The 128846-nt window shown below is 37.9% G+C and overlaps 4 protein-coding genes across 9 annotated transcripts; 3 read left to right on the top strand and 1 right to left on the bottom strand.

Moving 5' to 3' along the window:
• Nucleotides 1-43913: 43913 nt before the first annotated feature.
• Nucleotides 43914-103128, top strand: LOC122529695. Of its 2 annotated transcripts, none has more exons than XM_043656064.1 (12): nucleotides 43914-44215; nucleotides 91750-91837; nucleotides 91967-92236; nucleotides 97719-97985; nucleotides 98073-98411; nucleotides 98497-98613; nucleotides 98748-98923; nucleotides 99033-99306; nucleotides 99378-99459; nucleotides 99538-99682; nucleotides 99753-99942; nucleotides 100038-103128. In XM_043656064.1, exons 2-12 carry the CDS (start codon nucleotides 91750-91752, stop codon nucleotides 100187-100189), a joined length of 2100 nt encoding a protein of 699 aa, XP_043511999.1. In that variant the 5' UTR covers nucleotides 43914-44215; the 3' UTR covers nucleotides 100190-103128. The 2 variants fall into 2 exon arrangements, with proteins under 2 accessions (XP_043511999.1, XP_043511998.1); XM_043656063.1 differs by having other exon boundaries at nucleotides 99018-99306.
• A 702-nt stretch (nucleotides 103129-103830) lies between these two features.
• On the top strand, nucleotides 103831-120204 carry LOC122529697 (putative uncharacterized protein BRD3OS). Of its 4 annotated transcripts, none has more exons than XM_043656070.1 (3): nucleotides 103831-103886; nucleotides 119580-119728; nucleotides 119943-120204. In XM_043656070.1, exons 2-3 carry the CDS (start codon nucleotides 119633-119635, stop codon nucleotides 120141-120143), a joined length of 297 nt encoding a protein of 98 aa, XP_043512005.1. In that variant the 5' UTR covers nucleotides 103831-103886; nucleotides 119580-119632; the 3' UTR covers nucleotides 120144-120204. The 4 variants fall into 4 exon arrangements, with proteins under 4 accessions (XP_043512005.1, XP_043512003.1, XP_043512002.1 ...); XM_043656068.1 differs by lacking the exon at nucleotides 103831-103886 and adding an exon at nucleotides 118204-118322; XM_043656067.1 differs by lacking the exon at nucleotides 103831-103886 and adding an exon at nucleotides 118204-118326.
• On the top strand, nucleotides 107761-115992 carry LOC122529694. Its single transcript, XM_043656062.1, has one exon. It carries the CDS (start codon nucleotides 108394-108396, stop codon nucleotides 111256-111258), a length of 2865 nt encoding a protein of 954 aa, XP_043511997.1. The 5' UTR covers nucleotides 107761-108393; the 3' UTR covers nucleotides 111259-115992.
• Nucleotides 119085-121863, bottom strand: LOC122529696 (autophagy protein 5). 2 transcript variants are annotated; one of them, XM_043656066.1, is made up of 5 exons: nucleotides 121561-121863; nucleotides 121287-121492; nucleotides 120889-121214; nucleotides 120681-120830; nucleotides 119085-119100 (listed from the first exon to the last, which is right to left on the bottom strand). In XM_043656066.1, exons 1-4 carry the CDS (start codon nucleotides 121714-121716, stop codon nucleotides 120724-120726), a joined length of 795 nt encoding a protein of 264 aa, XP_043512001.1. In that variant the 5' UTR covers nucleotides 121717-121863; the 3' UTR covers nucleotides 119085-119100; nucleotides 120681-120723. The 2 variants fall into 2 exon arrangements, with proteins under 2 accessions (XP_043512001.1, XP_043512000.1); XM_043656065.1 differs by lacking the exon at nucleotides 119085-119100 and having other exon boundaries at nucleotides 120326-120830; nucleotides 121561-121862.
• Nucleotides 121864-128846: the final 6983 nt, after the last annotated feature.

Raw genomic sequence — 128846 nt, 5'->3', positions numbered from 1 at the left:
TTCTAAGTATATTTAAATATAATCCAAGCAAAACGAATAATAAATTTGTTAAATTACTTCTCAATAATTTCTGTCCAGCGATATCATACCGACGAGTTCAAAGCGACGAATTATTATATACGGTTTGGTAACTCGTTATGGTCCGTAATCGATTGCGCAAAGGGTTAATCTCTTGTGCTGGAGAGTTTTTTGTCCCAAAAGTTGCAATATTCTTTCAGTTCTAAGTATATTTAAATATAATCCAAGCAAAACGAATAATAAATTTGTTAAATTACTTCTCAATAATTTCTGTCCAGCGACATTATACCGCCGAGTTCAAAAAGAAAGCGACGAATTATTGTATACGGTTTGGTCACTCGTTATGGTCCGCAATCGGTTGCCAGCGCAAATGGTTAAAACCGTCTCACTTGAGTAATTCATTGAATAAACGCATAATGAACACCGCGTTCACGAGACGAATTGATCACGATGGAAGATGTGGGAATAATTCTCTCGCGTAGTGGATGCCACGAGTACCGAAGTTAAAGTGAAGAGAGAGAGAGGAAGATGAAGAGAGCTTGATCGAGTAGTAAGCGCAGATGGAGCGTCCAACATCTGTTGTCAAGGCAAAAGTCTCTTCGAATCGGACTTCGAGTGTCTTCGACAGTTACGGTACTGTTACTTCGACCAAGATCCACATCCTTTAAGGTCACTTACTTCTAACTGGACCTGGCGTTCGTTGTTGGTTGTTGAACTGCAATTCGAATGCAAATGTTTGATGATGTCCTCTGGATGTCGAATACGACAGAGTTATCGCGTGACGATAGCGCGGGAATTGTGTCTTCGTACGTTCATTGATATAAGTACGTTCATAATATTCTGATAATGAAAGTGTTCGTATATCCTTTACACTCAATGATTATGTCGGTGATTGGTTAATAATTATTTCCGATAAAGAAGAAGAGAGAAAAAAGGAAACTTCGAATAGTGTGGATCGTATGATTCAGTAAAGGAATTAATTAACGGATAGAAGAAAAGGAGTGGCACAAAAGAACCGGTCCAAAGATGCCGTGAGTATTATCGATTTATCTCTCTGTTCGTAAAAATGGCGTCTACCATTCTCTCTCTTTCTCTTCATTCTTTTTTCTCTTCTTTATTTCGCTGCAGCCAAGCAGTTTCTACGACGATATCAGACGATCGAAACTGAGATAAATCCTTGTCCTCGAGCATTGAACGCCTTCACACTAGCGAATTTATACTATATAAATAAATGCTTAATTGACGCTTGGCTTGGAGAACATACACCTAATATAATTTATCAATTAGAATGCGCAATATTGGAAAAACATTCGTTGAGTATAAGGTGAATTTAATAACTGGGCCCATAATTTAATATAATAATATAATTAGATCTAATGGGACTATAATTTTTTTGCTCCTCTTAAAGGTAGACAAACATTATAGAGGAAAATTTTGCAAAATACAATTGTTTTTTAAATAGAACTCTACGATATGGTTCCTCGTATGGCTCTGAATGAAAAGACATTAGTGCACAATGTCGAAAAAATTAATACTTGTTGAGATACTTCAAACTTTATTCAAAATGCAGCATTATTTGTGATTTTATGGAAAAAACGTTCCAAAGATTACACTATTTCAAGGTACACCTTATGGATGATTTTAGAAAGTAGAATCCTATATTTTTTTCTGATATTCTCATAGAATACTCTGATCGTTTAACTTAGAGAAACTTGTATTAATATTTCTTAACGTTACAGTTTATTACTGGCTTATAGAAACGTTTTATTTGTTTAAACTTTTTTATTATCACAGAAGTGTGGTAATAACTTATATAAAATTTGAAGTGTTTTAAGAAATATTAATTTTTTCATCGTGCCATAATAGCTATCTAATTCATGAGTTCTATCCAAAAAACAAGAGTAACTGCGCTTCGTATCGATACACTGTCACAAAAAATCGCGCTACAGGATGATAAAGCTTCTTAAATGCAAAACTTAAAAAATTGAAACTACGGTCAAGATTGCGTTCTTAAAGTTCAAGGCCGTTCGAAAACCACAGGTCGTGAAACCATCATTGGCCGAATGATTTATCGAAAGCTTCAAATACGGATTTCCCGCAAAATTTTGCACTCTCGTAGAAATATCTGTTCTAGTTAATTTGATCTAATTTAAATATGCCTTATACTGGATTACATCGCGCAGATTACCACTCAGTATTAGTTTTCGTTACGGCCTTTGCGTTGTAGAAATTCCTGTTTCGCCAACCCACTCTAATTGCCAACGTTTCAACGATTTCGCTAATTAAGCTAATCAAAGTTGCGGTAGCGCGAACCGGTAACTAGCGCGGGTCCTTTGCTCCATGAAAATACGTAACGTAATTTCAATATTTAGACGCGGTTCGTTCGGCGTGCGAACATATTTTTACGAGACTGTCAGACATTTACATCGAATGGTCGATGATTTTTGAGTGATGCGAGCACGATTGAAGATGTTATAAATACGAGAATTTTTCTTCCACATCTACAAGCAATGGACCACTTATTTTTTTCCCTCGATTCGATTTGTTCACTCGTTAACACCGCATTCGGAATAAGACTGTATATTTTACGATGCATTTACTCGCACGGTTCCATGGAAGTTCGATCGATCAACGCGAGTCGCATGATTAGTCATCGGCGCGTCATTTAACCGAAACTAAAACTTCGATTAACGGTTGTATTCTTTCCTTCCGTGAGTGTGAAACGCGAAACGATATCCCTCGTACATTTGTGGGAGTCGTGGGTGTGTGGCAGAGATGGTCGTTGGTGAAGCGATCCAACGGTGAAAGGAGTAGGGAGATATCATAAATCTGTATAATTGACAAGTCCCGCAGAAAATGTTCATGCTCCATAGTAGCTCGAATAGATAGCTCGCTAATAACGTCGTGAAAGATACGAACATATATAACAGCCAAAAAAAGTTCGTATGCCAACTTAGTGTAATATGAAATCGTAGAACGCGCAATGGCCATTGCAAAAGGACGAAATCTCTTTGAATCGAATTATCGCTGGCTGATTCATCTACAGAAACGGACGAAAATATTCGCACGCTCGATGGAAAACTGTATTAACTTTTATAACTTCGTAAAGAAGAAGTCGTACAACCAGTTGGCTCTTTGGCTCCACTTTGATAGACCTACGTTACTTCTTCCCAAAGATGTTTTTATATCATGTAGCAAACGGGAAAGGCAGGATAATTGCAAAAATTCAAGTGCCTTTGAAAATATTAAAAAATGCTTTCGATAATTAAATCTACCATTATTTAAGTCTCTTCTTAAAACTTGTTGTGAGATTTTTTTGTCATTTTATTGAACTTTTAACATTGGGATTACAAAATGTTGAAATTTCTTGAATTTTTGTCGTTTAATTCCGATATTCAAGATTTAATAAAATGACGAAGAAAAATCATATAACAAGTTTTAAGGGATTAATATAGGGGATTAGGTATAGGAGACTTTAATCTTCAAGATTGTGGTAGAAAAAAGGCGTCTAAGTTTTCGACAAAATATCCCTGCTTTTCCACCCGCTGCATATAAACATCTTTTTATTCAACTCAAAATTATAGTAGAAGTTTCACGGGGCTTTAAAATGGAGGCGACTGAATCATTCTACAATTTTGTTTTGCCAAATCTGAACCGATAATTTTTCATCGAGTGTGCGAATACTTTTGTCCGCCTCCGTAGGTTTCTCTAATTCATTGACAAATAATTGATAAATAATTAATTAAATGATTAAACACGCGATACGATGATTCGTGCAATTAGTCAATTCCTAATCTAAACCTAACCAAGGCATAAACCAAGCTCTTTGGGGTTCCTCGGGAACACGTGTCCCTTGCCACTTCCATTGTAAATTGGCAGGATACTGTGACATGAGAGTGGTCAAAAATTATCGTCCACTCGTGAAACGCACGCGAATGCAGGAGTAATTTAATTACAGGTCAAAATTTGCGGGGCTGCGTGCGTGAAGTGAAGCCAGGAGTTCCGGCGCGTACGCAGCGCGCCGCGCAACCAGAAAAGAATTCCTCTGAAATTATGTACCTGTCCATTAGCCGGACACTTAACTCGGTTCTGTGTGCATACGCATAATTTTCCACGCAACACGCTCTCCTTCCCCAGCGTCGTTCGCGCCCCCTTCGCGGTTACCCAACTAAGAGGCTAATAATTTCATTCAAGATCGGGTATAAACCCGTCCGAGGGAATAGGATGCGGTCGTTGCCTCGTCTCAGCGAAATTCTCTGCACCAGCCGCTACAGGTTGCTTCAGGAAACGTAAATTTGTAGGCGGAAAAACGCCGTGTGAAAGCGTGGAGTATGTTTTCCGAGTCGAATACTTTCCGTGTCGCGCAATGTATGTGCAAACGTACGGAGAACACTCTCGGATAACCAGAGACAGGTGCTTCCAATACATCGACATTACACCCTGGTCTCGTCGTTTCTTGCTATTTCAATGTCAACTCATTCGAGAAGCGTACGTTGTTACACGTGTACGACCCTGTGATTTCTGTACACTGTATAGTACCGACTCTGAATCGGACGAGGCACCCACGGAAGTAAGTATACGTTTGGTCTGGCTGGTCGGTACCATTGGCCACATGCAGCGAGTTGGTCGACAAGGATCAGAAACGCTGTGCAATATCTTATGCTTGGGATGAGGGATCGCCTTGGATGCTGTTTCTCCGAACTACTTCGCGTGTAACCCTAACGAACGAATAATTAGTATGCGCTTTACCTTTTTCTCGCTGCATAATAAATACGTCTAAAAAAAAAGGAGTGAAGATCATTAGTGAATGCGTCACAATTGCGTCATCAAGTTACAAAGTTATTATTGTGGGATGAGGAATTTTGAAAAAGAGCACGGAACTTTTTTCAATGCGCGACAATTGTCGCTAAAAGTCTCGAGTGGCTATGGGAATGTTTCGAGCAGACAAAGATTTTGGTTGGAGAGCAGCGTGAAGGTGTAAAGACACAGTAAGTAGCGAGTTCTGAGAGTGGGCAGAGTCAAGAGAGAAAAGACGTTAGTGAAGTTAGAAGAGAATATAGAGAGTGTTGCGAGTTTCAACCACCTGCGCTGGCAACTGATTGCGGACCATAACGAGTGACCAAACCGTATACGATAATTCATCGCTTTCTTTTTGAATTCGTCGGTATGAAGTCGCTGGATAGAAATTATTGAGAAGTAATTTAACAAATTTATTATTTGTTTTGCCCGGATTATACTTAAATATACTTAGAACTGAAAGAATATTGCAACTTTGAGACAAAAAATTCTCCAGCACAAGAGAGTAACCCTTTGCGGTGGCAACCGATTGCGGACCATAACGAGTGATCAAACCGTATACAATAATTCGTCGCTTTCTTTTTGAACTCGTCGGTATGATATCACTGGATAGAATTGATTGAGAAGTAATTTAACAAATTTATTATTTGTTTTGCCTGGATTATACTTAAATATACTTAGAACTGAAAGAATATTGCAACTTTGGGACAAAAAATTCTTCAGCACAAGAGATTAACTCTTTGGCCTGGCAACCGATTGCGGACTATAACGAGTGACCGAACCGTATACAATAATTCGTCGTTTTCGTTTTCATTTGAACTAATCGGCACAATATCACTGGACAGAAATTATTAAGAAGTAATAAACTTGTCATTTGTTTTGCTTGGATTACATTCGAATATACTTAAAACTGAGAAAATGTGGCAATCAGGGACAAAAAATTCTCGAACTAATCCTAATTTTTCATGTTATCATACTATTAAGGCTTCTATTTCTATCAATTCCTAATTAAATAAAATTTCAAACTTTACTTGACAACTTTAATAAAAAACCCTTTATATCAATTCCTACCTTATCGGGGGGAAAGGAAAGAATGTAGACGAAAGTATGGAGGTGAGAAGAGAATGGTAGCGACGAAGATAACTCAGAGCATAGCCTATTGACAGGATGTCGACGATTACGGTAACCAGATAATTGAATTGTGTCGATCGCGAGATCGTCTATGCGCAAGCTACAATAAATTCGCGACAAAACGTGCACGAAACACAGCGATGGACGAGCTAGAAGGGATCAATTTGGTGCACTGTTCGATGAATCATTGAGTTGCCTTTCGGCCGGGCATTCAACATTTTGAACAATTTGTCATTAAGATATCGATTTTACTTCCTGAGAAAGTCTTACTAGCGATCGAGGAGCTGCAACTTGTCTAAGAGAATGACCCGTTAAAAGCATCTGTGCTGTTAAGAGCGCGTTCACGAGCAGAGTAATTTGTTCAAATCGCAAGGAGATCACTACTGGTGGCGCCCTTTCTCTTGTAATCGCGTCTCGATTATCTTCTTATGCCTCTGGTTTTCCATCGCATACTTCGCAACCTGGTAATACGAAAAAAAATCGATCTCATCGAGAGACCACGTTCCGCTCGTTTACTCGGAAACTTGTAATTTTTCTCTGGAGAACGGAGAATAGGGGCTTGCTGACAGGAGGTAATTATAAGACATTTGACGCTAAGCATCGGGATATTTACAGGGGAAACGTTGCATCATCGTCACGGTTATAGTTTCCCTTGAGACTTTGTTGAGTGTTTTTCAGCTCGTCTACTGTGAGGAATAAATCCTGAAAAGTGCCTGAGAACCGGAAGAACTCGAAACTGGTAATAGAAAGTGTCTGCGAGAAATCGTATCCTATTTAAACAAAGTTGAGAGATGAGAAACAACAATTATACCAAAGATTTTATACCAAATGTCGAACAGCAGAAATTAACAAGTCAACGGATTAAAAAACGACAGATTGGAAACATAAATTCGATCATCGAAACGTATATGTACGCGTGAAATTGAAAAAAGAAAAAAAACATCAGCATCAGCACGATGAATAACGGAGACGCCTATGATTGGAAATGGAAAAAAAAAAAAAAAAAAAGAAAAGGCGCATCGAAAGATCCATCTTCTCCGGTTGCTCTCGTTTATTTATTCTTTGCCTTTAATTTAGCGTAACGAGCAGCTTTCCTTGGCAAGTAACGAGGTCTCCATTATCATTTGCAATTTTAATGGGAAGGCAGGTCGTGCGCGCAACGCCCCGACGTCTACGATTTATACAATGTCATTGCACGCGTTTCCAGTTCAGTTTCATTGCGTCGATCTTCGTCCCGCGTTGCTTCAATTAACACCGGTCGTTAACTTTTCACGTTGCAGCCTGGTATATCCGCGGGTTGCATCGATCGGTCGATGTCTGGACTCGCAGGTGACCGTTACCTTGGGTCGACCTTAGTCGATTTATCGAGGCCGGTGAAATCAGACGCTCGATATCGAGCTAGGTTCCGTTCGGCGGTACGCTCGATCGAGTTTGTTTCGATTTGTCGAACGCGATCGTATGGTACGCGAAATGGCCTTGAACGTGCACGCGAGCATTCCGCTCTGGGATTCCGAGTTCGTTCGAGCGGAAGAAATTCGCAAGAAATTCAATGATGAATTCGAGGATGACGAAGAACGTCGTTAATCTCTTCGGCGGAAACATTAGCTGGCCGTTGGTATGATATAGAAATCCGTAATTATTAATCACACGGTTTTGCGGGACGCAAATTAGCCAAGAATTTCGTTGTTAATCAAGGGGAAAAAGATGATCGAGTTACGTTGAAACCGATAATTGCCGCGATAGTCTCCAAGTATTTTATGTTATACATCTGTACACGACAGGGAAGATAAATGACGGATCGTCAGGTGAAATGGCCAACAATGAATTATGTAATTATCGCGAATAACATGGATCACTACCGAGCAAAAAGGTCACATTCTTAGGAAGAAAACGAAAGATCTACCTGGAAACCGTTTCACATCTGTCATTACCGACGGTCGTAATATCGAGAAACGGTAAAATTAACCACAAATATGCATTACGTTAGCAGTAGATGCACATGTACGTACGTACATACTGCCATACGTTTACGAATCGAGGGCCTACGTTAAAGCCTATACAGTTATACTAATGTGTTTATTAATTTATACGTTTTGCTCTTTGCACTTCGACCATTTATCGACGCTATTCAAATATAATAGTATAATCAAAATCTAATATTAAAACGTAATGAACCACGCGTTATGTTCCAAGTTAACGTACGTTTTTAGAGAAATATAAAATTGATGTCAGTATTCGTGCAAGAGATTGAGAGGTAAATGTCTATTTGATTACCATAATTGTTAGCTTCATTGTGATTAGTTTCACTAAACCTGGATGGTTAAGATGATGAATGAAATAGACAATTATTTTTCACTGAAGAGAAGTTAGAGAACCTGGAAATTCAAGAAATTACGAAACTTTCTGTACAAGTAAAGTAATTTATGCATAACACAAACCTATTTTTTATTTGTAACATAGTTCGGTTCTAAAAAGTAAAATTACTCCTTGCAAAAAATATAAAATTTTTTTAGGACGAAATAATAAGAGATATCGAAAAGAAATAAAAATTCTATAATTTTCTCATTAAGAAAATTCAGTTTTTAGAATAGGAACGGAGATGATTTAAAAAATATAATGAGAGTAGTATTAAAGAATATGATTCTCATTTAAAGAAATTTTGCGGATGTGAGCAAACCATACAATTTTTTGTTTAAAGTTTCTTTCCTGTCATTTTCGAGATATTTCGCCCCAAAAATATTTTGCTTATTTCATTTTTTGCAAGATTTCATTTTTTTTTTTTTTTTAAGCCAAATAAAGCGGCAACAAAAAGGGTTTGTATTATGCATGAATTACTGTACTTATATACAGTATTATATAATACTTTAATACTTCTTATATAATACTATAATATTACTTATATAGTCTTATAATTTTTTGAATTTCTAATAGATTTTTTTCTTTGAAAAAAATTCTGTTCTAACTTATATATTTTGTGTAAAAAAATATCTGTTTTTGTGGAATTTCTATAAAAAGAAGTGTTGAAGTGTTATATTAGTTACATGTATAGGGAAGAAGTATACATGTGTATGGGTAAATGTTAAAGTGTTACATTATGGAACACTTTCGAGTAGTGTCCTTATGGAACAGAGATTTTAGAGTCTGTGTAATAAAAGTTCCTTGGAAACAAGTTATTTTAGAATATTTAATTAAAAATACGTTTTTACGTTAATTATTCATTAAATAGTATTTAACGTCAGTATCTGTTACAAACATTGAGAACTTTTTTAATATTGACGAACAAATTATCTGTTCTTGCGATAGAAAAATCTTCATTTTTATATTTTATATTTTAAGTTCTATTTTGTCTGAAACTTTTAATTTTAAGAACATTTATTTATCTATTGTCATCGGGATTTGTAACATTTCTAAAAAAAATTGTACAATCTATGTTTCAAATAGGACTTATTTAAAAGTTCCTCAACTTTCTCGATCCCTGAGGTTCAAGAGACCTTAATTTCTCCTATACAAGTAGGCAGAATAATACATCAAAATCAATGCACAAAGATATTTGTCTTCTGAGAAAACGAGGATACGATCAATAACGAAAACAGTAGGGAAGAGAAGCCTATGATAACATTTTCAAGCAAAGCGCCACGATCATTAGAAGCGGCGAACCCAAAGATCAAAACAGAATTGTAAACAATCTCCGGAATCGTGGTTCTCCGTCCCGGAATAACTTGAAATTAATCGGTCGGTGACCAACAGCCGAACGAAAGAAGAAGAGTAGGATCGAAAAACGTGTCCGCGTCGGAAGCTCGTTCGTTGTGCTGTCGATGTAACTTTCATCCGGCGACAAAAAACTAGCAAGGGTACGTGTTTCACGTGCAGGATAATATTTCAGCCTGGTAGGTGGTAGCAATTGCAACTGTGGCAAACCTAATCGCAATCTGGTCACAGTCGACAAAACGATCGGCAAAAGTGCGGCCAACCGGCGATCGGGAGAGTCGACGAGCTCTCGAACGTTGTTATGTGGAACGGCGTTGATCGCGGTACAGTTACCTTAACGCCATCGAGCACATCCTTGCGGATTCTTTAACAGAACGGGCATGCGAACAGCTCGGCGCTTATTACGGCCTGTTAACGAAACGGGGAATAAATCGAGAAATCCGTGGGCTCCTCCTCCACTATCGGTTATCGCATTTTCTACCATCGTTGATAGCGAGATAATTTGTCGCGTGACGGTTTGAATCGTCATATCGAATTTCGAATTTTTGATAATTGATTTCGAGGTTATATAATGATCTTGGTATATTAGGATCAATGTACCAAGTAATTTTAGACATATAGCCATCACTCGAACTGGTTTCCAACGCGGACATTGACCTTGACAGGATTTCTCAAAGCTATTAAAAGCAAAAAAGTAAGTAATCGTAAGTAATTACCAAATTTTTTTCTACTAAAATTTCTACTTAAATACTTTTTATTAAAATTCGTTATTGAAATACTAATAAATATTCGAACCGCAAATGATCAGTTATATATATATATTCAATTATTAATATATTACACATACATTTATTACTAATTTAATCATTATATCTTATTTTAAAAAATTAAACAAATTTTTTTAATAATTATATATATAATAAATTTTATAAATTTTTTCCATTGTTTATTAATACCAAAATCATAATTTTAAAATATATAAATATATATATATAATATATATATATATATATTCAATTATTAATATATTACACATACATTTATTACTAATTTAATCATTTTATATCTTATTTTGAAAAATAAAGAAATTTTTTAAATAATTATATGTATATAATAAATTTCATAAATTTTTTCTATTGTTTATTAATACCAAACTCATAATTTTAAAATATATATATATATATAATATATATATATATATTCAATTATTAATATATTATACATACATTTATTACTAATTTAATCATTATATCGTATTTTAAAAAATTAAAAAAATGTTTTTAATAATTATATGTATATAATAAATTTTATAAATTTTTTCTATTGTTAATTAATACCAAAAATCATAATTTTTAATGTGAAATTATAATATTATATAAATAAATTTATAATTTATCTCATAAATTTTTTATATAATAAAATTAATTAAATAATATTTAATTAATTATTATTATATATAAATTAGATTTATTTAAAAACTCTAGATATTAATAAATACGACAAACATTTAATTTTTAAATTATATTTATTTTTTTATTTCACAAAAAAAATATATATATATATTTAGATCATTATTTTTAATACCGCAAGATGAAAGACGTAACAGTGGTCCTCGACGAATGAAAAGATCGGCTACGAAGCGCGACGAAAACCGGCGTTGTCTTAACCCAGACCGCAAACGGCGATCTTCAAAATGATATTTCAATTACAGTGAACGCCACAAAACGAGCGCAACTTTCGGGCATCAGAGTAAAATTATTTGAATATTGTGTTCAACGATATGAACTCCAAATCATTCACGCGGTCTCGATCCAAGAAGATCGGTTTGATCCGATTCGCAAATAACACACGGTTGTTCAAGTATCGTTGCTTGAACCACGTGTAATGGAGGAAATGCTTTGATTGCAGGATGCGATTCTTAAAATGGTATTCGCAGACGTCGAAATTAACATGGAAGATCCGAGAATATAATCGAGCGTTTGAAATTACGAGTGAAATTTGCATGCGATCCCGGTCGTAATCGCGTTCGAAATTGCAGACAGCCAACGCCAGCTAGAAATAACGCAGGAAGCACACCTCGCGAAGAAGGTGGAGCGGTTCTAGAGGAATTATCGTTCTTGCGGAGCGTACTACAGCTATGGGAATCGAAAGGAAATTACTGGCGGGCAAGACGAAACATTTCTAAATTAATAAACGCGTCAGCTTCTCTGGTTAAAGAGAGATATTCGAACGAAGATATTCCTATTCAGAATCGTTGTCTAATGTACCGTAAACGTGGTTATTTCAACGTCGACTTAAAAAAAAAGAGGATACTTGAAATCAACAAATTCCAGTTCTCCAATTCGATACGATCTCCGTGCTTGAATAATGTTTCCTCTTTGCCACGGAAAAACCTACGATCTAAAGACACCGAGGACAAGTTTACGAAGAGGCAATCGAGAAAGAACGAATTTCGGTGGGAAAAAAAGGAAGACGTTGCTTGATAAAAAAACCAGAGATCTAAAATCCAGAGGGTTTACCTTCAATAGCGACCATGAAATTCATCAATTACGTACATGATTTTCAAAGGGGCAATTATCCTCGGTGTATCGTTTTTCCATCTTTTTCTTGCCCCGTTCTCCTGCCACAAAACCGACGCAGCTTCTTTCTGTCGGTTTTGCGATTGTCTTCACGCCGTCACGCAATTCTTACCTGTCTCACGGTGAAATGCTGCCGTAGTTCTCTCCGATCAAATAAAATGCCGCTCAATATCGAACGAGCTGTTGTCGATTTAGACATATCGTTTACCACGCTCGACAATATCTTTCTGAATCTCGTTCTCATAATTACGCCGACTGGAATTCCGCTTTAACCCCTTGCGCTGGCAACTGGTTCGCGGACCATAACGAGTGACCAAACCGTATACAATAATTCGTCGCTTTCTTTTTCTTTTGAATTCGTCGGTATGATATCATTGGATAGAAATTATTAAGAAGTAATAAACTTATTTGTTTTGCCTGGGTTATTTAAATATACTTAAATTAATTTATACTTAAATCTAAATATATTTAGAAAATGTTGCAATTTGGGACAAAAAATTCTCGACGTGCGTGGCACGTCATTTCAGCGCAAGATATTAATCATTTCAACTGAGAGACCAAACCGTAATTTGGTATGTCAAACATTTTTGGAGCAATGTCTATAATCAAAGTGGTCAATGTTATGGTAACGCTTGTATTACTGTTTTGAATAATAATATTTTCATTAAATAAATGATAATACATGGTATTATAAGATCACAACAATGGTATGATATCGCCGGACAGAAATTATTGAGAAGTAACAAGTTTATTATTTGTTTTGCCTTTTGTTTTACTTAAATATACTTAAAAACAGAAAATATTGTAATTTTGGGACAAAAAATTCTCGACGTGCGCGGCACGTCATTCCAGCGCAAGAGGTTAAAAATCCAGCGTTTGGCCATTAAATCACGTCTCACGGATCTATTAGACGCATCTACATCGGTCGAACAGGACTGATAAGCAGGCGACAGTGTCCCCGAGTGGTTTCGCGGGAACAGAATCGCGTATCTTGATTCACGAAGCTCCGGGAACGCCAACAGAAGCGAGAAAGCCGAACGAACTTCGGAGACAGCAACGGTACATCCTGCCCACGAGTGTCGTTACGCTCCACAGAGGTGACGACGAATAGATCGACTCGAACGCTTCGACCAGACGAATCGAGCACGATCTAAGAAGCGGCTCTCGGATCTCGTGAGAGCCTTTTACCGTCACGCTCCGCCGTGATTAATTAAGCGTCAACAGGTTCGATGTAGTCAGAGAATGTTCCCGTGGCTAAACGCTCACACAAAAACTGCCGTGTCGAGTCCTCGAGGTTCACCCTCTCAAAGATAACCGGCGTCCACGCGTTTCTCATCGAAACTCTCAATAAAACGGCAAACGAAATTTCATTTTCCTTTAATTTTAGGAGGTATCGGTGCGGAATATTTTCTAGAAAAACTGCTCCGCCGATTTAACGAAATGCAGACGACAACGCGGATTACAAATATGAGCGTTTATCTTCGCACTTGTGTTGCAAGTCCTGTTCCTTTTCTTCGATCTCTTCCTCACTTTCTTACCTTTTCTGCGTTTTGTTTCACTTCATGGCTCATTAATAATAAAATTTTTTTATGTATAAAGATAGACAGTTATAAAGTGAATATATTAAGTGCAAATGAAAGGCGAATTTTTCATGAAAATTAAAAATGTTAATATTATCGACTATTTAATATTTAATCATTTTCTTCGATTACCTTTTGCCATTTTTCAGACAATTTTATAATACTTTTTCGACAAGAAAGCAGTCCCAAGAACTACTTGATATTGTCAACAATGAAATTTAGCAAATCATTCCAACAATGCCGTAATTTGAGGATTTCTTCGATAATTTTTTATGAGCTTGCACAGTTTTTCGGAAGTAATACAGCAAAATATGATGAAAATGTTCCATTTTGAAACTGACGTCAAATAAAGAATCGTTAACGAGAGCGCACATTTTTCTGTTTCTAAAATAAGTTTGAACACTCAAGTATCGTTTGAACAAATCAAGTATCAATACAGAATAAATCTACAGTTTAAAATAAAGTTAGTTACATTTTGAGATGTACATATGTGTCCATCTATTAGAAAAAAAAAACGCAATTTTTTGGCTAACCTAATGATTAATAGTTTTTACAGTATGGAGCATAAATTGTTGAATTAATAGCGAATTAACGAGCAATAAAGGACACATAAGGTGCAAACATTACGGAAAAGTAACACAGATACTGCAATCGGTAGATAATAGTTCGTAAATTGCCAACTATTAATCCGTGTCGCATACGCGACCCAAATACGCACGCGCCAATCTGAAATCGCGTGACCAGCAACCAGGTGCATTGCAAATAGGCTTTGTCAATCACGTCGTCGAACCTGTGTGAGCGACGTTGTATGATCTAGAATACCACTCATTTCTCAATTATCATCAAGGAAGTCGATTCGACTATACGTGAATATCAGACGCGTAATACTTCACTGGCACGAGAGGCTAGAAACATGGAATTTGCTACATTTCCACGAAAAGGAGAGCATCTCTTAGCTCGAGCAAATGGAAAGCGGTTTTTTTTTTTCAAGAGCACGTGCGTATATCATGTTCCGAAGAAGCAAACTTGTCCATTATCGACCACTCGTCGATACCAACGGAGCCATTTCCTCGGAAGGTGGAAAGAACGTTCGAGTTTATGGATTCTTTTTACGCAAAATGATTACATATGTGTTAGAACTATATCTAGAAGCCAATAAACATGGAGAAATTTTACTTTTTTAAATTCGACAGCAGCCACGACGTAATTCCATTAAAACGTTATTTAGATCGAGACAATATATACATATACATAGTAATTTCCAGCTGTAATTTTCTTTACAAGAGCAGGTACTTCTGTTACAGCCTGTCGATATACAAGAGTCGAGAAGGAATCTTACAAATTTTTTAAATTATTGACTCTTGTAAAAATCCCATCAATCTGTTGCTGAATTAGGCAACTACGGTCACAAATTACGCGCAGGATTTCATTAGGTTCTCTTGCGCTGGCAACTGGTTCGCGGACCATATACAATAATTCGTCGTTTCTTTTTTTTTTAACTCAGTATGATATCACTGGATAGAAATTATTGAGAAGTAATAAATTTATTATTTGTGTTGCTTATTTAAATATATTTAAATATTGCAATTTTGCACGTCATTCCAACCACTTGCGCTGATAACTGATTGCGGACGAGTGACCAAACTCACCGATATGATATCACTGGATAGAAATTATTGAGAAGTAATAAATTTATTATTTGTGTTGCTTATTTAAATATACTTAAACCTGAAGAAAATATTGGGACAAAAAATTCTCGACGTGCGTGGCACGTCATTCCAGCGCAAGAGGTTAAAACTATCACGCGAGAAAATATTTAAACATTTCATTTTGTAAGAAATATTTCCATATGCGTAAAAAAACGCGTAACGGTACCTGTTTGCTGGTTCAGCTGATTTTTGGGTCAAGAATTTTCGTTTGTACGATTCGCCGGATTCCACCGTAAATTCATTGTAAATAATTACAGCGTTCTGCGACGCCGAGGCGTTAACACATTTCTGAAAGGATTGCCGGTAACTCGGGGCCATCTTCCGGTACATTCCGTCATCCGGCACGACGCAACGCGACGGCAGCAAAGCATGAACGCCGAGGGGTCTAACCACCATGCTCCACGATACAAAGCTGTGGAAATCACTCGGCGACGAAAAAGGAAGAAATCCGAATCTCCAGTAAAGCTTATTAGCGAGTACCGTTGCTGATGCTGCGCGTCACGGGAAATCGGCAGAAAATGTATACGCACGGGAAAGGTGGGCACCGCTTAAGGTCGTTTACACCGAGTCGCGAGGGAGGGGCAGTTGCCTGACTAGGAGAGATCGTTTCTCCATTAAATGGAGGCGGGTAACCTCGGGTCCGATAACACTGCCAAGATCTCCGATTTACAGCCAGTTATTCGGATCGTTAGCGAATCGTCGAAGAAACGCCGACAAGCGCGCGCGATCACAGTAGTTTGAAAAGGCATCAATGACATTTTTCTTAAAACGACGCTACGCGGACAGTTTCACGAGAAGGTAATTCGAGTAGAATGCGAGCGTGGTAGAGGTTATTTACATCGTGGCGGATAAGAAATGGCAGCGACTGCGGGGTCGGCTCTTCATCGGAAGAAAGCACACAGTGTATTCGCTAATACGCGTTGAAAGCTAGTGCGCGAGGGCGTGCGACTCGGAGCCAATTATTCAGATCCCTCGCGATTACGAAACAATCGAGCGATGCCGGTAGAAAACCGAGGACGAAGCGCCGAGCGAGCCACACGGAAACTTCCCGTGCGAAAGTTGTAAATTTCTTCTCGTCTCCGTGCCGGGCTGCTTCTTTCGAACGCTACCCTTGCTGGCTGGCAAAAGTATAGCTCACGCGTCTCGGTGTGATAAACCAAGCAGGAATTATTGCCCGAGGATCGTACGTGATTATACATTTTTGTTTTTTCTTATATAGATGAAATTAGCCATTGTAAATACCAACAATTGATTCGAGGATCATCCGGACGTGGGATGGAAAACTTGTGCAGATTGCAAGCAGTTAACGAGTGTAACGCGCACACGAGTCAATAGTTTTACCTTCGAGTCGGAACAATGAAAGGAGAGAACGTTCTCATAGCTCGCAGCCACGGTCAAAGCAATTAGCATCTAATATACCTTGAACTTCATTAGCGATATGTTCCTGCCGCGGTTCTCGAACTCTTTGCGATCGACCTTCTCCGAACCGGACGAAATCTTCAGCGAAATTTCAACCGACCTAACGTTTTCGTTAACAAGCGAGTTAGAAAACGCAGGGGGACAAGTTGGAACAGCGCGGGAAGTCATCGGCGAGATAGAAAATGGCGATGAAGCACTGGCGCGCACGAGGACGAAGAGAGAAGTACCGTAACCCGCATTTGGCCGGGTAGACGCGTGGCGCTGTTACCCGCGTATTGTCCGCGAGCGTGTGCTGCTCGCGACTCGAGCGGTTTCAGACCGGGCCCTGTTCCCTCAATTAATAAAAGTACTGCAAAAAACGGGACCGTGGTTGTAATTAAAGCGCGATACGGAAGACGGTGTTCTGCCGAGACGGTCTCTCGACCAAGTCGAGAGGAAGAAAGAGACAAAACAGGGAGAAGAAACGGTGGACACCGGTCACGCTTCATGCCAATTTAACTCGTCCTCGGTTAAAGAAAGAGGATCGGTCCCTCATTCGGAGCGAAAGGGACGGCCAACACGCGGAAATCAGCCACGATTCCGAACGTGTTCAATGGTCTCTCTGCGCGATTCAGTTTGCGAAACGTTTTTTTTTTTTTCAGAGAATTCGACCACCAAGGAAGATGAAAATCTCTCTTCCTCCGAGATAATTCCGATCTACATACTTGCGTATATACAGGGTGTTTCGTAACTTGTGGGGCCCACTTCGGGAGCTGATTGTACGTCTGAAAGTAATGAAAAAAAGTCATATAAATATACGTCCTATCTGTCTTCGTTTATGAGATATAATGAATTTTATAAACAGAGCAAAATCTAGTAAGCTAGTTTCACCAGGGATGGTATATTCAATTTTCATAATAATCATAATTGGGATGAAGAAAACCACATGTTATTGTGCATTCAAGACGTCAACATCAGTTTAGTTTAAACGTATGGGTAGGAATAATTGATAAATTTTTAATTGGACCTTTTTTTCTTGGTGGGAAACTAACGGGCACAAAGTACGCTGATTTTTTGAGTATGCGTTTACACGAAATATTAAAGGAAGTTCCAGTCGATATTAGATTATTCGTATGCGGTTTATGCATGATGAAGCTCCGCCGCATTTTAGCCGAGTGGCTAGACAATTTTTAAATCAACACTTTGCAAATAAATGGATTGGGTCCTGCTCGTTCTCCGGATTTGAATCCATTAGATTTTCATTTGTGGGGACATTTAAAATCTATTGTATTGAAAATACTGAAATACTATGAAATAGAATAGAGCAAGGCTTCCGACAAATTCGAGAAACACCAGGAATGATAGAGAGAGTAACCAGATGAATGACAAGACGCGTGCAGGCTTGTCTTCAAATGCAAAGTTGTCATTTTAAGTATCTTTTGTAAAAGTAATTAAAACAGAAAATTCAGTATATCTCATAAACGAAGACAGATAGGACATATTTATATGACATTTTTTCATTATTTTTACGCGTACAATCAGCTCCCGAAGGATGGATCCCACAAGTTACGAAACACCCTGTATATAGAGTAATTACTGGAATACTCGTTGATCAGATTGCTGCTGAGGGTGATGATGGTGTACAACGATGAATTTTTCCCGCGAGGGATATTAGTGTCTTGGCTTTCCTCTCGATGAAACAACAACCGTTTTCCGCGGCGATCGAGCCGTGTCTCGCTTAATTACTATAATCTGAAACGCGATAATTGGCGCGCCTAGCACGCGGCAACCACCGAGGGAAAAATGAAAATAAATTAATAAAGCACGAATAAGAAAAGGCGTCAAATGAAGAGAAAGAGCGAACGGTGGCGACAATGTAGCGAACCGAAGTGCACGAGTGAACCGGATGGTGACCAAACTGTTTGAACGAGTAAATACTCGCGTGACACTGGAACACGCCGATGTACCGTTTTTTCTTTTTTTTTTTTTTTCCTGACGACCTCGACGTTTCGCTTCCCATTCGCGAATAATAACGTGGAATAAAAGCTGGCGACGCGGCGCGCGTCGCCTAGCTGGCTGGTTCGTTCTTCCTCGCGCCACTGACGGGATAATCGGTCGGAATAGACGACTCTTTATTATTATTGTTATTGCAAACGGAACATGTACACAGTCGGCGGAGAATGGAGCTAGATAATGAGGCAGATTACCAGCTGGGACTCATTGTTGCACCGGGGAAACGACTGCGAACGGATTCCAGCGAAATCACCATAAGAACACGTATGAATCTTCCAGCGTAGAAGTGAATAACCTCCTATTCAATAGCGAGACACGCGTGACCGCGTATCCTGCATAACGATTTCACTTAATACGGTGTAAATTACGTCGGACACGATTTTCTCATTCTCCATATTGATTTTGAACGTTGCTCGAGTCAAGATTCGCTCGTGTTGGCGGTCGAGGAATTTATGCTAAAGCCGTCTTTGGAGCGGACTTTCATAACTAAACCTCGCGAGGAAGAGGACTCGAGTAACACGTGCTGCAAGTAGGTACCTGACCGCAATTGACAAAACACTTGCCTCGTGTCCGAAGGAATTTCAGAGAGACGTTCCTCATTGTTGCTGTCTGCGAATCGATCAATCAAACAAAAAGTGTACGTTTTCCTCTGCACGGTTGTGTGCCATCGACGGAATAATAAAGTCATTCACGGTGGCGAAAGGAGGAGGCCATGCACAGAATAATTACGACGCCTAGATACGTTACATTGTGATTTCTAGCCAGCGATCGAACCAAACCGGTACACACGGCAATTTACACGGCCAGTTCGAAGATTTATGTGACACAGGCGGCTCGCGTAATGTCACGAGGCGCGAATACGAACGAATCGTAGTTTTTTCCTAGAATGATAACCTCAGTTTCTCCTGTGGTACGAACATTGGCTGGCCGCAAGACTGATCGAACCGAACGGACATTTCCAGATATTGCCAGGAAAATTGTGGTTATATTTAAACGCGGAAATAAAAGCATGCGTTCTCGTGGCAATGCGATGACCGCTCCTTCGACTTCTCCCTCTCCTTCCTCAAGATACTTGAGAACCGTTGATCCTTTTTTTTTTTCGATGCTGAAAGTGAATGAAATACACATCGTACTATAGTTGAAGTGGCTGCAACAACTCGAGTATTAAAATCCGTGATACCGTTAATAGCGGCAAAAATGGCCTTACGACCGATAACAAATCGTTGAATCAAGTTGTTCCATCGTACTTCCGACTGCGACTAACGATTCCACAAACGCGGCTAGAGGGTGGAAAAGGGAGAAACGGGAGAGCGAGAATTACGGAGCGGTCCGGGACGAGTGATAGAGGCGGAAAAATAGTCGATGAAGGAACCAAGGGGACGGGACAACTCTCTTGCGGACCGATGCAGCGTGTCGAGCGTGACACAGGCTCGACCGGATTCCATCCTTGTATTTTCTTTGGCGCTTCTTACGGTGCCCGTTCGTGCGTGAACCGTACCTTGCTCAGTAATATGTAAGAGGATCGGCCGTTTTATTATTACTCGCGAGAACGCGAGGATAAAGCAGTACGAGCGCGCACGCGCGCGCACGCCACGTAGCCAAGTCGAACGAAGGTAAGCGGCCGCGAACGCAACGCGGACTCGAGAGAATAGGATCGTAAACGAAAGAATACGAGGAGCAAAACTATCGAAAAAAGTTTTAAAGTTTCAAACACCTTGGACAAATTTCTCGACAGTTTGCGCAAATAACACGAGACACTCGCGATGCAGGAAGTCGATGGTGATTCCTACCGTCGCCTCGCCTTCCCTTTTTAACCACTTGCGCTGGCAACTGATTGCGGACCATAACGGGTGACCAAACCGTATACAATAATTCGTCGCTTTCTTTTCGAACTCGTCGATATGATATCGCTGGATAGAAATTATTTCGTTTTACTTAAATATATTTAAAACTGAGAAAAAATATTACAATTTTGGAACAAAAAATTCACGTCATTCCAGTGCATGAGTAGAAAGTAGATATCCTAGAATGCGCGAAGCGCCAGCTCGTCAAACTAACCGTACTTCGTGTCGTCGCTGTTGTATGCTTTCATTGACGATGATGACCATCCCTGTCATTTCTTCTCAAACCGATAATCTCGCTCGAACAGAAGCTAGAGAATTTCTGTTTTCAAATTCTTTTTTTCACATTCCATCGGATCCCAGGATGTCGCATTTGTAGTCTGCGTTTTCACATCGTCATCGTTCCAACGACAATGATAAAATACACAACAAAGAAAATGGAAGATACGAGAAGGAAACGAAAAAGATGTAGGAGAGGAAGACAATGAGATTTTCACAAACTGTTGCTCTCGTTCCCTCCAAAGTGTAAGGCTGTGCGGAGGGATCAGTTCGTTGCGTGCGTTTCTATAAGCCAACGTTCTTGTTCCTCTCGGCCGACCTTGGACGTCCTTGAACAGTCTGACGCGCGGTGTCGGTTGCGATCTGCCTCTCGATCCCCGCATTCGTTCGCCGCGTATCCCGTAATCAGCCTCAGAAAATATCCAGCGATATCTTTGGCAGTGATTCGCTGCATACCAGTGATTCGTTGTTCCACGAAGAGTTTTATCGCGAGTAAAATCATTCGGATATGAACGTATCGACGCGCTTTCCCGTTCCACCGTTTCCACTGGAATGCGCCGTCTGTTTCCGCTACGGTTCTTTTTGCGAGTTTCCAGCCGTGAAGAAAGTTTAAACGCTGGTATTCAGGAAGGATCACCAGGAATGCTCCGCTGGATCGAATACATATTTCAAGGAGTAAATGCACACTAGAGATTAAGGAAATTTCTTGGTTCAGATTAGTCGAGCTGCGCGATAGTTAAAAGCGTTATCGTGTCGTCGCGTCAGCGAAAATTGACGATGCTAAGCAAAGGCACAGAGACGGGGAAAAATCTCGTAGGCAGATTTTCGAATCGATACGAAATCTGGCTGGTTCTCGTTGGAAGAGTTGGGCACAAGTCGCAAGATAAGCGGTACCTTATTTTTCCTTCCATTGAATTGACTCCTCTACACAACGAAACGGTTAGGTAATCGAGGGACGCGCTGAATTGTGTACGCCGAAAGTCACGCGGTTCTCGTTTTGCGACGCGGTTAACGTCGTATGCGTTGTTATATCATTATGGTTCCGTTATCGGCTGAAAGTGGCGAAGAAAATTGCCGGCTTCCACTAGCTTTGTGTGCGTCCTCGCTGCCAACGTACGCCCCGGGCCCCTGATCATTCTTGATGTTCCATCGTGAGGTACAAGTTCCTGAAAATCCTGACGCGACCTCCAGAAGACGAACGTATTCCCTCCGACGATAACGACAAACCATTACGACCGGACAAAAATTATCAGACAAGTCGAGATTGATACACGAACGTAATTATGGGTCGCGCGTTGAAAGGCTAGATTTCAGGGACGATTTCAACCGACTGGCTTTTCGAACACTAGAAACTTATCGCGAGCATTTGCGATTGCGTATTGCTTCCTTCGCGGAACGCTTGCTTGAATAAAATGGTATTTCGAGATACTGATCGATGGACATATCTGTTTCATAAATTGTAGCCATTTCAACGGAATCGATATCAAAAGGTCTCTTCCGACTGATCATTTCAATTATCGTGTCTCAGTTTTATCTTTATCCTACGCTACCTGTATTCCATGTTTATCTTTGATTTCTCCGAGTAAAGATAGCCGATCATGATCTGATTTCTTGGCTCTTTACGTTAATTGACTTATTTGCTAAATAACATGTCGATAAATATGCTTGATTAAGAGAGATTAATTTCCCTATCCACTAATCGATCAAAATCTCCTATAATTTCTGAGTCTTTTTTTCTATTACGCCATAAAAATCGCTACTGGATTATTAGCAGCATGCACATTGCTGTGCATACTACCAATAAAGAGAGAAACCTTACATGCTTAAAGATTACACTATATATACAACTATGATACATATTATAATTAAAACTTAAGGATATTGTTAAATTGTTAATAGTCATTGCTAAGTACTCGATACAAATTAATTATAGATGCCAACTGTGGTTATTAAGAAATTTGCGAATATACAATCGATCAAAATCTCCTATAATTTCCGAGTCTTTTTTTCTATTACGCCATAAAAATTGTTACTGGATTATTAACAGCATGCACATTGCTGTGCATACTACCAGTACAGAGAGAAACTCACATGCTTCTTGTCTTAAAGATTTCACTACATATACAACTATGATATTATAATTAAAACTTAAGGATATTGTTAAATTGTTAACAGTCATTGCTAAGTACTCGATACAAATTAATTATAGATGCCAACTGTGGTTATTAAGAAATTTGCGAATATACAATCGATCAAAATCTCCTATAATTTCCGAGTCTTTTTTTCTATTACGCCATAAAAATTGTTACTGGATTATTAACAGCATGCACATTGCTGTGCATACTACCAGTACAGAGAGAAACTCACATGCTTCTTGTCTTAAAGATTTCACTACATATACAACTATGATATTATAATTAAAACTTAAGGATATTGTTAAATTGTTAACAGTCATTGCTAAGTACTCGATACAAATTAATTATAGATGCCAACTGTGGTTATTAAGAAATTTGCGAATACACAACAAGGGAGTCTGCGGCTGCAAATTCCTCTGCAGTTCCAACAAAGCAGCTTCAGTCCAGGTCTAAAGCAGAGGTCACGGCTGTTTAAATTCATAGATGTGCAGATTAATATTCCCGAGTCTTATCTTTGTTCAAAAGTATGTATTCCCATCGACGAGGCATTCCGATTATCCTCGACCTGGCTTCCTCTATTCACTTTCAATCCCCCGTAGAAAATCATCATCTCTCTTTCCATCTCAGGTCAGTCGAAATGACATTGAGACAAGCCGCTCGTAACAAGTGCACCTGCGAGCGTGCGCGCTCGAGCCTTATATCCGAGACCTAACCTCAACTACCCGACATCTTCGAACCATGTCGTCCCGTTTGCGATACGCCTGACGTGAACCAGCCGGTGGTGACATCCGAGACTCACCATAGAGTCTTCCTCCTTGCAGTTTCCTCATTCCATAGCGAACGAGTCCTTCTCTCCTCTCGCCACTCGTTTCTCTGGATCTGCCATCTTTTTTTCTCTTCTTCTCGTACGTCTTTTGCCCCCCCCCCTGGCCGCGGCTTTTTCTCCTATTTCCATAGCGTTCCCTCTTTCTGCGGGTTGCAACGGGCAGAACGATGCGGTTAAGACGAATCGTTCGTCATACCGCGGTTCGAACGACACGTCACCGCAATCTTCGGACTCGCCGTGGCCACGGAAAATTTGCATTTACTTGGAAACGAGCTGCCCCGTACATCTTCCGACGCGCGAATCGAGATTCCATGTCGCGGTAGCATGAAAAATCTGCCGCTGGAAGTGGAATCTGATAGACAGGGGTAGACCCATTCGTTTCCGCGGATGCTGCTCGGAAGCAAAAGGGAAGGCGCAATCGCGTTTGAATCATCTCGTGGCACAGCAGATACGAATCGAACGCGATACATCTCCCGTTTTTCCTGACAAGTTTTAATCCTCACACGCTTCCCGGCAAGATACCGTTCGGGTAGCGCGCGACGTGTCGTTTTTCTCCTGCCACTCCTCTTTTTTGCTCTTCGTTCCTGCTTCTATCATTGTGTGTATATGTGTGTGTGTGTGTGTGTGTATGTGCCAAGAGATATATACGATTGCCGGACACTGCAAGAATCGTCGATATCCCGATTCAACTGTTTACTCGCTATCGATTCAGGAAGAGGAACATGTTGGTAGGATGTTAGTCCGAGTGAATTCACGATATACCAGTCATCGAGCAACATCTCGAAACTTGGACAATGCGTTGAAATATGTATCTATGAGAGGAAAAAAGAAGGAGAGAGGTTGATTCAACAAAATCGAGTTCGTCGATGACGACGACTGAAACGGGGTAATTAATCTTGAGTGTCGAATGGTATCGAGAATTCCACTCGCGTTCGCACACCACGGAAGCAGGTCGTTCCAATTTAGAGGCTGAAAGTTTTACAAAGGCAAAGAGGACAATAAATTTTATAATTAGGCTTTAAATTTTAAAAATCACAGTGTTGTGAACTTTTAACGAAAATAATTTTATGAGGGCAAAAAGAACTGCTTTTGTTCAAAGAGAAAATACGCGTGATAGAAAGAAATTCTGTGTGACTAGCTATATATCGATAAGTACGAAAGCTTTATAGACTTTTTAAAATCACGTGCGAGATTTACATTGGTGTCCATGAAAAAAAAAAAAAAAAAAAGGAATCAAATCATCTTATAATTATGATATCACATAACTGTAAGGACGACCCAAACACCGGTGAAAACTTGAAAAATCAAACGATAGCGCATATCGTTTGATACACTTTGTCAACGTGATAAAATTCTTCACTTCCAGTGATGTTGTATAAATCGCTGGAATCCGTTACGTCAGGAGTAATTTCCTTGATAAAACAACAAGCTGAAACGAGCACAGAATTGTCAATGTAAAAAAGGATGAAAGCAAAGCGATAGAGAAAAGAAAAAAAGGAAGAGGAAGAAATTTAATGAACAAGAAGATACAGAGAAACATTCGTCGGATATGCGACTCGTTCGAATCGACAAACGGGAAACGAACGCAGGAAACAGATAGTAAGAAGAAAGGAAGAAACGAAAGTAAACGAAGAGTGGGGAAGATAGTTAATAGAACGAATCATTCGAAAGGCATTAAACGCGTGCCTCTGCTCATAAAAACAGAGTAGAAAAGGTCATTTTCGATTCACGGATAAATGGCGGCAAGCAACGAGTTTTCTCATTTTGTTCATTTTCTCTGGCTTCCAACGATGACTTTTCGATGGCAGTCGAGAAAATCGCCAGACAATTACCGTTTTTTTTTCTTTTTTCCGCAATTTGGATACTCGCGAGAAACGTGCTTTGTTGTTTATTGCAAATAGAAGAAACATCGTAGGTTCTAAACACGTTTAATATCATTCATCCGACCGAATAGCGACAATTTACTTGTCGCGCAACAGGTCCCGTAATGCTTGAAAAGTACTATGCTTACACTGTCAGGTTTGTCGCGTCTTCTTCTTCCTCTTCATCTTAGTACCGAGAGTGCAACAGTGAACATCTTACGACAACTGTGTCCGGTTCTTCTTTTGCTGTAGTAAAAAGTTAGAACACTTGTTTGCAGAAGGTTCGATCGAAGTCAAGACGCAGCATATTATAAAATTTGTAAGCTCTATCGTACTTGGATTTGTGGTAGCAACAAGTTACCATTGTAAGCTATCGTGTTACAAACCAGTGTGGCTACTTTCCGGACGACATTTGCTATCTTACAGATAGTCTATGAAATGGTACTTCCATACAACTATTCTTAAACTTTCAGTTCCAAGCAATCTGTTCTTTTCCTCTTATTTCTACTCATAAAAATATTATGTGATTACAGTCCGTCGTTTCTTTGGAAAATTAACTATGGTGTAAAAACAAGTCGAGTCATAATTTTTCGTTTACTTTTTTCTGTTAAAGTTGGTTTCAAAAGCCCTGTCTGTCGTATATGCCCGAGTCCGACAAGTTTTTGCGAAACGTACTGCTGGGAAATTTATCGTAAAAATTCCAAAGGCGACTGGCTTCTGTTGTTTTCGAAGTGGCGCGAACAGCAGAGCAGAACGAAGCGGAGCGAAGCAGAAGATCCAGAGGGAGGAAAAACAGAGGAACGAGAGAAGAGGATGATCGTGGATGCACGTGGGCCTCGGCACGGCCGCAGAGAGTCGGCAAAAAGGCGCGGCGAAGAGGGCACGGTTGGTTGGTGGCACATAATGCAACCGCATCGAGCACGATTCGAGTGGCTACGCCAATAATGGTCGCTGCGAAGGGGGGACAAGTGGAGAAACAGTGCGTCCGGAAATCGATTACGGATTTCGCGGCGAAAGAAAGAACGGAACGCTACGCTGATCCGCGTTGCACCGCGGCGTGATAACACGCGCTGGAATTCAACCTGCTGCCCGCCATGTGACGTTTCATCGATCGTCGATTTTTTTCTCGCCTCAAAATCCGATCGCGCGCCGAGAATTGTAGTGTCGATGTCGTGATTTGAATTTAGGCACGACTAAAAGTGTGTCTATTTATCATCGTTTGGAAAACTAGCCTGATTCTTTTTTTTGATAAATTTAACGTATGAGATGTTTAGATATTTATGTGCGCAGTGACTAATTTATGGACAACTTTTAATGAATATATATGTTAATACATAAGACATTTTGAAATTTTTAAAATGTCATGAGAATTGTGGTAATATGTATCGATAAAATTTGAGTAATTATTCGGAATAAGAGCGATTTCATCTATTTCAATGATCCTGTCATTATTCTAAATTTTTTTTTCTATATATATAGCTTACTTTCCAAGACATTTGTAAAAATATATTTCATTTTTCAATTCATAAAGTTACATTACAATTACACTTGAGTAGATGATATTTCTTCCGACAATTTTTTGCATTAAGTATTATATATTTTTGTGAATTACTTCAACGTGGTAACAGACTTTATTTTATTTTCTAAATTAATATTATTTGAAAAAATGATTATTCTTTAAATAGTAGATGTATATTGGTTTAAAGTAATTTCACCGACACGATAATAAGTAATTCTCAATCAATAAATTGTCTATATTCTCAATAACCAAATAATTACATTTTTCGATACGATGGCAGGGATACTTTCAATTTAACAGTATTAACAGTAAAATATACTATAAGTTTCCATATATATCAGTTTTGGTTTCCAAAATATTTAATGGTATATAGTTTTTATTACATTAATAGTAAATATAATATAATATAAAATTAATTCCAATTTATTTTAAATCTAATCCAAACCATATACCATTAAATATCTTGGAAACCAAAATCGAGTGACAATAACATATATATGGAAATCAATCACACAAAATTTATAAATAAGTTGAAAATTTATATAAAAAGATATTAATCTCACATTATCTTATTTCATTGTATTAACGTGTCAACTTGGTCGAGAGATTTATTAAAAACAAAAAAAGGCTCGAGAGAGGAATTGATTTTTATTCAATAATGTTCATGAGTAGAATCCTTTCTCGATGGCTTTTAAATACGTTTCTCTCAATAGTATCATTGCGTAGCACATTTTAAACTTAATGCACACGAACAATACGATTGTGATGTGATTTTCACACAAAAGAAATAAGGACAAAGTAATATAAAAATATCGCTTTCTTCGTTCAGTCATCGTTGTACTCTCGTTTTTATTGCTGTCATGCAACAGTTCTGCAAATCGACAGACGATCTATTATAGTTTTGTTATATTGTTCTTGTCTCTCTTGTGTGGTGATCACACTGCCATTCAAGAACACCGTAATTTCAAAACGGTTTTTTCAAACATATGCATAACAGTTGATATAACTGTTTAAATAGTTCCGCAAAGCATTGTATTGTTGCGAGCATTATTACCAAATCTGAAACAATGCAAAAAACTTTTGGTTCACAGTATTCATATGCAGAGATTTCTTATCTTTAACGTGAAACATTATTGTTGAAAAAGCATCCGCAGATTCCACTGACGAGATTATAAAAAAATCTCACCTTAAAAGATTATACGTCCGTTAAAGATTATGCGATTATCTAACAAACGACTTTTCACTGTCAGATTTCACAAAACTAAATTAAACCAGTACTTACCTGCTGCCATTTTCCATTTCTTTTTTTTTTTTTTTTTTAGAAATTCAACATAATTCAACGTGAGTAGCCGTTATAGCAGTATTTATAGCAACATCTGCGAAGATAGATCGACAGGAATAAAATGTGTATCGAAGCGTGTAACGAAAGCTGGGAAAACCGTATTCGTTTTTTTTTTTTTTTTTTTTTTTTTTTTTTTTTTCTGACGATCTGTAATCGCCAAGTTGGAAGAGGTAACGCAAGTTTTTCCAACTGGCACACATCTACAGATGTATTTTAAGTAGGCGAGTCGTAGGCCTTGAACTTGTCGAGGATGTGTACGCTGTTTGCGGATGATAGAAACGTCAGGAGTGAAAAGAAAAGCAAGGAAACGAAATAGGACATAAATTTCGAGAAAACATTTGGAAACGACGAGCCAGAAAATGTCGCGTTGTATCTTCTTTAACACCGAGCATTTGGTATCGTGTCAACGACATCCGCCACGGTAATTGCCTGACGTCGCATGGCAACGTGATTCCGTTGTAAACGTTAATAATCGGTGATACAAATGGAAAGCGATAGGCAGACGAACGCGCGAGACTGGAAACGGCAAGAAACGCGAGGCAAAAAACTTAATATTTACGAGCCATAACCGTGGAAGACAGTAACGCTCTTCTTGTCGCTCCTAGTTGCCTCTGGTTTTTGCCTCTTTCGCGGGGTAATCCGAAAGGTCATTTGCAACGAACAATAAAGCTACATGAGAAAATCTATTAGTAATTATATTGGGTTCAATTATATTATTTTGATCTAATTCAGTTAATAATCTAACAACGTCTAATCTGTCCGTACCTCTTACAAATAGCGGAAATGGCAAAATAACATGATTTCCTGCAATTCTGCGATACTAACGTGGCGCATCGGCTGATCAATCGTTCGTTAAACCAAAAGTCGCATTGTTGTTCTCTACTGTGAACCGATCCTGTGTGATAACATTCTCCTTGAATCGAATATTATAGAGAACAATTTCACTGCGCGTCGCCGATTTAAGGGGAGTAATTTTGGTAATCCGGCTTAAAAAAATCAATTTTTTTTTACATTTTCTCAAAGTATATGCTTTCGGAAATGTCTATGTAAAAGGATTTGTTTCGTAATTCGTAAAATTAGCAAAGTTATAAATGTTTAAAGGAAACGGTATATTGATCGCGAACGTAAGTATGAATATTTTTGTACAACAGGTAACAAAAACTTCAAGTGTGTTTTTCTAAAAAAAATATTTTATTTTATAATATTATTATTTATATTATTATTTATTTTTACATTATTATTACTTGTATTACTATAATATTACTATAATATTCTATTTTTAAATATAATTTAATTGTTATATTAATATTAATATTCTATTTTTCGTGCTGCTCGATTGATTGTAAGTATGAATATTTTTGTACAACGGGTAACAAAAATTTCAAATGTGTTTTTCTCAAAAAATATTTTATTTTATATTATTATTTATATTATTATTTATTTTTACATTATTATTATTTTATAATATTCTATTTTTTGTAGTGCTCAACTGATTGTAAGTATGAATATTTTTATACAACGAAAACTTCAAATGTGTTTTTCTCAAAAAATATTTATTTTATTTTATAACATTATTATTTATTTTTATATTACTATTTGATAATATTTTATTTTTTGTACAGCTTTTCTGTACACTGAGTAACAGAAACTTCAAATGTGTTTTTCTCAAATCCATATTTTTTAAACTGGCTGACGGGATATCTCACGTTTTAGTTGATCGATTGACTTAAAATTTGGTGGAGATCTTCATCGGAGATGTACCTATATCGCATGAACTACGGATTTCAAAACATGATATTTTTTTCTATTTTGTTTTACCACCCAAAAGACAAAAAACACAAGGAAAATCGATATTTTAACTTCAAAATGCTGCCATTTTTTTTAATTTTCGAAATTTCGCTGTTTCCGTGGTTCATGCGATAGCCATATTTATACTAATTAAGGTGCATTTTGGTTTCAAGTAACTAGATGGATCTAAATCACATCAGTCATTCGAACCCGTTTTTAAAAACATTCTTTACCTAAGGCTATATAATTTCCACAACTTTCATTAATTTCGTTAAAAAAAAAAATTGTAAATACTCTTTAATTATGGATAAATCTGTGTGCAAAAACTGCATACCACAATGTACCATAGTTTCCTTAGAAAAAAATCCCAAAAAAGTCGACTTTTTCAAGCCGGATTATCAGAACACCCCCTTAATGGACCGACTGCAACTTACGGCTCCTAATATATCATATATAACCAAATTAAACCATTCAGCACAGACATCCCTGAATCAGCATTCAGTGTCTTTAATTACAGGGTGTTATAAATCACCGTGCAGCGCGAAAGAATAACGGTTTCTGCCGCGACAGGCAGTTGTGTCGCGTTTGCATTGATCCTATCTGGTGCAGGATATAACGAACTCTTTGAGTTTCCTGCACTGACTTTTCCAGCTATTCGTACTTCGACAAAATTATTCCAATTCGATCAGCCCGTCAATTCGAATCGCTTTACTCGACGAAATTATTAGGATCATAGAATAGTAGAACAAAGTTGCTCGATGTGATGCTTCTTTTCAACGCGCGACTTTTTTTCGTTAACAGAATTCTTAAATTCGCATCGCAGCAATGCTATTTTGATTAGTATACTAACTGCGTATGAACTTATGTCTTGGATAAGTAAATATTTACGAAATACATCGTAGATAATTTTTGAAGTGGTTCGATTAAATTAAAAGTAACTACAATCATTTTCATAAATACCGTTGTATTGGTGCATGCAACGAAGTTTAAAACTTAGTTGTATATTATTAAACAATGAAAACTTAACCGCAAAACTATTTGACCTCAATTAAAAATATTTACGAGTATGAAACGCTTGAAAGTTTATATTATGAAACGGGTCTCATATTGGGTATCCAAATTTGTTCAGTTAAATTTTATTTTTATTTCATTATTTATTTATTTACTTAAGAACGAAAAGTCCTTTGGTAGTAAGAGAGACAGATAAATCAAACAAATTAATGGACTTTCCAAATATGTAAGTAAAAAGAGTTGCTAGAAATGATTTAGATTGATACAATTAATAATTATATATGTCGTTAATAAAAAGTGCGATATGCTGGCATAAATAAAAAGGGCTGGGATATCTGAGATTCCTGAAAGAAGTCATAGAATTTAAATTGAGATAACGTTTTAAAATAATCAATATAGTTATTAAGAATATTAAAAACAAATATAATATCATACGCTATATAATATGAAGATCAAATAATTGAATTAGATTCCAGTTGATCTAGTGAGTATAATAAAAAATATGCAAAATATTAACGTTACGAAAGAGCTTAAGTGTTCTGAAAAATAAAATGAGACTGAGGGTTTTGTATTCCTTGATAATAATGAAATGAAAGTGAAATTTTATTATATATTATATATTATATTTATTATATTATATATTATATATTACATATTATATTTATTATATTATATATTATATATTACATATTATATTTATTATATCATATATTATATATTACATATTATATTTATTATATTATATATTATATATTATATTTATTATATTATATATTATATATTATATATTATATATTATATATTAAGAAAACGATACCAAGATTACAAATGTTATTTACGATAATTGAGAGCTAATCGAGGTATAGTTACACATCAGAAGACGGTTATTGTCGTGTAAGTGAATAATATGACATTTAGTCACATGTTAGAAGTTAATCAATTACTCACACATCATAGCTCAAGTCGATGAAAATCATTCTGAATTAATGATTACTTGTTCGGATTATCAATCGAAAGGAAAAATTTCAGATCATATACAAACTTGCAAGGTTTAAAAATGGAGACGACGCTATTAAAAACTAAATTGAAGAATAGAGGTTCAAAATATGAAACTTGAAATAGACCGAAATTAACGTTAATTAATTTGTCTATTTATGATAAAAGATTACTTTCGACTTATAAAACGTGTAATTTTTCAAGTAACTTAATAACAGTATCCAAAGGTTTTTTTAAAATTTATAGAATGATTATACATAACTGTAACAAGTCATATCTTTTTTAAATTGAATTTAGAAAAAATTTTTAGAAAAATTAATTATATTTTTTTCACAATACTATTTTTTCTCTATCCCTTTTTTTTGGAAATATCGAATCGATATCACAAACTTAATGTTTCTAATGGCCTTTTCATATTATCAAATTTCCACCGTCCGTTTTTCGTCGTTCAATAGAAAACAAATGATAATCGATTACCGATTAATATATATGTAATAGGTAATGCTCATTTTAATTTACTTTAATATGATTATATATGTAATTAGTATAGAGAAACGAGTATCATACCGATAATCGGTTTCATTTTCAATCGAAAATTAAAAATGAATTTTACATACCCAATATGTAAAAAACTAAGTTTCAGAAACAAACGAATTGAGTCTCGTGTTAGGAACCCATTTCTTTTATCGATACATTGAATAATTTTCATTCTTGTTTTGCTATAAAAAAAAGTCGAATATTTTTTATTACACTATTGAATTGTACCAAGTGTCGAGAATTGTGACTTTTTTTTAGTTCTCGTATTAGGCAACTTTGTACTATATTGACGATACAAACTAAGCTCAATTTTATTGCATCGACAATCTTTTCGTCGCTTGCATGAAAATTCAAAGAAGAAAACTACGCGAAATGGCCAGACTGTTCACAGGTAAGGATAATTCGCGTTACGAGCTCGGAGAGGAGGAGAAACGTATTGGCTGAAGTTAGAATACATCGTTGGTTGGCAGCCATCTATATGGAATATCGTGTTCTCTTTGAATCGAGCGCTAGAATGAGCCGAAAGAGAAGGTGCAGGAGGGGGACATCTCCTTTCAAGGCATACACGGAGGCGGATAAGCGATTCGACATAGTCTACAAAGCACCTAACACGACTTCCGGGCTGCTGGTAGACGCGAGCAAAGGGCTGCCACCGGTATCCTCCGCCTTTTATGCCGCTATGCCGCGCCTTGTATGGAAAAACTACAGCAAGGATCATTTTCATGCTCGGCTTGTGCAGGAAAACCGCTCGTTCTCAAACGGATATTCATTATCTGTCGAATGTCTCTGAATCAGCGAAACGAGATTCAATGCAAGAATTATTCGAGCGGACGAAGGGGAGGAATTCGAGCTCGGACTATGTTTGGAAAGGGTGTATCTCTTGTTGCTTATTCAACTGCAAACTCAAGATTTTTAATGGCCCGAACATAAGGAGATAAGGACGACAAACGTCGGATAGAGAATATTTCGAGATACTCCAGACAAAGAATTGTATTGAATTCCATCTATTTGATTGAAATTTTAGTTGTCTGACAAAAGTAACAAACGAAGTCTGCTGAAAAGATTCTTGTTATAGGCACATCAATTCCAGTTATACAAACTGCTTGTCTCCCAGCTGATTGGTATCTATAAAAGGAGTTCTGCTCTATTTATTCTATATTACAAGCTGCACACGTCGTTCGCCAATGTATTGAAATAGTAACTGATACTTTTAATGCTTCCTGCAGATTTTTTCTATCATGCTAAAACAAATATGTACATGTATATAAATCAGTCTGGATATGGAAACACAAGTGGATGTCACGCGACGCTTCCTGATAATTAAATTCGTCGCGTCGCTGCATGGTGATTTAAACGTATTTCACTTTATTCTACCCTTCGCGAACGTTTCGCGGCGATCAATCTGACCGGAGCTTGCCGAAGCGATCCCGTTTGCAAGCTGCCAGCTCACGACGACTTTCATGCGCGCTCATCTATAAATAGACTCGTTCTGACTGAACGCGTGACCTTGGCGAGAAATCGCCGATAGATCGAGCGGAATCGCGGCGGCGAGAAAAGAAAAAAGCTGCGAAACCGAGAGAGGAAGGAAGGAAGAGAAGCAAAGAGAGGATCGACAGCATTCTCTTGAGTATGCTATTACGTATTCATACGAGATGATCCGCAAGTACCACGAGCGGAAGTAACGCGAACAGCCTCTAGTTTATCCGTGGTCAACACGAAACGATTATCCCTTTTTGGATGAAGCTTCGGCAGCTAAAGTCGTGCGCTTCGACGTCGAAATCAATACGAAACGAAGTGCCTTTGTTGGCCCAGAGCAAAAATCGCTGAAAGAAAGGTTTGAAAAATAAAGCATGAGCGAGGACGGAAGTCCCTCAGGAGCAGAACATTCCGCAATAAGTGAAGCTTTAAGACCGTGTTTATTGCATCCTGAGAAAAAGTGGAAATAAAATGATACGAGCGGGCCGATACAAGCGGGCCGATACGAACGTAGGAAGAAAAGTTTGCTAGAACGAATTTTCAACTGAAGAGGAGAAACTCAAGGATATCGTTCCGGAGAGATTCCGAGCAACTGGTACTTTCAATACCTCCGTAAATTACGGTTTAATGAGTAATAACCGTAATTAACATCGGCGACGAGTGTTATAACGGGTGAGTAGACACGAACTCTCGTTGTTTGCGACGACGGTGGCGGCGGCGGCGGCGTCGTGCCGGCACTCCGCGAGTCCTTGACCGACCCTGAACCCCCGAGGAAGAGTGGAAAGCCGGCTAGTACCTGATTGGCTGCCGAGCGCCACACTCGATGCCTCTCGAACCGGCCAACTAAAATATAGTGATTACGAGAGAGGCTGATGTGGGAGGAGAATCGACGTAGAAGAAGGCTAGATTCCACGAGAACGCTGCGGAAGAGTGAGCCAACGGCCGTTCGGAAGGAACATCTTCGGGAACTGTTCCCTCTTGGATGTAACGTTCCTCGTTATTTCGATCGTTGCGATATGTTTTGCGTGTTTCAATGAGAGAAAGATCGAGAGAAAGATTACTTTGCAGCAATATTTGGAAACATTCGAGTTTCTTCGTTTTTCACGTTCTGGTTCATGGCCGCGTTGATAGAATCTTTTGTTCAGCGCCTGATGAACTCGGCGTTTCCACACGAGCCTAGAGAAGAATGAGCAATTAAAGCAACGCAATAAAGAGCAATCATAAAAATTGCTCGACCAACGTTGGATCACGGAACCGATTATAGCGGGATAACGTAACGCAAATTAAGTAACAGAGAACGACCTTTCTCCTCCTTTCGACTTCCTCTCTGTACACGATCTATCGCATCTCTCACCGGGAGATTCCCGTTGCGGGGAACCTCTCCCGTTTCATCTCTCTTTCTATTTTTCTATCTCTGGAGATGACTAGTTTTCTAACGATACCACGAAAATCGTCAACCATCCAAAAACCATCACTTGTATCATTAATAATATCATCTCAGTTCAAACGAAACCACGAAACTCCGCATGATCGCGTCAAAAAAAAGAAAAAAAAAACGTGAGGGAACATTATTCTCAATCATCGAACGTTGTTCGAGATGACAGCGAAACCATTCCTCGGAGCAACGAACAAAATAATATATCTAAACGAAGCTCGATTTTCCAAGTCATCCGAGAGAAATGTCATTGCTCTTTCATCGACCGATGAGGACGCGCGGGAATTCGCTCTCATTCTCCTTAGAAGCAATTTATGCCACGGGACGGATCAACGGCGGCAGAAAAACTTCCTCTTCCTTCAATACCCGATTATCCACGGTGTTCTTAACAATACTCCGAGGCGGTTGTTCCTCGTTCGCCATTTGCGCTACTCGATTCCGCCCAGCCCTGAGAAATCATCCGAACGGATGCCATTATATCGATCCGATTAATTAAGGGTACGAGCTGTAGTACACCGGCACGTATAACGCGCTTACGTATGAAATATGCAAGCTTCCGTCTGCTCTTCTCACGAATCTATTTGCACACGCGTAACGATGACTGAGACGCATAAAGAGCCAGAGATTCAAGTCGTGGCATTTTTTGTCGACAGGAAGAGGGACCGGGGAACGCGTAATGGCATTAACCGATCTCGTTCGTACTCGTTGGTAACCGCAACCTCTCAAGGCCTCGCGATATACCCGCTTTTTTGATTTAACGAACCTTAACTACTTACGACCGACCACTGCGAAACAACGATCTACGAAAGGATACGAAAGGATCCTTGCTTTTTGTAGTTTTAATATCAGGCATCCTCGCTGCCTCTGCCTCCTTCTGTCTTATTCCGTCGATTTGTTCCGGACGTAAAGCTACATGTCCATTTGAGAGTTTCTCGCAAGAGTTCTCTCGAGAGTAATGTTGCGTTGTGTCCATTTAAGAGCAGCTTTGAGAATTTTCACTCTCCGAGAGAGACCGAAATACTCTCCGCGTGTTTACTATCCGACAGAACTCTCAAAACCGTCCAGTTGAGAGTTCATTGTTTCTGGTCCTACTCACTGTGGTATTTAGTTTGAAACACGAGTGTGAACAGTGACATCGCTTTCATGAGAAAGTAAAAAATGTGCCCTCATAGTTGTCCATAATATTTTAAGAAAAAAGAAAAATCAACATAAAAAGAAGAGTTCAATAATTTAAATTATTATATAATAGATATATTATATAATTAAGTATTATATAATTAATATTTATATATATTTAATATATAATAATTATATCATATGATATTGTATAATATTAAATAATTAAATATCATATATAACATTATATAATATTTAATTATATAATGTATCATTAATATATTATTATATATGTAATACTTAATTATTATATAATAATTTAAATTAAAAGAAATTAGTTCAATAATATCACTTTAATTATATAATAGATATATTAATATAATTAAATATAATTAATTATTAAATATAATTAAATATAATTTAATATAATTATTATTATTAAATATAATTAATATAATTATAATAGATATATTATATAATTAAGTATTATATAATATTTATATTTATATATAATATTTAAATTATTATATAATAACTATATCATATAATATTATATAATATTAAATAATTAAATATTATATAACATTATATAATATATTATTATATAATACTTAATTATTATATAATAATTTAAATTAAAAGAAATTAGTTCAATATCACTTTTTGATCACACTTTTTTATTATTCATTATTCTGCTTGCACGAGAGTACTCTCAGAATTTCGAATTCTGAGCGATGCACTCGGACAGTAACTCTCAGAACAGTATCCATTTGCGACAAATGCTCTCGAGAGCAACCCGTGACAGTTTTACTCCCCAGTGGACACCTCAGCTTAACGTTCGGAAATTGTGGCTTGGCCAGTGTCCATTGCGAGAGGTTGCAAAAGATCGTGAACAATGACGACGAAACTTTGCTGATGTTTGAGAAGAAAGAAAAGGGGTTGAGAAAAGAACGACAGGAACGGAAGGAAAAGTCAGTGAAATCAAAGAGGGCAGGACAATTAAGAGGTTGAAAGCGTGGCGACCTCGTCGACGCGGTGATTCCTTACCCAACGCCTGGTATTCAGTTAGACGGGGTTTCCTCGGGCGAGCGCAAAGGAGCTCGTAAAGCATCGAACACGGCTTATGCCCGATCATCGTCGTGGAATAACTTCGCACGACTCGCGGAGAAATCGCATACACGCCCGCGTGCAAACGATGGATGAACGGATAGATAGACAGATAAATAGATACTTTATTACAGGTTGCAAGAACCGTAAGACCAATCCGCGGGATGGATCGATGCGAGCCCTCTACCACTGGGACAGCGAATGGATGTTCGAAATTAAAGGTATGGCGAGTACGCGTGACAGATGAATGCTTAGATAAATGAGCTGATTTTATCCGACAGAGATTCGACCAGCGGCGCGATGGACATTTTGACCCGGCCACCGGACAGAACAGAACTTCCTGCGATTCAGAAGCGTTTAATTGGAAATCTATCTGGCCGCAGCGACGTGTTACGTCCACGGCATGGCTGTAAGTTCCATCAAGGTGGAAAGAGATTCGACCGATGCCGACAAAGAGAAATCGAGCGGAGGGGTAAAATCGGACGAAAAGTTTACGGAGAGAATCGCGGTCCAGCAAAGCGTAAAAGTCTACAGTTAACCAGCGGCGACTGGTGCGGACAGGGGAAAGGTCATTTGCATGGTACCACGTTGTCGCAGGCTCAGACGTATACAGCTTAGATCAACGAGCATAAAACGCTACAGTTAGGCACTTAAGTTGACCAGCGGTGCTGATTTCGGCTGATTGTTTTCCACGGTTCTCTTCATGGTACGGTAACCACGTTGTCGTTGAGCAAACCTGTTCTGCAGGCGCCTTGTTGTTTGCCCTTAATCACGGGACTATGCCGAGACCGTATCTCTCGCCGGCACCTAGTCGTCGCTTTGGCTATGGTCTTTCAAATGAAAGACACACCATCGGGTGTTTCAACTGTCCGTTCGAAGATTTGTCGTAAGAAGTTTACGAGGGATCGCTCTGTAGTAGTCACTGAATCGTGGATATTCGCGCTTAAAATCAGAAAAATACCAATTAGAAATTTTTCAGACACTTTCAACTCTTCACTAATAGAATATCAACGTTATCTTTTGATCACACTCTCGAAGAATTCCATTTTTGCTCGATCGAAGTAGCACGCGAAGCAAATCTCTAGTTAGATTTCACTTGTTCGGTTGCTTTTGTAATAATATGAAATTGCATGATAAATTCAAACTCTCTCCTCGAGTTCAGAAAATGTTGCCTATTCTCGAGATAATCCCACGGGAACGTCCCTTTGATCGCAACGGTGGCGCAGTAACGTGAAACAATTTACGCCTGTCGCGCGTTTAATTAACTACGCGATTCCACGGTGTGCCGAGAACGCGAGGATTTCGTTTTGGCTCACGACCTAACGTAGGAGGCAATGTTGTACGAGTATTAGCAGAGGGATCGCTATCTCAATAAAGAACAATTAGGAAAGACGAGAAACTCAAGAACGCGAGATCGCGGTATGAGATGGGACTCGCCTCTCGCCGAGGAATCTGCAAGATCGCGCTTGCATCGCGGAGGAAAACCGGGAAGTTCTCTTGATTCGACCGTTGGCCGATTCTCGTACAGATTGTCGAGGAACGTTGCGTGTGCGTAACAACGGCCATTACGACGAACCGCTTCGATCTGCTCTCCTGACGTTTCGTAGAAGAAAGAAAAAACCATTATCCGACAAAAGCGTAACGAGCCTACGTCTACGAAGCTCCGTGACTCCGTGTGTTGCAGCACAGAGAAAATTTCCCCTCGAATTAAAGTGGTTTACGATCACGGTTACGTCGCGGCGTAAACATTTTTCCCGCCCCATAAATATCCCAACGCCAGGATCGTATGCGCTATGCATACTCCTGCGTCATGGCTCTCTTATGACATATACGTCTGTTAACGATCCACCTGCACGGCTAACGAGCAGAAGGAGACTTGGTACTGGTGAACCAGATACACCGTGTCGGAATCAAGTCGTAAATCAAGGTCGACTCGTTGTCCGATTCGTTCGTTCGATCGCTGCTCTAGGTTCCCTCGGATCCCCTCGAAATCGATCGTACGAAGGTAAATTGCGATCCTAATAAATTTCCATCCGCGCAGCAGACTCGTCAACCAGCCGTAACTGGGTATAAATCTTGTCGTCGTATCATCACCGCAGAACCAACACGTGTTCCCCGACTAAGAACACAGATATTGCGTTCGAACATTGAGCTTGACCTTTTCGTTTCTAGAAACGTCGAAGGAACAGACGTTTAGCAGTTGGATCCTCAACCGGATCATCGCGTGGTAGAGTTCCAGCAGTGTAGTTATCGTTGCGTTGCATTGCCATGGATCCTATCTAGGGACTGAAATATCTTCTTCGAGAATATCTTTTCGGAATAATAGTTTTATGGATCGATGATTGTCATCAGGGGCCATCACGAGTTCCAAGAGCCGGTTAGTATCTTCGTAAATAGTGCAGTTAGGATATTCACGGCGAGTATGACATCCACGGCGGGAGGATCGGTCAGAGGTGACGGTGGACGATCGTTGGACGCTGTGGTCGTCATCGTAAGAAAACGGCTTTCGCACTGTAAGATAGCTCGTTAGCGACAGTTATGTTTATTTAGTGGCCGATTTCTTTGAATGGAAATTATTAGTGGAAGTTGCGTGCACGCGCAACACCGCTGTAAACCGACCGCTTCCCTCCCGATTTGCTTAATAGTCTTGTTAGCAGTAAACTGATGCTACTGAAACAACTGTATTTGTCTAAAGCTACTTTCCAAGGAATACACGTATGTACGTACATATGCATGGAATCTCTCGACCATCATCGATTTCGCCCTTTCTTCTCCTTTGATCGTAAATAAAAACGGGCAATGAAGAGTCTAAAATTAACACCCTCGACTTGTAATATCGATTGTAATAATTTATAGTACTGGTTCGAATTTCAAGTTCAACTCTATAAAGACAGGTTTACTTAAAATTTTTTCAAGCTATTTCAACGATTTCTTGCGTAGGTTTCAATTTCATTATTCAACTGCATAATTAATATTCAACATTTTAAAAAGCAAATTGTTTTCGCGAGTGTATTCAGTTTATGAACACAGCTTAAACATCAAGGAAAATTTTGAAAAATGTTCTTAACAATCGACGTTTTTTCTTATATTTCCATTTACGAAGGCCAACATTTTGAACGACTCACTTGCATATTCATCTTATGCATCATCCATCATCATTTAGGCCTTCGCTTACAGTATTCTGATTCATTTTCTTCGATTGTCAAAATTACCACACAAGTAAATTTACGTAACTTCATTTTCTTCTTCTCTTACATATTTCAAAAATAACGCGTTTGGATTTAATTAAGCCAGTTTGAGTTGATTATTTATTAACTATGATCATTTATTTATAAATTATTATTAATTAATTTCTTACTCTCTGTTTTTCATATTTAACTCACTTGACTTTGCACATCTGTCAAATTGTATTATTAATAAAATTTATTATATGTGTGACAAGTTACACTTTCTATATAAATATATATTAATACACTTATATAGAGAGATTATGTTTTCTAATTTTTATCCTACACATTTATCTTGTATCCTTTGTATTAAAGTATTTTTATCTCGTACTATAAATAAAATTTAAAAAATTAAAATTAAAATAATCACTGTGTTGTAGCCGTAAATAATAATAATCAACGCCTGTTTAAATAACTGCTGAGGAAATCCTAAAACATTAACACGTCCCATGCGAAATGAATACATGTATGGACATCGTTATTTTTTTAAATATTTCCCATTAAATTAATAATTTGGAAATTAAATAATAATGTTTAAATATCAGTCAATTAAATAATGTTCATTAATTAGTGATAATTTTAAAGAGTAACTAAGCAAGAAAATGGATTAAAAAACTTTTTGTTCCATTCTGAAAATGGAATTCTAAAAATCATCCTGCATTGGAGATGTTAAGAAAATTTCACGTAAAGAAATAAAGAAAATAATTAAAATATATAATATAGAAATGTACAATGATGGTCACAAACTTACATACACTAAATTACCAATATTTGGTAATCAATTTACCAACAATTGACGATATTTAAATCGTTATAATTTCGTAACGATAAATCTGAATTCATTGTAAAGCGTGCAGCTTCTACTTTCGTAATCCTAAATTTATTTCTCATAAAAATGTTTTTATGTTATTTAGTAAACAGAAAAATATAAATACTGTTTTTCCTCGAAAATGCTAGACAAATTCAAACGTCCCTTAAAATATTGAAAAATTTTTTTCATGACTGAATCTACTATGAATTTGAAATTTGAAACCTTCTCTAAAATAATCCTCTAAAATTTGCTGTATAATTTTTTTCGAAGTTATTGAACTTTGAAGAGTAAAATTAAACAAAAGTTGAAGATTGTAAAACTTCGTGGAATTTTCGGACATGAAAACATTTTTGTGAAAAATGAATCGAGAACTGTGGATTGCGGTATGATTTCTTCTTACGAAATTACAATGTTACTTTAAATGTCTCGAATTTTTAAAATTTAATGTAAATTTGTCTCTCAGTTCAAAAATATAGCTAACGATCTACTCCAAAGTCTCTTCTCAAAAATACATCGAAACGTTCCAACAGAAAGAAATTCGTTTTTTTTTCTTTTTTTTTTTTTTATTGTCCAACGATCGAGTCTACACAAACTGTAGAAGCTCTAAGAGAAGCTGACATCCGGGGATAGCGTAACCGAGCATACCGTGCGGTTTTATTACAGCAGCCAGCGGATGCAGCCGCGCGGAATTGCAAAAACTCGCGGCCTTTAATCAGAGATCGCGTCGCGTCGCACGACAAGCTATCGTCTTCATCGTTGAACTTGTCCATGCCAGGGCTTTTGCCGACCGACGCCGAATTAATCTCGCTTATTGCCTCGACTTGACCCTACGCCGCCAAGTACGAGCGTTGCTCGCGCTTCCTGGTCGCGGTTTCTCGACACATTCTACCCACCATCTTCCAATCGATCTTCGGTCCAAAAGATCCGTCCCTCCGCTTCGTCTTCGTTTCTCATTTTGTGAAACGAAGCCAGTATGACATTTCCGCGACAGCGAAATGATATCGCGATAGCGAAACGCGCGCACGTATCAGCCATCTCAATAAGATCGCGTCGATCGAACACGTTCTCCGTTTTCACCTGAACGTGATCGAGTCCAAAGCGAGATCAAAAGCCGAAGTGACAGTGGATGGAGAAAGACGAGCGACCGAGCGTGTTTCTGGAATTCTCACCGATGGTCGGTTTATGGCGAACGAGCGAGCATTTCATTGGAAAGCAAATCGCTCGGCGAACGATTTAGAAGCAATTAACGCGGCTGCCGCCGCGCGGCTAAGGGCGAGAGATACAAAGAAGAGGAGAAGAAAACTAGAGGGACGAAAGGAGAAGGAGTGGAAGAAAAAAAACGGTAAAATGTCACTGTTCCCTAATTACGCGAAGTAACTAGCCTGTACTGGATCTGTAGAGGAAAGGGAGAAAATAGAGAAGGGAAGGACGGAGAGGAAGAGGAAGAAAGAAGAAGACAGAGACGCACGGAAACGTCGTAGCCACGAAGAAGCGAGAGATCCCCCTTGGATGGAGCCGCGGTACCGCTAGATCTCGCGGCCAATCGCGCCGCCTGTTTACGCGAACTCGTCCAATCGTCTTGCAGGTTTAACCGGCAAGCAAACGCGACCACCACCCGGCCAGCACCGTTTATAAAGTGAGCTCGATGCGCCGCCTCGAAGACAGAGCCGTGCCGACAGCCCAGCCATTAGGAACGTTGATTTTTTTTCCATCTATCCGTCCGTCCGTCCGTCCGTCCGTCCGTCCGTTCGTGGAAGGAAGTGTTCCGTCGTGTGTGATCGCCCGGTGAACGAAAATTCGGTGAAGGTTTGTTCGATCATCCCTCCGTCGTTCCTCCTTCATCTCCTTCCAAAAGATCTCCGGTTTCGCGGAGTTTCGGGACAAAGTTGGAGAAACTAGTGATAACCGAGAGTGATTAGAGAGAACTGGTGAACCGAAGAGCCAAGTTTGGTATCGAGTGGATTTCTGACAAAGGTACGTGCGGAATGTCTACTGGTGGAATAAATGTTCGAACGCATCGGCGACGAAGATTCTTCTTTGATAAGGGACATCCAATTGTTGAGAGTTCGCCACAGTTCAACGATCGATCAACGCTCACCGCGAGGACGGAGAATAATAAGTTCGTTATTCACCCGATGAGAATCTTCCTCGCCGTTATTTTCGAATATGTATTCGTCAATTAGGTGGCTCCTACCTGTGTGAGAATAGATAGGGATACGTTTTGGATATATGTTTGGATGGTTACGAACGTCGAACATAACGCAAGAAGATCCCGATTGTAAAATATTGCCAGAAGAGCGAAGAGCGATGGTTGATTGGATGATCGAAGGATCGGTTGATTTTAATCGGACGCGAGCGATGATCGATCGAGGCGGGAAAATAAACGTACGTGCGATCGGCGCAATGCCTCGTGGTCGCCATTCCCACGGTGAGAGTCGAGCAAACGCGGTTCAAAGTCAGGGCCGTGTTGAGCAACGTCCAAGGCCCGTAATATCGCGCATAAAACCGAAACGTTGTTCCTCCGTCACGCTTGTTTCGCCACGCCAGCACACTTCAATTACCTTTTAAAACTAGGAACGAAACTGCGAGCATCGAACGCTGCTCGTGGATCGAGACCGATCTGTTTTTATCGCAAACGAAGAATGGACTTTTTCTTCGACAGACGTTACTCACGATTTTGTTACAAGCTACGCCAGGCCGCGTGAATAATTGTATGGAAAGGCGAAACGTGTTTCAAATCGATCGAATAATTTTCAATGATCCAGCCACTGAATCGTTTTGTCGTGTCATGCCAGGTAAAATGTTTTCACAAAGGGAAGAGAAATGCTTTGAATAGATTCGGATATTTCGAGCCGTAGGCAGACACTCGTTTGTATTCCCGATAAACGGATGATTTCGTGTCGGCTCGCGACACCAGCCGAATATTCATGCTGGTACCTTGTTTCGACTAGTCGGAAGTCCATCGACCCTCGGAACAGCACGTCAGCCTCACAATACGTAAATTCGAATAAGGTAATGTCGCGTCAAATTCCGACCAAGAATTGAAAAAAAAAGAAAAAAGAAAATTTACAAACTTTCAAGTAAAGCGAACAAATCTTAACGATACAGGCATACGTACGAAGAATATTTTTTTTTTTTTAAACAAGTACGCGTGTAAATTTGTACCGTGAAACGGATTTCGAAAGTCTTGAACTTGAAAGTCGCGCACGCAGCTGCGCGCTCGATGTCGGTGAGTTCAATGCCGGAGAGGCATAACGCCTGCCGATACTCGCACCAGCGCGGCGTCGTTACTTCGCGAAAATTACGAATCGTCGGGTTCAGGAAGTGCTTGGGCTTCAGCGCTATCGTCGATTATCCGTTCCGTTGGATACCAGTTGAAACATGATCGTGCAAAGATACACGATCGCCTGTACTTACGCGTTTTCCGTGTTGGCCTACCGATGAGAAGTTAGAGCGGCGCGCGCGTGAACTCTTCTCGCGAAACGAACGTTTCGAATAATGGCGATTATTCGTGGCTAACAAACGGAGCAAACGGAAGATCGAACGAACGAAAGTGTAATTGTCGGGTGACCGGAAACGTTGTTAGAAAGCACAGGGCGTCGAGAACCGTCCATTATGGTTCGCGCGAAAAGTTCAACAACCATTAAATCATCGGGTATGTTCGTATATTTAATTGCATAACTCGCGCGCACCTAATTACCTCTGTGTCACGCACACCTTACGGCGCGCGAAAGAATCCCGATTATCTCTGAAAACAATAAAACTGGTGGCTTTAGGGGCTGCGTACGGTGTACACGCTGCCACAGGGAAACTGTCACACGTATTGTTATTACATCTCGCGCATCGAGACAAAGGGGACATATGGAAGCAAGTTACGCAAGGGATTCGCATTATCATCGGTGTGTACTAATATTTTAATTTTAGAATCACGTCAAAAACCGATGAACCAATCTCTCTCTTCTATTTTCATAAATATCGCCGGTCGTCGGCTGGAAAATTCGAATGAGACCAACGTTGATTCGCGCAAGGTGCTACGTTTGAACAACGAACCTCGGATGGCTGTTAAGAACGATTGTTAACAAAAAACTTTAATTCGTGTGCCTGAGAAATGACGTGGAATCTATACTACTCCCGAGGACTCGTTCCGCTTTGAAACAATCCAAAGAATATTAACATCAAGCGGGATCATGGACACTGTAGATTCCAGGAGGAAAGAGGCTCGCTGTTACTTAGAAGTGGCGTGCGCGCGCACGTTCATCGCGCCGTGACGAACTCTTTCTTCATTACCGCCATCACCATCATCACCGCGATCATCATCCTCATCATCGTCGCCGTCATCTTTCCTATGCTTTTTTTAAAAGCCTCGCTTTCTACCTTATCGCCGTGTCACACAGCGTCAACCAGCGACGATCAAGATTGAACGAACTTGAGAACTACAATCGACAGCCAAGTTTTTTGTAATATTCTGGAAACACCGGTCGCGATTCCCGAGTCATGGAACTTAATTGCATTTGTCAGGAAACAGTTTGATCAACGATCCTCGATCCCGCTTGTTTTAACGATTATCGAGCAAACAGTATCTTGTTGTGTCCGATGGCGAGCAATCGGCAATGGAGAAAAATCGAGAAGTCGCCAAAGTGACCAAACACGACGTTTTCCATTTGACGATTCGCGCGTATCTACCATTCGACTCAGCAATGCTCTCTTCTCCCGTGTCAGCTCTTTTCTTCCCTTTTCCCTCTTTCCCCGGACTCGCAGCCGCGACCTGCCCCACTATCTCGCATTCAGCCGATGAAGGATCTTTCAGGCGCCGCGCCGCCTGGCCGTTGACCCCGAGGCTGCCTACGGCCCTGACCATCTTAGTAACTCCGCGCTTCGCCCGGTTACAATTAGATATCCGTCGTCGGGCGACCTGCTTCCACCGACCACCCTTTGGAATTTTATCCCGCGAAATCTTCTCAGTTAATTAACGTTTCCTCGTCGAGCGTTGTTAAGCGTCGTTCTAACAGCGACCGCTCGCCGTTGTTCGCCGTCTCGTCTCGTACCATCCGCGTCAACCGGTCCATTTGTCGCCAAGGGAAGTATCAACAGGTGTGAGACGTTTTACGCAGGAAACTCGCAACACTGCCCTATAAATCTTTGTCGTGGATCTGTTGCGTTCTTTAACCTCTTGCGCTGGAATGACGCGCATGTCGAGAATTTTTTTGTCCCAAAATTGCAATATCTTCTCAGTTTTAAGTATAACCCAGGCAAAACGAGTAATAAATTTATTACTTCTCAATAATTTCTATCCAGTGATATCATATCGACGAGTTCAAAAAGAAAGCGACGAATTATTGTGTACGGTTTGGTCATTCTTGCGCTGGAATAACGTGCCACGCATGTCGAGAATTTTTTGTCCCAAAATTGCACTATTTTCTCAGTTTTAAGTTAATATTTAAATAAGCGAAACGAATAATAAATTTATTACTTCTCGATAATTTCTATCCAGTGATATCACACCGACAACGAGTTCAAAAGAAAACGAAAGGGACGAATTATTGAACATACGATTTGGTCACTCGTTATGGTCCGCAATCGATTTTCAGCGCAAGTAGTACTTGCGCTGGAATAACGTGCTACGTACGTCGAGAATTTTTTTGTCCCAAAATTGCAATATCTTCTCAGTTTTAAGTATAACCCAGGCAAAACAAGTAATAAATTTATTACTTCTCAATAATTTCTATTCAGTGATATCATACCGACGAGTTCAAAAAGAAAGCGACGAATTATTGTGTACGGTTTGGTCATTCTTGCGCTGGAATAACGTGCCACGCATATCGAGAATTTTTTGTCCCAAAATTGCACTATTTTCTCAGTTTTAAGTTAATATTTAAGTAAGCGAAACGAATAATAAATTTATTACTTCTCGATAATTTCTATCCAGTGATATCACACCGACGACGAGTTCAAAAGAAAACGAAAGGGACGAATTATTGAACATACGATTTGGTCACTCGTTACGGTCCGCCAGTTGCCAGCGCAAGTGGTTAACGACTTCTTCTCCTGTAGTATCTCGAACCTTCAAGGATTCCGAGCTTCGCTCGACATTTCTTCTTCATTTGGCGGAAGTCTGACGAGACGCGATCGAATAGAAACAGCGGTCCGTCAGTTTGCCACGGTTCAGCCGGCGGGTGAAGATGTATGTGAACCGCATAACGGATGTCGGATTTATAAGTGACACGCGTGGAATGTCGTAACGAACGACCGGTTACCAACCGGCAAACAAATTCTCATTTGCGAACAATGAGGACGGTGCCTGGGTTTTGCGGGCGCGTGGAACGAACAGCTAGATTATGATCGTAGTAAATTACTTCGATTCGTGCGTCGCCGTGCGACGACCTTTCGACATTCCTCCGTTGATCGTTCCTCCTCCGAGGATTCCAGCTCCGTTCACGGAAGACACGGCCGTTCATAGAAGGTATTTAAGGTATCTCATTATGGCTAACAATATCCTCGAACGCGCTCCTGCCTATTATCTCTTCCGCCCTTAATCAGTAACGCTCAATTTCTAACTCGTAATTTGCGCGGACGGTGTGTGTACACGCTCGAAAGGAAGAAGCTACGCAGCCGGCGGGAAAGTGAAAAGGAAACGAGCCAAAGGAGAAACCAATTACTCGGGGAGAACGATTAGCTCTCGAAAACAAACGAACTTGGCTGCATGGAGGTGAAGGTAGCAACAAATTTCCAGTCGACAACGTTAACAGAGAAACGAGAAAATCGAGAGGGGGATTGATGGAAGATAATAATACGAAAATCGAAACTGAATGATGAGCGTAGATTAGTTCAAAGACGAAACGAAAGAGGAAAGAAGACGACAGAAACTCATTATCGAACACTTAGCACGTTTTGAAGCTACTTCCTGGCTGTGCTACGCAAATAGGTGCGAGCGCATTTTATCAATTCACTCGGCACAACCTTCAATAATTTCATTCGTGTTATTATCGTTGGTATTTCCTCGCGATTACAACCCGAAGCCTCGTGTTTCCCTGGCGATTTAAATATAACACGAAACCTCCGGATAAATTATTCCGCTCCCGTCCGAGAGAAATTACGCTTTAATTTAAGCGATCGGTCGTTTAGATTTCCTGCTTTTCTAGTCCCGTGGAAGATTTCTTATGAAACGAAACTGCCAGTTCAGAGCGCCTCGTTCTTCATTATAAAGTAAAAATAAAGGGCAATCCCCTCGCCCATCCGAGAACACCTGCACAATTGGTCGTTTGGAACGTAGTGAAAAACAAAAAGGAAATATCTGAACGGGCTGTGTAATTTCGGCGGCAGGGAGGGAGGAACAGTCTTCTCGAGCACATTTGCTTCGCAACCCGTGCTTGAAACGGCTAATACCTACTGGTAATTTCACCCTGATTTTTCAATCGCTAAATAAAAATCACTAATGAAAGATCTCCAATGTGGAACGCGCAACGTACAAAATCAACGGAGCTTTTAATGAACTCGGCGCAATCTTCTTCACTGGAATTGGTAACAAGCTCGTGAACGTTGGACGTTGCACAACCTTGTCAAAAGGACGTGCATCCTTGACAAAAAGTCAAGATAAGACGTGATATTGAATTGCGCCTTCCGCGCGGCAGACGCAACCTGCAGATCGCATCACTTGTAAATTGATAGATCAACGGTACGACGATCGACATTCGTGCATCGTATCGACGAGGGGCACAGTGACGGAGATACGCGATCTAGATGACTAGCACGATCGGGAGAAACGGAAAGGAAAACTCTGATATTGATTACTTGTTGTACTTTTTATCAATAGATAAGAGTATAATTTTTCAATGGAGTTTAAACGTCCTTTATTTGTTTTGAGCCACCCTCGTAATTTTTCGTGGGCCGCAGTATGTGGGTAAAACGGTGGATACCGGTCTCCGATCCAGTTCTTGGACCGTCCTTACGTTTCGATGCTCCACTGCGCTAAAAACATACTTTACCTTCGTCTCGTTCGTTTCGTTCAACTTTCCGAGCTTCCTTTGTTATTCTTATTGACATTTGCCTAAAGCTATCAGCTTGTTCTTCGTTCGATTTTCACAACTCGGGAAGCTACGAGATCGGAATACTTCAGCGAAGGAGTCGATTCGATTCCACTTCTTGGAAGAACAAGCGTTACGAAACCGTTTGCCGCAGCCCGTTAGAAGGCCGGCCACCGAAACCGTGTCGTTGGCGGAAGGAACACCGGAAAGAAAAAGCCGGTTCCTGTTCAGCGACCACGTCTGTTCGCCGACCGCAAGGATCGCGAGAAAACGAGGTGCTACAGTTTCATCTATTCGAACAGACATCGACGCTTCGATAGACTTTTTTTTTTTTTTTAAAAAAGACTCTACTGCTGAAACAGTAGCCTATCAGTAGTAGTTTTAGCGTATCAGGCTTCACGATCCTGGAAAAGTCCCCCGGAGGACTTGCGATGAGATTCCGCCGCATTCCGTTTGTCTGCAAATCGAGCAAATACGCTACTTAACTTCTTGCACTACAATGAGAATTTTTTGTCCCAAAATTGCAACATTTTCTCAGTTTTAAGTATATTTAAGGATAACAAATAACAAATTATTATTTCTCAATAACTTCTATCCAGTGACGAGTTATTGTATATATTGTATACGGTTTGGTCACTCGTTATGGTCCGCAATTAATTGCCAGCGCAAGTAGTACTTGCGCTGGAATAACGTGCTACGTACGTCGAAAATTTTTTATCCCACAATTGTAACATTTTCTCAGTTTTAAGTATATTTAGGTATAACCCAGGCAAAACAAATAACAAATTATTACTTCTCAATAATTTCTATCCAATGACGAGTTAAAAAAGAAAGCGACGAGTTATTGTATACGGTTTGGTCACTCGTTATGGTCCGCAATCGATTGTCAGCGCAAGTAGTACTTGCGCTGGAATAACGTGCTACGTATATCGAAAGTTTTTTGTCCCAAAATTACAACATTTTCTCAGTTTTAAGTATATTTAAGGATAACCCAAGTAAAACAAATAACAAATTATTACTTCTCAATAATTTCTATCCAGTGACGAGTTAAAAAAGAAAGCGACAAGTTATTGTATACGGTTTGGTCACTCGTTATGGTCCGCAATCAGTTGCCAGCGCAAGAGGTTAAACGCGTGCTGATATCGCTGAACACGAAGTATCCGCGTCACCGAACGGTAATCAAGTTTTTGTGGCATCCATTTGCGATAACGGCCGCCTGGCAACGGCTTCTAACATCACGTGGGTGTGAAAATAGAACAGTCGTCCCCGTTTCCATTATTCCATCCTATCGCGAGGAATCATCGTGACATTTGTTTAGTGCTTAAACCCTGATATCTCCGGGCCGTAGAGTCGTCCAGTTCGTGAAACGTACCGCTGGATCTGTCGGTGTCGTGATGTTTGAAGCACCGTTTAAATCGACGAGAACGTATAATCGTCTTTGCCAATCGATTCGCGAAGAGCACGTAATGGGTAATATAAATCGTTTCGTGAAAAGGACAACGAGCGTGCGGTCCGTAATGCTGGCGTAAACGAAAAAGAAAGATACGAAACGGGAGAAAGAAAAAAAATGAAGAGCGCGATGGAGATGGAAGAGCAAACAGGAACACACGACTGTTGCAGAATATCGGCTGCGCGGAGTTTGTGGACCGCGCAACGGTAACCGCTCCTCTGAAGCGCGAATCGTGAGACTTGCATTCGTACACCGTTACACTTATGAGCGCGAACTCCATAAAATGCTGCCGACCTTAGTTATCGAAGCTGGTCGGCGAGGCCACGGCCACGGCCGCCAACGACGCCCACTGCTCGCTCGCCTTTATTTCCTCGTCGCTCTGTTACCGTTAACCGTTGTGTTTCCCTACAAATCTCGTTCCGCGTCCTTCTCTACTCGCGACTCTCTGCCTCTATTGCCAATTGGTGCGAATTAATGGTTACTCACCTGGCAATCGTCACTTTCTCGCGAAAGGGCAAACACAAAGGAGATGTAGGACAAAGAGGCGAAGCGTAAGATAAGACGGACAATCCTATTGAGAATATTTGATATATACCTCGAAATTGGTGATGTAATCGAGTAATAAGTGAAATAAAGAATTTTTTCATTGAAATTTTTTCTTTGGTTTTCGAGAAGATTATTTGAAAATTTATCAAGTACACTCGAATGTACTAATACACTAATTCTATACTGGACAGACACAAGTAATCAACATGAGGATATTTCACGCAAAAAAATAAGTGGAAAGTGTGAAATGAAATATTTTCATTTACTAGTCGTTTTCAAAAAAATGGACTTTGACTATGTTTCGTTAAAAATTGCCTTGGTACACATGCACTCGATAACTAAGAAAACGAAGCATCGTACAAAAAAAAGTTATTCTACATTTTTTACTTTCGTACGAATAACCTTCTGTTAATTATTCTTTTTTGTCGCGTCTACAATTAGCTAAATTCAAGTAATGCTGGATTTTCAAAATTTTCAAACTCGATTTTCATCAGAACGAAGATTTTAATGAAAAAATTTTATTCTTTCTATCACGTAGAATAATTTTTTACTCGGTTGTACCATCTCTGTATATATCTTGTAGTAATCTGTAGAAAGAGATTGAAGAATGCTAAAGGAATAAAACAAAAACTAAAACTATAATGAAGTAGTACATAATATTAGATATTGATAATTATAGATAAATAATTATTACATAAATAATTATAGATAAATAATTATTACATAAATAATTATAGATAAATAATTATAGATAAATAATTATAGATAAATAAGATAGTGATAATTTATAAACCGAAGATGAAAAACACGAACGATCGGGAAGAATAAAGATTATAACGACAGAAACCATCAAATAACACGGAAGGATTCTGTTCAAGAAATTGACAAATCTCCTTAATATATTTGTAAAATAAGACCAAAAAGAGATCGAGAACAGACCGGAAACGAAGAATCGCAATTTAAAGCGAATCACCGGTTCCCCCGGCTATATACAACATCCTGTTGATTCCTAGCAGAGCTTAAGAGAATCAGCCTCATCTTTAATGGTAATGCCGGCGTCGAACGTCTATTTATCGCCGATCTCGTTCAAGTGGCAGGAGGAAAGACTCGAGAGGAAAAAGGAAGGGAATCTAAGCAACGATCTGTTAAACGATCGTTTGCCATTCTGATCCAGCGTTCTCGTCGTATTTCCTAGTAAAAACGAGGATCTGTTTTTCAACGATACGAGAATGAACGATCGAAATTTCTTGGTCCTGAAAGAAAATGGCATTCCTTCGCAGGAATTTTGTTCGTGAGTGTCGTCGTCTGCCGGTAGCCAGCAGTGCATAGCTTCCCGTTTCTGTCAGTAATGCTACGCAACGGTGCTTCTGTTTCTGTTCGCAGTATGGATCTGCAATCGCGAAGTGCACGCCGATATAAATATTGAGCGATCGCAGATGGCGTACGAGCGTGTCTCGTTCCAACCGGTGAATTACGCTTCGGACGTCCATTAACGGTACATCTTATAGATAGGATAGTCGTGGGATCGCGATCGCGGATTTCAATCGCGCATTCTGGCAGATGCCACGTAATCCGATGCCATCGATGTTTCTTCCGAAGGGATGCATTTTTCATCGCGAGTCGGCCTACCGCCGATAGATCGTGCATCGAAACGTTTTCGTCTAAACGACCGATCCGAATGAACTTCTGTCGGCTGAAAGTAATCAGCTAACAGAGAATTGGGTGTAATTTCGGGCGGATTTAAGATTATATTAATTATTATTATATATTATATTACTTATAAATTTTAATAACAATACATAAATATAATTTAAGTATGTCTTACCATGGATCATCAAATTAAATAACAAATTTCCCTAAAAAGATTAAAAGGCCGCCATAGTACTTTATTTTAACGATACAGCATTTAATTATATAAATTTATCTTAAATTAACATAATGGGGTATCTAATCCTAGTTTATTATTTAATTTTAATATATTTGAATCTAAAAATGTATGCTATTAATATTAATTTAAATTTCACCTAAAATTAATAAATTATATATTATATTACTTATAAATTTTAATAACAATACATAAATATAATTTAAGTATATCTTACCGTGGATCATCAAATTAAATAACAAATTTCCCTAAAAAGATTAAAAGGCCGCAATATTACTTTATTTTAACGATACAGCATTTAATTATATAAATTTATCTTAAATTAACATAATGGGGTATCTAATCCTAGTTTATTATTTAATTTTAATATATTTGAATCTAAAAATGTATGCTATTAATATTAATTTAAATTCCACCTAAAATTAATAAATTATATATTATATTACTTATAAATTTTAATAACAATACATAAATATAATTTAGGTATATCTTACCGTGGATCATCAAATTAAATAACAAATTTCCCTAAAAAGATTAAAAGGCCGCCATATTACTTTATTTTAATGATACAACATTTAATTATAAAAATTTATCTTAAATTAACATAATGGGGTATCTAATCCTAGTTTATTATTTAATTTTAATTTATTTGAATCTAAAAATGTATACTATTAGTATTAATTTAAATTTCACCTAAAATTAATAAATTCGAATATGATAATTATTTTTATTATAATAAAATTAGTAAATTATTAACTTACAATATAAGTCTAACCGCTATTGCCGGACCGTTATTCGATTCTCAGTTTCAACGATTTCCTAGAATCGTGTAACGTAGCGAATAAGTGTAGCGATTGCTAACGACGCAACAGAGAATTAATAACACGATAAAGCGTCTTCCTTTTCCGTACAACGTCCGCCAAACGAGATAATGAATCTTCCGGGGTTTAACGCGATTCCGTGATTTCTTAGGATAAACGGCGAAGAATTAATGGATGCATCGTTGACACGCGATAATTAAACGCGCCGACGCGAATCCACTCTCTTCGTATTCAGATTCACTACCTCGTAAAAGATTCCAAATTGTCGTTAACTCTCGTCGATCATACCCTTTCCCCTTTTCTCGAAAGAAACGCGGATGGCGCGAATTCTTGCCGATCATTTCCAATTTTTCTTATCACTTGTCACGCATGCGTGCAATCGGCTGTGTCAGACGTACGCGCGATTCCGTGAACAGGCTTAATTAACAAGTAACTGTATCAATTAGAGACACGACGTGGCCAATTGTTTCCATCCGGCGGGAATATTTCGTGATTTATAATCATTCCAGACCGTTACCTTTCTCTCCCCTTGACGAAATACGACACGGCGACGGAAGAGAGAGGCGAGACAAAGGCGAGATCCGCGTCAATCCAAGCGATAGAGAGAGAGAGAGAGAGAGAGAGAGAGAGAGAGAGAGAACGAGATAGAATCGTCGATTCTAATTCCACGCGATGCGCGCCTAACTGTATGCAATAACTGTGGCACAAGGTGAACAATCTTCGTCGACTTTAATGCGACTTTAACGACAGCAGCTCTCACCGTTACCGGTATAGGAAGTTCCTGAAACTCAGTCAACGAAGAGAATTATTGTTTTCCCGGGGATTACACGTTGCAGCGTATCCCGCGTTTGTCTTCCTTAACTAAGATTCATCGTGTCAACTACCATTTCAGGACGAGTTTCCAGCTTGAAAGCCTCTAGCCGTGACGATTTAAGAAGTTTGTTATTCGAATCTCGAAACGAATCGACTAGGATTTCTATGAAAATCGTTGTACGCGAAAGAAAGTCTCTGCCATTTTTACGCCACGTTATTTATCCGCATCTTTGTGTTTATAAATTTATGAAAAAATTACTAGCAATTTGCTGCACGATGGAACGGAGAAATTATTTGTTTCTTATATCTAGATTGCAGGTGTTTATGGAATTTTATATTTTCATAAGAAACAGAATCCAGATAGAAAATTAATTATACCCATTAGATGTTATGAAGAGTATTATATTTATATTTCAAATATAATTTTCCATATTATTTATTTATTTATTTAATTTTTCATATTATTTATTTGTTTATTAACAAAAGAAGAAGTACAAAAAGAAAGAAAAAATTAAACAATAAAATAAAATAACACAAAACAAATAGCAAATACTATACTGATAAAATTGTAAATGTAAAAGGAACAATATTACGCCATATTTGCGAAAGAGGACGCATTATTTTACGCGCTTTACGTTTAATCCGAGATTGCGAGTCATTAAAAAGATCAAGATCAAAGTCTTCTTAGCTATATATTGGAAATCCTGGATATAATCGAATTGCTCAAACGTAGACATGGTAAAAAGAGAAAAATCTGTAAGATATCCGGAAAGCGCACTTAAGTTAAATTCCTGTAATAAGGGAAGTCGATTTCTGCATTAAGGATCCTGCTTAGGGTGCGAAGAAAAAGTAAATCAGAAATTCGACGCCTATCTTCCAGAGTATCCATATGCATCTAAGAAAGAATATGTTCATAACTTAAATATTTCATTATACCAATATTTTATCATTAATATATGATCATTGAATACTATTGATGTCCTAAACTTGTAACAAAATGCAAGAAATTTATGCTGAATTCGTTCCAATAAAGCACAATGAGTTGTATAGAGGGGAGATCAGATAACGTAGGTATATTCCAACAATAAGTATGAAATGACAAGAGAAAATTACAGTGCACGCAGAATAGACGTGTTCTTAAAATATCAAGAAATATTATGAAAATATTAAAAATACGCTCTAAAAATCATGTCTTAAGGTCGTAGAAGCTTTGTTATTCGAGTATGTAAATAACAATCATTAAAACATCCAGATCTTTAAACATATAGCTGCGTTGCGTGCATTTTTGCATTTTTAAATATTTCATAAATACATGAAAACACACAATCTACCTGTATTTTCGTTTACGGATTTAAAAGAGGATGAATGCAAAAGCAATCACAATAGATAGATAGATTCGTTTCAAAACGGTCGACTGGCCTAACGAAAGGATTTTAGCCGAGCCAGCTGGTTCGTTCTTTGTCCCAACATTCTCGCTTCTTTCCTTTCCTCTCGATTTTACGAGAAGCTCCACCCCTCCATCGTCGAGAGACTGTTTATCATGGCGAAAGAACTTTTATCGACCTTATTTTCATTGGCAGTAAGAAAGAAAAAAAAAAAAGAAAAAAAAGGAGACAGTTGCGCCGACCTCGCAACGTATAATTTAGGAGCGATCGAATCTGCGGAACAGGGCCCGCTAACGTGTTCTATCTCTCGCAGGCCGATCCTGGAAGAGAGCGCTGCATCGTCCGGTATAATTTTATGTTTGACTATCGGCGCGATGCACCGAACCTCGAGCGCAGAAACTTTCTGTTCCCGGGCGCGCTATTAATATTCAACGGGCGACGCGGCCGGTCCCTCTGTTTAGCCGCTTCTTACACGACGAGTTGCGTCGCGTCGGTGGCAAATTAATTCACGACCACATCGACGCAAGCGGAGGCCGACTTAAGTTACGTCTGCCTGAACTTCATTAATTGTAACGTTAAATGGAACGGGAGAGACTGGATCGCGCGCGCTCAACCACGCTGAACTGTCAGTTGCGGTACAACCGCAAACGGAGACTGAGACTCTGGCCAATACCGTTAAAATCGAACAGAAACAGCGTTCGAACGTTCTGTTCCATTTTCGACAATAATCTTGAAGTTCGCCGTGCCCTCGTGTAATTTTACGAAGAAAATGAATTTTTTTTTTTCTTTTTGCGGATATCGATGCCTAATTAATGCTTTAAGGACAGTTTGACGAACCTAAAAATTACGAATACTTTGGAGGGCTAGTAAAAAAAAAAGTACATATTTGATTGACATGAGCCTTTGTGGTTTATTTTAACACATTATGAACTATAAAAAGCAACATTGAAAAAGAAAAAAAGTGGGCTCTTATTTAACTTTTCAACGGTATCCTTTTGCATAACTTTTTTTTACATTGCCTAACGGTGTGCATGATTCCAGCGAAACAGGATTAGTTGCAACGAAAAGGCAAAAAAAGTTCGAAAGTAAACAATATTCTCTAGGGATCGACGATCCAACATTTTCATTTTTGTAAAAATTATGAAAATAGCAGCATTTGTTTTTGATGTATCGAATTTGTGCCAAAAATTTCTTCGTTTTTTGTTTATATTTTTCGAAATTGTTAAAAATTTAAAAATGTTCGATCGTCAATCCCTAATAAATGTTACACTAAAGATGCGTGCCAAGTTTCACAGTAATCGGTTTGTTAGATTCTGAGATATCTTGCACACCGTTTCTAAAAACCTAGTTTCGAAGAAAACGAGTTTCAGAATGTTGAAGTTCATTTTTCATATATATCATTTTTCATATATATCATTTTTTTACTTACATATCGCGGCTCACAGTTCTTATAATTCACAACTAAATTGAACCCAAGTCCCCCTAATATTCGATTCACCAAAAGTAATATTCGAATCACACGATTTACACTTTATAGTACTGCTTAAAGTTGTAAACAGTGATACAAATTCAATTATTCTGGATTTATTATTATACTCCAAAATAAGTCGTTTTATATGCTAGGGCCTTTTATATATTATTTCTAAGACTTCAAACTACCATTTAAAACAATTTTTTATATATTATTATATATCTTATATATATTATTTATATATTATTTCTAAGACTTCAAACTACCATTTAAAATAAAACAAAAAAAAAATCGATTATTCCCTGACCCCTTAACACAACCGTGCCGCGATGAAACGTAGCAGTATCGACTAATTTATGAACAGTACGTTCATAACGCAGATCAACAAATCTCTGGAATTTTTCGGAACAATCGATGATATCAACAACGATGTAGCTATCGCTCGAAGCGAAGAAATTGAGGTGAGGCGACAGCGGCGAGTCACGACTGGGACGTTCCGAGTTTAACGGTAAATCTCGTAACAAATCGAACGACCGATGAGAAATGGTCAATGAAACGCGGCGCGACTAGTTTGGTAACTCGAATGGTTGTCCGATTAAAACCGTTGCTTGGTCAACTTTTGCTCAACCTAATTTCCAGCTGACCCTGGACTAAGTTCAAGGCAAATTTCGGGTCGAAAGTGGGCCTTCCCTTCTCCTGCCAGTGAAATGCTATCGAACGAGTGGAACAACCGCGAAAGGAAGTAACCGTTCTAGATTTTTCTCCAGCCGCGAAAAGGTCAAAGGTCTATGTTGATATATGTCACTGATATTTGTTCCCGAACAAACTACGGAGTCTCTGGTCATTGAATTACAAATAAAAGTAAATGAACGAAAATAAATAAATAAATTTTACAATGCGTTCACAGAACGTTCAAAGACCTATGTAACAGTTTTTTCTTATTATTGCAAAGATTATACAATCATCATTTATCACAGGAAAGATAAATTCGTTACAGAATTTATTCTTTTATGGCGAATTAAATTTACTAAATTTAAATTGTCATTAAAAATGCATTCAATTTGAAGACGAAGATTCATAAGAAGATAAGAACATAAGACCATAACATAACATAAGAATATAAAATATGGAGCGTAACAAGCCAAGCGAATACAAATTATTAAAAATATTTGTCCCACTAGGGATCAATCAGATAATTTATCATAATACTAAAGATTCTTTTTACATAAAATTTGTAGAATTCAGGTCGACAGATTGGAATTTTCTTTTATAGCTACAATATTAAAAATTAAAATTTCTGCCGTATAAATTAACTTAAAAGAAGTACAGATGAAACGTTACGTTAATGCAACCGACAATCCAGTTCCACGGCCAAGGATTATAGTCAGTTTTACGCGCACGTGGGATCACGCTTACGATCATTTCTGTGGAGTGGCGATTCCTTCGCAGAAAAAAAAAAAAAAAAAAAAAACAGAAAAGAAAAATCTCTCTGAGGGATCGGATGAACTTGACACCGAGATTGCTTGTCTACCCTCGGCCGTCAGTCGTTGACCACCCAGATGGAGCAGTCTATTAGCTCTTAACTGCGCGATTATTTTCAAGGAAGGTTCGTTTCATTAAAAACGATCAGATGCTCGTCTGGTTTGTTAAATCGCGTAGCTTGCCACGGTTTGAAAGAGAGTCGTTAAACGGAGCATTACCCTAACGACATGAAACGCTTCGGGTTACTCGTGACTGCGCGAGTCGCTCGGATTTCTCGTCAGTTTTTTCCACAACGATACTTTTCGCAATTAAACACTTACTCTCGGAACTTCCATTTTCTCTTCGTAATTCAACAGTTTTCTTCATCTTCGAAAGTAACGGTTGGCCATCTGAATAATGGCAGTTAATAATAAAGATCCGCCGCTATAATCTTTTCATTCTCGTGATCGTGAAACGGACGAAAGAAAAGGCATCGATGGAGAAAGGGAAGCGAGAAGGCGCGCTCGTCTTCGCGTAACGGTAAAAGCTTCCTCGAAACGAGGTCGAAACGAAGCGATTCGAAAAATCTTGGGATTACGCAACCAGGCCTAGGCCTCCGGTGATTAATCGTTTCGTGAACACCCAGTAGCATCCGCAGATTCGTGAACTGGCATATCTTCTTTCCGCCGTGTTAGAATAGATGGCAACTGTAAGAACGTATCGATATGGTAGGAAACAATAGCTGAGCGAACTATGCTAATTAGATGTCACGCGACATCTCTGTACAATTACTATCACTAACTATTTTTCTAGAATATTCCTTTTAAGGAGCCAACAGCTCAACTTAGAGATATATACGTTAGAAGTTAAGGTGTAAGAAGACGTGCTTTTGTAAATATGCGATGTTGTTGATTCAGTTCACTGTCTAATTATTTAATAAAAAATAACACGCCGCGTATACCTTTTCCAACGAATTCCAATTCTCCATAGAGAGTTTTCGATTCGTGGAAGAGAATCGTTTCATTTACGCTACTTCTTAAGTAAGAAGTTCCGGACCAATTTGCATCATCATTTCCTTTTTCTCGTATAGCTGATTGTCAAGTAAAATTTCTTTCGTCAACATTTTAGCTATTAATCGTTCATCCCTGTTATTCTGTTTATTTTTCATTTTCTTTTTAGTAAATTTTTAATTTAACGGCTTTTCCCAATTTTGATTATTTCGCTATCGTTTCTTTGATAAGAGGTTCATTTTTTTTTTATACGTATTCACTGAGACAAAAGAATTAATGCATAAGCAATGCTATTTAATGCATGCAACTGAATACATATTTAAATGAAATACTAGTAAGAAAATAGTAAAAATAATCTATGATGTTATATTTGATCGTCTGATTGTTGTACTCGATGGAAATTATATTGTGTTCGATACCATTTCGTCTGATAAATTGTCACAGATAAAATGAAATATTTAAAATATGTAATATCTTCATGACATGAAAAAAAAAAATTCTTTCAATATAACTTTCCTCAGTCAATTTCTTATTTTAAAAACGAGCTGAAGCTTTTCAAAAAGTCTAACGAAATGGCTAAAATTAGGAAAATCTGCTAAACTAGAAATTTAGCTCGTCTTTCTTTGGAATAGCATCTCATTTTGGAATACATAAAATATAGAAAAATTATATTCAACATTAAAAACAAATATTGAAAGATTTATATCTTTATACTTTGTTAGCAATATCTCTAAAATAAAATGTCCATTTCAAATTATATACAGAGGAGAATAGCAGCATATTTGTGCTTAACGGTATATTATAAGAATGTTTATGGCCTTCGTATCAAATTAAATTAAGTTTAACTTCCTGTATTCTCTTCGTTAATTAAACTTCAACGCATCTATGCGTCGCTAAGCTCAGCTATTTTGTCTATCCTATTACTCTTCCAGATTCATTTACACTAATCCGCTTATTCAGAATTTTTACAACAAATTAAATTGCTTTCTGACTCACTCAACACATTTAAAGATAACATATATAGAGTTAATGCTTCTTAACGTGCCATCATTGCTGTGCTTCTATATTTTTTCCTTTCAGTATTATTTTATACTTGTCACTTTTGTGTCATACTATCTTAATGTCTTAATATCTTTTACTCGCCTCTATGGTAGAACATTTTTGTGTTCATTTAAAAAAATTTTATATATACACTTACTGACAAGAGTTAAAAAACTTTGAAGGCAATTCTATATGAAAAAATAAACAGAAAAATTGGCATAAAATATTTTCATCCGATTTGATAAAATCGAATTTGAAAAATCATGAGATGGCAATATATGTATCAAAAAAGAGTTATTCAGTCCAAGTTTAAAGTAACTGATGCAACTGGAGGAAAAAAATTGAGCAGTAATTTGATAAATTAAAAAGCAAAAGTACATTAGAATCCGCTAATTTTTTCCTTAATTCGATGAATCGAGTTATGTATGCAACAATGAATGTGATATTTCCAACGGTATTTATAATACAATGAAAAAAACAAAATGAATATTTCGCGAAAATTTGTCATTTTCTACGAATAGAAACAATAGGAGAACAGAGCAATACAATATACACGTTGTACTGAATTGTACAAATATCTCATGAATTTTCAAACTTGATTTTTTCGTAAAGCTCCGAATAAAAAAATTTTATATCAAACTTTTTACTTATTTTTCTGTGCATCACCTTTTTTCTGGTTGTATAATTATTTACGGTTTATATGTTCTTGTACAACAGGTACGTGTTCCAATACTATGAAATTTGCAATGATAATATTAACAATATAATAAATAGAAATCTAAATCGCTTCTTATTCGTTAATGTAAATAAATGAAATTTATTTTTTGTATATCGTAACATCTTATAAAATAATATATTATCATTTGTTTAAGATAGGTATTAATGGAATGTTTAAGTATTCTTTCGAAATAATTAAGACACTTGTTATGATACAAAATTAATGTAATTAAAAAGCTAAGTCAGTCTCCAAGTTAAATCCAACATTTTTTCAAATTACATCAATTAAGAGTTCATTTTTCATCAATAATTCATTTTTCAAATAAGATAGAATTATTTGAAAAAATTACAAATATATGATCTAATATATCAACTTAGTTTGTGTTGGATTAATTAAATCAGTTGTAAATGTAGTAAGTATTGAATCAGAATTTGACGAAAATTATAAACATTCATACACTGCTGTTTTTATTAAAAATGATTATACGAATCAAGCATAATATGTTTCTTGAATTCTATCATACGTTTTTTAACTGATATTTTGTTTCAGTACTTTAAGTAACTTTTATGAAAAATTATTAGATTCCAAAAAAATACTTATATTCCGTTAATACATGATATATTATCTTCTTCATACTTTTTTTATTTCCAATTATTTATGAATTTCTTTGAAATTAAAGAATAAACAATAGTTTTTTGAGAAATATGTTATACATGTGAAATAAATAAATAAATAAACAAGGCATAAAGTCCACCGGGATAAATACTCATATGTTGTCACATTAATAATCTAATTAATAATAAAACCACTTAGAAAAATAGAAACGTAACCTGAATATAATAATTATTTAAACTAAAGACATCTCTAGTAAGAGAAATATGCAATTTCAAATTTATTATCCAAACATAGAATATTCCTGAAATCGTGCCTTCTGTCAGGATATGATTTTACATATAAAAATAAGTCGAGAAAGAAAAAGGACATTCTTCCATATGCACCATTTTCGAAAAATTTAGTTAATTCTGGATAATATTAATAAGGGGTTATCTTATGCACAATAATAAATAATAATAAAAAAAATGTAGAATAAAATTTTTTCATTTACAACTTCACTTTTAAGAAAATACGCCGAATATGTTGTTTTGATACACATGTACTTGATGAACTTTCAGACTCGAATACGAAGCATCTTACAAAAAAATTTTATTCTACATTTCTTCCTTATTTTCATAAAAAATAACGTTCTGTTAATTATTCTATGATTAGCTAAATTCAGGTATACTTGATAAATTTTTAAACTCGAAAATATGGAGAATATGGAAAATTTTTCTCCCAAAATTTATTTTTACACATAGAATCACACTCTGACCGGTTGTGTCACAATTTCAGAAACATTCTGTGTATGTGATTTGCAAACGAGCAGACTTTTCGAAATAAAGAAAACTTTTATCTGCGAAAGCAGCACGATGAGAGAGTGCTTCAAGGACAGGGCGACGACTTGTTCTCGGCGCGCAAGATGCTCGAAAGAAAACGTGTTAATCTCGTAAACGTTTTGCCGGTGTACCGTTCTAACGGGCCCGAACTTCGCAAGTACATCACGTCTCTGCCAGAGCGCCGAAGAAACATCAAGATTACCAGGTGAAAACAGCGACTGTGGTGTGTCTTGTAGGTAACACTGTGTCAACGCGGATACTACGATGCGATAATGGAACCGGTAACCTTATGATCCGTTTCAAGACAAGGAAAGCAGCCTTCCCCGTTTTTATCGATTTCCAGATCCATGCAACAACCTGTTCAACGAAGCAATTACACGACTCGAGTCGATCGTCGAACGAATGGCGGCAGATTCAATGTCTCGCATTATTCATTTCTCCATTAGCTCTCTTCTTTCGACTTATTCTATATATATTCGTGGCATCAAGTTGAATGAATCTGTCAAATTGCTTCAAACAGCGATATATTGAGATTTTAAATGATAGACCTACAAAAGTAACGCAATTATGGTCGTGAATTAGCGAATAAAGTTCGTGACGCGACAAAATGTAACATTAAATCGATAATCAAAACGGCAAAGCGACGTCTTCAATTACAAAAGGCGACGTTCAATTGCGTAGACTCAGTTACTCTTTAATTTGGTGTTCCTGGCGAATGAATGCAGCGAGGAATGTCTAAGGAGCGAGAGTGTTTTCTCACTGGTAGTGGAAGCTTAAAGGGCGCCTGCCGATTGATTACAAGGCATACAGCTGTGCTTGTACCGTGTTGCGGTTTGCCTTGCCACGGAGCCACGAAAGAGAAATAATGCAAGTGATTTTGATTCGCAACATCAACGTACCGTGTAATTTTATTTCGATTTCTAGTTCGCTAAGCTACGTGATGACTGCAGAAATTACAATTGACTTTTGTCGACACGATGCAGCATTGTTGACGATTCTCTTCGTAAAGTACAACTCGACGATACTCTTCGTAAAGTAAACCTCGAGGAGTTTAAATTCTGCGCGTTTATGAAAAATTTGGAAATGCAGAAATGCACAATGTAAATAACACGAAAAAATATAATATAATATTTAAAGTATAACACTTCTCATAATATTTGTTAAATGAATATGCTTCATTTTTCGAATCATATTCACAAAATCGTATACTTCCGCTAGTAATTATATCTAATACCTTTTTTTTTTTTTTTTTTTAATATCTTATAATCTTCTCTTTCGAACAAACTTGATTATTTATCTATCGAATAGAAAAAATAGAAAATGATAATAACAAGTAGACCAAACAATAGTCGAATGGAAACTTCGAATAAGAATTTATGTTAGATACACTACATTTCAAGATAACGCGCTTTAAAATTGAAAGTTGCGTGCTCCTATTGAGTATACTCTTTTCTTCTATTTTACGTCGACTTCTGTTGAAATATTTGCAATCTGTGTGAACGATAGAACCAATATTATACTAACTCAACTTCGACCAAAATGTAACATAGATGTTTCCACTCAGTTGATTCAGCTTTCAGCTTCACTACATCTTATTGTTAGTCTAAAAAAAAAGACAAGTTCTCTCTCAACTTCGATAAACACAATTGGTTTTCCGCGCACCATTGATCATGCAGCAACGTACGTAGAAAACAATGATCATTATCGAGTCGTTGCAACATTGATCTGTCTCATTCTCGGTAGAAACGACAGTGAACAAAACAGATGAAAGAAAAGAAAAAAAAAACGGAGAATGATTATTTAAAAGTTTTTGCGCCGAGGCCGGTCTTGCCAGCTGATCTCGCAGCTCCTCTGCAATTCTGTGACTGACGTCAAGTACATATTACTAACCGTTTGCTCGTTTCAGTTCTCTTCTCAAGCTGGTAATAAATCCTTGCATTGAGAACCGAAAACATGGAAAATCGGTACATGGCTAGCTCTTGTCTACGTTGCTCGTTTCGTTTTTCATCTGTATCTTCTTATTAACTTCTGATTGAACCTTCTCTTGTGCTCGATAAACTGATGAACAGTACAAAGATACAAACATACATAAATATCAAACTTAATTTCATTCAGTACAGAAATGTTAGACCTGTTTCTTTTTTTCTTCGTCAAAGACATTGAAAGGGCGTGGTTTGTCCTTGCGCTGGCAACTGGTTCGCGGACCATAACGAGTGACCGAACCCTGTACAATAATTCGTGGCTTCCTGTTTCTTTCGAACTCGGTATGATATCACTGGATAGAAATTATTAAGAAGTACCAATAAGCAATAATTAAGAAATTATTAATAGACTTATCATTTGTTTTGCCTGGGTTACATTTAAATATATAAAATTAAAGCTGACAATGAGAAACTGTTGCAAAAAAAAAGAATTGTCGACGTGCGTGGCACGTCATTCCAGCGCAAGAGGTTGAAGAAGTAGTTACGTCGAAGCACAAGAAGTACATCCAATGTTGCCCTTTGATTTCAAATGATCGCCACATCCGCCATTCGTGCTGCACGCACGCGTTGCTGCACGCGTTGTTCAGCGCCGCGGAACGAACGCACTGTGCTTCGTGCTTTTACTTCCACGAGCTTCGTCGGCCGTACAGTTCATTAACTCTAAATGATATCTCGTTAGATAACACGTCGAGTCAAACTTAACCCTATGGAAGCTATCACGGATAATAGGGAAACACTTGTTCTTTCTCACCATTTCCAAGAATCAAGATGTCGGTATCGAATTTGCCAGTTAACTCTTTCTTTTCTTTCTTCTTTCACACGCGACTGGTTTTCATACCTCGCGTGATTTACAAAAAGGAAACGAGCAATTTCGCAAATGCAGCCCTCGTCTGCGCTTCAAAAGGATCGTGTAACGTTAATATCGAATAACCTCGCTCGCCATTTAGCTCGATATTATTGGTAACGCCCAAGCTAACAACTAAATCCTGGATATTCATTTTTTTTCTCGCTAATGCTGTCTGACCCGGCTCATGGCCGTGTTCCCGAACTTTACCAACGAAAATTGCCAGCAATCTCATCGAGTTTGCAATATACTTCGCGTTTCCAAGGGTGATCCGGTACACGTACAATTTCACGAGCAGAAGAAACATCTCGAACGAGGGAGAGTCGCGTGCCGACATTTCTGCGGCTTTCGAGTTACGTAAACGCAATCGCGATTACCTCGCGAGTCTCGTAAGCGTGGTGAAAGTACATCCTCTGTCTTCCACCTGGCACTGACCCGCTTTTTCAGCGACCGTGAAACAGACCCCTGGAACTTTCTTTACGCGAACTCGTGCGGTTTTGTAGGATGATCCTGAAAGCTGAAGAAATCGAATCCGCAGCGCATAAGACTATGGTTACAGTGAATGCATATGCTAACGAGTACGAAATCTTTGGGAAACGATAATCTAATAAAAAAATATTTCGAACGAAAGTTGCGATCAATTTCTGGCAAGTTACAAATTGCAATATAAGAAATTCCCAGAAATTTTCTTTTCCAATAGAAAAGTCTAGAGCGCGTTAAATTTTTTAAATAACACTGTATTTCTGACTTCACAATGTCAGTCGACTATAGTCGATTCATCTTTTACATTAATTTTCGAAATCTGAGGTTATTATAATCCATTATATTGGTAACAACAGCATGAATGATAATATGTATGAACTTATGTATGCATTAAAGTAAAAACGTTACACAATGTTAATATTTTACCGGGATATCAATAATGAATAAATACATTGTTCATACTGCTAAAACAATTGCAGTTTTTCATGTTAAAATTAAACAATTCTAATAAAAGTTGAAATACTATTTCAATAAATATTAAAAAAGTTACATAGTACTATGGATAGACAAGTATAAGTTTTTTTGAAATAATGATGTGATTAACCGTTGCTGTAATCATCCAGAAATGATCTTTACTAATTCCGAAAACATAATTATGAAATATCTTTAGTATAAACTAGTGCATTTGACTGTACTTTATTTTGCCAATAAAATTTAATATTACGTTTGTATTTTCAACAAGACAGATATCCATCTCATATCGCTTGTTATTGTTAATGAATATCTAGACATAAGGTTTGGAAATCATTGATTAAGTACTTGTGGATCTATTCTTTGGCCATCCCGATCCCCTAATTTGTCTTCATTAGATTTTGTTATTTAAGGTCATTTACTGTCAATTTATACTGAGTCAATTGAAAAAATGAAATATATAAAACAGCGAATTCGCAGTATACGCAGCATTATAAAAAATGTAATCAAGAACATAAATTAATATTATTAAATTAATACATATAGGATGTCAAGAAATAATCTACACCGTCTATTTGATGGAAACACACATAATATTTCCCGCAAAATTTCCCTTGATCTTGAAAATTCAATGTTAAAAATCTTTTTCTCTTGCATTGTGTTCTGCTCATCACAAGGGCCAACTTTGTGAAAAGAACCACGAGTCAGAATATATAATATAGTAAAGTACAAAACATATTCATAAAATAACAAGAAATTACAGATTTCATCAATAAATAACCAAGTTTGACATCATTGATTTTTACTTGTTAATTGTACTTTAACAAAAAAAATGCATGTATTAAACAAAAATATGTATCCAAGAAAAAATTATTTTAATATTATCTTTGATTTGAAATTAAAATTTCTGAGTTGATTTATATTATTCGACAATTGGATAAGTTCCACTGATTTGATGTAGATATATATTATTCTGGCATGTAAATAAGTCAATTCTTCAATATTTGGCATAAGATTCATAACACCAATTTAAACATTTGAAAGAACTTCAAAGAAGAATCTGCATACATCTCGTGGGCAAATTGTTCGACCAAATTCGTTTATTTTTTAATATGATCTCGTTTTACAATTACGTTAAAAAATAAGTGTAAAATTATAAATGAGTATCATATATAAAATAAAATGATGAGCCTACATGAGATGAAATGATAAATTTTACTTCTGTTATCTTACCCTATATAAATTATATGGATAGATAATATCAAAATAAAACATCAAATTTCTTTTAAATGACTAGGTGATATTCTTTCTACATTTGTATAAATGTCAAAAAAACTTAACTAGAAGTTAAACTTCTACTCACTAATTTATAACGTTGAATTTTGATAAGGCACTCTTGTCAAATCGTTATTTCCTCAGAAGTTTCCATTGCGTCGTCTTCTGTCTATTTTATTATGCTAAAATATATATCAGTGATTCATATGTAAGAAAATCGATCTGCGTTGTAACAAATATAACCTCGACCTTTCCTATTTTTAATTTGAATATTTAATTAATGTTTCCGCGATAACGATTTCCTTCATTAACTCCACATTTATAAATTCAAGGTCATGGTATAGCATGAAAAGTTGTTGAATTCACTTAGATATTAGCAACAATTTTGCTAATACACAGATAAAAAATTCGTTACATATATCGCAATTTGTAGTTTTTTACTGAAAATTGATTAAATTTTCTTCGAAACATCTATTTGTCAGATTATCAGAAGTCTTTAAAAAAATTATGACGCAGATCCCGATAGTAGTGTATGCATTTCAATCCTCAAATGTTTCATTCGTCAAAACACATATCCACTGTACGTATACAATAAATACAAAATCTACACGTACTTTCGCTACGTTTTTTAATTTCTGTATAACTTGATCAAATACAGTTCTTAACCATCGAATTATATTTATTATATTTATTAAGTAAATGTCTAGAGGTATTGTAAAACTGATACATCGATAACCAATAATGGCCGTATAAATTTCAATGATCAAGGACAAGAAGAAAACATCGACTCGATAAACGCATAAATGCATAAACGTAAAGAATAATTACTCAAGATAATAAACGAGCCACTCGTCATACTTATGCCGAGAATCAAGATCAATCGGTGGATTAATCGTACGCTGTTGAGACGTCAAGACGAACTGAATTCCGAGATCATTCCCAGTCACGTCGATACATCCGAACTTCTCAAGCTTAACTAATTGATTGGCGTTCGTTTGCACGCTTCCTTGTGTTGAGCAATCCACGCTTCTCCGCGGCCGTTTAACTCGACTTATTCAAAAATCTCAACCGGCTCGCAAATCATCGAACAACGAGCACGCCGAGAAAATTACACGGCCAACTACGAAATCATACGCGATTCCCTTCACTGCCGGGTCATCACTTATCAGCCGGCGAGCATTCCCATGGACGTGCAATTATAGCTTGTTCCACGACACGTGGGAGCCAGTTTCAATGAGCTTTCACGAAGTAAAATGAAAATCTAAAATCCTTTAACATTCGAAATAACAAAGATCATTTTTCGAGTGAAATTGTAACACCCCGAATATAGACTTCCCTCTGAGCATCGGCGCATATACAGTTGCGAATAATGATTGTTTTTCCACCGGATTGTGGATTTCTGTGTGAACACATATTTTTTGCATTACGTACATATAAAATAATTTTATATAATTTTATAATAATATATAATAATATAAATAAATATTTTTTGTATCACATACATATAAAATAATTTTATATAATTTTATAATAATATATAATAATATAAATAAATATTTTTTGTATCACATGCATATAAAATAATTTTATATAATTTTATAATAATATATAATAATATAAATAAATATTTTTTGTATCACATACATACAAAATAATTTTATATAATTTTATCATAATATATAATAATATAAATAAATATTTCTTGTCTCACATACATATAAAATAATTTTATATAATTTTATAATAATATATAATAATATAAATAAATATTTTTTGTATACATACAAAATAATTTTATATAATTTTATAATAAAATAAATTTTAAAATAAATAAAATTATATTATAAAATAAAGAAATATAATAAATTTTATATAAAAATTTATATAAAAAGGAAATAAAAACGTATTTTCGATATATTTTGTATTCTGCTGTCAGTTTTGCGAATGAATCATGATTTATAAGTCATATGTATCCATGATATAATTAATGTAAGAAACTAATTCTATCGATAATATTCCATACGTAGACGCTATCGTCAATTTTACATTAATACAAATAATTCAGATGTTAGTTTAATTCCATCATTCTCGGAATATTGACCATTATACATTAATACATCAGTTCTTAATATCAATCATCATATAATGCTTAAAGCAAAAGATGCTAAACAAATTATGTTAGTGAAATATCAAATATAAATTTTATTACCGAAGGTAGTGCACGTAATAAACACTGCGATGAAAAATGTCACACGCGAATGCTGCAGTTCATTAATACAACAATAATAAATTCAGATGGAAATTTCAATAAAATGTTTCTTTCTGTAAGTAATTGTAAAGTTATAATGTTACAAATCATCTTGTCGCAGATAAAATCAAATAATAGAGATAAAAATACGACAAAACTATTACGAAACTTTTGAATATCGTAATATTACGAAAATGTTGGCTTCGAAGCAAAATCTTTGTACCAGGTACATGTAGGCTATTCCGAAAACATACGCGTGTATGATCGCAGGTAGCGATCGACTATCTTAATAATAAATTGAGATATAAATTTCTTTAAAATGTTCGGTCTCGTACAATTTGTCACAATTTGTTAGATAACCGCCCAATGTCAACTGGAGGTTCATGCACTATCGTCGGCGAGCATCTCGCGGAGAATCGTTAGTTTTGTATCTCTAGCGACGGTGTCGCGGATAGAATAGTGAATTATAGGGGGGAAAAAAAAACTTCGCCGAACAAGCGGTTTCGTGTAACCGACATTCACGTATGTCTCTCCCCCGTGGATCCTTTCGTTCTTCTCGCGTTCCGAGCTACATTCTTCCTCCTTGTCCACCAGTCTGAGCATTCTTGTCACGGAGCTCGGTGTTGCGGTAGATCGTGTCCTTGAGCGGTACATCTCCAGAGCTCTTCCTCGGGCTCCTTTTCCCTTCGTCGTGTTCTTTTTCTGCTGCTGGCTGCCAGCGTTGCTCCGCGGCGAGCTTCCTTCGCTCGCCAATTCCTGGCCACTCCATTTGCATGGAGGGCAATAAGAAGAAGACAAAGAGAAAGAGAAGAAGAAGAAGAAGAAGAAGAAGAAGAGAGAGAGAGAGATGGTACGAAGGAGAATGAGGAGGAGTAGAAGCAGAAGGCAGCAGCCGAGAGAAGTCGAGAGATCCGCTTAGACGGCTGGAAAAATCGCGGAACACGAAAGCGAGCCGCTCGTGCATCGAGGGAAGAAGACAAAATGTCGCGGGGGACGGTTCTACATGGCTGTGGCTACGTAATATCTCCTGGCCGGCTGCACGAACGACCGGATGCTGCGTCTCCGGCTCCGAGTTGCCTCGTTTCGCAGCCGAACACCATGTCTTGAATTTGCAACCGGCGTTTCCTGCGCGCTCCAAGCCATCTGATAAGCCACCCTCCGCCTCTGGCTCCATCCACTCGCTCGTTTGCTTCTGCTTTTTACGAGATCGTGCCCTCCGACTCTTCTTATTCCACGCGCAGGTCGCAACCGCGGCTGGCCAAGTTTGCGACCACACCACGACTACCGATCATGCCGCCAATAATCTCTATAGCTATACGCTGCAGCTTGCAGAGGCTACTTTACGAGTCTACCACCGCCACGGATTCGTTTCGTGACACGTTCCGCGACCAGAGAACCACCGACAACGACTCGGCAGCCACTCTTGGCCGTCACACCGCCGTGGACTTTTTACCTCGCGCGTACATTCACGTACCAAAGTCACGTTAGGTCGCAACAGTGGCACCGATCTAACGGGCCACCCGCTGTCGTCCTGCTTGCAATTCCACATATTATACATAGTAGACTAACAGCAACCCTTTACAGGCAACGTCGGCTCGCTTGCGGTTCCTCGTCCGGCGACGTTACGTACTATTGTGCTACCGCGAACATCCGCGGATTCCTAGCTACGTAACGGAGAGCCTCGTGTTCCCCAGTCGTTACAAGGTAAATAGTAACGTAACAAATCCCCGTCGACGCGTATCGCGTGCTCGATTCACGGAGCCTCTTCGCCAGCTCGTTTGAAAGCGACGTATTTCATTTCGAAGTACGTGATACGTTTTCACGTATGCCATTTTGAAACATCTAATTAAGCTAGGTGTCCACTGAAGTTAGCGAGTTACTCTCGACAGTATTTCTCGCAAATGGATACTATTCTGCGAGTTACTGTTTCCGAGAGCATCGCTAAACTGTCTGAGAGTCGACGAATCTGCTCGTAAATGGACACAATATTACACTGCTCTCGGGGAGTTGCTCTCAGAGTTCGAAGCGGTTCGAAATGCTGAGAGTGCTCTCGTGCGAGCAGAATAATGAATAATGAAAAAGTGTGGTTAAAAAGTGAAATTATTGAATTAATTTCTTTTAATTTAAATTATCATATAATAATTATATTATATAGTATTTATACAATTAAATATTATATAATAATTTAAATATCATATATAAATATAAATATAAATATTATATAATAATTTAAATATTATATATAAATATTATATACTACTATATAATATTAATTATATTAAATATTTTATAATAATATATAGTATTAAATATTATATATTATATAGTATTAAATATTATATAATAATTTAAATTATTGAACTCTTCTTTCTATGCTGATTTTTCTTTTTCCTTAAAATATTATGGGCAACTATGAGGGCACATTTTTTGCTTTTTCATGAAAGCGATGTCACTGTTCACACTCGTGTTTCAAACTAAATACCACAGTGTGTAGGACCAGAGACAACGAACTCTCAAATGGACACGGTTTTAAGAGTTCTATAGGATAGTGAGCTCTCCAGAGAGTATTTCGGTCTCTCTCGGAGAGTGAAAATTCTCAAAGCTGCTCTCAAACGGACACAACGATTGAGAGTACCCTCGAGAATAACTCTCGCGAGAAACTCTCAAATGGACACGAGGCTTAAACGCTTCTATCAGCGACAGTCACCGCAGATTGACAGTCAGTTGTTCATTGGAAATGCAACAAATTGCCCGGTAATCCTCAGAATTCCATCGCGAAACGTGGCGAAGATGCGGTCACGCGACGTACACGCCGTCATTTCGATTCGGCGATAGGCTATTTCGTCTAAGCGACTGTCATTTCCGCGCCGACGTTCATTCGTCGACTGAACACGGTAATCCGTCAGAAGTGAACAATCCGAAACGAAATCGAGTTGCCATCTGCTTCCAGAATTTCTTCGAACGACGAGACCTTCGGCAACTGCCAATTTGCTTGCTTCTTCAACGAGAAATAATTTTGTCTCGTTTCCACACGAAGGAATCGGGGAAACGCTTCGGCGAGCAGTGAAATGACGAGCATAGTCTGAGTATGATCAGACTCGGTTGATGCCGCGAAATCCTTAGAGCGCAGATCTGACCGGCGATGCAGCAGAAAAGAATTTTGCACTTCGTGACTCGGCTTGAGTATCGAAGCGTGACAAAAATCGTAGACTTGTCTTGAAAAAAGTTGCACGTCGCTTTCATTGTTGGAGCCGAGTTAGCACGAAGCGTTGCCTTCTTGATCGATCATCGATCGAAGGTCTGCGCGGATCGATTGACGCGTTTTGTGCGATTGAAATATTACGGCGTTCAGCAGGATTCAGCGTCCAAGGATCGTTTCGAAGAGAAAGAAAGCCAGCCACGGCGTGCAGCGTTGCTCGCCGCAATGATTAAATTTGCATGAAAAACGAAAAGCCTGGGGCTGGCAGGCTGACGTCTTTGCCTCGCGGATGTTACGTCGGCGTTGACGTGGCAGTGTGAAGAGGAGCTGACAAGCTAGAATAGAGTTCTCATCCGTGGGTCTGTGCCGGTTCGACGAACGTCCACCTTTCAAAGACGATCCTCGTTTCTGTCGACTCGGGAGTACCTCGGCCGCGTTAACCCTCTTCCAATTAAAGCGTTTTCTCGTTAATGACCACGCGCGTCCCTCGTCCTATCGAATAAATCAAGCGAACTTACGACCTCGAATAACGTCGACGAACCGGCCGGTTCGATTAAAATCATAATTAACACAAGGGCTGAGATTTATTTGCAGATCGGGTGATAATCGAACGTAGGCTGAGTTCGACGTGAAACGATAGCGTTGGCCCAAAGATATTGTGTAAATTTTGAAACGTAGATTATTACGATAGCTCTGCCGTATGACAGCGCGCGAGGAAACGCGAAGGGTTTCTGTACCAACAGTGAGGTCGTTGCACTGTGTCTATCTCTAGCCAGCAGAGGAAGAAGGTATAATCATATTTCTTACTTCGTCCTCTTCGTCTATCGATTCCCTCCTTCCGTTCACTCTTGCTTCACTTCCACACTACCGTTCCACGTGTCTCGAAGCAGCCACGAAGACAACCACGATACAGCCGCTAATTACTTTCAAGATTTATCGAGATCGGTTCGCGCACGCGTGTACCTTCGCCGAATCGATTCTTATCAGACGCTTGCACTTTTTCACGAGGACGACGTGCTCGTCACGAGACGAACGCTTTGTTCGATCTCACAGGAAGGATAGTTTCTGGATAAATATTCTAATCTGGCAACGACATTAAGGGCTTTACGTTACACGAGCATCTTACTTGCAATCTTCAAATTTCTCTTTTTTAACATCTCTCGCTGAAATGCAACAATCCAAATTACGACATTTTCTCAGTTTTAAGTATATTTAAATGTAACCCGGACAAAGCAAATAATTTCTATCTACAGTGATGTCGTACCGACGAGTACAAAAGATAAAGAAAACGACGAATTACTGTATACGGTTTGGTCACTCGTTATGGTCCGCGAACCAGTTGCCAGCGCAACAGGTTAACATCGTAGCTACAGAAAGAAGAATTTCCAGGATTCGCTTCGTAAATTCGGAAATTAATAAATTTTTATTGCTCAGTCTTTAATTAAAAGAAGCGGTATCAAGGTGAAGATATTTGCAATACGATTCCTAGGCATCCTGTTGGAACTATCGTAAAAACTCCGTTGCTCAGGGCGTGCGTCGTAACTGCATACAGCTAAAGCCGAATGCTTTCTCACGGAAGACGAACCCAGATTCCAGAAGGCGGAACGCGCGACTTATACGATCGACGAAACGGCTGAAAAATGACGCGCGATCATCGAGGATCGCCGCCGTAGAAAAAAAAAGAAGTTTCCGTGGAACGAGATATCCATCTCGCGGAGTGGATGATCGAGGCAGCCAGCTCAGCACCGATTTACGTGTCTTCATTGTTTATGAATCTCTTAGTCTCCGAAAGGAAATGCTCGGCCGCTCTGCCCTCTCTCGTTCGTCGTCTCATTATTTATGAATCTACCGTTCTCGCGAGCTACCGTTCGCCGCGGCGCTCGTCCAGATACACTCGTAAATCAGATCGTTGAAGTTCACCGTTGCGGGGATCGCGGCGCGATAACCCTGGCGAATGCCAGGCTGTGCATCCCTCTTCGATCGATGCGATTGCTCACAGGCTACCGCTATCGACCTGTCACAATAATAATATCTCGACAATCGTTTACGATCCACAATGGTCCGCGTCGTTAGAAAGAAAATTGAATACGCGTTTAAATGTTTAGTAGAATCGCGGCGATTTACGAGCAAACACGTGACCCGCACCCACGTACCTTTCGTCCACGTCTCCCGATTTGTTTATCACGACTGGCGTAAGTCTGATCTTTTCGTTGCTCCGCGATTCAGAGATTCGATTCAGCGAGAACACCGAGAGACATCATGTCTGCCACGTGACGGGAAACGCATCACGGTCGAATCGGCCCCCAAATCTTGGTTCGGAGTCTGAGTTCGCTGTCGCGGCGAAAATCAACCGGCGAGTAAAATATTCAAATAACGATCACCCTAACGGAAACGATAGTATCGCGGTTTTTAATCTATCAAAGTTATATTTTCTGCGAATTCCCTTTCTCCTTCGAACATCCGTTTCGATGGAACACGAACAACCAATTATAGTAATCGGCCGCTAATTCCCATCATTTCGCGCCTTGCTCTGTAATTATACTCCGCATTTTAGATATCTTAAACGAATCGAACTCAATTGTACGTGTTAATGAATTTGTGAAATCATTTTGGGGGATCGATTGTAGATACCGAAACATTTGCGGAAGTTAGCTCTTTGCGGACGAATATCGCCACTGTGGTAACAAACAGAGTATGCTTACATATTGTGCGTTACCTTGAAAAATACCACACTTTGAAAAACGAGAAAAAGCCGTAAAATCGAAATATTAGAAAAATATCAGCTGAGTTTTCTTTTCCAAGTTATAAACAATTTGATTTTTTTCTAAAAATTCTGCATTGTCTCATTGCATTGTATAAATTCTATCGGACACAGAATCACAGTGTCATTTGCCTAGCTAAACTTCTCAACGAAAAACTTTAAAAATGTACTCATTATTTTGACACTTCAAGTGTCATGTCTTCTAAATCTAGAGGACGTACAACTTACCGTCTGCCTGTTCAGGGAGATGACATTATTCACTCAAATAGAAACAATTTTCGCACTTGTTTACAACATTATTGAATTTAAATCAAGGATACAAAAAATTAAAGATCTTTAAATAGGTTTTATTTGAAACGCGGATCGTAGAACTTTTTCTTACATTAGAAGCCCGATGAGAATAAATAAATAAATATTCTTAAAAACAAAAAATTTAGACCTATAAAATATAAAAATAAAACTTTTTCTGCGGGAGGAACAGATAATTTATTCATGTATATTAAAACAATATTTGCTCAATATTCGTAGCAAATACTGACACTGAATACTACCCAATAAATAATATTCGAATATAAAAATGTATTTATAATTAAATGTTCTAAAATAACTTATTTCCATGGAACTATTATTAATTACAAGTTCTAAAATATCTGTTCCGCGAGAATAGTTTTTCTATACTATTCAAAAGTGCTCCTAAATACATTTCTTTCTAAAAGTTTCACAAAAACAGGTATTTTTTTTTATATGAAATGTATAAATTCAAATAAAATTTTTTTAAAAAACGAAAAGAATTTGTTAATTTCTATTCCTGAATTAAATAATAAAGTCTTAATTTATAAATATATATGTATATGTATTTGACTTATTCAACAAACTATATTTATAAATACAAATCTTTAGCATTCAAAGTGTGAAACATGTGACTGATTATAAATGTAATGCAACATTTAAAAAACAATTATTTTTATTAAAAAAATATTCTGTTTTACAGAATAATGTCTATCCAATATCATAATTTTATTTTTAGTAATTATAATTTTATTGTGATTTAAAATTGTGATTTTAGTTAATAATAGAAATTTTAATTAATAATAGAAAAAATTTTGTAATTTAATAATTTTTTTAAAGATTATTATAAATTTATAAAATTTATTATATGTATATAATTATTAAACAAAAATTTTTAATTTTTAAAAATAAGATATAATGATTAAATTAGTAATAAATATATATATATATATAATATATTAATAATTATATAATAATTATATAGCGTATAATTAATAGATAGTATTACTATATAATAGTTATATAACGTATAATTATTATATATATTAACATATAATTATATAACGTATCAAAAGTTTAATATATTAATAACTATATAATAATTATATAACGTAACAAAAGTTTACAATATATCTACGAGTTTACAATAAATTCTACTATTATATTTGGCGTTGTAAGATGATCATTTAAAATCATAACTAAATCATTCATATCTGCAAGGACATAAAAAGGCAATGTATAACGATGTACAGGGATCTAGGGACGTAGCTCAAGCAGCTTGCGAATGCGTTACTATTTCTACGTCGTGTAAGTAAATTACGGGAGCATACTGTGAAATGGCGGAGCAAACGATTGGAAAAGGGTCGAAGTGGAACGGACATTCGGAGGACTCGTTAGCGAGGAGGACGTCGCCGCGCGAGAAAGACTACGCGGAAAGACCACAGACGACCATTAATCTAAAGTGCGGTGACGTTCCAAGGAGCATAAATCTGCATGTTCCGGTAGCTATGCTCGCGCAGAACCTTCCTTTTGCGTGTCCAGGATGCACAATCGGGATCTCGCGATCATACGCTTCGAGGGTTTATCTCGATACGCGGATCGAATTTATCCGGCTAATCCCTTTGCTCCGTCGAACGGTGACCACTAAATATCGCTCGACTCACGTGGGAATATCTAGCTAACAGAGGAACGATGCTTAAAAATCTTTGAAAATAGCTTCGTAGGCAATTTTCTCAGGGCACGTCTGTACACCGTTACCATCCGCGTAATTTGTCGGTAATAGGCGGTAGATAACCGTCGATCGACACACTTTTGGCAGTACGGACACAAGTAGATGGGACGAGAAACAGGCATGGAACACTTAAGATCAATTTCGAGTCAAAGACCTCCAGAAGCGACTGTATTGAGTATTCTATACTCTGTTAAATCATGATGTTAAATAATGTTCGTAGATACTTTGGTACTTCTCAGATTGCAGTGGCTATAAATTATCTTTGGCATGATTATGATCATTATGCTTGTTATAGCACTTTCACGTAATTGTAAAAATTTGATTACGAAAATGAAATGAGAAAATTTTATGAAAAGAAAAAAAGTATTGAATTAGAAATTAAAAGTACATGCAACTATCTTTCTTGCCATATACAGATTGTCCCAGGTTTGAGGTGTCAAATTTTATCAATATATTCTATCAAACTAAATGAGAAAAAAATGGTATATAAACGTTGATATTTGTATATATATTTGACCTTTTTAATAAAACATTAAATAACCTATGTTTATATAACACCTTTTTTTTTATTTAGACTCATAAAATACATTGATAAAGTTTGATATCTTAAATCTGGGATACTTTGTATATCTAATTGTATAATTCTTATAATTACCAGAAATTTTTGCATTGAATCGTTCGTCTTCCATGAAGCAAGTAAATACATAACGAATAAATATAAATAAATCTTTAACTTTTCCTTCCTTGTGTTTTTCACTATCTTTGATACAGTTATTCAGTTGTTAATATCAAATTAATCTTTAACTAATTAATTATTTATTTGTTGCTTTTTCTGGTTAATTCTATATTAGAGTTTGTGTCAATATTTCCAAATTTCTTTGTTAAATTAGAATCAAATGAGGCTCTCAAATTATCTTCACTTTTTGTTAATTTGTTAATTTCATCATATGAGTACACGATTAATGCTCAGTTCTCAGAAAGCAAATCACTTTTTTCTACAAATTCATTGATTACAAGAAAATAACATAAATGATAGTAAATTTCAATATAAATACAAAGTATAATATTTGCAACATCGTCATGTCTCCTACTTCTCAACATACAGAATTCAATCAATGTGATATCTAAATGACTCCAATTCTTCTCGATGGTACAGGCTCTCTGTAAAGCCAAATATACCTAAATGCCTCTGTCTAAAACTAAATCGAAAATCATGGTGGCTCAATGGATGGAATAAAAATTCGAAGCACGGCCACGAACAATTCAGCAGGCGTTCATTTTCGGTGTCCATGGATGGGAAAATCTGCCTCGTGGCCCGGTAATTGATTCTTCACGGAATGCCAAAGATCCCATCGCGTAATTGTGCAGACGGATCGCCGCGAGTGCCCCGCATAATTCCCCCGGGAACAGGCGATCGTGACTTTATAATTAACCGCCGCCGAGAAATATCCGATTTTAATAAATACCGGTGATCTGCACTCTTATCTCGCCTAATGATTAACAATTTACCAGGATCGTTGGATTTAATTAAAACGACATGGTACGCTGACACTCCCTCCCCCCTCCTTGTTTCTACGTTCTCGCAACGCGTCTCCTTCGTCCTTATGACGCGTATCCCAAGAACACAGCTCGATTCGACACGGTATCCTGAATAAACTCTCGGTTGCCAACAGCAGAACCGATTAACTTTGAATTAGACAGTCTGTTCGCATAAACTGCCTCCGGCGGTTCGTTATGAATATCGTCTTCGAAGCGTTTTTCAAACGTTCTTCACGGAGAACGTTGCACGTTCTAGAAATAACCGTGGCTCGTTAAATCGCTCGCTCGACTCGTTCGAAGGCGTACGCAGCTTCTTTCAATTAAAAATTTATTGTTTTCACCATTGCAGGGAGAATATTTCGTGGCGGCTGTAAAGAAACAGTAAAACGATCTGTTGTAACGACGATCAAAAGTCTCCTTTCGCCATCTCGAGAAGGTAACTTCCCGAGAAATTAATTAGAGAATGATTTTACGCGAATAACGCACGAGCGGGTTCAAATATACGCAAGTTGTACGCTTGTAGGCAAGAACTTAATTGGCTCGGGGTATTAATTGCTTACGGTAGCGAGAGAAGGCGAAATTATTAAATCAGCGTTCGAAGCACGATGAGGCGAGGATATGCATAGTAACGCGGCATTCTAAACGCAGAAAAATGCCATAGCTGGAATTACATTTGCTCATTACCATCGCTCCCCGCTCGAAGCTTCGAAAAATGACCGGGAGAAAGAACCACGTTGCACGTCGCTTATGCATGCAAACGTAATCACCGCGGACCATTCGTTCGATTAACGAACGCTAGGTAGCCGTTTAATTGCCCTTTGCTTGGCTACCTGCCACTTGGATGGTTTTTCTGGGTCGAGGGAGGAAACATGCGGCTAGCGACCTGTTTCGTATCGACGATTCCGATCAGTTTCTGGATTGGGGACGGGCGCTCATTGTCCTTCGCGAACAACAGATCTTTAAAACTAATTCGTTACCGGTGAACGAGTTAATAAGGAGGGTAGATTCGCCCGGGGCGATTTCGTCGACGTTCTAAGGATGCAGGGGAACGCCTCCGCGAGAGTCGAATGCATTTATTACGAGATCATTGTGTCCAGTCACGAGGCTTGCCACGAGAAAGCCAAGACAAATGGAAATTCGTGCTCTCCGCGGGACGTCAGAGACAAGGCCATAATTCACCAAGCGATTTCGAGCAAGGATGAGGCTAAGACTTACAGATAATCCCGGATACTTCGGCCTTTAATAAACGGGATAATTAAATGGCCCGAGTTACGATTTGCAACGGTGTTTCAAGCCTGGATATTAATCTCGCCACTCTGAACAATTGAAGGAACGATTCTGTTGACCATTTGTACTAATTGGTTTAGTATCAGACCCAAATGTCGTTAATAAATTATCCTGATCGGTATCATCTGTTTCAACTATTGGTCGATTTGTTACAACGTTTCTTGGTCGTTTTACGCTTCACGTTACATATACACATTGTTATACTTTAATGAACTGTTAGTTAACCCATTTGCATCGTGACATAAATTGCAGAATCTGATACACAGAGTGATAATTACTATTATTATTATTATTATTAGTTACAAATTAAATATTTCCGTTATTCTTGGAAATATAAAAGAACTTTGTTAACGAAAGTTATTCAAGGAGCTGTATATGGCAATAATTATAACATTTTATAGGTGAAAGGGTTTCGGATATTTCACTATCCCTTTTTTAAATGATATATTTTTTATTCATTAATCGGTGCAGTTTTATGTTCTTTATAAAAAAGTATTAATCTCTGTTGAAATATTGTTGAAATATTACTAACTTAAATTTTACTTACTATATGATTTTAATTTTAATTTTAATTTTATAAAATCTGTGCATGAAAGACAAGAACAGTATGAACACAAGAATACTATTCTTGTTTTTCATACGATAAAGTTTATAAAATTAAGCTTAAAATATCTGCTAAACTAGTAGTCTACATACATAAGTTAATACTCTTTTTACGGAGAATATAGAGTTTTATCGACTAATGCCTAAAAAAACATGATTCTCTTATACAAAGAAATGATCTTGAAACCTCTTCCATCTACAAAAAGATGAGTACTGTCACATCACAGCTTCCATTATATTAAACAATTTTTGTGATTTTTTTTTCATACCTCCAAAGATAGCGGAGATAATCAAATGCTAATCCTTACTAAAACACTCCGTAGATGAAGAAATAATTATTGTCACTTCAAATATCTTCTTTTTTTTTAGAAAATATGAAAAAGTTTTGTTACTGAGTTGTTCAGTACAGAGAGGGCGTTAATATGACAGTAATTGTAGCGACCTCTACTTCGAAGAATTTAGATTAACGACATCTATGTTCCGTCGAGATGTGTATTTAATATAAACAATAGAATATTTAAAAATAGCTATTAATTTTATTATCACCATAGAAATGTTTATTGACACTTATATATATTGTAGCCATAGTAGAAATTCTTCATTCGTTATTTCGTNTATGTAATCTTCATTAAATTATTAGTAATTGTATATTTTGTGATATTGATAATATTTTTATATAAACAACTAAAATTAATTCCGGAGTTATTATTTATTTATAGTATTGTGATATAAATATAAATTATCATAATCACTATATAATGATTTCTTTTGTAGCTGGAGGAGTTTCAGAAATTTAAAGATTACCTCCACTCTTTTAAATAGTAATAGTAAAATTAATAGTAAGCACCTACATATTACCGAAGCTTGTACAACTAAGTACATATATACAGTTTATCAAATCATTTATAATTTAAATATTTAAATAAAACTGTAATAAAATTGTACTATAAATTATAATAAATATAATTAATATAATAATTTAATACATAATTTAAATTATAATATAAATTAACTATAAATAATAACATTATATGTATATAATAAGTCATGATTTGACTTTTGTGATATGCATCTAAATTTCCTTTTGTCCCAATTATCAGAATTTGTACATAATCAGCCCTTGGACTTTCTCTCTGCTTCTTCGAAAATAGCATAGGAGCACTAAGAATCTCGTAAAAGGAATGCAAATTTGATTTCTGGTTTTAGATAGACTCAATACAAATTTAAATAGTCTATCGGAAAATGTCACATAACAAACAAGCTCGTGAAAACGTGTCGATGAGTGATAGGAGAGAATTATCATCTTTGCTCTTCTGCAATCTCGTGAGACTTCTTTTCAACTTTCAATGCCCAATAGTATTTGAATTGCTAAATTAATCCAATTTGATTATTCGTTATAACTAGAATAATTTCCTATTAATTCATTACTTTTTTCATATTTAATTTAGCTTGCTAAAACACAAAGTGTTTACATGTTAGATTTATAGTTTAGATTAGTGTCCTTGTTTATATGTTAGATTTTAAAATTGAAGTTAAAATATTATTAATCCAATGGTTTTTCTACATAAATAGATTACATTTTTACATAATAAATAACATCTTTTTGTAAGGAACGTCGAAATGGGTATACTAATGTATTAAAAAATATATAATTCCATTAAAAAAAAATCAAAATTGATCAGATTGTGTACCGCTTGATACGAAGCAACTGTAATCTGATCATTTTAATAACAGCAAAGATATTCAGGTGGCCTGTTTTAGATACCTCATCCTGTATCTATATCTTATGTATAAACATTCGACATTTGATTCTTTTTCAATGTATATAGTATGTTTCCATTTTGAACTTCAGTATTTTCTTGTACATCCATTCTTCTAAGTTTTCGCACGATACGACACAATGTTGTATGTTTCGCTCGCTCCGTGAGAAATTCTTATTGTCCTCTGTTGAACAAACCGAAAATTTCTGTAAACTCGATTTTACTTGTCATGAAAATATTATTGTTTCCAGTCGGCAATATAGTCGGGATTGCGTTTATTAAAAAACGATATCCTTCATAAAAAAAAAAAACGAAGATCTAAGAACGAAGGGTCCGGAAATGGTGTTATTTGCGGAACGAAATACCGGAAGCCACTCTCAGGGACTTTAAAAGCTGTGAAACATCTCGCGAGAACTCGTCGGCCAGGTTTCTCACTCGTATGGCCGACAGACTGGTTGTGACGTAAAGGTCAGGGATCCGTACGCACGATGAAACGACTTTTCCTGCGGGTGGAACAAATTAGAACAACACGTTCGAAGTTTACACCTTTCAATCAACTTCATTTTTCTCTCGTTCTCTTTCAATCTTTAGACTCTTTAAATATAAAACGTCAACAAAATTCTATAAACGTCGAGAAGACGTTGAGGACCCGTTCTCTTTTTATACAAAATTGTCAATTTATTATCTCTCGTCCGTAGATTATATTTGTGAAATTCCTAACTACTGGTATTTTCCCATCTAAATGACAATCTAACTTCATTACGCACATATTTAAATCAGGCAATTCATAATCATGTAATTCATAAAGCGAATGGTTATGAATTACACAGTAGCTTGAATACATTTGTGGAATTATTTGAAAGAATTATTTCCGCTAAATAATATTGTTAGTGGTCTGTGGCTTCAATTCGCTAACATGCCTTTATTTAAACTACTTATTTCAAAATAGTATTTTGAATAACCAACGGATAACCAACCCTTGTGCTAAAGACCGGGTCAGAATTTTTTTTGTTTGCACAAAACAATTTCTTATTTTCTATTTTACACATTTATGTTTTGTATATGTTTTGTATATGGCGTTGTGTAAAAAAAGTTACTGCCTTTAAAGCGTTGAATGTTTTTGCACGCGGTTGCTGACCTGCAAGTCTATTTTGATTATTGTTCTGCCTATTGTTTCGGAGTGAACCGACTAATCGAGATCTGTTTTTTAACGTTAATCGACCGTTTGATACTTTTAAAAGATTCGTAATGAACTCGTATAAAGTTCAAATTTGCAGGCAGAAACAGGGAACCGACAGGGCATAGAAAGAGAAAGTATTATCTTCGTGAGAATGCGCATAACTAATATGCAATAAGGATATTTAAATCCGTCAAATTAATAGGATTCTCAAATACGATACTTTCGATGATTCTATAGTTTCGTACTGTTCAATAAAATAAACTTGTCCTCGAAACGAGGTAGTCCAGTTTTTATTCCTTTAGTTGACATATTACGCAAAGCTCGAACGTGATTATCTGCAAATGCAACACGTGCTAATTATCAGAAATCAAAGTCTTCAAATGGATGTTTTATCAATTCAGATTCCGTCGATGGATGTTTGTATGTACAATTGTATAAATTTGACTTTGTCTAATACAATCTATTACGTGACTGTAACATTAATCGTTATTAACGCGCCAGAATTCGTCATTTTTTCTTGCGATCAATCGTTGTCATACGAGATGTACTTCAAGTCTCTCATTTGGTCCCATAAATATTTATATTTATTATAAATATTACCTACATAACGTATTATAAATACGATAAAGCTGCAGTTCTTTTTACTGATGACTTCATCTTTTCATAAGAATAAACTCCGATATACATATATGAAATATACTGGAAACAAATCATATTTAAGTGTACTAAAGTGTCACATTATGGAAATGTTTCATAATAAAGATAGTATGCTATATTCCTATATGCTTCACCTTTTTTAAATAATAAATTTAGTAATGCAAATAAATTCCTACGATTCACATCATGTGCTTTTAGAACTAGTTGTCAAACGTATCTTTTTCGTAGCATAAATATTCTCACGCTGAACAAGCGATAAAAAGTTGTTGATATTCTTTTTTTATTCAGAGTTATCAATAATCTCATTAACGACTTGCCGTTTTCCCAGCTCATAAACTACACACATTTGCGTTTCTTGCGTAATATTCTTGTCTTCCGGTCGACTTTTTCATGAGTAATCTTAGATTTAGTGTGTAATTATGCAAATGAGATTTCTGATCGATTGATCTCTTCTCGATTTATAAATCTAAATGTTCAATTCCTGTTTCTTTTCTTCTTCTTTTATCAATTGTTATATAACTCTAATGTCTGTGCGTTACTAATAATAAAAAATAATAAATAATTGTACAATTTTAAAATAAATATAATTAGTAGTAACATAATAAAAAGATTTGTAATTATATTTTTCCCTTCAAATATTATACATTAAAATAACCTAAAACAGAGACCGAATCGGTATTACGGATACCGGAAAAATACCGGTATTTTTAGGTTACTATTCGATACCGGTTTGATAAAACCGAAATATTTATGTTGCGAATACCGATGTTAAGTCGGTAGATGTGTTTCGGTATAATACCGGTATGAATCCGGTACAATACCGGTATGAATCCGATATAATATCGGTAAATAAAATAGTAATATATTAGAAAAGGAAAAGGAGACAATGATTAAATGTTTTCATAAAGCTGTATAGTAAATTTGNGTTTGATATTAAGAAAAGTATGTGCAATAAATAAATAAAATTTGTTACTATAAACTATAATGAATGTTTTATTATATTATTAAAAAATTAATCCAAATTTACTATTATAAACAATCGAAATCCACAACAATATTTTGAATAGCATGATGTCCGAATATTAATAAGAGTCACTGTACGTAGAAAATGAAAAATGGGTTTTCGTCAGTAAAGTGGTACCATACCGGTATATATCGGTATTAAAACCGATTTCCCAAATACCGATATATACCGGTATTAAAACCGATTTCCCAAATACCGATATAATACCTAAACCTCACAATATTTCGGTTTCAGTTTATCGGTATAATACCTAAACCTACAATATTTCGGTTTCAGTTTACCGGTATAATACCTAAACCTTAAAATATTTCGGTTTTCAGTCTCTGACCTAAAAGAACTAGAATTTTCAATAAAAGAAGATTTTCTTCAATAAAAGTTTGCTTTTAGATAAGTATGTATGAAATAAGTATAAAAAAGAAATGTAAAATATACTGAATCATGTTGTCTGATAAATATTATAAAAGTTTCAAAGAAATTAGGAAAATTTTTGAAAGAAAATTTTTAAACATACAGCTGAATCATTGTCAAACTTGATCTTCATCCGTCTCATTTTTTAAACTTAATTTGTCCCTTAGCATCAGTTTGATACAATGGTAAAAATTAACACCCATAATGAAAAGTTAAATATTTAAATTTGTACATTCTTTTATTGAATCCAGTAAGTAGTCCAACATCCTATTCAAATGTATGTAAGATTCACACAAATCCTACAGACATGGATGTTCAATTTCATGTCATGATCTTATTTTTTCCAGTTTTGTCTAACGTTGATCATGATCATTTGTTTCGGATTTCTACTATATTCAAAACTGCAAATGTGTATGTACATCTTCTAAAAGCATTGAATACATAATTGTAGTATAATAATTAGAAGGATTTTAAAAATAAATATCATTTCCATCTCTAGTGGCATATTTTGTTATTTGTACCTGTATTTATCTACAATTCTGCATCTATATTTATAAAAGACAAGAAAGACAAGAAATTCTTTTCATTAACAATAAATACGAAATAATAAGGAAAGTTTTATCCAAATGCGTATAAGAGATGGACGAGGATTAAGAAAGTATCCCATTTAAAAATATCATTTTCATTAAACAAAATAATGACACTTTAAAAAATAAAGTTTCAATATACAGTTTTACTGCATTCTCTTAAACTCAATGAACTTTCTCTTTCTGCGAGGAAATTGGAGACACAAGTCTCACACGTTGAGGAAAATCCCGGTCATTCAAAAAATGACGTCTCGCATAACATGTGCGACGTTAGTAGCATATCCCGTCCCTGGGAAGAAAGTAATGCAGTGCCGGGCAGTAACGCGATAAAGTGCCGCGTTCCCTCGATACCGAAGTTCCTAGAAAACCCAATGTTCTCAGATGACTCGGTAACTAACCGCCGCGCCGCGCCGGAAGAAGTCCGCGCTTCTTCTCCCGATTTCTTTCGTGGCAACCGCAATGAGATCATTAATCTTCGTAACAGTGCATCAACCTGTCCGTCAAGTGAAACACTTACTGTTAGCGAGTACACCGACTTGCGACTTTATCACAAAATTCAGGAAGGAATCTGAAAAATCAAATACCTGCGAATCTTAAGTACATTAACCACTTGCGCTGGTTAACTGATTGCGGACCATGACGAGTGACCAAACCGTGTACAATAATTCGTCGCTTTCTTTTTTAAACTCGTCGGTATGATATCACTGGATAGAAATTACTGAGAATTATTATTACTTATTTTGCCTAGGTTATACTTCAATAATATTAAATATAATATAATATTAAATATTAAAAATAATATAATAATAAATATTAAATATAATATAATATTAAATATTAAAAATAATATAATAATAAATATTAAATATAATAATATTAAATATTAAAATTAATATTAAAAATATTAATATTAAAATTAATATTAAAAATATTAATATTAAAATTAAAAATATTAAAAATATTAATATTAAAATTAATATTAAATATTAAATATTAAATATTATTATTTATTTTTGGTTATACTTCAATATACTTAGAAACTGAGAAAATGTCGCAATTTTCAAATTCAAAAAAATTCTTGACGTACGTGGCACATCAAGAGGTTAACCAGTTGCGCTGGCAACTGATTGCGGACCATAACGAGTGACCGAACCGTATACAATAATTCGTCGTTTTCTTTTCGAACTCGTCAGTATGATATTACTGGATAGAAAGTTATTGAGAAGTAATAAATTATTTGTTTTGCTTATTTAAATATACTTAAAATTGAGAAAATATTGCAATTTTGGGACAAACAATTCTTGACGTGAGTGGCACGTTATTCCAGCGCAAGAAGTTAGGTTGATGCATTCTGGGCGAACGATGAACACTTTTCAAGCATCTTTTACATATATCAATCGTCAGGCCTAGATTCGTTTTTCGTTCTGAACGATCAAATATATATCTATATATGAATTCTTGTAAATGTGTCTCTCTCTCTCTCTCTCTCTCTCTCTCTCTCTCTCTTTCTCTCTCTCTCTCTCTCTCTCTTCTGTATGTGTGTATTTCAATCTCCCAGACGTTCCATTCAACGGAACAATAAAATACGCATTCATTGCACCATAACCTAAAACATATAGCGAACAGATTGAAATCGGGTCCTTCGAAGTTCAAAACCCGTTGTCTGGGGAAAGGAAACAAGAAAGAAACGAAGAAGAGGGGAAGGCAAGGATCCAGGCTGAACCTTTGACCTCGGTGCAAGCCACGACAAAGTTCTCCTCCTCTGTTATACACGGTCCCCGGCTATTCCAGGCTCGATGACCTCGAACCGAGGCTACGAAACCCCGAAGCCTAGACTCCATCCTCCGGAGGCCTGACGCGCCGTTATCGCATTACGTATGTGTACATACACATGTGTATATATGTGTGTGTGTATCACATTTCAGTTCGAGCAATCTCGCATCATTTACGTGCTGCCACTGAACCGTGTGTACCGAGTTGCGAGTCCTTTGAATTTTAGCGAGGGCAAACGACGTACGAAGAACTCGCGCGATCGCGCTTCGAATCGAAGATAACCAACGGACAAACCACAGGTGAACGAACCTAGCTGCTCGAGGGAATAATCACGTTTCGAACGATCGGTCGGGGGAGGGAAGGCTGATTTTGGAAGGACGTGGCAAACGCGCAGAAAACGAAAATGAATGGCGATCGACGTAACGACCGGTCTCGAAGCAGGATTTACGCGCTCTCGGGTAGGATTCTGTAGATCCTGGAGGAAGAAGAAGACGAAGAAGAAGCTAGAACAAACCTGCGAAATAGCGAGCCTTACACGGCTGTAAGTATCGTTGGATCGCTCAATCGACCGGGAGGAAAAACGAGGAGCGAGTGTGGAAGGAGGAGGCGAACGATCGCGAACGCGCTCCATCCTCGCTCGAAGATGAAGAAAGAGAAACGTAGGGATGAACGAGGAGAACGGGCATAGGAGAAGCTGAGTAGATACCGGCGAGAAGAAATAGGAAGGTGGAAAGGGAGCAAAAAGCGAGGGAAAGAAGAAATCCAGGAAGTAGTCAGTTGAAACATAAGCAAAACGTATACGGAAAGCCGGTGACTTGCGTGCTTTCAGCTTGCACTGGCGAATTACTCGACCAACGCTGGCAATCTTGAACGACTTCCTCGAGCTGGCTTCGTCTCTTAACACTTTTATGAGAGGACTTGCTCGACGACCAGTTACACCTATCGACTTCCAACGATTTATTCCTCGCTTCGCTGGATTGATTTACGAACATCGCGCGTCCTCCCTTGGAAAACGAGTTACCGAGAAACCTGTTATCTTTCGCCTCTCTAATTAGATTATAAATATAAAAGAAAACATGCTCGAATACGAAGATCGTGAAACAAAACTGCATAGCTTGTACGTTGTTTTATTATTATATTGGTAAAGAAATTTCAAATTCGCGCTATCTCTTGGTTCCCGATAGTAGCGAAAAAACGCAACGGAACTTCACTTGGTAAACGTATTTTAGATACGCGTAACATTCATTAAACGACACGAGTTGAGCCTTTCTTGAGAACGAAAGACGAATATGAGACGCTGAACGCGAGGGGGTAATTGCGCTTCTAACCGATATCCATTGCTTCCGTTCCAGATGGGTTCGTCTGCGATCGGCACGATGGGGACCGTGGTCGCTGGCGTCACGCTGTTAGCTTTCGTCACCGTCGCTCACGCTGCTCTGGGTAAGTACATCCGTACATTTTATCCCCTTGAATGTAACGAACGAGATGCTTCAGAACCACCTGTAAACGTGTAATTCCAGTTACGCCGTTCTTTGCAATGTTCTCAAAGGAATCGCATTCACGTTTCAGCTAGGACAGCGTTCGAGAAGCTGACAGACTACGATTACCGCGGAACGACGTACTACAGTGTAAGGAACCTGTCTTTATACGAGTGTCAGGGTTGGTGCCGCGAAGAGGCCGAGTGTCAGGCGGCGGCGTTCTCGTTCGTCGTAAATCCTTTGGCGCCGATGCAAGACACCCTGTGCCAGCTGCAGAACGAGACAGCGGCAACGAATCCAGCGGCACAGCCGCAGAGAGCCGCGAACATGTACTACATGACGAAGCTGCAGATCAGATCAGGTGAGCAGTCCTGGCCGAGAACATGCTTCGAAACTTTGTAACGCGAGATCGATCGAACATCAACCGTGCCACATAGTCGAATGGAACTGCCGGTAAACGCTATTAGGAGCTTCTTTTTCGAGGGTCATGCACCTATTTACAAGAATCAACCTTGAGAATTTAATATTGCCACTGGCAATTTGCCAGCCACCAGCAAGACTGGGATAATGAATGTTAATAGTTAGCCCTTGGCTAACCTTTTATCTCATACCGAGAGATCGGTGAGAAAATAAAAGAGGCCAGCTGGACGACTAGCTAGCAGGTTAGAGAAAAATCCTGCAATTTAGGCGGCATTGCCAAAGGAAACAGTCAGGAAATCCAGGTGTAAGAGCTAGTAGCAAAGACGCGTGACGCGGGACGCGGGACGTGAAGGAAGCAGGTAGACGTGCAAATAATTGCACGCTGGTAGCAACGACAGGCGGAGAAAGTTTATTATATATTCGATAATATAAGTTTATTATATATTCGATATCGAGTATAATATATAGTCAATAGCGTTGCATTTTAGCCTAACTCAGTATCGTGGAAACAATAATTTACCTTTGCCTGATCTCGTATACTCAGTCTTTTTCAAATTTCAATTTCTCTATCGTAATCTGAAATAATCTAACCAGTGGCGGCATGTGGCTTCTACTGAAATCATGTGAGTGCTACAACTTTTAAATATATATTTAAAATATATTTAATATATATATAAAAATATATTTAAAATATATATAAAAATATATTTAAAATATATATAAAAATATATTTAAAATATATATAAAAATATATTTTTAATTATATAATTTAAAATATATTTAAACGCTATTAATATAAAATTTTTTATTATTTTTTATACAAAATAGGAAAATTATATAGAATTGTTGATAATGTAGTTCCGCAGTGCTATGTACAAGCCGCCACTGAATCTAGTGTAAAAAGAGGAGTTGAAAAAAGAAAGAAATTTATTACAGATATATTTAGCAGTATAGTGTCATAGTCTCTCTTTACTAAATATAAACACTATCCTATAAAATAAAAATTTTTCATCCTGCTTGTAAAGAAATATTTCTTGCAAATTAAAGAAATTGATATATTGTATTTCTTGTTAATTAAAAAATTAAAGAATATTGATATGTCTGATAAAAGGCTTGTAGAATCATTATTTAAAAAAAGATAAATCATTATTTAAATACAAGGTAAATCTATTACATGAGCTACAACTCTATTCCTATCGAAAATAGAAAAAAATTCTAAAGGAAAAGCTTTTATTGTTTAAGAAATTCTATCATCGTCTAGTGAGATTTTTTATAAAATTTCTTTGCTACAAAGAAATTTTACAATTCCAGTTGCATTATTTTTTAAATGGAACTCTGAATTTCTTTTCGACGAATTTCAATATTGAAAAGAATATTAATCTTAATGATTAATAATTTATAATTCTTGAAATACTTTATATTTTATACAAGATTCAAAATTATATTATATTTATCCTTAATTACACGTACTTTCTGCAATAATAATAAAACAATTTAAACAGATATCATAACATGATATTCATTTTATAAATATACGAACCAATAATAATAGTTTGATATAGTCAAAAAATATCAGTTTAAATTTCTTCAAATCGGAACAAATTTCTTCAAATCGGAACAAAACGATTATTAAAATTGTATAAATAAAAATATAAAGTTTATTTAAAAAATCATCAATGATTTTAAAATGTTACAAATTGTTCTGACCTTGTTTTGACCTTGAAAAAAATTCTACCATCGTCAATTCTTTTACCACCCTTTAAACTAGTGCAATTCTTTGTTCTGAATATCTTTTTCATCATTACACTAAAAATAATGTACATATATTGATTTTTTCACTTAAAATCGCCTTGTATGAAATTTGAAGTATCTTAAGAAATATTAATTTTTTCGACATCTAGCTCTAAATCTTTTTCATTCGGAGCAACACTAGGAATCAGTTCATGGAAAAAATCGTAAATTCATTTCAACAATACAATTGCACTTTGCAAATCGCATTTTACATGCATTACACGACCATAAAGTTTTTTAGAGAATGTGAAATTTTCCTTCACAATATTTTTACTACTTTCAACGAAAATAGAGTTATAGCCTGGCTCTCGGTTACTAGCAAGCTTTTCTAGAAAAATGTCTAACAAGAAATTTCTAAACCTATGCATATTGATATATTGACTCATAATAAAGAGTAATATGTCTCCTAAAAATAAAAGCTTCAAATCAAAAATAAGTGTAAGATATAAGCCTCAAGACTTATTTTCACATCGAGATTCTTTATAAATCAAGACATTTTAAACATCGATTTTTTGTAAATCTTTTCATAAAATCGATACAATATATATTTATATATATTTTTTAACAAATATTATTCCATAAAATAAATTAAATTGAATAAAATTAATTAAATTTGTGAATTGCATAATAAATACATAATGAATATAAACAGTAGTTAAAAGATAATAAATGTTTGTTTATAAGAAATAGAATTTAGCTTGTTGATTCACTTTTGATTGTTACGAAAGTAATAGTTTTTATGATTTTTGTTAAGGAGCCATATTACCTTCGCATTTGTCCAAGTTCCTGAATGATTTATTTTCATAATACATATACATATACAACTAAATTATTTTTTTCTTCCTTTGCTTTTGTTTTTTAACATGCATAATCTTATTATTTTACCCACGTTTTGAATAAATTTTAAAGTAATCTAGAAACAGAATTTAAGAAGAAATTTAAAAACTAAGAGTCTACGTTGCTTTCCATTTCTTTAATAAAGAGTATCAGCAAAGCTAAATTTTAGTGAAACTTCTCTCCGATATCTAAATACACAAAACATTTGTGCATCACCTATTATGTTCAAGAAATGAACGTGAAGAAGCCACCAAACCTTTAGACCTCTAGACAAAAGTCCCATCCCCCGTGAACGCAGGCAGTTTCGGATTTCCCACTGACAGGGAGAAGTACGTTTTGCCAAAGAGGGTAGTCCGGATGGCAGCAAACAATAAAAGATCTACTGGTACCTTTCAGGCGATGTGAAAAAATACTTTAAGTACGGTCGCCGCTGTAAACAGGTCAGAACCTTCGCCGAAGGTGTCGAAAATATCCCAAGAAACGCCTAATATTGGTTTAACGAGCCTGCTGGTACCTTCGAGCCTTCCAACTATCTCAGCACAATCGCAAAACTCGCAGCTACGAGTCGTTAGACACCTTCGGGGACACCCGCGGTTTGACCTGTCTCACGTTTCGAAAGATAACAAAAAGGACTTTGGAGAAGGTTGCCGATTCCTCGAAAAGCACGATTGCTTCTCGTCCAGGCGCCTGATCGACCGTAGAACACTTTCGTTACTCTCTTGACCGAATAACATAATGAACAGGATACGAATATTCATGTAAATTCACTTGGTCTCGTTTGCTGTTACATATTCAACTCTATGTTGGACTTTATTTTGGATATTTCATATATTTCTTCATATACGTTGGGTTTTACTGTATAATATATTATCTTAACAATTTTTTATTTTTTACATTTGATTGGATTTTTGTTTTTTGCCTACATAAATTTGTCTGTCAAAAATTCAATTTCATTTGTAACATCTCAAGAGAATATTCATGTTTCTGACGTAGTCTCTATTAAATCTGCAAAGAATACGAAAAGTAAAGTCGCGAAATGAAGGAGAAGCGATGTGTTTTTCAGTTGGCAACTTCTATTCAAAATCTCTCCTCTCTTAAAATAACTGGGAACAGACGAAACAGACCTCCATCATCGAGGTCTCAACGCGTTAAGAATTTGCACGGGCGATCGGCCTCTCGACGACAGATACTCGAACGTCAGCAATTGGCTCGTGCAAAATTTTACGCAACAAGCTCTATCCCGTGCCTCGACATTTAATTAATCTAGAAAATAAAGCAGCCCACGACAACGATTAATTTTAGCGGACTTGCATGAGTCACAGGTGACAGGGTTCAACGCCGGTTCAATCTGTATAACAAAATATTTCCAGCGGATAAAAATCACCAGCCAGTTTCTTCGTCCCCGCCGTCATTCGCGTGTTCGAGGCGTCCGAAAATAGTACGAAACTGAAAACAAAACGGCCAGCGTATTTTTAAAGATTCCGATCGCAATATTCAGAGTTGGAATTTAACTCTCGAAAATAAGACAAATAAATAAATCAGGGAAAAGAGACGTAATATTAAAAAAAAAAAAAAAAAAAAAAAAAAAAAAAAAAACGAAAACAATTACAGAATGTAGTTAGTGTTTCACAGAATATTGTTATTGAACAAATCAGACTGATGTATCGAATGGAGTATTTCTGTGGTCGTACGAGATGAGGAATTCGCACGACCGCGGTGAATCATCGAGTGACACGGTCGGTTCGTTGGCATCGGTTCCCGGTGTTCGCCGACATTAGCGCCGGTTTCGAGGGCGGAACAAAAGAAATTGGAACGATCGTCCGCTCCCCGATGAAATGTATTCTCGTTTCTCGGCTGCAAAGTCGCGCGGCCGTGCGTCACGAAGTGGCAGATCGCGCTCGACACATGCCAAGTCACATGTTCGCTCGTGATTTTGGCACCGAGGTGACGCGCGCTCGCGCGCTTCAAACCCGTGGCTCGTCTCGCGGCCGTCACGCTCGCGTGATCAGCCGCCAACCGAGAAATTCGCCACACTTCCTCGGACCGGCCGGATATAGCATAACTGTTTCCACGATCGACGATCCGTGCCGCGAGCATACACTTCGCATTCTTTCTTTCCGTTTCTCTTTTTTTTTTTTTTTTTTTTTTTTTCTTCACGCAGCCGCGCTTTCCTCTCGGGCGAATGCGAATTATCATATTTCACTGGCACGTCGTTTCATCCTGCACTGTACAGGACGTGATGGTCGTTTTGGTGTTAAAATAGAATGACCTTGGAACGACCTTGACTTACAGAAAACAGCTCGGAAGACAGATGGAATGTACGTAGGAATCTTATTTATATCGTGGACGTTTTATTAGTAGAATTCTTGAAATTCGAGATGTTGCAACGTCGAGAAGATGCGAAATTAGAAGATTTCGTTGTTATATCGATCCTCCCTCGTGTGGCTACAGGTGTCGGTGTATGAGACTCATGTGGCACAGGCGAGAGTTACATAAGAAAGCATTCTCTGCAGCCTGTATATGCTTCGTCAGGTGTGCAAACGTTGTGTCTGCGGTCAGGCGTACCCACGTGTTTTACCTCTCTACAAACAAAAACATTTTACATGACATAAAAAAAATCATCGTCAATACAATGACAATAAGATGTGAGACAATCTCTGTTTCGTTTGAATTGTTTTTCTCTTTTTCTTTTAGCAGAATTGAATGGTCAGAATTGTATAGGCTTCTTACAATTGAAATGTTCTTACTGTTTTTTCTTCTATTGTCAATATTTTTTCTTGGTTTTTCTTTTTCAGAGAACGTCTGTCTGCGACCATGGTCCTTCGAACGTGTTCCTAACAAGATGATTCGTGGTCTAGACAATGCTTTGATCTACACATCGACGAAGGAAGCTTGCCTAGCGGCTTGCCTCAACGAACACCGTTTCACCTGTCGTTCCGTCGAATACAACTACGTAACTTTGCAATGTCATTTGAGCGATTCCGATCGGAGAACGACTGGCCAATACGTGCAATTCGTGGACGCCCAGGGCGTGGATTATTTCGAAAATCTGTGCTTAAAAGGTACGGTAGATATTCGTACGCCACGAAGGTATACTATTCGATATAAAAAAAAAAAAAAAAAATTACTTAAGAAGTTGTCATTTCCAGGGAAAGAGGCGTGCAAGTCCCAAAGAAACTTTCAAATGCCACGAATCGGCGTGGCCGACGATAAGGTTGCTCAATATGCGGGATTACACTATTACACGGACAAAGAACTGCAGGTTCAAAGCGAATCCGCGTGTAGGTTGGCTTGCGAGATCGAGAACGAGTTCCTTTGTAGATCTTTCCTCTATCGTGGCGCTCCTCAAGGATCTGCTTACAATTGTCAGCTATTCCATCTGGATCATTGGACGCTTCCCGATGGCCCTTCGACGTACCTCAATGCGGAACGACCATTGATCGATAACGGCGAGAGAGTTGGAACTTACTTCGAGAATTATTGCGAAAGTAAGAGCGACATTTCAAATTTCCATTATATTTCTTCCGTTGTACGATCGAACTCGTCATTCCATACATTCAAATTGATCGTTAGAGGGTACTGGACCATTAGCGGACCCGCCAGTCGTCTTCGAGACCACGGAAGACCCCACCATAAATAACCTGACGAGGAATGACATAAACTGCGATAAAACTGGTACCTGTTACGACGGTACGTATATATTAAAACAGACATTCGCTAAAGAGTGTGCTGCTAATTGATCGAAAAGAAATATGAAATACTTCTTCGGAACAAGCCCTGTTATCGTGAACTTGACAATAAAGAATCGTGAAATATGATTGCAGTATCCGTCGACTGCAAAGACACGCGAATTGCCGTCCAGGTTCGTACGAACAAGCCATTTAATGGCCGTATTTATGCTCTCGGCCGTTCGGAGACCTGTAACATCGATGTGATTAATAGCGATCTCTTCAGGCTCGATCTGACTATGAGTGGGCAAGACTGTAACACTCAGAGTGTGGTAAGTAATTGATATTATATACGTGCGTTCACGCTTACGAATGATCACGTATTCACTCGAATCCTGTTCAAATCCTCTTTGTTCACTACGGCAGCGTGACGGTTTTCAGACTGGCATCTACTCGAACACGGTCGTCCTTCAGCATCATTCCGTGGTGATGACCAAGGCGGACAAGATTTACAAAGTGAAATGCACGTACGACATGTCGTCGAAAAATATTACATTCGGAATGATGCCTATCAGGGACCCGGAAATGATAAGTATCACCAGCGCGCCGGAAGCCCCGCCACCAAGAATTCGTATCCTCGACAGCAGATCCAGGGAAGTGGAGACTGTCCGTATCGGAGACAAGTTAACGTTCAGAATCGAAATCCCGGAAGACAGTGAGTGTTCATCGTTGTTGCGTGAACGTACGCCGACCGTGATCTTAATCTTCGTTCGTTTCGATCTGTAGCTCCTTACGGAATTTTTGCAAGAAGTTGCGTCGCCATGGCCAAGGATTCAAAAAGTACCTTCCAAATCATCGATGACGAAGGGTCCGTAGTTTGTCTATGAGAAAAAAATAACGTCGCGATAATTAAACTTAGTTGAACAAACAATTGTTTAATTTTCAGTTGTCCGGTGGATCCGTCAATCTTCCCGAGTTTCACACCTGACGGAAACGCTCTTCAATCAATCTACGAGGCATTCAGATTCACCGAGTCTTACGGTGTGATCTTCCAATGCAATGTCAAGTACTGTTTGGGACCATGTGAACCGGTAATTGAACGGACGAAAATAATTTATATATCTGGTCGACGAAAAATGAAGAGACGTTGATTAATTACAGGCTGTCTGCGAGTGGGGACGTGAATCGGTCGAGTCGTGGGGTAAGAGGCGTCGAAGAAGTATCACGAATGCCACGGAAGAAAAAGCAGAGGATATGACGCTGTCTCAGGAAATTCTTGTTCTCGACTTTGGCGACGAGAAACAGTCAGACTTCTTGAAGAACGACGCCAGCATAGATTTCAACGAAGCCGGTAATTGCATAAAAAATTTCTCCCTCTGTCTTCGAAATATTACATTAATATGTTGTGAAGAATATTTTCAAAAAATATTTATTTCTACTTTTCAGATAAAACAGTAACGATAGTAGAGCCCTGTCCAACAAAGACTTCGGTGCTGGTTCTAGGAGTGACGTGCGCTCTGCTAGTTCTTATCTATATTTCCACAATCTTTTGTTATTACATGAAGAAATGGCTGTCGCCCCGCAAAATGATGCCCTGAAAATTCCCCGTCAAACTCAAGTGATGACGAGAGAAGCGGCAAGGAAAAACTACGGATAAAGTGCAAACTCACCTTGCGTAACACATCGTACGTGTTATAAGACTGCATCCGATGAACCCGAGAGGCACGTGTTCGAATAGACGGATGGAAAAATTGCAATTTTGCGCCGTCATCGCCGATATTACTCACGCTTCGCGCGAAACGCTTTTCTACGAATTGAAGAGCCGTGCCGCGCAAAAAAACATTCATTTTTCCACACTATGAACATACATTTTTCATTCAGGCGGTGCGCTTTCGGGTTTGTCGCGATGCGTCCCCTGCTATCGAGAACTTATCATTCATACTACATTAAGCGGAAACATGATATTCCAAACGTCGCATTCGATTCGTGAGGCAATTGAATTAATCGGAATACAGATGCCCCGTGGCAAAGAACTTCCAACGATACACGTAAATATTAAAAGGCGAAGAAAAATCAAAAAGGGGAAACGAATAGTATCTCTAAAAAAAGAATGCTAAATCAAACAGGATCTATTGTTCGCCGTTAAATCGAGAGCTTGCACATGGCGGAAGTCACAAGTTGCTTATGCAACGCTCTGAAAAAAATCTTTTCATTGACGATGTTAAAAGCACACTCATTATAGAACACTTTAAATATAATTTCACACGACGATTAAACGATGCGGCGAGAATCACGAGGCTTGTCGCTTGTGCAACGCCTCGTAAGGGGGAATTAGTTTTACATACAGTTGAGGATGGATTTCGTAGACAACGATAGAGGTAGACAACGATTTGGCTTCAGAATATCTTACCGGACAATCTCTATACTTACGCGTTTTACATCTGATATTCCATTCATTTATACATAATATTTATCGTACATGTATGTATATCGGATCTTTTAGATCGCATGGGTCGAAGATCGCAGGGATCTTGCGTGCAATATGTCGTAGCGAGTCGCGGAACGTGCATTTTCTCGAGAACGATGAAACTATGGGAGATAAAGGAATTACGCATCGCGTGGACATCTCTGTGACGTCATGTTCCTCGTATCGAGAAAACAAAATGATACATTTGGTCGATTGGACAACAATTGTTCCCCGATCCGTGATTACTATGTTCTTTTCTCTAAGAATAACCAGGGACACCCTGACGACAAACGTTGTAATAAGTACACTTTATTTAAGGACATTTTAGACACAGCTAACTGTCTTATCTCTTACGAGCTACTTCTGATCGGATTGCAAGGAGAATAAGTTATAACGAACGACAAATCTCTCCCCCTTCGTCGTTCGATATAACTCTCCGTGGTCTCCTCGAGCTGCTGCGGAATGAGATAAATATCTAGATCAAGCATCGTTCGACACAGCTCTAGCCACATTTTTCATTCCGCGGAAATCTACTTGTAACCCGTATCAAGACTAGCGATATTTAAAGGTTCACGCTTCACTAACGTTTCTAACGATACAACTAGCGTTTAAGGTAGAAAATAAACGAAGCATGTAAGCATAAATAGAAAAAGAAGCGAAGAAAACGACCGAGAAACAGCATTCTTTGATTAATAGATTCCGTGCTGAAGTCATGCCAACGCTTTTTGTTTTTTAGACGCTCGAAACTGTTTTCCTTGTTTTCATGGAATCTGCCGTCGGGTATTTGAAAAATTATAATTACCGCGATTAGAGAAAAAGATGAAAAGTAAATTCAATGTTATTGGAATAATTGGAAGATTAATCTAACATGAACTGAACGTGGAATTGAAGTTGAAAATGCTGTTCGCCCGAAATGAATTATGAGAAAAACCATCCTTTTGGGATTATTAGGTGCAGGTACTTTAATCTTCGATATCGAATAGACATGCCAATATCGATGTACATGTATTTGAATCACATCATATTTCCATTCAGTCATCCTTATTAATCGTTGAAGCAGTTTGACGCCATTATTTCAAAATGACAAGAATTATTTTAACGAAACTTTTGCGAAGAATTGACGTTGAAAATATATTTTTAAGAAAACCCACGATGATCCATATCTTACATAATTTAGATAGAACGAAAATATGATGTAGGTATGTCAATCATAAGATATTAGCAACATTAATCATACTTTTATATAAAACACATCGAATATTTTCGAATGATTACTTTGTGAAAAAAGAAGGAAGGGACTAGCTAGCATCCATCAAATTTTTCTTTTATGATATTCTCCATTGTCTTCGACGTGATTAAAAAAAAATGCATTTCGAAAAGACTCGACGCTCAAGGATAGAAATGGAAAAAACAAATGTATATATCATTGGATCGTAATAGGTATTGAGATGCAAACACACATAAGTACACGTATCACTATCACATGTATTTGTACTCTATTTATGTACGCGAATGTTTCAGTAATTAAATGAAGATCAATCTCGAAAAAATCTTGTTTCCCTTTATTTTTATTGGACAACTGATAGATAATGTTCATATGACGCAAATTATTATTAAGTTGCAAATATATCCATCAAATTCTAGTAAAATTTCAAATATCCTACAATATGCATTTGAGATTGCTATTAACAAACGTCGATTGATGTGCCGCAGGATTCTTGAACAACCGACCGTGTAAACAAATTGAAACAATTGGTCGACAGCCAATGATCGGATCGAACTTGTGATTAATCGAGTTGTGTAGGAGCACGTATTAAAGATGCACATGTATGAGTTTGTTATTGCAACAAGCAATAATATGAATCACTTGATACGGTTAGTGTCGATGAATAGTCAGTTGATTGCAGATAAAAATAATTGCGGCATCTTTGTTTAAAAATAGATTGCAGTTGCATCCATCGAAAACATACTTTTAAATTATTTCTGTAACATTAACACGAGTGAATCGAGTTTTTAAAGTTTACTAACTAAGTGCTGAATGAGTAAAATAAAAAACATATTTATCCTTGATTGCAATTATCACGTGAATTTCAATCCAGTGCGTTCTAGATGTTCTACAGAATCATATATCGATGACGAGTCACGCTTTAATGAGGTTTCAAAGGCTAGCATTAATTGATAACAAATTTAACGAGCTTAACTGCTCTCGACCCTCGAAGACAGCGGTTATCGAAATGATAAATATTTTCAGTCGCTCGTTGAAAGAGATTTCGTAATACCAATGAAACGATTGAATTAGTTGAACAGCGGCAAATATCATTGGCCGCATTTAGCTTCATACAATCTAAAACAGTTAATTAAAAATGCATCTGAAAATATTAAATAACATGAATCGTTTGAAACCGTTTAGTTTGATTAAAAACAAAAAGTTCTAGTATACATTAATATGCGAACGCGAGCAAGTAAATTAAATCAATAAATCGGAAGAACGAAGAAAAGAAATTCAATGAAAAATTGGGTCGAAAGTAGCATTCGAATGTCGATAAAACGAATAACGGATAATACGTGGCTTTTTAATCCTTTAATTTTTTATTGCTCAGTCGATAAAGTGAATCGCGATACGGTAACCATTGAGGTCGGAGGTTACCACCCGTAACGATCCTGTGTTAGAATTCAAGGTTTTCATGGAAACCAAGTATGAAAGATGCTAGTAATCGTTCCGATTGTCGGTCATCCGCATTGTCGTTGTCTTTCACCGTTGTACACCAACAGCAAACGTATGGCAACCTCGTCAACCTCGATACGCCTTCGTCGATGATAAGATAAAGGTTAGCATGTGTACGTTCCTCATGGAGTAGCAACCGTGGGCGTTGTTATATTTCACTTTGCTCGTGTGCACTTCGATCTTTGCGTCGCATTCGCACCCGATAAAGTTTCTTCTTTTTACTTACATGTTCCTTTTGTTCTTTTATTCCATTCCTCTTTGTCTTGGTGATAACATGAAAGAAAGCGAACGGATTGTGCAACGACTCGAAGAGTGTCGATGAAACGAAAGTTTCATTCTGCGAGGTTAGCTTCGAATTCATACAGGTATGCACACAGATATGCACGAGTAGGCGCCATCGTGCGACCGCCCACGGAAAAAGTATATTTCTGCATTCGTATGTGGGCAAATGAACGATGCAACCAACTATGACGTTTTACCGATGTACATATACGTATCGATAATCAGGATGATTTTATCTGTAGAGGAAGATGATACGATGAATTTATATTTCATTTTCACGAATTGTTCAAAATTTAAAGTCTATTGAAAATTCATTGGAGCATACAAGTTCTTATAAATACGCAGTTTACAATTCATCTGTATGCGATTAGATTTGAGATAGGCATGTACGTGCTTACACATACGCACACAGAGGATAACGTGTGTATGCAATGCAAATATTAACACGCAGCAATAGAACTATATGCGCTGTTGCACGTGTGGCGCTCTCCCAGTTAGCATGTACGTAAATACACTCGGGCTTGCAATTTTAGCAAGTGCCGCTCTTCGTTCTGGAACAAAAAAGAAACCTAAATACGTATTATCCTATATTATCTATCACGTGTCGTGATATACGGTATGTGGACTTTTTTTCACAATTTCAATTATACAGACGAATAAAGATATGATTAGTTGAATAAAAAATCGAGGCTTGCTCGAGATATATACATATACATACATACTGGATAGTGGCCAATAACAGAAAAACTTGAACACTTTTAGACTAGCCTCAGACAAAATTTGATCAATCGTTTGATCAAAATAAATATCATAGGCGGCTACCTGTCTCGCGTTTGCTAGATCCACGTAACGTAGACAAGGATAACGGAAAGAACTGTCTAGTGCATTTTTTGCAAGAAATTGCGACCGCTACGCCCTTTTCTTTCACGCTCGCATTCTCACGTGTTTCTTGCCGCACAAATAAGGTAGGTAAGGGCTACATGAGTAGTGTGGTACACGGAATTCAAAGGTGAGGTGTCGCAAGTCGAAGCAATGGTAAATAGAAGCATTTTGTCTCGCTTGCTCTTACTCTCGATCCAGCGATTCTATCCTTTGACTGTCGCACGCAAGCACGTACATATATGCACGTGTACGCACACGTGTACGAATGCCTGAAAAGAGAGCAAAGAGAGCAAAGGCTACGGAGCCGAAGTAAACGAACATGGTGGAGCAAGAGGGAAAGAGAATAGTCGGTGTACATCATTTGGGCGCCGAGAAGTCTGGCGCGACCAGGCTAAGCCAGGCCAGGCCAGAGGCGCGTCTCTGGTTACGCGACCATTTGGGGCGCCAAGCGTGGAATGCCGAGAGATGAGAGGAGTGGGGCGAAGGGCAAATAGAAGGGAAAACCATAGGAAGGCAAGAGAGAGAAAGAGAGAGAGAGAGAGAGAAGGAGAAAGACAGAAGAAGGCCCCAAAGGGATTAGTGGAAACGAAGGTAGACGTTCGAGCATCGTCGTCGAGTGTCGAGCTTTGAATCGGAGAATCGCATAGGATGGCGTTGAGTAAGAAGAGAGAGAGAGAGAGAGAGAGAGAGAGAGAGAGAGAGAGAGGGGAGAATCAACGAAGGGGCCCCTTGCAGGCTACATTCCAGCGGGGCGCGAGTTTTCAAATATGGCTACCCATGGCGTGAATGTAGGTCCACGACCGATCGTACAACACGCACACACGTTCGATTTTACGAACTACAAGATCTCCTCTTCCCTTCTCTCTGCTATTCTCGTTCTTCTCTGTTTCGCCTTCATAATCTGTTCGGTACGATTCCCTCTCATAACGTGCTCCTTCCCCCCTAATGTCTGCTCCGTCACACGCTTATACAGACACTAACCCACAGAAATCCCCCTTGCCTCTTTACACCATCGGGTTGTTGGTTTCCTCTTTCCCCTCGCAGCAACCCGGACGGCCCAGCCGACCGAGCTGGCGACACCCTGTCTGGCAAGACCGGCCGGCGGACAAAGGAGGGGGAGCCTGGCCGCTGCGTTGCCACGTCCTCGGACTTCGAGCTGCACCTACCTTCGGTCCCAAGGACAAATCCGATGAACGTGCCAGCCGTCGTGGCGTACTTAGGCGACTGCCGGTCTGCTACTGCTATGCCTCTTACCGATATTATTCCCAACGATCGTTCTTACTCTCGCTTCTCCTCGACAGACAGAGAGAGCTCGGTCGTTCGAATGCAAAAATTCGAGTAACAAAGCAGAATGACGTAGCATTCAATAAAAAAAAGGAAAGGAAATGCAATCTTTTGTTTTCAACGACTAGTATAAAATACCAAAAAGATGAGACGCTCGCAAAACTATGCGAAGGTCAATAGGCACGTTCCGATGTTAGCGATTGTCACGTGTGCATACATATTTAGGAGCGACTCGGAATCGGAATCGGAATGATCAACGGAGCAAGAATAACCAGGCAGATTCTTAGAAATGTAGTCGGGTGTTCCTTCGTGGAACGACAAGAGAATTGGTTGGGTCTCTCAGTTCTGCTGGTGGTACGAATCGTGGAAATTTACGAGGCCTCGGTTTGTTTCTTCTCTGCGAGATCCGTCTCGCTCACTCTTGTTTCTCCAAAGTATATACTAACACGCGGCTTGCGTCATTGCTCGCAGGTCTCTGCTGCGGCCTACGTGCAACTCAGCGACATGGCAACCGCGCTTAAAGCTAAACATATTAACTGTCGGCTCACGCCACAAAAACAACATGATCTCATTCCGCTACGTATATGCAAGAAACTACGTATATGCGATCCGCATGCACACTTTGAAATCTCATTCAGAGATAACCGAGAGGTGAATAGGAAAGGACATTCCAACGCCAAAAATAAAAACGCAACGAAAACTATGAATACCTAACCATCGTTCGGTAATGACTTGAATGTTCGTAATAATCAACGAGGAATAATACAGATCGTATTACCCCACCAAGCTATAATAGAAACGACTCCTCAACCCTAACGAGACTACCACTACCAGCATAGTTGACACGGCCTCGGACACTTTTCCTGGAAGGCAAAATCCCCTTGCCTCACCGGCCTTTCCCCTCATTCGACGCCAATAAAACTTCCTAGACGATGGTTGCCGTGTTGGCGCATGGTACAGCAAACTTTCAAGAATTGTACCGTACACGACGTCTGACGTAGGTCTTCAACGATTTAACCTAGATAACACGCCTAATCTCAGCTGCGCGAGAAAATAATCGTAGCTCAACTCGAATCGAGACGCGTGCCTCATATTCTTTCGATGCTCGAAATTCGTTTCGGTCGCAGTTCACCGATATAGAAAGAAAATTCTGTGTAGCATATGCTGCGTGGCGCAGCGATTGCCGAGAAAAGGCACGGTCGAGTCGCGAGAGGGGAAAGGCGAGCAAAAATCACGGCTCCATGCTGGCTAGCGCGGGCAGAGTTGGTGAGCCAGCGAGCGAGCGAACGGCGAGAGGAAGGCAAGCAGGCAAGCGGTCGGACGAGCACGGCAGACAACATGGCGCCGAGAATGTCGTCGTCACGCTGGCGTGACGTTTCCCGCGCGCGTCATTAACGGAAGTGAGCACACAAAATGGCGGAGTTTTACGGCGCTGAGGTGTGAAAGGGGCGGGGGAGGGGGAGAAGAGAGAAAGAGAGAGAGGAAGGCGAGAGGGTGTAACGGGGGGCAAGGGCGGGTGGGGCGCCTACGGGTGCGGGCAGTCAGGCAGGATGACGAGAGAGCAGTAGAAAGAGAGAAGTTGGTGGAGGTTAGGTCGGTGGCGCAAAGAAAGAAGAATGACTGGTGGCCAGCGGCGACGGTGGACTAGCGCCTGTGCTACTCGAGTGGGATGCCGGGACGTCGGGGGAAGCCTACTGAATAGTGAGAGAAAAGGACGAAGAATCAATCGTTCGTAGGGAGGAGAAAGAAAGAACGATAGTACGCTCGACGCGGGAGTGGGGGAAGCACGGTGAGAGACCGAGAGTGCGGCAACGTGAAGGGGAACGACGCGGCAAGGGACAAAAGAGTGAGAGAGCGAGCTTGAAACGTTAGAGGGGAAGGGAAAGATCGTTTCAGTGGGAAGCAGCCGCAGTCGTCGCTGGTGGTGGGGATGAAAATTAGTTACGGCATCTACCAAGACCTAAAAGGAACTCTGTGCGCGGCGCGGCCAGGCCACTTCGTGCAATGTTACGCGTTAAGGTACCCCCGTGCGTCGTTGGCAGTGCCCGGTTTCGAAGCTCATCGTCGTCGTCATCGTCATCGTCGTTCTCGTTTCTGTGTTCGACGTGACGGTCAATCGTCACGCTACGAAAGAGTTCCGTGCGTTAAATACAACAGGCGTTATGGCTCACGGCGAGGTGCTTGGTGAGGGAAATACAGCAGTGAAAATGGTGCATCAGAAACAGCAGCAACAGCAGCAACAGAACTCGAGGAAATCGGTCGGTGTGATGGGTAGCAGACGAATATTCGCGCCGGCCTTCAAGCTCAAGGTTCTCGATTCGTACAGAAACGACATCGACTGTCGTGGAAATCAGCGAGCCACCGCGAGGAAGTACGGGATTCATCGACGTCAGATACAAAAGTGGTTACAGTGCGAGGATAATTTGAGAAACAGTTGTGCCGAGACTGGGAATACCAACAGCGGAGTGATCTCGACAACGGTGATTTCTCCCGTGGGTGTTTCCAAGCCGGACGGTACCGTGACGGAAGCCACGACGGGGCCTGCCGTGACTCCAGCAGCGCCGGCCTTGAACCTCAGCCTCGCCAGACTGCACGGCGACGAGCTGGCTACACAGCAAGGGCCCCCACCTCTTCTTTCTCATCCTCCTCATGGTGGTTCACCCCCTTCGCTCCAATATTCGTCGCAATCTGGAACGGTTGCGGCGCCGGTTTTGTCCGTTCGTCTCGGTTATCAAGAATATTCCGCCGGCAATTCGGAGCAACGTCACTCTCGTCGAGAAACGGAAGATCATCGAGTACAGGTAACGATGGACGTTCGTGGTTACTCGGAGACACGCGCGGACGAAGAATCCACGTACTACGTTTTAAATTCTGACGGGCAACGAGAAGGCGAGAACTTTATCGACGGTCGCAACGAGACAAAAGTATATCAGACTCTGACAGCGTATCGAGCTCCTCTTCATCAGGAACATCACCGATACACTGGTAACGAGAGTAACGAAATCGCGGTCACGACGTCGTCGTTACTTCGACATCGTTCATCGACGCCGAATAATACTCATCGTCATCAAAACCATCGATCTCAACAAAATTACGGAGATGTTGATTCGTCTTCTTCGATGGATGGAAAATCATCGTCATTGTCGTTGTCGTCGTTGTCATCGTCGTCATCGTCGTCGTCGTCGTCGTCGTCGTCCTCTTCCTCATCACCATCGTACGGATCGCTGCTAGCGCCGTCCATGATAAAGACGGAACGAGCGAGCCCAGACTCGGCGGCGACGTCAGGGCCGTGTGAATCGATGAATTCTCCCGGCGTCTTAAGGGTCCCACTCTCGCCGGTTTCGTATACAGCAAACGGCACCGGTACCAACTCTAGCTCCAGCTCCACCTTTACCACGTCCGTTCACTTCGACACCTCACAGACTTCCACAAGTCCGTGTTCGCACGTGCATGTGCACGAGCACGAGCACGCACACGCGTCACCAACCTGGGATTCCGAGAAACCGATCCCGCACCATCAATCGCAGCAACACCAGAGTGAATCGAAGAAAACGACGACTACCACGACTCATATTCACGAAGAAAAGGCAACGGAAGACGTTGCCGAAGAACCAGAAATCGGTAGTAGGGCGACGATTAAGAAAGAGATTCAATTGGAGAATATTTCACCGCCGATCGTCGATTATCAATTACCACTTGCTGCTACCTCAACGCTTGCCGATTCCTGTCCGGTAAGTCCCGTACACGATCGAGAAGGATATTCTTTGCCCTCGAGCCCTCGAGGCGCGGCCAGCTCTGGTAGATCCAGCATCAGTTGCTCCGATAGCGAAATGGATCCTCTTGACTGTTCTTCCGGCAGCCACAATTCGTCCAACGACCTCGCTCGTCGACGATCTTTCTCTCTTCGATTCAAATTGGACGTTCTGGACGCTTTTCATCGAGACGTCGGCGTAGCGGGCAATCAACGCGCGACCGCCAGGAAATTTGGCATAAACCGGCGTCAAGTACAGAAATGGTTGGGGCAGGAAACGGAGCTGCGAGGCGAGATTGCCCTTCGTGGAAATTCCAGACAACGGCTCGGCCCTATCCAGGATGCCGCTTCCGGTGACTCACCGGTGGATCTGAGCACGTCGAACTACGTTTCGAAATTATCGCAAGATCGAATCGAAGTTGAGTACGAGCAATCGCCACCGCCTCTTTACTGTTGCGACGTTGGTTCCTCCCCCTCGCAACATCTTCCGTACTACCAGCATCCAGCCGCTGGCTCTTCCGAGAGCGAGCCCGCCGTTTCTTGCAATCTCGCCTGTTGCATGGACGGCCACGCCGTAACACCAGTCGTATCGTGCTACCAAGAAACTTCCTTAAGAGGATCTTGCTACTCCGACTCGCAGACCAGGCTGTACTGTTATTCTCCCCGGGAGTACTCCGAGACCACCTTGGTATTCGAACACTCGGAGGAATTGTCCTCGCCTTTCAAGAGACAGCACTGCACGCTCTCTTGCTGCTACGAAACTCTTCCGTCACCGAAGAGGCTCTGCTTGGAAGCTGACGACTCGATCAGGATAAATTCCAATCAAGAAGTGCCTCCCCAGGAAATGCCACTCTGTCTGGTGAAACCGAAAAGGCTCATCGATACCTCCCCGTCAAGAACGGAACCGGTAACGAGCACCGTGCCGACACCACCGGCATCTACTGTACCTGCTCCTTCGGATCCAACGTTGAAGGACGCCATTCTATTTAAACCGTATTTGGACAATCCCGTGAGCAAACCTAACAAAGAGAACACGATTCAAAGAGGCTTGTCGCCAGTCAGTAATCAGAATGTCATCGTTAACAACAACAACAACAACAACAACAATAACTGCCAAAATATCTGTAATTTGAACGAAGGTAGGAGCCACGACTACGCTCTCGAACTGAGCTTAAGATTACCAGTATCCTGGAGGACTCACCCGAGTCTGTACACCGAGTTTCCACAAATCAGGAGTGCGTTCGTTAGATATCCAGCAAGTCCTCATTATACTTAATTGGTAAAATCACGTCTAATTCTCGATTACGCGAAACAGGAGCGACCGGTTACTTTATTTTTTTTTTGGTAATGTCGATTCATTCGTAAATTAGTCCCAAGGAATCGATATCTCAAACAAGGCAGTTTTTCGAGAAACCGATATTGAATCAAATGTCGTCGGTGATACTTCAGAAATCGGTAAAATGAAACTGTAATTAATATTTTATCAACATCAAAGGCGTTGAGATTGATTCCTAGGTTGTCGTCGAACGGCAAATATCCCCTGAAAAGGATTTACCGAGGCAGGATCGATCGGTACGTGATCTACGACACGTCGCGATGCCACGTAAGCGTTTATCATTTTTCTCGATCGTCGGTGTAACGTCATACGTCGCGATAAAGTCTTAATCGACCATTGGATGAATCGGGATGTGGAAGAAGATTATACAGTCTCTTCTAACTTCTTTGGATTTGGACTTTTCCTCTTGCTATCCTTCACAAAGTTTTCTCATTCCTCCTTCTTCCGCCCCCACTTCATGATAAAAATTCACCGTAAAGTGATACACACACGGGAAAGTTTTTTCCGCGTCGGTTTTTATCGTCGAGATTAGCTCGTTCGACGGCTATCGGCTAGGCCGTTTAGAGGTCGAGTGTATTCGCTATAATTACGGAATTATGTCAGTCTGAGCATGATATCGATCACGAGGAAAACTCGGTAGCGTGGTTTCTCGCGCGACGCTTTGCCGGTTGCGTAACACAATGCGACGGCACCGCCTTTATTTTGCTGTAAATTACTTTCGTAGGAAACACGATCGTAATGAGTAACGCGAGAAACAGTTACCGATTTTTCTTCTTCGATCGATATCCCGATACCGGACTTTTCCATAAATCGACGTCGCTCCTCTCGTTCTCGCGTCCAGTCTAGAATTGATCTCTAGATATCGTTTAATTGCTCAAACAATTTCTTCCATGTGCGTCGTGCACGATGCGCAAGTATTATGACAGGGTTTTGTCTCCATTTTTCCTCTCTTTTTTTCTGTGGAACTCTCTCCCCCCTCTCGACCAGTCACGTGATTTTTTATTCCCTTTGGCATCTCGTATTTCGATTAAATTTCCTGTAAATAACTGCGGCGAAATTGCCGATTGTGTTGTTACGTCCTTGCCGATTCGAAGGATTTTTAAATATGCGAAATCGACATTTTCCCTGTACGTATAACTGTCAGATTCACTTGGTCTTTTAGATATTTGCAAAAAAGACTGTCGGTGCTACAATAAATTCTGTTCGTAATCACGCGTTCATAGCAGCGTATGCGTCAGCATTGTTTGTCGATCGCCTTATGGCGGGCGGCCGGATAACAAAATATGAACCAATCTAAACCCACTTCTTATCTTTTGTTTATATAAATCCAATATATATCACCGACGTTAATTCGAATTAATCGATATTTTATTATTCGCAACCAGCACTGACACAAACGCAATCATGGATGCATAATTATTAGCAAAATTCAGATTTTTTGTATCTCTTTTAAATAAGTTCAGACATATATAGAACAAAGGTGTGTAGAAAATGTTGATCCATATTCAAAATTCATCGAAGTCAGAGAGGACATAACTGGCAAATTGACCAATAAATGTAAATACACCATTGTGGGAGGATCGAGCTGAATAAATTCGAATTTCCAAGGTGTTGTGCGCGTTTATTAAGATGAATTTGGCCCGATTGTCTCGCCTTGTGTCGCCATTCGTGGATATTTTTGTATCGAGTTTGCGAACCCGAGAAGGAAGGAAAGGGACGAAACGTCGAAGAAAGATGAGGATTTGACGAGAATTTCGTTACACACGCTAGCCTTCGAGGCCACCATCCGTGCCTTTCTTCTTGTTGATCCTAGAACAAACGCGTAATCCAATTTCGAACAAACTTACAATGTAGATTTAATCGTATATCAGAGCTATATTTTGTATAAATTTGTACGTTGATTCTGAAATCGGCGAGAATAAAAAGGGAATTTCAACATATCGAAACTATCGGACTTGGAGTATGTACTGTCAACGAACGAAATAGCAATGAAAGTATTTGACGTTGCTTTTTTAAAGTTATTTCAAAATTTCGAAATATCTATAATGCAGCAAAGTTACTTTAAGTATGTTTATTGCTATTTCATTTGTTGTATGTTCTCCAAGTTCGGTGTGAGACTGATCGTAAGGAGAGACTTTCAAAAAGGACACATAAGAACGCTCCGTAAAAATCCGCGTGCCTTACACTGTATAACATAGAAATTAAAATCACAGAGGGACTCAAAGCTGTTTCAGCATCGATTTAGAAGTACGTTCGCGATCATAATTTAGGATGCCGCACGGGAGGAATTATCTTAATTATTCTTATAAATTATTCCAGACGTTTAATATCGTTTCTGATGTTCGTTCTCCGACCAGCTTATTTCGATTCCCGAATGTCGAAAACGTGTCAATTTTTATCGTGTAAACAATCGTCGAGTCTATCGCGATGAAGAAAGTTTATGAATCAGCGGTCGGTCACTAAGGAAAAAGAAGCTCGGAAGCCTCGTTCCGTTTTCTGCGTCTAATAATCGATCATTATCTATTGGAGTCGATTGGAACGAGATACAATTCGCGCGAAGCGTGTGCCACGATCGGCGAAAATAGAGTACGGTCCACCGTGAAAGTTTCCCTCGGATAGGAAACCAAAAATAGCGTTCCACGAACGTTCTGCGATCCGGCGATTGAGCACGTCGCAGCAAAGAAGGGCAATTTTGTAAATTACCATCGCAGACAGAGCAGTTACGTCAATGTTTCAATATTCAGGCTCAATCGAGCTCGTTCCAAGCGCGTCTAATCTCACGCGTTGCGACAGCCGCGTGCATTATCGACCAGTGAAAATGCACTTGCACTGTTCGTGGATCGCAGCACGCACAGCTCGACGATATTTACCTGAACGCGTAGCAAAAACTACATCACTCTAGTTTTCTACTCTTGTTTCCCATCGAGATTTATCGAAATTCATCTTTCTGGACGAGCAATCGACCTCGAGAATCGAAGATTTGCCAAGGTGGGAGAGGAAACGGTATTATTAACCTTGTCCGCGTTCATCGATAGGGTCAAGGTGGCAATGTACAATAAAATGTAGCGTAATCTTAAGCCATAATGAATTATATAATGCCATAACAACGTTTTACATAATAAACGTAGCGTCGAACCGACTGACGAAAGAGCGGGAGAGAGAGAGAGAGAGACAGAGTGAGCGCGTTCGTACATGCTCGATAGCGCGAAAAATAAATGCGTGCGTGAGATTGCGTGAGTGTCGGCGCGCGTTTCGAACGTGCGCACGCGTATGTTTCGTATGCACAGCCCACAAGAGTCTATTAAACGAAGCATAAAGCATTGTATAAGCAATATTTTTTAAGTGCATCAAACTGTGTGAACGGAAAGCGAAGAGGGGGAGGAGGGGCAGGGGGAGAGGAGCAAGGGGACACGAAGGAGAATGAACGGTTGGTTCGAAATGGTAGGGAGGAAAGCTCCGTAGGCGAGCCCCCGCGTTTCAAACCTACGTGTAGGCAAACCACACATACACACATACACACACACACTTGTATCGTACATATGTAAAAAAATTTATATTATAATGTTAAACGATAGAGACAAAACGAGATATATATATATATATAAATATGTATATGTATACATAATTATTATATTTTATTACAAAGTTGTATGTAATGTACAATCAAAGCGCCTGAAAACTCGCCCGGTGCCTTCGAGAGATCGCTCGTGCCTTACAGCTTCGCTAGCGCGAGAAGGAATCAAGAACCAAAGTGTCTCGCGTCCTTAGAACGAGCCACGTGAAGGAAGCGTTCCCGTGTGTGGCTCCTGGCAAGGATACGTTCAGCAGAAAGAGAACACTGGTGACTTGTCCAAACGTGTAATAATATCAGTATTCAAATTTATTTGTTTATTTATTGATCGCTAATTTAATTGCGTCAAACGAAACCAGCCTTTCTCTTCTTGTCTGCTTTTTTTCTTAATCAAATCGATCAAGATAATAAACTATTCTTTTCTTCATTTCTTTTTCCATCTGATATGTAATATTTTCAGTCCGTCCACTGTACATCTCCAGTCATTCTGATTGATTATCATTGAAGTTGCATTCAAATATCATAAATCATCCAAATGATAAATGAGAAATTGCGTCAGTCGAACGTGAACTCGTTCTGAGGGTTGATCGAGAGCTAGAAATCAACAAATCGGGTTCCCTCGTCGAGAGAGGCAGCTCAAAGTGTGATAATCGTAGAATCGCCGATATCTATGGGGCTTATCTATTTTTTTTTCTCTCTTTTGTACAACTGAGATTCGTCGGCGAGTAGCGTTAAACAACGGCGAAAGTAACGATACTCCGTATATAATCTGTCCGCGTTTTTCTCAATTTGTCGGCAAAATTTGACCGATTATCAACCATATCCGTTATTGTGATTCATCGAGAATAACGTGAGATAGCGTGAGAGGAAGAGACTGAATTTATTCGGAGAGAAAGAGAGAGAGAGAGAGAGAGCGAGAGATAGAGAGAGAATGATTGAAACCGATCCTAATGTACGGTGAGACAGGCATCATCAATTTGTCGTTTATCGTCTTTTTGTATCCTCGAGAAAATAAAAATCATTATATAAAAAATTGTATTATATACACACGCGTAGATTATGAAAATTTGAGAGAAAATATAAGAGATTATTTTAAAAGAAATCTCCGCATTTATTATTCCCATTCTGGAGTAATTATAACATCCTTTTCTTTTAACATTTACTGCACAATATATGCATATTCCATTCATTATCAAAAATACTACTGGACGATTTTCTTTTATTTTTGAAGTTTCAAACAAAGATTACCCGATGAAAACATACTTGATTATATGGAATTTCTCAGAGACGCTTACATGCATGACAGACTGAACGTCATGAGTAAACCGGATAACTGGTAATTTGAAGAAAATTGATAGAATCGAACAAAGATACATGGATTTGCAACTTGACTTTGAGACAGCGATATAGTTTCTGATCTGATTTTATTACATTATTTATTGCACAATTGTATGGAAGTAAAGATTATTATAATTAGAAATAACAGATAATTTCAACATTTTGATAAGTATCAAATAATTTATGCACATTAAAGAATATATTTTAAGTAGCTTAATGTTCTAATTAAAAGCTCGTAAAAAAAAAAAATGTAAATCATTATCACTCATTATTGTTCAAACAAGTATGTTTTTCTTTTCTTTCTTAGCGAAGATGATAATCTTATCTAATGACACGTTTTATACGCCAAAGAAACTCGTGAATCGCAATGTTTTATTTCGTTACATTAAATTCAACTTACAATATATAATTACGACACGAACTTGCAATATATTAATGTCACTTGTTTAGAAATTTTCTCATTATTCATTCTGAAATACTAGCGTTACGCGTGCATATTTATGATTAAGATGCATATTTCTCCTATACTTTTAAATAATTTCTCCTATACTTTTAAATAATTCTTCATTTAAACAAGAACTGAAGTCATCGAAGATAAGGATGAAGTCAATTTTATGATTCGTGCACTCAAAGTCACATCGAATGCACACTCATATAACGATGTGATCTACAATCAATGCAACCGATGCATTGTTTCCGTTATCACGGTTGATTGGTAGTATCCGAGGATCGACGATCGGACACGTACTTGCTAAACTTTCTAGGCACGCAGCACACGCCTGCCTGCACGCCATGCAATTGCTGTTCATTGACTGTGCACTTGTGTCGACAAATGACGTAAAGAATCTTTAATGTTCCTAATTCCTTTTTTTTTTTTTTTTTTAATTGCTAAACGCAATTTTCTCATTCTCCTAACTTGACTAAAGTTTTTACATTACAACGACTTATCTGGAATCCCCATTAATAAACGATAATTTGAAGAAGCAAAATGAATTGCAGTTGCTTTGAACTTATCTAGAGACTGTAGGCAGAGAAGTGTAACACGAGCAAGCTGGACGTGCGTTTGATGACGCAATACGTATTTCCAGAGTATATACATAATTAAATTGGATTAGTTTGGTTCGATGTGTGTTGGATTCTACTTAATCGCAACAGTTTATTTAAAGTTGTGCACATTGTTCCGAAAAGTCCCAGTTCTCGACCGACGTGAAATTTTTGAGAGAAGAGAGGAGAGGGAGGAAGAACTTCAAATACTAAATTTTATCTTTGGATATTTATTAGTTTCGAAAGTATTAATAAAAAAAACTTCCAGTACAATTGCATTTTGTATACACAGACATTGCAAATACAACTGTTCCCGTTGTGATAGTCTTCATCGGTGAATTTCTGATAAGATCAGACACAGAATCAGTATTTATAGGGTGTCTCGCCTAAACTCGATTATCTATAATAACATCGTGGAAAAAGATTATAATGCAAACCTAACCGTAATTCTTGGTACCCGGAAACGAAGTTTAATTATACTCATTGTAAATACTGATTGTAGATACTGAGCTGATGTCGCTATATGTCATTGGCTATTTGACAGCAAACTATGCAGCAAACAGTAATTAACAATGTCTGTATAATCAGAATTCAATAAGTATTGTACCAGAAATATTTGACATGAATATTATAAAAATATTTTTTATGAATATCTCGATAATTAATAAATGTTCGAAATTAAAATTTTACATTTTAGGTTCTTCCACTCGATTCTCTTAAACTTTCATGTCGACCGGAAACTAGTGTCAGAATTATAGCCAAAATTATAATATATCAAATAATGTTGACCAAAAAAGTTAAATTTGTTTGCAAATTTATGAAAAACTTAACATCAATCGTATCAAATATAGAGAATTTCATTATCGACAGTGGCAATACAGTTGCTCTGATTTATCGATACTTCTTCGATATCAGTATTTCTTCGAAAGATTATCAAATATCTTATCATTTTCATATTGCAGGCCATATTCTTTCGGTACGTAATTAATTCAGAGTCAATTGATGTAATTGGAGTTGCAAATTGGAAGAAAATGAAAACCACGATAACTCTGTAAGTTATATTCATTCTAGTCGATTCAATTTCAACTGTATTAAAGAATAAACGATATTTATCGAAAGTTCTCTATATTAAATCGCAATTCGTTTTTATTGAGGCCACCGCGTGCGCGCAAAGCAGACCTTGAATCAAAGTATGACTGATGCAACGTTTCAATCAACGCCAATAAATGTCACCGACTGGTGCAATGCAATTAGGAAGACTACAGTTACATATGCAAACCAAAATTCATATCAATGTTACATCTGTACTTCGATATATACTCCCAAATTGATCTCCTTGAATTAAAATTACAGTTATGCCAAGCTAATTTCTCTTCAGAATGTTGCGAGACTGCATAGCGTTGCATCTTTTGCTAAATCATTTCGTATTCAAAGGTAATAAACCACTGTCTACAATGCTAAAAAGTTTACAACAGGATTCCGCGCGTCTGGCGTCCTCAACCGGAAATTCGAAAGGGATACCAAAAAGTTTCTGGCTTCGTTCCAATAGACATGTCTTCTCTGTTTGCAAGTTAAAGATCAGCAGCGTGGCGACAATGTCTCAAGTTTCGTTGATTATTCTTACCGTGTACTTCTTGTCCGTCCGCCGGTACTGCATCAGACAGTGAATTTCCAGCAATCTTAAAAACCAGTTTGGACCGTATTTTATCAACCATCTTTCATTCAACAAAGTTGTTCGAAAAAGCTGGACATTCCATATTAGCGGTATACAGATTGCATGTTCTTAAATTTGATTAGAATTGTAGTAGAGTTATCTGTCAAGGCAAATGCTAAAAAAAGAAACGATAATACTACAACATTGCAATCATTATCATTTTGATTAAACAATAATTTAATGTCGAAGAAGAAAGAGAAACAACAAAGTCTTTTTCAAGGAAAAACGACATCGCATCATGAATTAAAAAAAAAAAAAAAAAAGAAATGAAAAAGAAAAGAATATTAATATTAATTCTGAAAAGAATGGAAAGACAACGTTTGGTGTGTCGTGAAAGTCCAAACAAAGTTTATTTTTATTCTGTCCTAGATGAAACGTGTGCCTTCTCTCCATCGTTTCTCCTGCTTGTCCTCGTTCTTCTCAGAAAATGTCTTTTTTCTCCATGTTTTATTTCATTCTTTTTTGGAAGACATTCACTCTCAAGATACGAAGAATACGAGTCTTTCTTGATCAATGTTCTTGCTAGTTCATTAAACAAAGAATTTTTTATGGTGATCGATATGATCCTACTTTAATTTATAAATTGTGTTACAGATTTCCTATATTTGAAGTTCATCAAAAAATATTGTAAAGAATATAAATCGTAAATGACGGAGCGCTATGAATCGCCCGAAGTAAAGATCACACTGACCAAAGAAGAGATTCACAAGAGATATCAAGACACAGCTCTGACCATATTTAAGGTAATTATTTATTTACATACACATAAATCTATTATATTGCAATTTCAATTAAATATAGAAATAACATAACATTTTATTAATCTCCTGTTTGAACTTAAGAACATTTTAGATAATATAAATAGATAACATAAATTGTATTATAAGAACACGTTTTATACGGTTATGTATATTATATTGTAATTGTTTTAATGCCTCATAAATCTCTACGTTTCAGGAGCAAGAAAATAAAGAGGAAGCTGTAAATTATTTGACTTTTGGAACGAGTCGCAGAACCATGGAGTACAGCAGCTACGGAAATCATCCTGTTATTGTGCGGAGACCAGCCGGTTCTTTGGTAACGCGTAATAATAGTACCATATCCTCGCAAATATTAAGAATATATCAAAAACCACGAGATAGCTGTGCGATAAATTAATTTATAATTCAACTATGGCTGGTTATGATTGCAAATTAAATAATCATATTTTTATCTTATACTTTGATATCTTCAATATCTTTTTTCCTTCACTCCTTTCTTTTTTTTCCTTTTAAATAATCGATTTCACATAAATATTCACATTATTTTTGTGATATCAAGTAGTAGTTTATATACATAAATGATTCTTTAAATATTTATATAATCATATTTTTACAATATACAATATATCTTCGAATACATTATTGTTGATTGAATTATACTTTGATTGATCTATAATAAACATGGTCCAATATCGACTTGACCTGAGCACAGGTCTACATATTGCAATTCCGACCAAGTTTGCATACGTTCGTGCATTATAACAATATAAGCAGCAGTTGTAATTTTGTATGTTCAAGAAAAATTAGAACATCATTATTAAACGACCTCGTATAAAATAAATATGAAGTATGTAAAAATTAAAAAGATCCATGGTAATCGGATCATAAGTAGAATGCCAATGATATTGGCGAGAGAAAATAACACTAAACTCACGGTTTATGAAATTTTCATTGATGCTCAGTCAATTCGTTGTGGGTTATGTCATAATTAAATGTAAAAAGTTGTCAGGGTAACTCAAATGTTCTGACATCCACTGAAGGGGTGTTTCCAAAGGTGGGGTAATACCATGGGTGAACACTGTAACTATATAAAAAAACAATATGTAGCATACAAAATATTCACAAGTGAAAGAAATATTTACCATTTTCATTATCTGGAAATACTTCATTCAATAAATGCCTCAATGTTTTTCTTTGGCCTTCTTCATTTATAGGTTTTACAAGTTTTTGTACGTACTTGTCTTCACTTGTGTAACATCGAAATGGTATATATTTAAAACCTTCTTCAATATTACTAGCCTCCATAAGTTTGCGATTCACAGACCAGAATTGATCAAACTTGTCATTCAATAAACCAGACCACAATTGATTGTGATCTTTCTTTTGCATACTAGACACAACCTGACCTCTGTGCTTTAATACATCTGCTTCCTTTATACAAGAAAGAAAGTATGCTTCCACTACTTCTCTAAAATTTAAATTCAGTCAAACCAAATATTTTATTAAAAACAAATATCGAATTATATTCTACGATACTCACTTATTTTGACAGTGCATCAATACATTTTCTGGAAACCTATCAAAATGAACGACGATATTCCATGGTAATTCCACGTCATTAGAATAAATATCCAAAAGGACACCAATTGGGTAGTGCCACTTTAGGGGAATACCATTAAATTCTAACCACATCTCATGCTCTTGCTTACTATCACTCTGTATATGTCTTATAAAATGTTTTCGTATCTAATCGAAAAAGAACTTATAAAATGAAAACATGTACATACTGATAATATTTTATTTATATTGTTTACCTTATCTGTGCAGAGTGGAAAATAACTTAACCTAGGTACCATCAGATAAAATGGGTCAGGTCCTTGTAATTCACATATTTCTTCAGAATCAAGCGTGAAACAGACAGGAATTTTACCGTCCCAAATTTCTCTCAATACCTCCCTGTCATTCGCCATTATGCATACAATAATAGATAAGCTTTATTCTATTTCATTTGGACCATTAATAACAATTAAATATCCTGAAATGAAAGGTTATGTTTTTCGTCTGCTACAAAAATTGACATTACATTCAAATATTATCTACAATCATCGATTAAAGACAAGATAGACATGACATAAAATGGAACTTTGTGTCTCAGATTGTGAAATACCAACCTGGAAAAAATCAAAGTGTTTCTTGCGCCCTCTTCAATTTACAACGGCAAATATAAGAATCATATTTAACTTGATCGCAGAGAGTGATTAATTCAAAATTAATTTATTTGTGTACAGGATTATTTTGCAAACAACTTACTTTAAAACTTTATATTAAAATTATATTAAAATTCCTTTTAGTATTAATTATTCTAGGATCGTTGAAGAGATTGTTAAATGACTAAACAATTAATAACTGTTTAATTTTATGTTTATTGAAACCGTTTAATAATATACAAATTAGAAAAATGTTTAAATTTTTCAATATTTATGCAACTAGTAATCTATATTACTTATCGAAATAATGTGATGATATGATATTTTTATAAGCTAATTTATAAATATATATTTTTAAAATATATTTCTTTAACGTAAATGTAAATAACTTAACAAAGTATGCAAGATATCTCAGGGTGATACAATCAAGTAGAAACTGAGTGAAAGGCGTAAAAAAAATGAGTCGAAAAGAAAGAATAAAATTTTTTCGTTAGAAAATCGAATCTGAAAATTTATCAAGCATACTTGAATTTGACACGAGACCATTCTGTGTGATAAAATATAGAATAAAATTGTAGAATAAAATTTTTTCGTTCAAGATGTAATTTTCAAAAAAATAGATTTTAAATATGCTTCGTTGAAAATTGCCTTAATACACGTATACCTATCTCATAAATTTTCAAATTCGATGAAAACAAAGCATCTTACAAACAAGTTTTATTCTATATTCTTTATTTATTTTCGCACCTCCTGTAGAATAGCTTTTTGTTAATCATTCTTTTCTGTCATATCTAGCTAAATTGAAGTATAATATTAATAAACTTTCAAACTCGATTTTGTCGAAGACGAACGTAGAATTATCTTCTGCTCGGTTATACTACCCATCCTAAAACATTCTGTATACTTATGTACTTTGTGTATAAAACTTACACACCTTCAAAAGTACATCTCGAAATTTAAACGGATTAAAAAAATTGGAAGTTCAATTAAAAGAATGCTGTTACAAAAAGTTCACAAACTAATCCTCTGAATTAAATTTTTTCAGAAATGAAAATTTAATTGATTTATAGAGATCATTAAATAATGACTATCGATACAGTGATGTCATCGAGTAATCGATTTACTAGAAATCGAAAGTATGTATATATATATATATATATATATATATATATATATATATATATATATGTATATATTTGTACTTGAAATGCTTTCAATCGTCTTTAAAAGATGGCGCTATAAAAGTTAAAAAAATTTAGTCGATAATTTAGGAATCTATGTACCATTGATTGATAAAGCTGTGACACAAAAATATAATAATTTCATATAATGTAAATATAAATACTTTCCGTACAGATTAAATCATATACTCAATCACCGTACTAATCATGTTCTTATTGAAGATATTCAAAAGATAGAGGATACAATAAAAAAATTAGAGTAATTCTTCTATTTTCTTCTGTTTTATATTCTTTTATGTTGTTGATTTTTTAAGTTTTCGTTCTATTTTCTTCTGTATTATATTCTTTTATGTTGCTGATTTTTTAAGTTTCTGTTTTTAGTAAAGCAAACATTTTTAGTAGACAATTTTAAACTTAAATCATTAGTAACGTAACTAGACGAACTCGAATAGCGATCGTATAAAAGGAAGCGCGATAACACAGGAAATTATCGAAGACACATGGTTATTTCAAATATAAATAAGCAAGGCAGATTTCTTATCAGTTAAGCGATGTTGGAGGAGTGTACGTTATTATCGGTCGAACCTTTGAACTTTGAGAGGGCAGAAAGAAAATTTTCTTTTCATCGTCACCGATATGAGCTTCTATTTCATTCTACTGCTTATAGATAGAAATCGTGTACAGACCAAGATGTCAATTAGTTCAGTCATTAATTCGTAATGCGACTAAATGGCATCAATTTTAACCACCTGTTGTTCATTCTGCACCGAGCATGCTAATATTAATTACCCAAGTGGCACGTACATATTACAATGCGTTTAAAACATTCATTTCAACGACTAATCTCTTAATTGTTTGTTATATAACTTATCGTATTATTTACAAACTTTTACGAACGATTTGCGCATTAAGCACAAACCTTGTTTTCCAAAGTGTAATTCTTCTCCAGAGAATTATTCGAAATTATCTGTATCCAAATATACCTATCGTCTTATCGTTATTTTATCGTATTCAAAGTTGAGCATGCAAGCGCGCATCACAGAAACTTTGAAAGAAACAAATTACCGTCATAAACTGTGTTGATACTCGATTCAGCAAGGAAATTCTGCAACGTGACAAACAAGACATGCACGTTGGTTTATTTACCCGGTGCTAGATTCGCGGTGACTATCGGTCGACAGTTTATCAGTTCACTGTTTTTTCTGCAGGCAGAATGTTTGATCGCGTAGTCCGGTAACAACTAGCGTGTCTCTTTGCGTAGAAATTGCAAATGAGCGAACGGCACGGCATCAATTTCGCGCACAGCTGCACGTAGTGCCGCGTGTGCGTCTGGCTCGTGTCTCCGCCAACAGTCTGACCCGACTCTCTGTCCCGATAAATGAAAGCTTCTGATAAATTCGTCTTATAAACAGCAACTCGAGACCGAGAAACGATCGGGGGTGAAAATTTCATTGTATGAAATAAATACATACTGGGCAATTAATATGTATCATATATCACGTGTGTTCGACAATAGAATTGTCACTGAGATTTCCGTTTCGTTTCTCTTAATTAGACATAATACAATAGCGTTGACGAGGAACTATTTTTACCGTGTTTACAAATGAAACTATCATTAAAAAAAAAGAAGCTGCACACACACACTACTGTAAAAAAAAAAATCGCACAAATTACGTTATCGTTATTAATTGGGTTATCACATTGGTCACTTCACGTGTATTCGACTATCAAAAAACAGAAGACCCACGCAGACGAGTTAATCTGGCTAAGGTCATCGATGGGTTTATTCTCGGCAATAACTTTTGATTGAAAATGAATGTCTCTTGGCGATAAATGCATAAAAAAAAAAAAACGATTTGATGGATCTCGAATCTCCAAGGGGTGAAGGAGCTGCAGTCAATCTACAAAAGTAACATCTTCTTGCTAAGATGAACGCACTGACATATCTTTCGAGAACGATTACTACCAAGGCCGTAGTTTATACCGCGATTAATTAGCAAAAATTCCGAGGGAGATAGATAAAAGACAATTTTTTTTTATTTCTCTTTCCACATTGAAGATTGGCTTCACAGTCACATTAATATCACTTTGACCAATAATCTAAGAAAATTAAGTTCATATAAACCAGAATCGATTACAATTATGACAACCAGATTGTTTATGCGTTTATAAGAAATTTAGAGTTACAAAAGCAAGTGACAAACAATTGTACACACAAACTGTGTAAAATATAATCTTCATAAGATTTCGAGAGTGAAATAAATTTCTACTCCATTTCTTTAGTTATTATAAAAATATGCATAAACATTTAACTAGTAATAAATAATATATATGAATTGGATATATTTCAGTCCTGCGTGAAATTTAATGTTTTTCAATAAAATTATTAAAGACACGATAAGAACTTATATATTGTTGGAAATTGTTTTAAATTTGAATATTTGAATATTTCTTTAGTTATTATAAAAATATAAATATGCATAAACATTTAACTGGCAATAAATAACATATATGAATTGGATATATTTCAGTCCTGCGTGAAATTTAATGTTTTTAATAAAATTATTAAAGAGACGATAAGAACTTATGTATTGTTGGAAATTGTTTTAAATTTGAATATTTGAATATTTCTTTAGTTATTATAAAAATATAAATATGCATAAACATTTAACTGGCAATAAATAACATATATGAATTGGATATATTTCAGTCCTGCGTGAAATTTAATATTTTTAACAAAATTATTAAAGACACGATAAGAACTTATGTATTGCTGGAAATTGTTTTAAATTTGAATATTTGAATTTAAATATTTAAACTTGAATTTCTCAAAGATAGATTTTCCGAGGGAAGAGTGCGAACGATGATGCTTTCAGCTTCAATTTACATTCGATCTGCTTCTGTCTGGTTTTTGCTGTAAAAATGAAGCGACAAGCAAAGGGGAGAACCTATCGGAAGAATAAAAGACATTTCGTCTGCGCTGACACGATCCGCAGTAAAAGCTCGATTTATAAGACAACCTTCGACCTCGGTAAATGGTTCGCAGTTATCTTTACCACGTTGCAACGTCGAAGAATACAATCGTGAATACAAATGGTAAAGTTCTACAGGCATCCAGCAAAATTGCCGTGAAAATTGGAATGAAAAATTGGAAAAAGTATCATTTACCATCGAAAATCTCTGCTCGAAAAGCGATTGATCAATGACGAAGCAAAGAAGCGGTACAAGTGGCAAGGCTTTTAAAAGATCTGTCCGAAGGATTTCTGGTCTGAGCGTGACCGTAATTTTCGACATTCCTGACTCGCAGGCAATCTTTAATTTCCAGAGTCATTGGCCGCACTCACTAAAATCCTTGATTCCACTGATTACGACAGAAATCAGTTACCAGTCTACCGTACGATTACTACCAAACTCTCCATCAATGTCCAATCGAGTATCGCGTTTACAGACAAAACATGTTTTTCAATTTTGACGAAGGAACAAATAGGATCGTTTTGATAGCTATTTTGATAGTTAGAGTCACGCGAGCACGCGCCAAAATGAAGTAGACGCGAGTGCTTGGTGTATGAGCCGGCGCTTCCGGTGTCTCGGTACCGGAACTGCACGCCCGGCCGGCTCGCTGTCGCGACGAGGACGAATCGCTCGCGGCAGAACTCGCCCAAAGTCATTTCACGCCCGGCGGAGCGCGGAAACGGGCGTTTACTCGAGATTTTCGTTCATAAATCAAGCGACGAGCTTTCATGCAGCCCCTCTCTCCGTCGATGGCTCACCGACTCACTCTCACGGGGGGGGGTTGCGCCGCCATTCAATCGCTTAATCGACGTCGCTCTCGTTTATCGAGATCGTTATCGTGGAATTTTGTCTACACACCGGAAACGGAAGGGTTGGAATCACGGCGTAGTTCCGTCGCGTGTCAAAAAAAAAAAAAAAAAAAAATACTACCAAGCGAACAATTTATACTTTCGATAACCTGAGGTTATATTTTCGCGATCGAAAGGAAATATTTGTGCATTGGAAATGTAATTGTGCGTCAAACGACGATAACTGCTGGACCAATGGCTGCGTTTCCGGGAGATAAAAAGGGGCGTCGAGTTTTCCCACTCGGCCGTATTTACGCTTCCCTCCCAGCAGGAAAAGCAACTGCACCGACTACATACCGAGCGAGGAAACTCTCGAAACGCGATATTATTTTGATTTAAAAGAAATCAACAGGTGATCGCCGACAGACGGGTAGCGAGTGTCGAAACCTATAGGCTCTCCTCTACCTGTCTCGGATCATTTTCGATGTTATCCCGCAACATATGCCCGACAAGGAGCAGATGGCAAAAAAGCGTTGAGCAGCAGCGTGTGACACGGGACAGTTTAAAGGGCCGTTGCTGCTCATCGAGCCCAGCCACCAATCACTGCTCTCTTTTGATTTCGGCGACGCTGCACGAACGCATCGGCCGTTGCACTCTAATTATCCGTGGATGCTCCTTTAAACGGAGACTCGCGCATTCACGATGCTTCCGACGCCTCCGGTTAAACGAAGCCAAAGACGAACTCGCATCATCTTCGCATCTCGCCTCCCAAGGGAAGAGAATCTCCCCCGTGGCGAAAAATATTTCTTTATTACTCTTTTTAGCAAAAATTCGAAACCTATAGGCTCTCCTCTGCTGACAAGTGGCATTTGGTCGATTTTGCTCCCCTAGATCTTTCTTGTTACGTTCGGCCGTCAAACAGGATTTTCAGCTGATGAAAACTCGATCTCGCCGGAAGCAGCGAGGATTATTTCACACCTTGCTTCTTCCTTCTTCACGTTCGCTCTTGTTATTATGTTCCTCGTACAATTGCCATCTTTCCGTTGCATCGATCGAGTCGACTATCAAGAGGAAATAAAAAAGGAAAAAAAATAACTGATCGTTTCGGTATCGAGAGATGATTGAAGCGCGTTCGGTTCTAACCGGTCGTATCGTGTCGGCGAACAGCGGTCGATGGACAACAGTCAATGGCTGAAATTCGGGCTCGGCCAGGAAACGAGAGAAAATTTATGATAAGGATAGGAAGATGGAGCGAGCCATTCGAAGAGAAGGATGATGACTCCGTGCCACCTGTACGTACACGAACGTATCGGTATACCGTGTGCGCGACACGCGTGCCCGTACATGCTAGCCCCAGCTGCCATCCATTCCAGCCGCGCGCTCTAGCAAGGAGAAAGGAACGTACAGGTGCGATCGTTAACTCAATTGAATTTTGATAAGTAAAAGTGCGCGGACATATATTTACTGGCATGAGTGAGATAGCTTTATCGACGGGGCCTATTATCGGCCCATTCTATGTCCAATTAATAATCGTTGCCGAGCCCGTAAATAGACGCGTCGGTGGTACGACTTTACTTGTGTCTCTTATTTCCATAAATTCACCAAAAGCCAAATCACATCGCCGATGCTTAATATTCACCTTTCTTTTTTCATTTTTTTTAATGATTGTCAACCCTATTTATATTTAGTTGTAATATGTCACTATTTGTAAGTTGTTGAGAACTTATTTGTACTATTCTCTTTTTATTTTTTTAATAATTGTCAACCTTATTTATATTATTAGTTGTAATATGTTACTATTTGTAAGTTAAGAACTTATTTGTACTATTCTTTTTTCATTTTTTTAATGATTGTCAATCCTATTTATATTATTAGTTGTAATATGTCACTATTTGTAAGTTCTTGAGAATTT

Source organism: Frieseomelitta varia, unplaced genomic scaffold, assembly GCF_011392965.1.
Source record: "Frieseomelitta varia isolate USP_RPSP 00005682 unplaced genomic scaffold, Fvar_1.2 scaffold_302, whole genome shotgun sequence".
In the NCBI taxonomy this organism is placed as follows: Eukaryota; Metazoa; Arthropoda; class Insecta; order Hymenoptera; family Apidae; genus Frieseomelitta; species Frieseomelitta varia.
The sequence above is the reverse complement of the archived record's forward strand: the minus strand, read 5'-3'. Positions and strand labels throughout refer to the sequence as shown.

Coding starts and splice junctions, on each gene's coding strand:
- LOC122529695 (XM_043656063.1), top strand. CDS start 91,750: ATGGGTTCGTCTGCGATCGGCACGATGGGGACCGTGGTCGCTGGCGTC. Junction 99,683..99,752: donor GTTTGGGACCATGTGAACCG/GTAATTGAACGG, acceptor GATTAATTACAG/GCTGTCTGCGAGTGGGGACG. Junction 99,943..100,037: donor CATAGATTTCAACGAAGCCG/GTAATTGCATAA, acceptor TCTACTTTTCAG/ATAAAACAGTAACGATAGTA.
- LOC122529694 (XM_043656062.1), top strand. CDS start 108,394: ATGGCTCACGGCGAGGTGCTTGGTGAGGGAAATACAGCAGTGAAAATG.
- LOC122529697 (XM_043656070.1), top strand. CDS start 119,633: ATGACGGAGCGCTATGAATCGCCCGAAGTAAAGATCACACTGACCAAA. Junction 119,729..119,942: donor CAGCTCTGACCATATTTAAG/GTAATTATTTAT, acceptor TCTACGTTTCAG/GAGCAAGAAAATAAAGAGGA.
- LOC122529696 (XM_043656066.1), bottom strand. CDS start 121,716: ATGGCGAATGACAGGGAGGTATTGAGAGAAATTTGGGACGGTAAAATT. Junction 121,493..121,560: donor TTCCACTCTGCACAGATAAG/GTAAACAATATA, acceptor TTTTTCGATTAG/ATACGAAAACATTTTATAAG. Junction 120,831..120,888: donor ATTTCCAGATAATGAAAATG/GTAAATATTTCT, acceptor TTTTTTATATAG/TTACAGTGTTCACCCATGGT.